This window comes from Pempheris klunzingeri, chromosome 17, assembly GCF_042242105.1.
Source record: "Pempheris klunzingeri isolate RE-2024b chromosome 17, fPemKlu1.hap1, whole genome shotgun sequence".
Lineage (NCBI taxonomy): Eukaryota > Metazoa > Chordata > Actinopteri > Acropomatiformes > Pempheridae > Pempheris > Pempheris klunzingeri.
Genome location: NC_092028.1, coordinates 19993893 through 20137156, shown reverse-complemented (window position 1 = coordinate 20137156; position 143264 = coordinate 19993893). Strand labels below are relative to the sequence as shown.

The 143264-nt window shown below is 43.2% G+C and overlaps 6 protein-coding genes and 1 long non-coding RNA gene across 9 annotated transcripts in view; all 7 read right to left on the bottom strand.

Annotated features, from left to right (window-relative positions):
* pde4a (phosphodiesterase 4A, cAMP-specific) overlaps positions 1–43668 on the bottom strand; it is a 47163-nt gene extending 3495 nt beyond the window's left edge. Inside the window, exons 1-14 of one of the 2 annotated variants that reach the window (XM_070848634.1) lie at positions 43295–43668; positions 13132–13317; positions 12762–12798; positions 12507–12577; positions 11658–11707; positions 10791–10903; positions 5028–5121; positions 4744–4907; positions 4205–4303; positions 3937–4101; positions 3662–3761; positions 2526–2680; positions 2260–2382; positions 1–125 (exon numbers count right to left, since the gene is read on the bottom strand). The exon at positions 1–125 is cut by the window's left edge and continues 58 nt beyond it. In XM_070848634.1, the coding sequence (XP_070704735.1) occupies positions 1–125; positions 2260–2382; positions 2526–2680; positions 3662–3761; positions 3937–4101; positions 4205–4303; positions 4744–4907; positions 5028–5121; positions 10791–10903; positions 11658–11707; positions 12507–12577; positions 12762–12798; positions 13132–13317; positions 43295–43590 (1778 nt within the window). In that variant the 5' untranslated portion in view covers positions 43591–43668. Of the gene's footprint in view, positions 126–2259; positions 2383–2525; positions 2681–3661; positions 3762–3936; positions 4102–4204; positions 4304–4743; positions 4908–5027; positions 5122–10790; positions 10904–11657; positions 11708–12506; positions 12578–12761; positions 12799–13131; positions 13318–15814; positions 16749–43294 lie in introns of those variants that run through there. The other variant, XM_070848635.1, reaches the window with a different exon arrangement.
* LOC139217310 (uncharacterized) lies at positions 18594–22196 on the bottom strand. Its single transcript, XR_011585601.1, has 3 exons — positions 22074–22196; positions 20601–20686; positions 18594–18914 (listed from the first exon to the last, which is right to left on the bottom strand). It is a non-coding gene; the product is annotated as an uncharacterized lncRNA (long non-coding RNA).
* A 15664-nt stretch (positions 43669–59332) lies between the features above and the next one.
* raver1 (ribonucleoprotein, PTB-binding 1) lies at positions 59333–69952 on the bottom strand. The gene is made up of 14 exons (XM_070848310.1): positions 69629–69952; positions 68568–68634; positions 66568–67037; positions 64862–65053; positions 64648–64768; positions 64468–64559; positions 63784–63865; positions 63284–63486; positions 63078–63159; positions 62800–62942; positions 60796–60867; positions 60561–60689; positions 60279–60344; positions 59333–59718 (listed from the first exon to the last, which is right to left on the bottom strand). Exons 1-14 carry the CDS (start codon positions 69950–69952, stop codon positions 59572–59574), a joined length of 2190 nt encoding a protein of 729 aa, XP_070704411.1. The 3' UTR covers positions 59333–59571.
* A 2155-nt stretch (positions 69953–72107) lies between these two features.
* On the bottom strand, positions 72108–82401 carry tyk2 (tyrosine kinase 2). The gene is made up of 24 exons (XM_070848307.1): positions 82274–82401; positions 81555–81757; positions 81324–81447; positions 81112–81241; positions 80837–81000; positions 80175–80553; positions 79904–80089; positions 79434–79591; positions 79232–79349; positions 78936–79119; positions 78344–78462; positions 78069–78236; positions 77269–77356; positions 76987–77114; positions 76495–76630; positions 75510–75661; positions 75277–75421; positions 75099–75190; positions 74832–75021; positions 74374–74492; positions 73373–73545; positions 73166–73283; positions 72935–73045; positions 72108–72854 (listed from the first exon to the last, which is right to left on the bottom strand). The coding sequence occupies exons 2-24, from the start codon at positions 81736–81738 to the stop codon at positions 72711–72713; spliced, it is 3510 nt and encodes a 1169-aa protein (XP_070704408.1). The 5' UTR covers positions 81739–81757; positions 82274–82401; the 3' UTR covers positions 72108–72710.
* Positions 82402–84567: 2166 nt separating this feature from the next.
* Positions 84568–90485, bottom strand: LOC139217038 (hsp90 co-chaperone Cdc37). 2 transcript variants are annotated; one of them, XM_070848309.1, is made up of 9 exons: positions 90429–90485; positions 90120–90242; positions 89531–89812; positions 87929–88034; positions 87711–87826; positions 87400–87522; positions 86536–86718; positions 86371–86442; positions 84568–85724 (listed from the first exon to the last, which is right to left on the bottom strand). In XM_070848309.1, the coding sequence occupies exons 2-9, from the start codon at positions 90225–90227 to the stop codon at positions 85587–85589; spliced, it is 1128 nt and encodes a 375-aa protein (XP_070704410.1). In that variant the 5' UTR covers positions 90228–90242; positions 90429–90485; the 3' UTR covers positions 84568–85586. The 2 variants fall into 2 exon arrangements, with proteins under 2 accessions (XP_070704410.1, XP_070704409.1); XM_070848308.1 differs by lacking the exon at positions 90429–90485 and having other exon boundaries at positions 90120–90421.
* Positions 90486–92157: 1672 nt separating this feature from the next.
* cmc4 (C-x(9)-C motif containing 4 homolog (S. cerevisiae)) lies at positions 92158–93431 on the bottom strand. The gene is made up of 3 exons (XM_070848468.1): positions 93350–93431; positions 93195–93254; positions 92158–92668 (listed from the first exon to the last, which is right to left on the bottom strand). The coding sequence occupies exons 2-3, from the start codon at positions 93250–93252 to the stop codon at positions 92529–92531; spliced, it is 198 nt and encodes a 65-aa protein (XP_070704569.1). The 5' UTR covers positions 93253–93254; positions 93350–93431; the 3' UTR covers positions 92158–92528.
* Positions 93432–94533: 1102 nt separating this feature from the next.
* On the bottom strand, positions 94534–130838 carry LOC139216387 (hemicentin-1). The gene is made up of 21 exons (XM_070847480.1): positions 130522–130838; positions 128476–128633; positions 117848–118078; positions 116580–116906; positions 115325–115546; positions 114740–114967; positions 114387–114650; positions 111128–111385; positions 110871–111032; positions 109575–109793; positions 109005–109247; positions 108212–108416; positions 105268–105287; positions 104063–104338; positions 103645–103971; positions 102845–103108; positions 102449–102588; positions 96993–97227; positions 96576–96908; positions 94913–95170; positions 94534–94831 (listed from the first exon to the last, which is right to left on the bottom strand). The coding sequence occupies exons 1-21, from the start codon at positions 130836–130838 to the stop codon at positions 94824–94826; spliced, it is 4695 nt and encodes a 1564-aa protein (XP_070703581.1). The 3' UTR covers positions 94534–94823.
* Between the last annotated feature and the right edge of the window lie 12426 nt (positions 130839–143264).

The following is a 143264-nucleotide window of genomic DNA, read 5'->3' as shown; positions in this document are numbered from 1 at the left end:
CGCTCTCTCTCCTTGTCGCCCTGCCTGAAGAACTCCTCCATGATTCTCTCCGTCCACTGTCGATACACAGCCAGGGGTTTCGTAGGATTGCTCAGGTCAGCACAGTGCACCATGTTCCTCAACACCTGCGCAGACACACACTCACATGTCACTCACTAATAATAATGCAGAGTTATTAACACTAAGTTCAGATGCACGTGGGAATCATTTGCCTTTAATCTTTCTGTCCCTCTGGTCATCTGACGATTTGTGCTTCAAACAGGAGGTGGTGGAAACCCAGCGTTTTGTTTACCTTTTTCACTTTTACTTAATTCTTCCTTCTTCTCTCTTCCATTATTTGCTAGTACAGCTCCAAGTCTCCAATCTTTTCCCAACACCTGCTCTCGTTTTTCTATCTCACAACCTATTTTGGCAAGAACGTACATCATTCTTAAAGCTCAACAGGCATCTTCTACCACTCATTACTGTTTTGAATCCGGCTTAACTTCTTTCTCTCCTCAGCCTCCGAGGTATCAAGGTCATTTGTTTGTTATTTACCCAAGAGGTCTGCACAACAGCATGGAAGTTGTAGTCTCTGCATGCCACACACACACACAGAACATGTATGCCTGTGCAAGAATAACATAAAATGAAAGGTATAAACCACCCCCACCCCCACTCTGTCTTTTAATGTCAATCACCAGTCCTTTAGTGACATTGTCATACAAGCACTTGTCAGGTCCCAGTCAGTCAGGATTCAAACTGGCATACTGAACCAACACTGCTCTCCTCTCTGTTTCACCTCTGTTTACACAACAATGACGACCACCTCCTCTCTGAGAAAGCTCTTCCATGCTTCTCCTCACTTCTTTCCGTGGTCCCCTTAATGAAAATTCAGATTCTTGCTTTTGTGGGTCACACTTAACTGTACCTCTGATTCAAATCTTTGACACTTGTCAAATACATTTCTGCACACACGGCTGACATCTCCAGTCCATCAAACTCAATTTAGATAAGGCTGAGCCGCTCTTACTTTCTGCAAAATCTTGTCCAACACAAGAGCTCTACTAACACCCACTTCACTTACTTAACCCATCAAATGCCTCAGCATAGTCTTCAATAACCAGATTCTGCAGCACTTTGATGCAGGATTATAAATCAGCCTTCACCTGCGGTGGTGTTTGCTAGATCTGCTAACCTCTGCTTTAACTCTAACCAAAGCGGTGTCGACATCCTGCTTAGCCTTCCTCTTAAAACCGACTCCTGTCTGCTTTTTTAGCACTCTGAATTAATCGAATACGGCACATATGAATGCATCGAACCACAGACAGAGGAAAACAAAACAAAAGAAGGAAACAAACACAATAGACGAACAGAAATATCAGAGTGATGATAAATAGTTATAAAGGTAATAATCATAGCACAGACATATAGTCACACAGAGCCCATAGTGACGCAGGTATGGGACAGTTTAAAGCTGGAGAGTAGAAGTGTGTTTTAATGTGCGTCTTGAAGATGTCAGTGGTCGGTGAGAATCAGATATACACATAACTTGAGGGCAGCGATAGAGAAGACCCTGTCCCTGACTCTCTCCACTTCAGAAGTACAGAGAACTGGTCTGAGTTTAGAGGTGATGAAGCTGCATGAAGCTTAATTTTACTAACCGATTGATTTGTTTATCAGACATAAATGCTGAAAATGACTCCAAGATTCCCTGTGTGTGGATTAATAACAGAGCTAGGCAATGGGCTAGGGTGAGGAGAGAAGATATTAGTCAAATGCTGTGGTCCATATAAAATAACTTCAGTTTTATTGTCATTGAGCAAGAGAAAGTTTGCAGTCATCCACGATTTGATAGTTATTGAGGTCAGTTTGTTCGCTGTAGTTTTTAGGCTCTAGGGAGGAGGTAGATCTACCTGCTACCTGCATAACAGTGAAAAGAGTGGCAGTGTTTTTGAATAATGTGGCCTAGCAAAGGCAAGTAGATGGGGAAGAGGAGTGGACCAAGTATGGACCCTTGGGGGACACCAAAGGACATGGAGGTTGGGGAAGATGATGAGTTGCTATTAAACCCCCCTTTTACACTGCCTTTTCAAGGAAGGAGCCAAAATTTACCCTCTTTGTTGGTTTAAAAGTTACTTTGACAGAATTGGCGTGTATATATGATATTTCATGATCTCTGTGTAAAAAGGGCATGAAACAGACTCAGAGTCAAAACTGCTAAATGGCTAAATAATCAAATGAGGTTAGTTGTAAATAAACTGGAAGGTGACATCTCACCTGTATCCGATCAGTGTAATGGTCAAGCAGCAGTACTCCAGAACTTGTCACTTTCTTAGTTTCCACCATAGTCTTGAGGTCTGCCAGCAAACTCATGTGTTTCGACATATCTGTCGCCAAAACCTGTGAAGAAAATTGGTATAAATGCATTTGTGAAAGAAAAAGAAAGATGGAGAATGGAGAGTTTTTAGGAGATGAGGGAGAGCTAAGGAGCAGATGAGGAGACTTGAAGAAGGTGGATTAGCAAGTGTGTTGGCGAAACTCACCATATCAATAACAAGTTTCCTCAGGCTCTGTCGCTGCCTCTTGCTAAGGTTCTGGAAGATGTCACAGTTGTCCTCGTGAAGCAGCTTGAAGCCCACAGCTAGGTGATGGTTCTCCAACACAGACTCATCATTATACATCAGGGCTAGCTCTGAGTCTGAGGGAAGCACCACGCAACACGTATGAGTCAAAAACACATACAGTAATCACATCAACATGCATGAATCAGACGGTGGTGTGCACTGTTTCAAAATGTACAGCCACTTTAATTTCAAATACACAGATCACTACATATAGCTAATCTCTTAATGTTCTGTGCAGTATTGTCTCCTAAAATGTATTTTCCAGTGCTTTGCAGCATTATAATGAGATATAATATGATTAAGAGGTTGGGAACTGAAACATGTAACTTATTAATATTTATTATCAAGTTGAATATTTTGTTTTTGTTTCAAAACAGCATTAAAGACAAACCTTTACTGGGTAGAGCAAACTGAAATTCCAGGTATTATCAAAATAGCTGACCCAGAAAAGTGGCCCTAATCTATTTCCCACTCAGTGGATCTCAGCTACCTGCATTATGCTCATTCTGCTATCAGAGTTAACAAAAGAAGAGTCCTGTCATTATTACAGCTTTCCTTCCTTCCCTACTTACTAGTCTTCACATACAGCACCTATCAGGTGTGTTAAATCCTGAACCATTTGGCTTTTTTTCTGTATAATTCCTGTGTTTGTGTGTGTCCTAAAGGATAACTCAGGTATTTTTAAAATCTGGGTTTTATTTTTGAATATTTTGGGTTTGAAATTATTGACTGATGCGATTGTTGTTCTAAGTGTCTGACAACATTATGGAAATGATCTCTGCAGAGACAGACCTGTTTAATAAAGAAAAACAGCCGCTGTATCGCACTATTCAAACCTACCAGACTCCATTGACAAAAAAAACCTCCTTTGTTACACAAAAAATGTGTTGCATCAGAACAAACCCTTTAAAACACATTAACACAAACAAAGCTGCCGTTTTTCTAACTACCACTTACTTAGAACCCATAACATGTCAAATAGGGCCCAGGTTTAAAAATATTCTATAATCCAATAAATATCCTTTAAATCATCCTTTAATGTCATTTTGACTTACTGGTGTTTATGAGGAATTGGTTGGACACTCCTGGATGGTCCACATCGTGGATGGCAGCAGCAAATAAAGCCGCTAGTATCTCTAGATCAGTGAACACAGCCTGTCAGACAGAAACGAAAGAGAAAATTGGAAAGAATCAGTTAAACTGCAGTTACAGTTCGACTTTGACCAATTGATTCCTTGTAGAGCAGGTATTGTGTGAAAGTCTGTGCATGGGAAGCGAGATGTGTGTGATGCTCTGTCTCTCTTATTGGCAGACGAGTGGAGGTATTTACATCTAGAGCCGGCGTGGAGAGCAGTACATGAGTAGACTGAGTGACATCTGCAGCGTGGAGGCTGTTGTGGTAGGCCACATTGGCATGGTAGTGGTCCTCCAGGGTCATCACATAGGTGACAAATGTATCCACAGGGATCCGAAAGGTCTTCAGTAGATCTCTCTCCTGCAGCAGAGACAGTCCACATGTGTCACTGTCATGAATCAGTCGTGCTCCATGATACACGACATAATCCACTGCTAGTTAAAGCTCAGTGTCTGTCTCTCACCTGGAAGATGGCAAACATTATGCAGCTGAGGGGTCGGTTATTAGAGAACTCTGCCACGCGAAAGATATTAAGGCCCCACATGTTCAAGTCGTTCAGCTCCTGCAGTCAAAACAGACAAAAGTGAATGATGCTACAGTTGTGTGTTCTTTGGATTAGAGTTAGGTTGGTTGAAATGTTTCACGGCTACAGGACGTTGTGACATATTGTGTTTCTTGCCAATGGAGAAATTGGTTTCTCCTCTATTGCAAAACATGAGATAGAAAAACAGCACTTCTTCTGCCTCTGATGGGCCGATACCAAAAAGCAGGTGGAGTTTTAGGTTGTGGAAAGGTTTTCTGCTTTAATAGTTTGGGGCTATAACTCTATTATATTACCATGGAGAGGCTTTTGGGTTCTTGGTCACCTACTGTTTTGGGTTTACGTGCATGTCTATGTTTCTGGTGGCTTTCCATCCGTGTAGTTTTGATCATTTTGCAGCAAGGCAGCATAAAAACATGAACACAGTAAAAACACAGTGAGGCGGGTGAAGATGTGTTTACCCTGGCTAACGCGTCCTCGTGTTCAGTCTTCACGCCGAAGCGAGGCATGGTGGAGTTGGAAAGGCTGGAACTGTGCGTGAGCTTCTTCACACCGCTGATGTGACACATAGGCTTCTCCCGCTCCCTCAAAGTCGGGGATGGGATCTCCACCTCGTTCTGCTTATCTAGGGGTGGGGAGGCAAGAGTCGGAGGTCAGCCAGCATGAAGACTTATGGGTTGTGGTTGAGTCGGATAAGAGACTTGCTGTGGTGGTTGGTCACAGATATCTGGTGGGATTGCTTTACCTAGAAAGGTAGTGGAGATGTATTCTGACACCTGGTTCCCTGAGCGACTCATCTCTGACAAATGGGACAGCTCCCTGTTCAACATCCTCTTGAACTGAGGGACAGATAGAAAAAAGGAGGTGAGTGATGTGAATAGCAGAAGCATAAAGGGTTCCTGACATATCCCACAATGTAGAGACATGCAGATTAAACCTTCAAATTGACGAACATTATGCTTCTGATTCCATTTGTACTGATACATAACAATAAAACATTCATGTGAGTCAAATATGAGAAAATAAATTATCACCCTCAGTCTGGCTTCATTCACTAAACGGTGAGAAAATCAATTATGAATCATGCCTCCTCTTTTTAGAACATACTGTTCAATACTCCAGTCCCGTGTTTTTCGCCATACATTTCCATGCTGCAGTAATGTGGCATGTTTATACGCATTTCTCTCCATACATCTACAGTGGCAATCATGAACAACTAGTCCGCAGGTCCTTGCAGTACAGGCACAAATGTGATTAAGTGAATGCATTATCCCTGCAGACAGAAAACTGCTCCTAAATGGCCTCTCGGCTTTTATGTAATTCTTCTTTTTTTTTTTTTTACATCTGTAGTTAAAGGTGGTGTTTAGACGCTCGACGGCTCACTGTCGCACGAGTCATGTGAAGGTACAATGCGATTCGGACAAGACCCCTCTGTCTGTGTCCTACTGACTGATCTTTCACACATAACAATCTCCATGGCAACCGGAGCGGTTGCCGTGGCAACTGCCTCCTCACAGTCAGTCCTTCAGCTTGATGTGAGAGCGGTGGCTGCTTGGGCGACAATCTGAGGGAGTAGGCAGGTGTCTCTGACCTTTACCAAGGTCAACCCTCCCCTCCTCTGCCGTCTCCCTCTCTACGTCTCTCTGTTCCTTACATCTGCTCCTCCCTCCCTCTCCAGGTAAACAACACGCGCCGCTACAGCCCTCAAGCCCCAAAATCCTCCTTTGTCACAGGCTCCACTGTGCCTTCCTGCCATTACACACACTTCATGCAACCCCCCCATCCCTCCACCCCCATTTTTCACTCTTTTCCTCTCTTTTCCTCCTCCTGGCGCCCGTCACATGATAGGCCAAGCAAATAGGTACTCTGACAGCAAATCGTGGAAGCAGTCAGGCAGAATCAGTCATCAGGAGCCAGGAAAGCAAGTCAAGCCCAGTGGCACACTTAGGCGGCAGGCTCAGCCCAAACCTCCTCCTCTCTCTCTCTCTCTCTCTCTCTCTCTTTCTCTCTCTCTCTCTCTCTTGCGTTCTCTCGTTCTTTCCTTCCCTAATGCTGTAACGCTGAGTCATAGCTGCCAACCAACACTTCCACGGTGCCAGTCCGAGTGCCAGGACAAACAACACTCTTCCCCTGACACTGACTAATGAAGCAAACATGTGAACGCTGCACAGACATGACCACGAACACACACACACACACACACTTATGCGCCTACCTAGGAGGGCTTGCCTACAATCATGAATAACACACATTAATACTAAATAACACACGTGCTGAATGTGACCCTCCTCTGAACTATAACCTATATGCATTTGATTGAGTCAGACTGTAAACATGCCAACAGAGAAGCAACTCATATAATGCAAATGTGCTCAATGTGATTCAAGGAAACAGTAAAGACAAAAGCCAGAATTAGTTTTGGTAGCAGTGTGTCAGGATACCACATCTAATGCAAACCTGACACCTCAAAGAAAACACACACAACTTCACGCATGTTCATGGACGTGTCATGTTGGCACACCTGAGGACAAAGGGAGAGCACAAAAAGAAGCATCTACTCAGCTGAGACAATAAGCATTGTCCTTCACTGACAATACGCTTGGCTTCCTTGAGTCTGTATTGAGGCCAGCCTCAGGGCAGCAGGAGAGAGAGGCAGAGGGATGTGGGACGCAGGTGTGGAGGATGGAAACGGACATTATGTGACACTGCAACGTACCTGCAGTAAAGACAGCTAGACTACTTATCCCAGAGCTGTGTCTTACATTTTAAGGAGCTTGGTGTATTCTCCAAGGGCAGAAATGTAGACCAAGTATGGGGGGGATGAAGAATGAGAGTGATATTGTCTTTTTGTTTACAGTGCTGCTGCAATGTAGAAACACTGTGCAGAGTTAATAAACTCTGTGCCTTTATCAGTGTTCCCCTTCAGTGGATTCATGTATGAATTATGTACAAGAACACACTCACCAGTACTCTGCTTTAAACTTTCCAACAAAGCCACTGTCAGGCCCACAAAACCTTCCTTCACCACATAAATTCAGTGTATAAAATATAATGAATCCCATGTTGCACCTTCTAGATTATAAACACATGAAATTCACAAACTGCCACCGTTTCTGTTGGGAATGAAAAAGCACTCAATAGGATGGAGTAAGCACATATATGAGTTGTTTTGCATGCACAGATGTGGTAACTGTCCACAGCATCTATCCAAGATGGCCACTGCCGGGCCTCCTTGCCCTCTGTAAGCTCTCCGAGCCCTACCTGGTCCCACCAGCCGATGAGCCAGGGCCTGGAGCAGGTCTCACAGAACAGGTCCACTAAGGGCGTCCTGCGCTCCGCTGCTGTCCCACCCCCCTCCAGAACCCCTCCGGCTGCTGCACCAAGGTCCAGCTCTGCCCCTGCCCTCCCCTGCAGGGGGCTGTAGCTGGAGGAGCGGGGCAGCCTGTAGCCCCCTGGTACAGGCGAGGGGCAGGGGGATGGCGCCGGGTCAATGGCCTCCACTACACCCATGTTGAGGGTCACGGGGGGTTTGGGCCGATGGCACAGGCAGGAAGTGCGGTAGTGGAGTGGCGTGGGGGCACTGCGGGTGCCCCAGTGGCATGAGGGCGTCGTCAGGGTGTGTGAGGAGAGGCCACAGCCAGTCAAGCCGGGACACTCCAGAGTGACGGCTGCCCCAAGAGGGGGCGAAGGAACAGGGGGAAGGGGGTGAGGGTAGGGGCTGCTGGTGCAGACTGTCCTTGCCTACATGCAGCACCCCAAAACAGGCCACCCAGTCAGTCCAGAGTCAGGCTCCAGCCTCAGTGTGGTCCGAAGATGAGGGTCCCCCTGATGGGCAGACCAGGAGCCCCCTGGATCCGGCTGCTGTGGAGACTACATCTCATCCCATTTGCTGAGCAGACTGACCCAAATGTACCGTCACTGCAGGCTAGAGGTGGATGGGAGCCGAAAGAGGGAAGATGGAGGGAAACGGAGAGGGAGAGGGAGCGAGGGACCGTCTGAAGGGCACAGAGAGGAGCCGATGGAGGAGATGAGTGGGAATGTGAGAGAGATGTAAACGAAAAAATGATGTTGAGTGAGCTGAGCTGCTTGACAAACAGTAATAAAAAATTTAGATGATGGAGGCGAGAGGGATGGAGTGATGGTGACGGCAGGACAGAAAGATGACCATTGTATCGAATGATGGAGGTAAAGGGAGCTTGGATGACAGCAGGAACATCGGGGAAGGAAGGAGGGAGAAACAGATGATAACAGCAAGAGAAAAACAAGGATGGAGAGGGTGAGAGAGGGAGAGAGAGAGAGACAGAGAGGGATGCAGGCAGGCCTGTAGCAGACGGTCAGGCTGAAGAATCACACCAGAGATGTGGTCTGGAAAAACAGGCTCCCTCTCCCTGCGTCGACTGCCCCTCCCCCACGGTACGGATCCAGAGGCCCGGCCCAGTCCTACCGGTGCATCAGCCCGCCTGTGCCGTCTGACACCGATCCCAGCGATACACAGCCAGCCCACAGTCAATCAGCCTGCCTCCTGATAGCTCCGTAGCCCAGTCCCCTGCTCCAAGTCAATCCATGCCTCAGCTGGCCGAAATGCCAGAGGTCTAATCCTGCCGCTTTAGGCTGCCGTTCCTCCTCCAATGCTCTGCCTCTTGCGCCATTTCCCTGGATGCTGTAGACAGCTCTCGCAAGCTAATCAGGCAGTGTGGCTGCAGGCGCATGCATGTGTGTGTGTGTGTGTCTGTGCTCGCTTCTGCTCGCAGCCTGAGTGCGCCTGTGCGACAAGACAGCATGTACGTCTGTCGAAAATATGTGTGTGAGCGAGGGTGTGAGTAAGAGTGAGAGACTGAGTGGGAATATTCATGTGTACCTCCATGTTGGCACAGTGCAGAGGATTTCTGTAGCTTAGTTGCGGCTGCTAAAAGGCAGCAACATATTCACAGAGGCTCTGTTTACCCCAGGAGACTTCTCTCCGCACATTGTGTGTGCACACAAATAAATGATGTCCTCTAAGCACCCTCCTCTTATCTCTCCTTCAGGCCTTTCACCACAAGCATGACTGATTGTAACCATGAAGAACCTTGCCATTAATTAATAGTGATGTGCAACATGGGAGGAATTTCTAGAATAAAACAAACAAGGTGCACGATGCTGTCTCTTTAAGACAGAACACTATTAAAGGAGCATCGCCTCTATTTCATTGGTTGCTGCCCAAACCACATGGCTTGTGGTCAGAGTGGCAAGCCAATGACTAAAAAGGAAGGGCAGACCCTGCTGCTGTTCGATAGCAACCAAGGTTACAGCAGAGACATCAGCATCAGGGCCCGTCCCCCCTCCCTCTCATGTCCTCCATACCCACAGACCGTCACCCTCCCTCCCATCTCTGCCTCTCTCTCTCTCTCTCTCCCATCCCTGTGTCCCCACAAATACAAATTCATGCATGCTTAAGAAGCCTGCCCATGTGCACGCATACAGGCATGTAGGTGTCGTACAGCAGAACAAACACCAAAATCAAACACAAGCTGGCTACAAATGCTTCACTGGACATAATCGTGCCAACAAATGCCACAAAATACCCAGAGATTTTCGACCAAATAGTGTCTCAGCCCCTATTAATTATTCATCAATATAATTACTACCTCAGGATTCCAAATACACCCAGAGAACAAGTATTTTCAAGTATTAACAACAGTTTACACAATCTACAGCAGAAAAAGCAGCATGTGGTTATTTCAGCAGCTAATGAGTCATTTTTTTAAACAGTATTATGTGAAACTGTGTGAAGGTTCAGTGTGATTAGGAGGAGGATGAAGATTTTTACAACCCAAATTCGGTGGTTTTACAAGTATTTTCAATAAGTAGGCTTTATATATTCCTCCTGCAGGTGTTTTTTTTTTCAAATTCATTTTCATAATTTATCTTGGTGGAGCTCCGTTGCTTCTATTTATTTGCAGAGAGGAATCTTAACGGTCCCATATTATAAAAAATTCACTTTTTAATGTCTTGTCAACATAAATATGTGTCCCTTGTGCACCAAACTCTGAGTGAAGACCGTCCTGCTCCATCTTTCGGCAAAAGTGTGTGAAAACACACTGTTTAGATTTGGCTCTCCTTATGATGTCATAAGTGGATCTGCTGATCATGTGACCTCGTCCGGCCCTTCAGCAGGCCGACTGTCCCCGCCCACTGAAAACCATTGTTTTTCCTTTCTGCTAACATGCTGAAAACAGCTGCAGCATTCATGAAAATAATGTGTTTTTTGGACATTAAACCGTGTAAACATGTTCTAGATGGACTTCCAAACACAAGCATAGACTTTAAAATGAGCACAATCAGGGACCTTTAAACCTTTTGTACGCTGAGCGTTTCGCCCCAGTGATGATCAGTTCTCATGCAGTGTAACCTTAACTATGATAACGTTCAGGTTCCATGTTGTACATCATGACACTTGGTACCAGACTGGGTTACCGCTGACGTAGAAGCTACAGGTGAAGATGTTCGTGTGTGGGCAGGCGTGCACCTTGTTGGAGGCCATCTCGCTGACGGAGCGGTGGGTCTGAATGGTCTCCAGCTGGTCCAGACACCAGTCCAGTTCCTCCAGAGTCTCCCGCGCCATCTGCTGGTATGTCTCCTCTGGGAAGGACACACACACATAATCATATATGAAATAACACTTAGTGACAACCGAATTAAAGCTTTTTAGTGTTTCCTGAAGCAGTCACGTTGTTTGATAGAAGTAAAGGTGGTGAGATAGGTCGGTATCATCCATCAGTAGATTATGATGTTAAAAACATTCATATTATTTAAATTTAAAAGATTTATTGAAAGGCTTTAAAATACATACTCAAATGGGTTGTTTATGAATTCTGCTACAAAAATGCAAAGCAAATATAAAATAAATGAAATAAATAAAAAAATATGATAAAAACAGAAATATTTTTAACACTTTGGAAAGCTCCCTTTGAATATTTTTACTTTTTTTACATTTGGAAAGCTCCAAGTGAAAGGATTATCAGCAGAGTAACAAAAAATATATACAATAGATGCTCACACATCTATTGATCAAACTTAAGTTAAATTGGTCACAGTTTTGCTTATTATTATTTATTTTCATTGATTAAACTCTCAGCATCAGCTTTGTTATACATGCATTTTTTTGTACGTTTGGTATTCTGCGTTGAGTAATTTAAGATCCATCCAGTCTCATGAAATCTATGCAGTGCAGTTAATTAAAAATCCTCCATAATGGCCACATGATGTTCTGTGCAGTCACTTTCATTACTGATGATGCATTCGGGGAGCGTGGGAGCTTCAGCGTGTCCTTACAGCAGTGTGAGGGGACTGAGGGACTCTTTGCACTAAGAGTTTTAATTAGCTGACAACATACCAGAGAGTGTAGCTTGGGGAACAGTGGGTTGGCTTGTCACTGGTGACCTCCTGTGGACAAACACAGTGTTACATGAGAGCGAGAGGGGCGCACTGCTGCCTCCTGCTGGGGCATCACATGGTGAGGCAACAAAAGACTGGGCTCACAGAGGGGTAACAAGATTTCTATGCATGTTAATCATTTATATATATCCACTAAAAAGAGAAAAAGAGGAGAGCAGACTTATATTAAAATATGTTTGAATTCTGAGCAATGCTGTATTGTGATTTTTTTTTTTTTAAGGTGCTCCAAATTTTCAAGTATCCAAAAATAGTCAGAGACAAAGAATGAGCTCTGCTCTTCTTTCAAGCAGCCTTCATTGCTTCACAATTGTGTAGTGAGGGAGGCATTTTCAGGGCACAACACTGCGTAATTATAGATGCTGATAATTCTGTGGTGCATTGCTTTATATATCATATTGACGTGGAGCTAAAAGCCTGCCAACTCCAGCTCCAGCTTTTGTCTACTGCATTACAAAGGAGAATAATTTTAGTGTTATTGACCGTCTCCATCGTCTGGTTGCAGAGTCGGGGACATACATCTGAGGCACTGTGCACTCAGTCCTCAGCCAGCGAGTTGGGCAGACGCCAAATGATGCAGATCATATTTTCCTTGAGCTTTCCTTTAGTCATATGAGCTCGGCACAATCGCACACTGGTTAATCATGATGGCAGAAGTGTTTCCCAAGGGAGCACGAAGAAGGAGACATTAGCAAACACACACTGCAAACTAAGCAGGCAGTCGTGACGAGTGTAAGTGGGGGGGTGGGTGGGGGAGGGTTGGGGGGGTGTTTGACAGCATGATACTGACTTGTTAGTGGGTGTTGTGACATTGGCGAGGATGGTGAAGTTGCTTCTTACGGTTCGTAGGCTGGCCAACACCTGGGGGATGGATGGACAGTGTGGGAGGGAAAGGAGGGAGGGAGGGAACAGAAGGGGAGGAGAGGAGAGGAGAGGGGAGGAGAGGAGGAAGGGGGGGGACAAGTTCACTGCACTAATTAGCCACATTTTCTAGTCATTTACAGCAATTAAACATGTCAGACAAGATGCTGAAGGAAAGCATTACCTGAGCGAAAGGGGTGACGATCATGTCTTCGGCGTGCCTACAGGACGGCAGGTGATGAAAACAAAAAGCAGAGAGTGGGATGGACGTGAGCAGTCAGTGTTTATATGAGAGGCTGCATCTGTGAGCTGGATGTTTACAGAGACCTATGTGGATCTAAACAGAGAGATGGTCCTGAAATGCAGGAATGGAAGGTTTTGGGTGGCTTAAACTTACTGGAAAACAAGTCAGGGAACAACAGCTAAGAGTTAAGAGGATTCATCAGGGTTTCATTAGCATAATGTATGCATAATTACAATCATAACCACCGCTGTGTTGATTGGGATGATGTGCCGTCACCGTGGTGTATGTACATGTGTGTCTTCATGCTTACCCCTCACTGTTGATGGAGGAGTTACGTGACATGGTTTTGGGGGACGTGTCGTAGTCTGAGTCGGAGCGGTACAGGAAGGACTCCCTGCGCTGGCTCTGGGGGAAAGAAGGGTGGAGCACCAACCCAGGACTCGCCTGCGAATCCATGGGACTGCGGCCTGGCGAGGGACCATTCTCTGAATCGAAGCTGTAGGGTTAGAGAAGACAGGGAGGACAGTGGGTTTACATCATGTAGTTTAGCTTGTTTGTCTCTCTGCTGCTGCAACAAGTAGACACAAGATTAGACTTAAATCTGCTACCACGCCAAAGCAGAAAGCACATTTTCCTGGACGGGTTGCCAGATGTTGGAGACTCCGAAAGCCAAAACCCTGATAGGACCCTGGTCTGCCCTTGCAAAAGTGCTGATTTCCAGGCAACCTGATGCATGTTTGCTTCCTATTTTGACTTCTGCTTGTACAGAAGCACTCAATATACAATACAGGAGTGGATTCATATCGTAAATAGTATTCATGTTTTGGAAAAGATGACTTTTTATCTTCATCTCCAGAAACGTGTTCAGTAAATTTGAATAACCAAGTGGGTCAAATATGTAAAGCCCTTACAGACAGATTTTGTGAAAGTTTCGAATGAATAACCTTGCAATGTTCTTGCAAACCTCATTGATTTTATTGTATTTTCCCCCTTGATATTCTTTTTAATTGCTGCTACCTCTCCCAAAATCTATAAAGTTCTAAAAATCGGTGGACGGCAGGGGAAATAACACTGCTGTTATTCTCAGGTATTGTAATACATGTTGCTCTCCCAAAAGAAAAAAGAAAAAAAAAGAAGAAGAAGATTAAACAGCGATGGAGTCTGTCCTCCTTTAGTGGTTCTGCTTTCTGAAGAAAGAGAGATGTGACAGACGCTGCAGCATGAGCCCATGCAGCTGTGACTCGGTGGGGCCGTTGGATTGGCAGACTGCCACCGGGCCGCCCTGAGAATTACACTCTACTGAGCAAGTCATGTTTAAGTGAGCAAAATGAGCCACATCAGCCGCAGCTCCTCTCTGGGCCGAAGCTGTCTGTCTGAAGCGATGTGAGCTACCCAGAGTTTTTGTTTGGATGCAGATTTTAGCAACAAAGACCACTAACATGCACATATTGACAAAAGCAACAAAAGGAAAAGACAAAGCAGATGGTAGATACATAACATCCAAGCCAAAGATACCGTGGCAATGATTGCTGCTGGCTTTTAAAGTCGTGTAAATCGAAGTCTCTCTTCTGCTTTTTGGGGACGAAACACAGCATCTGTCTGCACAGCATCAGGACAGCACATCTCTGATTAACTGTGAACCCAAGACACAAGGCTGAATCTAATCTGCCACATCCATTGAAAGACGAGCTTAGCCCAAGGGGACACGGCGACGCGCCTCTCAGCTCACACTCATCTGTTTTCCACCAGCACCTGCAGTCCTGAAGCCTTTATTAGCCTTTCTAAGGACATTTAAGACGAGTCGACACTTTGGCTCTCACTTCCCTGGTTATGTTTTATTTTGTAGTCGTCTCATCTGCTCTTGTATCTGTTACTTTACTTCCTTCCTTTGGGTGTATTTTACTTGTCTTCACCTGCCTTCACTTTCCTCATCAGTCGAGTCACTGCTTATACAAACCCAAATGTTCCCAGGCTGTTTCAGCCCTTGTGGTTTGTTCCTGTGTTTTTGTGCCTTTGTCTTAGTTTCTACCTGCACCAGCCTGCCTGCCTGCGTTTGCAAATCAAGTATTTTCATTTTGAAATATCTGAAGATCTCTTTTCTTTGTTTGTGTCCTTTCTCCGGGTTCTTGGCTGCCCGCCGTGACTTTATCCTCCAGCAGCCTTCCACAGAACTCCTCAGACCAACTTTCTGAGATTAAAGATAAAGTCAGTGCTGTAAAGTCAGTAGGGTTTTAGAGTTTGCCATCATATGGCAAGAAAATGAAGCACAATTTTGCACAGTACAGACACCAATGTGGTAATAAGCCACAAGCCAAGATTTCCATAATGTGTAATGATTTGACTCTATAATTATCACTTTCAGGTTTCAGGTCACAGTCAAATGTTGGGATGACAGGGGCAGATAGGTAAGCAGGATGCAGTGTAGCTGCAGCACCTATTTTTTAATGTTGGGTAACTTTAATCTCCTGAACATCTCAAACTTTCGTCGTCAATGCAGTCGTGAGCGGTTTTCAGTTTGACTTGAAGCATGAAGTGCGGTATTTTTGGAATTGACTCCTAAATTGGCCAATTAGCAGCCACTCCTCCCCCCCAGAAGGCTTTGTGAAAATGGCAACAGATCAAATTAACATTAAACAAGTTTCCCCAGTTGTGAAAAACACATCATGAATGTCTGCCAGGGGGGCCCTCTGCAAGCTGCATGCACTAATCCCCGTTTTATTTTTTCTGCAGACTTTGAGAGTAATTATAAGACTTCTGCACTCTGAAATCAGCGCTTCCCACAATCTAATCCATCTGACTAAGGGTATTTGAGTGTGTGCATGGAATAATTTAGCCTGAAATCCTCTTAATATACATTTGCACAAATGTGTATGATGCTCACACCTCACCTGAACTGATGCAGAACAATAAGAGATCATTACAGCTTCTTTTTCTAATAGAGAGGTCAGTGAGGTTTGGGTCAGGCTACAGATGAGTGTTTTGGAGAGCTGTACCTGTAAATGCAGTGAGAAGAGCGTCTGCGCTCCTGAATACTGCGGTTCAGTTTCATTCTCCGAAACAGAGCCGAGCCCACCGGCGACACAGGTGAGGTGAGGTGGGGCGCAGGAGGTGGACCCTCAAGACCCTCCACCAATCTCAGCTGTCGTGTCAGCTTCCTCTGACTCATCGCTGCCAGCTCTGGCCCTGCTGGAGCCGACCAGTTAAAGAAAACTCCCCCAGCCTCCACTTAAACCTGGCTGTCTCACTCTGTTTGGCTGGCTCTCCCTCCCACGCAGTCCCCCTCATCGACTTTTTAGCGCGTCGACTCACGTCTCAGGCAGACAGAACCGCAGCACCTGCCATGCGTGGCAGAAACTGTCCTCAATCCAGAGCCAGATCTAATAACAAGGCCTGATCCCCCTTTTAGACCTGCTCTCCCACGTGTCTCATGCCAGAGGAGTCAAAGTGCATCAACATGTATCTCCTGCGCTGTGATCCTCGGGAGTCTGGATGCTTAAACTCCAGTTCACCCCTTTTCACATCCTCAGTTTGTTCCGTGGATTTGCACAGGCTTCCTTTATCCTCGCCTGTGCGAGGTTTGTCTGTTCTTCAGCGCCAAAGGCCTCCCAGAGTAGATATTCCTCTTCTCTTCTGATATTTCACCTCCTCAGCTCTGTTTGAGCCCCACTGCTGCAGCTGGGACAAACTGGACCCGTGTCCCCATCTGGTCTGCAGGTTGCTGAGGCTGCTGTCTCACATTCACAACCCCTGAGACACCCGAGGCTGCGAAAACAAGTGAGAGACCTGCGATGATCTCTGCTAATTTCCTAATTAGACAGCCTTTTGCTCCTTCACGTTGTATCTGTTACTTTTTCTCTCCTCCCCCCCCCCCCGCCTCCCTAATGCAAGCATGTGCTCTCACTATCCTTATCTCTCTGCACACAGTTCCTCTGCAGCAACAGGAAGGCTGATCAGCAAGAGCAACAGAAGAAGGGCGCTAGAACAGAGCAACACACAGAGGCGGTGTAATAAGGATTTGAAGAGAAGATAGAAAAACAACCCAGGAAGAGGAGGAGAAAAGAGAGAAAAAAAAGTGAGGGGAAAAGGGATTGAGTCAGCCCTGTGTAAATGTTTACATGTTCCACTAAAGAGCGTGCAAGGTTTGCGCCCAAAACATTTTGTATTTTGACATCAACAGCCTTGCTCACCAGCAGCACTTTCCTTGGCCTTTAGATGTGTGCAGACATATTTGATACTTATGTTCTCCACGAGCAACAATTAGACCATGGAATAGCTCTCAAACAAGGTGCATTAGGTCGTCCACAACTAACTATGTTTTTTATTTTCACACTTCCGTGGTTCCTCAAACAGTACACGGCTCTCTTCTCTCTTTTTTTAACACACTGCACCTCAAAACACAGAAATATTTGACTGCAGTGTTGATAAAAACCACGTTGGAGTTATTGCACAGCTGCAGGTATCAGGTTTGCTCACACTTCCTGAGGTGTCATTTATTGCTTTCATAACAGGAGGTATTGATTAACAGCATTGCAGCTCCCTCATTAACCTCCGCATTACCAAAACGGCATTTGGAAACAGCACTGTTCCAAGTGTGGTAATTTCCTTTTGAAGAGAGAACGAAGGAAGTGGTGAGCAACTTAACACAGTATTACACGAGAGGTTCTCGGTGATCATGGCACTGCTTCCTGTAGCACTGTCTAATACTCCAGAATAAGATGAAATTAAACTTACAGATAGTCACTTTCTTATTAGTATATTACTCTCAAACTTAACTTTTGACATAAACAAACCAGTTAAAGGTTCTTAGGTATCTGCTCTCTTCAAACCTGGGCCCTATTTTTATATATTTTGGTCCAGTAGATCGCCTCCACTGGCTGAGAGCGGGCAGTGAAGCAGCTACAAAGTAGGTCCACTAAAAGTGCTCAGAGTGTTATTCTAAGTGTGTGACAGCATTATGGAAAGGATCCCTGCAGAGAGAGACCTGGAAGATCCTTCTGGTTTAACCACAAACAGCTGTTATATTGTTCATTTTAGAGCCACCAGATTCCATTGACAAAAGCAGTAATTTTACACAGTAGTTGCTGGTCTGCCACAAACTAACTGCTTCGATCAGTTACTGTGTTTATGGTGTTGTGTGACTTTGGTGTTTTAAAGTTCGGATGCGAAACAATATTTGTGTAACGTACAATAACACAAAAACTAACCATTTTTTTTATGTGTAACGTTCGCAGGTTGATGCTTCTGAAGTTCATGAGATTAAATCACCATTAAATTTCATCTCTTGCACTGCACTGTAACTTTAAGTCTTGTAATTTTATACCTGTCTTACTCTCTGTTATCTTGTTTTTATTTTCTATTACCTCTTCTATTTCATTATAATTATATCTCCTGTGCTGCAGATATAACTCTGCCTTTCCTCTACAGCAACACATGCTGTCGATTCTTCATTAAATCTAATTCTTAATTTCTGCTTGTCTGAGTGGAAACTCACTCCAGACGCTTTTTGTTGTCGGTAGCAGAGCTAACCTTTTGTCAGTGTTTGGAGTACAGATTGGACATTTTTTAATCTGTGTGTGTGTGTGTGTGTGTGTGTGTGTGAGAGAGAGAGAAAGACTTGTCTGTGTGACAGACTTCATTTCTGTGTTTATTTGCAGCTGACAAAAGATAGTCAAACTTTGTGTCACAATTTGAATACTCCTCACACATGAGAGCACAAATGAGATGACTTGTGAATAGTGTCTGGGTTTTTTTTTTCTTCCTCAGCCTCTTTCTGCAAGAACAGCTAGCAAAAAAAAAAAAAAAAAGGCAAGGAAAACCTGCTGCACGAATTCAGTGTTCCTCCTTTCAGCGAGCAGCTTAAAGCCCGAGCACACAGAAGAACACAGCCGATAAGATGAGTTGTCAGGCTGTTTCCTCCTCTCCTCCTGCCTCTACACGTTCAGTAGTTCACCGTTTTTCCCTCTGAGCCTGTCTGCGCGCTCCCTTCTTCTCCTGGTAGAGGTATCGTCTGTTTAGGATGCACAGGGGGTGGATGGTGGAGCTCGTCTTGGAAAGTCACTCATGAAAAGGCCTCACATGCAGTTTGAACAGCGCCTTTCAAAGGAGGATTTGGGGAAAATGTCAAGAATTGTAACTCACATGACAGTTACTATTGTAATCTCTGGAGAGCTGATGAAGAGACAATTATTCTTTCTCCTGCTAAATACAGAGTCCCAGCTCAATAATAGCTGGTGAAACCTCTCAGAGTGACTCATGCACACACGTGGACACACACACACACACACACATATATGTGGACACACGCTGGCAAAAACACACCCCCATGGTGCACTTAAGCTCACATCAGCATGAGCATTAATGCTAAAGCTCTTTTGTTTTCACTCAAATACTATAAAAAGGCAAAAAGACGCATGAACACACACACGCATGCTGCACGCAGGCTGATTATAAGCCGGGCTGTGGGCAGCTATTTTGCTTTCATTATGTGAAAGCAGAGTCCCTGGAGTGTATCACTGCGGACAATGACAAGATGATCAGAGGTTTCAGGGGGATTGGGATTTGTGCCAACCGGGTGACTCCTTCTTATGGAACATAACCAACCGTCTGTGTCAGAGAGGAGAGGAGCACGTTAAAGCTGCCATCTCTACCTGAGCCGCCTCACAGTGGAGTGGATATGTTAACAACTGTGAGGAAACCAAATGTTTACCGTCCTTTAACGTCCATGCATCACCATAATCTTCTGGTAGCATTCAACCATAACTCCAAGATCTTCTATTATAAACCCAAGATTGATTAATTAAATTTAAATTAAATTTAAACACAGTCAGGAAGTACTAGTACTATCTCTACTAGAGGGCTATAGGTCAGCTTATTTAGCCTAAAAATTTATTCACCATTTTAGCCACAATTAAAGAAAAATGCACAATCACGTATGCATCATTAAAGCATGTGTCACTTTATATACTGCATTTAGTGTCAAATCTACTTTAGTAACACTGCATTGCACTACAAAGTTTAATTTAACCAAAGAATAGATGAGAGCAGCTGCTGTGTCATAATATGACTGGTGGTAAATGTAAGTTTTTTGCCGGTTTAATTGCAAAAAATAAGAATATCATGTTGCTTTTCAGCTATTAGGAGCCCAAATTTCAATGCAAAGAGTTGTTACGACATTATATAGAAAAGAAAATAAAGAAATAGGTGTTGATGAGCGTCCTTTCAGTCTGTCTGTGGACGTACGATCCCACCCTAGGTTAGATTATATTTGTTAGTATGAGGAAGAGCAGTTTTATTATGCTGCATTTCACTGTTTATTATAAAAGACTATATTAGGATAATACAGCAGTTTCTCCTGCTTCATTTCAAACTCAGACAAACTATTAAAAAAACATTTTGGTGTCATTCAGTATTGAAGTCATTATGAAAGACATAAACCAAACAAAAAAATCTGACCTTTTCTTTCTTTTGGGAGACACACTGCTTTCCTTCCAGTGTTACTCCTTCAAAATAAAAGCAACAGCCTTCATAATGTAACTAACAAAACAAACAGTGATACAGAAATGCTGTGCCGGGCCACTCTGACGGTCATTTACGACAATGTGAATCTGGTTCATTTCGCCTGACGACAGATTTGGTCACTGACATGGAAAATGTAAAGCTCATGAGCAGCAGCTATGTAACATGGAGCTGAAATGTCTTTTGGTAGATAAATGCTATACACAGGTATTACTGGCAGTAGCATTAGTCAAGTTATTAAATTAGCACTATGCATCTTCTTACAGAGAGTTCCTTGTGTGCAGAATAAGCCGGGAAAATTGGGCTGTTCTGCAGCAGCGCTTCTTTTTCTTTCTTCTCTGCACACATTTCTGCAACAAAAGAGGGAGCTTGATTTCATGTCATTAGTACGGCAGGCTTCAAAGGGCTTTGGAGCCCCGAGTCAATGCGGCGATTAGTTTAATTAAACCTATAAGTCTATATGAGAGTGTAGAGGAGATTTACATACATCCCCTTCATTGACCCTCTCTCACCATCGATTATTCATTAACAATCATCACGGGGAGGCCCCTGGCCGGGGATAGCTGCTGCCATATCAGCATTTTCCCAACAGTGTGGTCGGTGTCAGCTCTCCTTTCCCTTCATCACACTGTATGCTGCTGTTAATCAGGCCTCTCTGGGGGGATGAGCCAGCCCTCATTCATTTTGAAAGAAGAAAAAAAAAAAGAGAAAATACACTCCCAGCCCAACAGCCTCCTTTTTTCTTCATTCTCCTCAGTTCACTAAGTTAATGATTAACCTGCCTGAGTCCATCACCCTCTCTCTCTCTCTCTCTCTCTCTCTCCACAACACACACACACAGTTCGTACTCCCAGCCTCACTGGAGAATGACAGTTATTTCCTGCCCCCGCTTCCTCTTCTGCCAAGCAAGCACAGATGCTTATTTCCACGTGCAATTTCAACCCCCCCTCCCTCCCTCCCTCCTCACCCACCCATGAGCTGTGCCTCACCCAGGCATTTAGCACCTGGCTGATTGCTACCAGTGTGGGGGCGGCAGTGAGGGGAGTTGAAGGGATGAGAAGTGGGGACTTGCAAATTGGGAAAGGGTGCTACTTTTATAGGCTGACCATATAATCACAGCTGTACTCTGCTGCGGCGATTGAATCATCCGCAGATCTATCGAGCACATTAGGCTCTCAGGCTGGGGCGTGCTTTTAGGACGGCATACCCGTAACTGACACATCTCAAATGACATGTCCAGAACGGGCTTGTCATCTCCGCTTGCCTCAGCTTGCCCTTTGTGCCTCTCAGGCAATCACAAAAGAGAAAGAAAGACAGCGGCACGGCATGCCGACATTTACAGTAGGATGCACAAGAGGCAGAAGCTCTGAAGGGAGAGAGCTGGCGCCACGCCACATGGGTAAAGAGAGAGCATCTGGCCATTGGGGCTTCACAGAGCCGGGATGAGAGTAATGCAATGACATAGACGGAGGAGGAGAAAATACAAGGCACTGGAGCAGAGCGGGGGTAAACATTTGGAGAAACCTGTGACAAGGCTGCCAGTGTGACAGTGGCAGGTTGGTTAGTCTGCAAAATCTGATTGTTGGTGAAATCAGCTCATCTTTTACCACCAACTTAGTGTAATTAGATACAATTTCTAGTTATCACAATCATTCCAGGTCCTGAGGCTGCGTGGCCTCTTGTAAACTAACATCATCGCATTATGTCAGCGAGGAAACATCATCATCTTATACTTACATCCCAGCATTCATATGTTGTAACCCTTCCTTTATCCAGTTTGAATACAGTGGCATGACGGCTTGTTATGAGTCCTTTCATGCATGCATCTCAGATGAGTCACAGATATTTTCTCTGATAAAAATGAAAACAATGCTAACCCTGATGAAAATTCAAATCCACTTCAGCCCGTACCTCCACACTCTCAGTTTATAAATCACCAGAGCTGCAGCAAGATCCATATTCCAGTGCTGACACTGGACTGATGCACAATATGAGAAACGCTGTTCTCATTACTGTGTCTGGAGAGTCCTGATGCAACTGGAAAGCAAATCTGGCTCAAAACTCTTGTGAAGATGACTGAGCAGTCGTTTGCTGCTTCGATATCTTAGGTTCAACAGTGTTACATTAAAACAACTAATGACCAAACAGACAAAACACAGGATGTGCGTGTTTGGTGATTTCTGTTTGAAGAAGACATCTGGTTTTACAGAGCAGTGGCCTTGACCTCCCTCAACCCTGCTCCGTCCGCTGCCCCTCCCTTGTTCACCCCCCCAACTGTCTGCTCCACATGTAGCCTCTCCCACCCGTCCGTCTCTCCACCGCACTGTGGTCAGATCACACAGTCGGGGATTACAGCAGATTATCCTGCGCGCAGGATCACAAACCCGACTCCGGGCGGGCCGAACACGGGGAGCCGGCCTCAGCCTCTGCCAGTTCAGGGCACATGCCTCTCAGAGGAGGATTGGCCGCAATCACACACACACCTGGCAAATGCCACAGGAAAGGGATTTATTTTATGATCAGCCTTTATTTCGCAGAGCAACAGGCCCTCCACAGTGTGAAGGAACAGCCACCACCAGCCCTCTTAATCTATTAATGCACTGTACAAAATAAATTCCACCTGGCTCTTAGCCCAGCGTTTTCCTCCACCTGAGGATGTCGGGCTCTGCTGCTCCCTGGACTGTCTTACGCTATGTATTCTTCGAAACCCACCAGAGGCGCCCGTCACTTTACATCACCGTCAGCACATCTCTGAACTCCCAAACGCTCACAGGAGTCTCTCCTCAGGTGGAGGCCGACTCCGTCTGTCGCCGCTTCGCGGGTTGCTCGACTCTCAACTCTGCTTAGGCGCAGCTTTGTGACAGGGCCCTCTGCACACTGATGTGAGTCACATTTTAAACTGCACCAATGCAGTGGAGTGAGAAGGTATCATAGGTCATTCACACATTTTTGTTGTGATGGTTCTGCACGTTGAATTTGACTTGAAACAGTGACTGTGAGGTTTAAATCACAACTGGAATAACCGGAAGCGACATCAGATGTGCCAGTGCCATTTATACAATAGACACATGGTTGTAAATGATTCAGATGTGGCTGGATTTGACTTTAAGAATAAGTAGCTGCATAGTTTCATTGCAGTGTGCTTCTTTAGGACCAGTGATGACTGCGGTGCATTCAGCCTTGAAAGCCTTGCCACACTTGTCTTTGACCATGTTTGCCGTACTTTGTACTTACAGAGGAAAGAAGAAAGTTTTATTATAATAGGTGTCAGCTACATGTTTGGACTGTGTAGCCGAAGTGCACATTTTCTGGAAATAGACGGAGCCACGCTAACAAGATAAATGTTGCCTGTCTATCAGACATAGGCTCCAAATTCAAGGGGACAGGAAGCAAAACAAGCCAGAATACAGAGTCATCATAATCAACATTTGGATGCAAATCTCTTGCAGCCATCAGAGCGTTTTAATCTGCTCTGCCAGGCCTGCGCTGTGGCCATGTTCACTTCTTGCCTGTTTGCGGCCTCTTTGCCTTCAATCTGGTCTGCAGGAAGTCGAACACATGCTCAGTTGGACTGAGGTCAGATGACTGACCTGCCCAGTCAAAATGATTTCACTGTTTGCACATTAGAATGAATTTGGTGTCCAGGATCATTTTCCTGCTGTAGCTGCAAATCTTTACCCAAAACACCCTCAGATACCCTTTAACCTTCCAGTCATTGACTTGGAGTCAAGCCAAAGGAATTAAAAACCTCTTCTTCTATCTGCACTGTATCTCTGCACACACTTTTCGCTGTTGTCTGCTACACTTTTGCAGCATATATTAGACACGGGGCATCAGGAGCAGCACAGCTTGTATTATTTTCTGTTTCCCTGATGTCAGATTGTCTCACTTTCTCTCCTTTCCAACTCCAGCCACATGCAAAACAATTAAATGCAACTGAGTCTGAGCACACACAGAGCTCCCCACCCTTTTATATGTGCAAAAATTCTCCCTTGTGACCCCAGCGGCTGTTTAGTGTTAAAGGTACGTATTTAAGAATCGTTACTCCCAGCTCTTTTTATAACAAGCATTCCCAAACATCAGGGGGCGAACCAGAGGAACTATTTGTTTAATGAGCGTTGTTCCTCTCAAAAAGCACCTTGTAGGTTTGTTTTACGGGAGCTCCACTGTATTTCTCCTCCCCTCTGCTGTTGTGGAGACTGAGGCTGAAACAGATGGATCAGCTGACACAGAGAAGCGTCCTGAGAGATGACAGATGGAGAGACGTGTTCAACTGGTGCTCTGCTTGGTTTCCTTCCACTTGCATCCAGATAAATTAGGAGTTGAGAGACAAACTCCACAACGCGGGGAGTAACTGTTCTGCAGCAGAGAGAGCAATAAAATAATATTGATTTGAGTTTCTGGGCTGGCAGAGGGGGGTGCGATGGAGAGGGGAAGTGGGGGTCATCAAAATAAAAGCGATAGCCGGCTGAATTCTGCTTAATGAACTAGACTTTAATCACAGTCACCAGCATTCCTAGAAAGTAAAACCGCTCTTACAAAACCCAATTAGTGCACACGGTGGAGCAGAGAAGAAAAAGGATGAGAGCGGCTGGAGATGCGATCGAGCTCGACTGTGTAAAAGTAGTGATAGCACTGGCGCCGCTACTGTACCACCAAATCCATAAACCTCCCTCCCCACGCCGTGGTACCCCCTCCCTCCCCCAAAAAGCCCACACAAGGAGTGGTATTTTTAGCACATCACCCTATCTCTGAGATGGAGCGCGTAACTCCCTCTCTGCAGGCTGGGGCTGCTGGGCCTCTTTTATTTTAATCCAGACTAGAGAGAGAGAGAGAGAGAGAGAGAGAGAGAGAGAGTGAGTCATCCAGAGCTACCTTTGTGTCACTGTGTCTCTGTTCCTCCTCACCATCTCACTATCTTTCCCTCCATCTTTCCCTTTTCACACAGTCTGCCCCTCTTGGCTATCTATCTATCTATCTATCTATCTATCTATCTATCTATCCATCCATCTATCCATCTATCTATCTATGTTTCATGAGCTGAAAATCTCCATATCCTCTTTGTAATTGCAAATTCCATCATCTTTAATCGAGAAGTGAAATGCAGACTAATAAGCAGTCTTGGCATCCAATTCGTCATCCATATTGCCCAGCACAAAGACGGTTGGCTGCATCCTACCCTGGAATGATAGATAATTACTGATATAATGTGGTGCAAAAACAAATGCTGGGCAGGGAGCAGCTGAGGGAGAAAAGCGTACGAGGTTGATTTGAATACAGTGAAATGGTCCATTTAGCTTGGTGCTCTGAATTGTCCTGTAATGCATTCACGGCATGGCTGAACAAAAGTTCAGTTCACCAGTGAATTGGTTCCCTCTTGTGCATCCTGCTGTATTGTGCTTCATGTTTAAACCCATGGGAGTGCTGCACTGTAAGCAGCTGATTTAAAAGGAAAGCTCCGATTGATGAATGTGACCGGGAAGGTGGCGTGAAGCTGTTTTTTAGAGCTGCCTGCTGTGGCTGAAAACAACACTATCAAAGAGAAAAACAGCCGAGTTCCAGACCAGAAACCAAAACTAGGAGCTAGAATGAGCTGTAAAACTTCTCAGGGCTACTTTAAACTGCAGAGTTTGGTAATAATTCTCTGTCAAACAGCTCCTTCTGTCATTTTATCCACTGTTACAGCAACAGTATCAATTATAGCTGCTTTAAATGATAACACGATGCATACCATAATATAATTAATAGCTATACCTATAAGAAGATGAATGATGTTACCGCTTTTGCAAAATTAAAAGATGACTATTTCATATTTAGGAAAAATACGTCCCCGGAGATAAAATTCAGCTTAAATTGAATACCATAAAGGACAATTAGCCAAACTGAACTCCAATTATAGTGCTGTTATAATAGGCGTTAACTAGGAGAATCATGTTAGTGAGAGAACAATAAGAACATCAGTGTGATTATCCTAGATAGCAGTTAGATATCATTAGTGGGGAGAAGGCAGGCTTATCTGCGTGGATTCATTTGTCCTGAAAGAGCCTCGGGGCCGGTGCCTTGCAGCCGGGCAGTGAATGCAGCGTGCTCGTCTGATGAGTCAGTCTGTAATTTTTTATCCTGATGTCATTCAGTGTGTCCCTCATGTTCTCTTCATATTCCTTTAAAGCATATGAAAACAGTCATTTTAGACTCCAAAAATGTTCAAATGCGCTCGTCGTCACTTCAGCAGCCTGAACTTTTCACCATCTGTCCGGCTTTATTCTGTCACACCAGATCTGACCGAAAGTCACGTCCTGCCCAATTACCTAAGCTAAATATAAGCGAAGAAATGAGTCAGCCGAGATCTGGATGTTGTTTTTACTCGTATGCATTACTGTGTCAGCTCTGTTATGGAAGCAGAGAAGCTTTGCTCCTGCTTCTGTAACCACCTATGATTGTGATCTTATCCTCCGAAGATAAACGGTTATGATATTTAGATTTAATTCCATCATTTAGGTCATTGGGATGTAAGAAACAGATCTTTGTCCCTTGTAATGGACATGCATAGAAAAAAAACATTGCAAAGAACTATTTCTATTTTCTAATTCTCTTTTCAAATCTTTCTCATCTGATGAATTTTGGAAACAAATATAAAACAAAATTTAAAACATGCTCTACCACCCGGCTTTCTGTCTGCTCATCTCCCAACAGCCTGATGTCTGACTCTCCTTCTGTACTTTTCAACAAAATATTTCCTGCCTCGCTCAGTTCTCACAGAAGTGAGTCCCACTGTACCCCCCCAAAGGACATGAAATCTTAAAATGTGTATTTTGAAAGGCTTAAAAGTAACATGCACTTCTAAAATCTTGATATAATATAGTTAAGACTCTCAAAACTAGAAAAACAACAGAAACGGTATATTTTTATAACTTTGGGACTCAAATGATGCTTCACTTAGCAGATTCAGGGTATTCTTAGGTTCTTATGATGGGTTTTGAAGGTGTGGATGATGTTGATAATGCTATGTTATCCCTACTAATGGGAACCAGCAGAGAATCGACTGAGCCCAGGGAGCCAAGTGCTCCCTAACTGATGGCAAAATGATGGAGGAAGAAGCTGTGATCGGGTAATGAGGCCTGAGGTAGAGAAGGCAGCCGGAGTCTAGCAGACCGTTGGGAAACGTCACAGTGTGGGAATATGAGCTGTGAGAATCAGCAGTATGTCCAAACAGAATGGATGTCTCCCACTCTGCGTGTCCTCAGACACTTTCCGTCTCACAAAAGCGTTCGCACGAGCACATGCTCAGCCACAGTGGCCGTGCCAGTGCGGCTCTCTGTCTGCCTCGCACTGATCCAACAATAGCGTTGCCCGATCCTCGTGCACTGCGGTTCACTATCACTTTTCCACTGGCAGCAGCCGACAGGCCTCACAGGCAGACTGTGGTAACAGCTGGAAAAGTCAGACAGCAAAGTGAGGAACTAAAGATTTCCTTTTATGTTGGTCTTTTTCTTTTTTACATTATCTTTGTAGTTTTACACAGTCGTCATCAGTTTAATACCTTTTACAGAGTGATCCATCTTTTTTAGCTTTTAACAGTGTGATTGTAGAACACAACAAATAGAGCATTGGGTGTTTAGAAATTTGGGTCATTTCTCCCAAAGTTCCTCAAATTTAATTTACTGTAGCCTCAGGAAGAAGGTGATTCTTTCCATTAAAAAGAATATCACAAATAATGTTATACCAGTCCTCTATAAATGGGGTGTGTAGATGGGTTTCTTTGTAATTGCTTTTCCAGCAGCCACGCTCCATATTCCAAACAAGTATTTTGTTTTTAATATTTGCAGATGTTGAGTGTAGAAGCCCAAACAGGAGTTAGTCCCAATTAAATGTAATATCTGTCATTAATTCTGCGTAAGTCTCACAGCACAAGCGTGACAATACAAAGCTATAGCTACTGGAGCTTCGTGAGGGCACAACACAACGGTGACAAACACTTTACCATCATCATGAACACATCTTTAGGAGATGCTCCATGCCCTGCAGGGTGTAGAATGAGGACATTACACACATACTAACACAAGTCTTTCACATTATGTTCACATAATGTTCCTACACGGGCTCGGTCTAGCACGCAGGAGCAGCTCACTCAATATCTTCCTTATGCATATTGAAATGCAGGATGAAAACTGAAATAAAGCTCAATAAAACACTGGGAGCTGAAGCTGGTTTGGTTTAATCTCATTACACTGAGAGCCCGAGGCTTCTCTCCCCCTATTTATAGCACCCTGAGAGGGAGGAGGGCTGGCCTTCATGCACACAACATCACCGGCTTGTGCAACTGCGGCCACGAGTGGCAAGAGACACGGCCAATCGCAGACAGGTCTTGCATCAAATTTGATGTGACAAAATACACAATTGCCGGTGATGTGTGAAGACAACCGCCCTCATTCTCTATTCTCCAGACACATGCGCGCCTCCTTGTTTGCCACATTTACCTTCTGTTTCTCTCCGCTCCCCTTATCTTCACACGTTCTCCCTGGAGTCGGTTTCCCTCGTCCCACCTGTTTGATGCAAAAGAATGGGCTCTGGGTTCGTCTTCTGTTAAAGCAGCCAGCGTCTGTGTGCAGGGGAGCGCCTGCTTCTCCGTCTCCTTCTTCTGCTGCCATTAAACCGCAACCTTTCGCTGGTATTTTGATGAGGGTGAACATTCTTGGATGGATCCTCTTTCCAGGGAATTCAAGCGTTTGGAGTCGTTGAAAATTCTCCAAACTCTTTAAAAATCATCTGAGTTGCTTAAAACAGCCTCAGTCATAAAGAAGCCTAATGTTGTCACTTTCTGCGCACACACACACAAGCAGTGGTAGAAACTTACTACTACTAGTACTCAAGTGCTGCATCTCATTAGATAAAACATATCATTATTCAGAAATGGCTCCAGCTTCAACAGTAAAATGCTGCTTACACATTAATTGAGCCGTGAAAATAAAACACAGAATGTGTATTTGTACCCAATCTGGTCTGGTGGTTGACTGATTTAATTACAGGACTTCTAACAAGGAGAACGGGGCTCAAATCTCATGTAAGACCAACAGTAAACTACATGGATTTATTTGTAAACTTATATATTTCAGTGTTCTTTTATTATTATCAGTTTTCTGTCACAGCTCGGTTAGGTTTAGGCACCAATACTACTTGGTTATGGGTTGAAGTCCATTGTCCTGGACTGGTCGCTAACCCTCCAGTTAGAGTAGAGTGACCAGTTAACCTAACCTGCATGTCTTTGGACTGTGGTTAGAAAGTCGCAGTACGAACACAAGCACAGGGAGAACATGGAGACTCCTCAAGGAGGATTCAAGCTTCAAACTCCAAACCAGTCGGCTGGCGGATTCCAACCTTTTTGCTGTGACCCCCCCACCGCTGTGCACTGTGCTGAAATAATAAATAAATACAAATATAAAAGCTAAGATATATTAAACACAAAATATCCAGCCAATATGGCGAACAAAACATCTTGACTGCAGGACAATAAAATATTTTTACATTGTGGTTTTGTGACTCTACATAAGTAAAGGGCAGAGGCACCTCTTGTTTTTATCTGACTGCAAATAACAATGCATATTTTCTGATTTCAGCCTCGCTCTCCTTTCTTTGCCTTAAGAGTGTGCTGACGCAACCACGCGTGAAGATTAGGCGTTGCTGTGGGACGCGTTGAAACTTTTGCCGGTCACTGTCAGCACTGTGGATTTCACCCGCAACCTTTCCAGTTCTTCACAAATGCCAACAACAAAGACAAGCTGGGGAGGAAAAGCTAAATGGAGTGAGAGAGGATTCAATTCTGATCTTCTTTAAGGAAACCTCTCACAACAACAATCCCCCCCAGTCCACAGACGTGATCGCTCAATACACCTCTTGAGTGTTAGTAGGAAGGAGAGGGAGAATTTGGACTCACTGGTGTTAATTACTTTGCCTTTCTTGGGGGTAAAACACACCCATCACACAGAAATCCCATCCAGACAGAGTGAATAATGAGGGATGTTACGGAAAACGTCTTCAATCCTCAAAAACATCCACATTTCAAACTGAAAAGTAGAGCATCAAACGAAAATACCACCCCAAACCCTCAGGCTATGCTTTATCTTTCCCCTCTGCCCTCCAACAGCCTGAATGCTGAGTGTTAATGTGTGAACATGAACATGACCTACAAGAAATGGGCTCACTGCTCTGACAAGACAGGTTAAGCTCACACATTGATCTAGCAGAGGTCAGGCTCTTTTCCTAGCGGAGAAAAGGAGAGGTGTGCATCAGCCTGTACACAACACCTTCACTTGGCTATAAATCATATGCTGCTTCATGCATTATGTAAAGTTCTCAAGTGTTCCCACAAACCTTGCTGCAGCTGCACAGATTGCCAGTGTTATTTTTTATCTATATATTCCTCGCACAAACCTATTGCATCTGTTTTATTTCCGGGGGTTTCTGAATCATTCTGTTCCACTGGCAATAAAGAAATGACTTTACTCTGACTTAGACAGGGAGCAACACATCTAATGCATTCCTGAGCACAAGCCCCAGCTGGCATCCACACATCAACAGCATGCAGTAAAAACACACTGCAGTGTGCACACATGTAGCAAACACTGCACCTGCACCCGCTATCTCTACACGTTAATATTAATAAGCACTAAAACCTGAAACTTTAAAGCTCAACTCTGGTCTTTAGAAACTATTTTGGGCTCGAAATGACTAATAGATACAAAAACTTTTGGACTTGGTCCAGTAGATTCCTTCTGCCGGCGGAAATGAACAGGCAGCAAATGTGCTGTAACAGCTGTAATGTAATCCTTCGGGGCCATTGGGCCCGATCAAAATATGGCTCAAAATACAGGCTCAGATTGTTATTTTATTTTAAGTGTCTGTCAACATTACAGAAAGGATCCATACAGAGATGGACCTGGAAGATCGTTATCACACTATTCAAACGCACCAGACTCCATTGACAGAAAACAGTCATTTTACCTCACAGAGCACAGGAGAGATCTACTGCTGCCTCAATCGGTTAGTGCGTTTGTATTATTGTGTGTTGAATGAATAATGTGTTGGATTCACACTAACTGTTAAAAACACCAAAGTCACATATAAACACTAACAAACTAACTGTTAAACACCAAAGTCACATATAAACACTAACAAACTAACTGTTAAACACCAAAGTCACATATAAACACTAACAAACTAACTGTTAAACACCAAAGTCACATATAAACACTAACAAACTGTTAAAAACACCAAAGTCACTTATAAACACTAACAAAATAACTGTTAAACACCAAAGTCACTTATAAACACTAACAAACTAACTGTTAAAAACACCAAAGTCACATATAAACACTAACAAACTAACTGTTAAACACCAAAGTCACATATAAACACTAACAAACTAACTGTTAAACACCAAAGTCACATATAAACACTAACAAACTGTTAAAAACACCAAAGTCACTTATAAACACTAACAAAATAACTGTTAAAAACACCAAAGTCACTTATAAACACTAACAAACTAACTGTTAAAAACACCAAAGTCACATATAAACACTAACAAACTAACTGTTAAAAACACCAAAGTCACTTATAAACACTAACAAACTAACTGTTAAAAACACCAAAGTCACATATAAACACTAACAAACTAACTGTTAAAAACACCAAAGTCACTTATAAACACTAACAAACTAACTGTTAAAAACACCAAAGTCACATATAAACACTAACAAACTAACTGTTAAAAACACCAAAGTCACATATAAACACTAACAAAATAACTGTTAAAAACACCAAAGTCACATATAAACACTAACAAAATAACTGTTAAAAACACCAAAGTCACTTATAAACACTAACAAACTAACTGTTAAAAACACCAAAGTCACTTATAAACACTAACAAACTAACTGTTAAACACACCAAAGTCACATATAAACACTAACAAAATAACTGTTAAAAACACCAAAGTCACTTATAAACACTAACAAACTAACTGTTAAAAACACCAAAGTCACTTATAAACACTAACAAAATAACTGTTAAAAACACCAAAGTCACTTATAAACACTAACAAACTAACTGTTAAAAACACCAAAGTCACTTATAAACACTAACAAACTAACTGTTAAACACACCAAAGTCACATATAAACACTAACAAAATAACTGTTAAAAACACCAAAGTCACTTATAAACACTAACAAACTAACTGTTAAAAACACCAAAGTCACTTATAAACACTAACAAACTATGTTAAAAACACCAAAGTCACTTATAAACACTAACAAAATAACTGTTAAAAACACCAAAGTCACTTATAAACACTAACAAACTAACTGTTAAAAACACCAAAGTCACTTATAAACACTAACAAACTAACTGTTAAAAACACCAAAGTCACATATAAACACTAACAAAATAACTGTTAAACACCAAAGTCACATATAAACACTAACAAACTAACTGTTAAACACCAAAGTCACATATAAACACTAACAAAATAACTGTTAAAAACACCAAAGTCACTTATAAACACTAACAAACTAACTGTTAAAAACACCAAAGTCACATATAAACACTAACAAATTAACTGTTAAAAACACCAAAGTCACTTATAAACACTAACAAACTAACTGTTAAAAACACCAAAGTCACTTATAAACACTAACAAACTAACTGTTAAACACCAAAGTCACTTATAAACACTAACAAACTAACTGTTAAAAACACCAAAGTCACTTATAAACACTAACAAACTAACTGTTAAAAACACCAAAGTCACTTATAAACACTAACAAACTAACTGTTAAACACCAAAGTCACTTATAAACACTAACAAACTAACTGTTAAACACCAAAGTCACATATAAACACTAACAAACTAACTGTTAAAAACACCAAAGTCACATAAAAACACTAACAAACTAACTGTTAAAAACACCAAAGTCACATAAAAACACTAACAAACTAACTGTTAAAAACACCAAAGTCACTTATAAACACTAACAAACTAACTGTTAAAAACACCAAAGTCACATAAACACTAACAAATTAACTGTTAAAAACACCAAAGTCACTTATAAACACTAACAAACTAACTGTTAAAAACACCAAAGTCACTTATAAACACTAATAAACTAACTGTTAAAACACCAAAGTCACTTATAAACACTAACAAACTAACTGCTAAAAACACCAAAGTCACTTATAAACACCAACAAACTAACTGTTAAACACCAAAGTCACATAAAAACACTAACAAACTAACTGTTAAAAACACCAAAGTCACTTATAAACACTAACAAACTAACTGTTAAACACCAAAGTCACTTATAAACACTAATAAACTAACTGTTAAAAACACCAAAGTCACTTATAAACACTAACAAACTAACTGTTAAAAACACCAAAGTCACTTATAAACACTAACAAACTAACTGTTAAAACACCAAAGTCACTTATAAACACTAACAAACTAACTATTAAACACCAAAGTCACTTATAAACACTAAACTAACTGTTAAAAACACCAAAGTCACTTATAAACACTAACAAACTAACTGTTAAACACCAAAGTCACTTATAAACACTAATAAACTAACTGTTAAAAACACCAAAGTCACTTATAAACACTAACAAACTAACTGTTAAAAACACCAAAGTCACATATAAACACTAACAAACTAACTGTTAAAAACACTAAAGTCACTTATAAACACTAATAAACTAACTGTTAAAAACACCAAAGTCACTTATAAACACTAACAAACTAACTATTAAACACCAAAGTCACTTATAAACACTAAACTAACTGTTAAAAACACCAAAGTCACTTATAAACACTAATAAACTAACTGTTAAAAACACCAAAGTCACTTATAAACACTAACAAACTAACTGTTAAACACCAAAGTCACTTATAAACACTAACAAAATAACTGTTAAAAACACCAAAGTCACTTATAAACACTAATAAACTAACTGTTAAAAACACCAAAGTCACTTATAAACACTAACAAACTAACTATTAAACACCAAAGTCACTTATAAACACTAAACTAACTGTTAAAAACACCAAAGTCACTTATAAACACTAACAAACTAACTGTTAAACACCAAAGTCACTTATAAACACTAACAAACTAACTGTTAAAAACACCAAAGTCACTTATAAACACTAACAAACTAACTGTTAAACACCAAAGTCACTTATAAACACTAACAAACTAACTATTAAACACCAAAGTCACATATAAACACTAACAAACTAACTGTTAAAAACACCAAAGTCACTTATAAACACTAACAAACTAACTATTAAACACCAAAGTCACTTATAAACACTAACAAACTAACTGTTAAAAACACCAAAGTCACTTATAAACACTAACAAACTAACTGTTAAACACCAAAGTCACTTATAAACACTAACAAACTAACTGTTAAAAACACCAAAGTCACTTATAAACACTAACAAACTAACTGTTAAAAACACCAAAGTCACTTATAAACACTAACAAACTAACTGTTAAACACCAAAGTCACTTATAAACACTAACAAACTAACTGTTAAAAACACCAAAGTCACTTATAAACACTAACAAACTAACTGTTAAACACCAAAGTCACTTATAAACACTAACAAACTAACTGTTAAAAACACCAAAGTCACTTATAAACACTAACAAACTAACTGTTAAACACCAAAGTCACTTATAAACACTAACAAACTAACTGTTAAACACCAAAGTCACTTATAAACACTAACAAACTAACTGTTAAACACCAAAGTCACTTATAAACACTAACAAAATAACTGTTAAACACCAAAGTCACTTATAAACACTAACAAAATAACTGTTAAAAACACCAAAGTCACTTATAAACACTAACAAACTAACTGTTAAACACCAAAGTCACTTATAAACACTAACAAAATAACTGTTAAACACCAAAGTCACTTATAAACACTAACAAACTAACTGTTAAACACCAAAGTCACTTATAAACACTAACAAACTAACTGTTAAACACCAAAGTCACTTATAAACACTAACAAACTAACTGTTAAACACCAAAGTCACTTATAAACACTAACAAACTAACTGTTAAACACCAAAGTCACATATAAACACTAACAAACTAACTGTTAAACACCAAAGTCACTTATAAACACTAACAAACTAACTGTTAAACACCAAAGTCACTTATAAACACTAACAAACTAACTGTTAAACACCAAAGTCACTTATAAACACTAACAAACTGTTAAAAACACCAAAGTCACTTATAAACACTAACAAACTAACTGTTAAAAACACCAAAGTCACTTATAAACACTAACAAACTAACTGTTAAAAACACCAAAGTCACTTATAAACACTAACAAACTAACTGTTAAACACCAAAGTCACTTATAAACACTAACAAACTAACTGTTAAAAACACCAAAGTCACTTATAAACACTAACAAACTAACTGTTAAACACCAAAGTCACTTATAAACACTAACAAACTAACTGTTAAAAACACCAAAGTCACTTATAAACACTAACAAACTAACTGTTAAACACCAAAGTCACTTATAAACACTAACAAACTGTTAAAAACACTAAAGTCACTTATAAACACTAACAAACTAACTGTTAAACACCAAAGTCACTTATAAACACTAACAAACTAACTGTTAAAAACACCAAAGTCACTTATAAACACTAACAAACTAACTGTTAAACACCAAAGTCACTTATAAACACTAACAAACTGTTAAAAACACCAAAGTCACTTATAAACACTAACAAACTAACTGTTAAACACCAAAGTCACTTATAAACACTAACAAACTGTTAAAAACACTAAAGTCACATACAAACACTAACAAACTAACTTACTGCCGTAGACCTGTGTAAAAATACTGTTTTTGTAAATGGAGTCTGGTGGCTTCATACCAAGCGATGTACCTTCTCTCTCTGGTTGAATAAAAAGGATCATATAGGTGTATCTCTGTCTGAATCCTTTCCATAATGTTTCCACACACTTTAAATACTAATCTGAACCCACCACTGAAACAAGCACTTATAGTGGACCTACTTTGATCGGGCTGAACAAATACATTATGGCCTTTACGTCACGTTCCCTGCCCGTTCTCGGCCTCCCGTGGAGGTGATCTACTGCATCGGTTCCAAAGGTTTTGTATCCTCCGGCCATTTCAAACCCAAAATATGCAAAAACAGGTTTAACAGGTTTGAAAAGTAAATACCAAAGTCATCCTTCAAGTCCCTCAGATATGGGAAAAGCATTTCAACAATATGAAGCAGCTGAAGAATTAAAGACTCCTTGAAATGTTCTGGATCAACTACAGTTTTAAAGTAGTTGTACTTTAGGGTAATATATTACTTTTTACTCCACTATGCTTTATTTCTTAGCTGGAATTACGAGTTACTTATGATCATCTCATAAAATAAAACATTATTATAGATGACACTATCCAACAAACTGTCAGAATTGGCTCCTCCTTGTTCAGCCTCAACAGTAAAACACTGCTTACACGTTAATTAAGCAGTAAAAACAATATAATGAAAAAGTACTTATGATACCACACTTGTTGATAAAGTATTTTACATTGTGGTATTGTTGCTTCTGCTGAGGTTTTTATCCGACAGCAGCTCCAATGAAAATTCATATTTGCTGGCTGACTTGATTTTCTCCTTTTCAAATCGGCACACTATGAAATATTTAGAGGTGCATTTAGCAAGCCCCTTGTGCTGTTATTGTTTTGATAGCAGCTGAATATTATTTGCTTTTGTTTGCAGCATTTTTCCAATCAAGCTTACACAACAACACTGGAGCTGAGTCAGAGCAAGAACGGGCAAAACACAACCCATTATCCACTCTATATCTGTCAGCGCACTCTGTGTCCGCCAGCACCGTCTCGTTGTGAGAGGATATATAGGCAGCATGTGCGAGGATGAGTTCGTGAGCGGAATAAAAAAGCAAGTCTGGGCAAAGCTTTGGTGGGATTTGCTGGGACTGGGCCACAGCGTACAGTAAGGAAGTCTGTGGCATGGTAAGCCACTATTACTGCCATCTGTCCCTCTGCTCTAACCAGCACTCACACTCTTTCATAATCATCCAGCGAAGCTGACATCCTGCCAGGAATTTTGTGCAGGAACGCTGTCCCGGGGCGGGAAGTGATCCCTGAGCTGAGACGCCGGTATCAGCAGGCTGCAGCTTCATCTTCATCTGTGCATGGAAAGCGTGGACTCCTCCTTTACATGCCAGTAACGGATACAGCTCTGGTTTGTTGTGTGGTCTTGACTTGAAATAGGCTCACTCTGCGCTCCCCTGGCGCTCCTCGCATTAGTCTGACACTTGGCTCTGCCTGACAGGTGGACACTATTTGTTCTTTCTACTCCTGTGTGTGTGTGTGTGTGTGTGTGTGTGTGTGTGTGTGTGTGTGTGTGCACGGCTGACAGGCTGTCCGTCAGTCTCAGCCATTCAGACAGATCTGAGCTAAGACAGCAGCCTACAGCACACTTCAACTGGGTCAGTCTGTGCCACAGCACCAGAGACCACCAGCTGTTTCTGAATTATTACCACTGGGATGCAAAATGGACACAATATCCTTCTGTGTGAGGAAGTCTCCCACTGAACGAGCGCCATGTTGGGGTTTCCTTCTCAAGCAGAGCTGTTTGCCGAGAGGCCAAACACCACTTATTTTGATTCTGAACAAGCTGCACTTCTTGGCGTTTTAAATTCTCCCGAGTCTCAGCAACAAGGACCTTTTTCTGGGGCTGAAACAGGTGACTCGATTACACCAAAACAAGGTTTCTCCTTTTGGTTGCTCTTATCGCCTTATGAGCCTCGAGAACAAATTACTCCAACTGCTACTAAAAGGCTTCACTTTTTGTGTCAGAAGAAAGATAAATCCAAGGAAAAGTAAGTTCTGGATTCCCACAGGAGGATTTCTGGTGTGTATTTTCATCTCACGGCATAATTATTTACCATTGTTCCTTCAAATAGGCGGCTCTTTGATGCACAGGTCTGTTTGAACTCCCTCTTTAATGGCAGCTTATTGCCAGCCATATGATGATGGTGTTTGTGTCTGGTCTGCCCTTGAAGTCTGTGATTTTTCCAAGTACCGGCTGGAGAGCATGAAGAATGAAAAATTATATCTGAAATGAAATACCTTTAAGGGGAAGAATACAGGAAGAGATGGAGACGTGCACGCCGTGGTGGTTGGACAGTCCAGTCCACCGCTGGGGACACGAGGGTCTGAGATTCAGATATGGCTTCAAGGGGGAGTAGGGGGGGGAGGACTGAGAGCAGCTGAGAGGCAGAGTGGGATGAAATGACAGATTTGAGATGGAGAAACCTTGCGCCTAATGCCGCTGTAAGCTGGAACAAGGCTATCGGAGAGGATCTCAGAAACTGCAGGGAAACAGCGAGACACAATGGGAGAGACAAAGCGGAGAGCAGAAATAGAGATGGAATCAATACCCCCCCCATTTAGACCGGGGTGAAATGAAGCTCCGGGAGGATAGAGGATCAAAAATAAAGAGAAATGCAAACCAAAGGCTGTAATTTTTATGGATAAAAGAGAGATTTAAAGAATATTATCAGATCAGAAGGGATGGAAACTGGCCAGCATGAGGCTTATAACAGGCAGAGGAGACTGTTGCATAATAATCTGTGGCATGAAGTTCAGCGAAGGTGATTTAATGGACATAAAAGTGATAAGAAAAGGAAACAAGGACGGGGGGCTGTTACAGACAGGCGTTAGGCAGACTAGTCCACCTGTAGCTAACAGGTGGACTTGTTGCGCAACTTGGTTTTTTGATGCTGTGGCTCATTTTGTTTCCTCTCGCTGGGATCCTTGCCCATCCACACACACAAAAAGAAAACAAAAAACAAATGACTAGTGTATCACCACTTAAAGAGGATTCAGTGTGAAATTAATTAAAATGCAGAGATGCCAAGATTTCCAGTGGGTTCACCAAGCAAGCTGACTAAACTGTGCTAAATGTGGTTACCGGCGGCCGAGTATCTGACAAGCCTGTGAGAGCCCACAACGAGGCGGCGTGGAGAGCCACGAGACAAGTGGTGAACAAACACAAAGAGGGGCCTTGGATGAGAGCTGCACACATTCCCCTCGAGCACGCGGCCCGTTTGGTGTCACCGCTAAAAGATCTCGGAGGGTTTTTACCTGAGGTCTCTGGGATGTGCCAGAGCCAGCCCGTACTGAGCGCCGTTCCAGCACATGAAGTGCCTCCAGACACTAATTAGTGCAGAAAGTATTGAGGAAGCACAACGTATTCACAGAAGAGCGCAATCTGTAGCTTTAACAGATGGTTCCACCACACAAACGAGATAAGAGGTCCATTACTTAACGCTATTAAAACACATTTGGTGGGGATAATTCCTGAATACTCTCAGCATGAGACTTTTTGTTTCTAGAGTGCAGAAATGTATGATCAACAACAAAATACAGCTGTTGTGGTAATTAGCTGGAGCTGTACCTCATTATGAACTAAATTATTATGGCAGTCGGCCAGTCAGGCAGGCGAAAGAGCAGCTCTGGCTTACAAATCAGCCGTGGTTCCCAGCTTGAGGAAAAAAAAGGTGTAAAGAATGCATGAAGTGGAAGGTGAGGGAGGGAGGCTTTGGTTTGAAACAGAGGACTGAGCAGGAAAGCGGCTCTGTGCTGTGATTAAACCGTCGTCGGGCTGCAGCTCCTCCACCAGACGTGTATTAATATTCACTTTCTCACCTTATAAACATACGAGTCAGGATGCACATCCAGTGGGATCTGCTGCACGCTGACATATTATACAGTCGAGCCCATCAAGTGCCTGTAGGGCTTCTTCTTTTTTCTTTTTCTTTTTTTTTTTTTTTGGGTAAATGAAATCTATTCTACAAATGCACAAAACAAGTAACCATAGCAACAGAATTGCGGAAAGAGCTGTTAGTCGTTCGGTGTCAGTCATTCATTTTCGTGTTGGAACTTCCCAGAGCGCATTGGGCATGGGACCTGATGACTGATACGCTCATATTAGCATCATCTTACAAAAGGACTGACAAGAGACAACAGGGGGAGGGGGGGAGGAGGCAGACACTCACACTCTTGGGGGGAGGGGGGGGGAGAGAAGGGAGGCTGATTGCCACTAAGACTGCCATTTTGTGGGATACGACTTGGAGACAAAAATAGACGAGTGAAAACAGTCAGAGACAATGATCCTTCAGACAATTATGCAGAACAACACCCAGAATCCCTCTCGAGCGCTCTCCATCCCCAGACTGGTGGCTGATGGGAGCGCTTCATTTTCAGAAGCGAGGGTGTTGGACTACAGCGGCACGGCACAGTCTGCGTCTCTCTGAAACTGTTTCACCAGCAGCTCTCGGGATGATTGATCTCTCGGACCTCCAAGCGAGGTCTTGACCGACCCGACTCGAGACACTGAAGTCACCCGCAGGGTCGATTAATGCCTCACCAATCAAAGGCCAATCACTTCTTGTGATCTCAAAGTCACTGCACGCTCCTCAGAGAATAAATATGATCACGACAGCAAAAACATGTTGGCACTGAGCTAAAAAAGTATCCTGCTTTCGAATCTATACATAAAAACAATCCCAGCGTGAGAGTATTCAGCCTGAAAACTGACTAATTCTTGGTTTCTAGGGGGCAACTCCTACTTCTCGCCTGTCTTTTTTCCATATCTGAGGGTTTAGCGAAATGATATTTCCACACATTGAGTGCATTTAGAGAGCAGTGAGAGCAGATGTGCATGAAGCTGCCTTCCATAGGGCGGACTCTACGCAAGTTAGCCTTGAGCTACAAATCCACATGGATGTTCACAAAGCCCGATGAATCCAGCGCGGAGATGAGGCATCCAGCTCGAAGCATCCGTTATTCGGATGTGAAGTGAAGGAAGCCGAAAATACAATCACACTAATATGTGAAAAGAATGAAAATAATATCAACACGACGGAAATCCCTCTGGCCTCCTACTGATATGAAAACAGATAAGACAAGGCCTATCGCAATCTATATGGGCTGCAGGTCAGACACTAACCTGTGCACAGCCCACACATAAATACCTACACACACACACACACACACACACGCACGCACACACACAGTGCACGCTGCATTTCGCCACTACTCATGACATGCAACATTTATCTACCAGCCTCCATTCCTCCTTCCTAACCAGTGTGTAGTACAAACACCCACAGATTGTACACACCACCTCATGGGTTTGCTAAGGCGCACACACACACACACACACACACACACACACACAGCCAGCTTGGTGTGCTCTCAGAGCTGAGCTTGTCGGAATCAAATTATCTCTCCCTCTCTCTCTCTCTCTGCCCTCTCATGGTTTGCCGCCCACAGAAGGAGAAGGGCAGGCAGAGTCGGTCCCAGTGCTCTAAAGATTGGACTGCCTCAGAGCGTGTCCTGAGGACTAAAATACAAATCAGCCCTTCCTCCAGTCAGCTGGAGTTGGCCCTTCTCCCAGGGGCTTGCCGGGAAGGCCGTCTGTGGCATTAAAAAAAAAGTAAAAACAATAACAAATAATAACAGGAGTAAAAAAAAAAAAAAGAAAAGACAACAGCCCCCTGGAGACCCACCACACACTCAGGGTGTGTTATTAGTCGAATAATCACCCTGTTTAATGTGTTGCCCCAGTGGAAGGAGCACATTTGGGCTTCGTCAGGTTGTCAGAAACAATCCAACATGTAAACTAACTCTTTTTTCCCGCTTGCAGGAACATCTGTGGAGTTCAGGTCACATAAACGACAGAGTATGGAAACCAGCGTTTATAGCCGTGGCCTCCTCTGATACTCTGATAACTTCGAGGAGTGCGGTAAAAACAGCCAACCTAACCCCTCTCCGTGCTGAACAGCCTGTAAATTTGATGATGCCCTTTAAAAAAATGTGTCCTGCTTTAAGGAAAATCAGCTGTTAAACAATGAAAACAAGCAGGTACTGCAATCAGACGGTCTTTGTTGGGGGATAAATGGAGCGATTGTTGTGTGAGGACAAAGTAATCGTATCAAAAACTGCATCGTTCCATGACTCACTTAATGAAATGTCTTTAATCTAATCGGCCTGATTAACATGCATCGTGTAATTTGATTTAAATGCAGGAAGAGTTGTTAGCTGCTGGGGTTTAAGTATCATGTAATTCTGCTGTGTTTGTCTCCAGTGAGAGTCAGTGTCCTCTTCACATTAGTCATATCTGAGCAGCCCAGTGGTGACACCAGGTACATGTCAAGTCCAGATAGCACTTCTTAACTTTGTCACACCTTATTTGCACCAAGTCCTCTCAGCTGGTCCACCACCTTTAGGGCAGGGGTCAGAGGTCAGGATCGTACCCTCTGAGTTAGAGAGTCGCTGTGGGTGCAAAAGGGGGCTGTAACTTTTCTTCTTCCACCCACTGGGGCCCAAACGTCCCCCCTGCCAACACACTGATAAAGGCCTGGATTTGAGTGCGCACGACGACCATATCTCAGCGCTGCACGCTCGGACGCACCCACTAGACCTTTGGTGCCATTAAAGCCACCAGGCCTCGCGTCTCTTATCAGCTGTGGACGCGCTTAAAAATGTTACTGGGTTTTTTTTTGTTTTTTTTATACAGATGCTGCTCCTGCGTTTCGAGTGGGCGGGCTGGTTTGCGCTTCATACCCCTCTCTGACACAGTCTATCCAAAGACGCATAACGCATCAGCACCGAGAACCCACGCGTCCCGCCTCCCGAAAGAAAGCGCTTCATATCGGTTAACCCTTCAGACACACTGCGTTATTACGCACTCATTAAAATGCATCCCCCCCCCCCCCTCCTCCTGCCCTCCCGTTTACGCATATGCCTTGTGGGCTGTCATGGGCTATTATTGGGATGTTTGGGATGCACACTCCTCTCTCTCCTACCGTTTGTTCCCGACACAATTTCCGATGGATGTGTTTGTGGTCCCGTGGAAAGAGGACGGCCAGGACATCCGAGACTTTTTCAGCCCTGGTCGGTCGCTCGTATCCACGGCGTCGGAGCGCTCCATGTGCCGGTGGTGATGCCGGTCGGTGTCGGAGTAGCCCCGGTGTTTGATTTTGATCGGGGTCCGGGGTTGCCTCCAAAGATGCTGCGGAGGTTTCAGAGTCGCCTGTCCTTCCCGGGGAACCGGCAGCGACAGGGACAGGCTCTTCTTCGAGCATGGTGGTGGTTCCATCATAGTGCAAAAAAATTAAAATAAATAAAATTATAAAATAAAGCTCCCCCCTTTTAACTTATTGGCTAAATGATATGGCTGTATTCGTTTATTTCAACACCAAACAAAGCGTGTCATGTCCCCCTCTCTGCCACTTGATCTCTGAGCGGACAAATCAAAGTGACCAAGTCCAGCACAGCCCGGATCTGAATCTTGTCTTCTGAAAAACATCAACAACTGTCACAGTGGTAATCTGACAAGTCATCCAAAAAGCGTTAATCTCATTTTTTTTTTCCCCAGTGGTGATCAGCTTTAATTCAGCCCACAATCTCCGATCTGCCGAGATCCTCACCAGTCCTGGGTTTTGGTGATGAGACACCGGTCCTGCTGCTTCCCCTGAAGTTTGACGCCTCGTCGCCCATGGCACACGACCGGATGACTGTATTTATTCTACAGAATTTATTGCTTTTTATCAGCCACTTATTGCAGAGACACACAGATCGCCGGCGCTGGCTTCTGTCTGTCCTTCTGTCTGTCTGTTTTTGTGTGTGTGTGTGCGCGCTATTATTGCTGCCCGTGTGTCTTTCAGTTGAGCTGAAATTTCCAAGCAATTTCCATAAAAGTACTCAGTCTGTCATGTAGAGCTACGGCATCTCTGTGCGCTCACAAGTCCCCAGTAATTCCTCCATGGAGCTGCTTGATCCAGTGATTTCAGTAGGATGTGAAATGGGACTCAAAAACCATCCCTCCTCAGTAAGTCAGGCTGGTGTGAGGAATGGTTGGACATGTCCAGAAAACACAGGCGATCCTTTGTTCTGTGCCGTCTGACAGTCTCTTCTTCAGGTTTGGTTTTGTCAGAATGCATCATAAAAGGAGACAAACTGATAATTGCGGAGGTTCAGTCATCCTGTTCAGTGCGGGCCATTATCTTCCCATCCTCATATTTGCTGGAGTTCGACGACAAACATTGGCTTCACCACAGCGCGCTCTCCTCCTCCCTCCCTCCCTCCCTCTTTCTCTCTCTCCCTCTCTCTCTCTCTCTCTCTGAAGTCCAGTCTATCTTTATGGTGGTTGGGTGGTTGTTCTCCTCACTGATGATTTGTCAGCACTGGAGGGTTTTGAACCTTTCATGTGCGCATCCATTATGTTTTGCTCCATGCGCGCCTTCACTGCGCATTCCCTTGACAGAAAACAACCACAACAGACATTTCTAAAACGATGCCTGCTGGGAAAGAGGCTTATAAGCCACCTGAGATGCCACTGTTTTCTCTTTTTACCTATTTGTGGCTGTGAATGGTCTCTTTGACTCAGCAGGTCCAGGCTTGAAGAGCTCACTCACACCTGACAGTCCTTCCCTTGGTGCTCCTGCAAGTAAAACCTACCCTTGTTAATTTGGCTGATGGTACTGAGAAACATTTTGGGTGAAAGCTTCACACTGATGACCTCTGGCAGTGATACATTAAAGAAAAAATCAGATTTCATGTACGTGTTTGTTGGGACAGAAAGAACTATGATACTATTATTATTATTATTATAATCTACACTAAGTCACTGGTCGTCTCCTCCATGTTTTATTTGCTGCTATTTGCATTCATTACATTACTGTCTGCCGAGTCAACACCTTCAGCACAGCCACTGTTTTGTGTTTATGTAATATAGTTTTTAAAAAATAATCTTGTGGCGACACAACAATGTGACGCTGACAAAAATAAGGGCAGACAGCTCGGCTACACAAGCCTCAAGATCAAGTTCTTTTCTGCACCATATCGACACGACTGGAAGTTGAAATGTATCAAAGGGACAAGAAACCTGGATCAATACAACATTTTGTTTTGTCTTTCATTTGCACTTTACAAAAAAATCAGTCTACGGTTTCTTTTTCAATCTATTAATTGTTTCTTTTACAAATACAATAATACCACTCAGTACATTAGAACTCCCACAGACCTGCACAGTGTGTAAGAACAACTTAAAATAGCATAAAATCAGTTAAATTAAGAAAAGGAGAAAAAAAATAGTCCATAAAAGATGGAAAAAGAAAGAGGATGATGGACGCCTCACAACTCTCCACCTTAATATATTCCTTTGCTTTGTTTACGTCAGTCTGTGGGCTTTTTTCTCTATTTTTGGATGTTAGTCTGACAGTGTTTGGCCACCGTTTAAGTCAGAGCTGCTTGTGTTTTCCTGTTATGAAATCAAGCTTCATCTAAATCATAGATGTCAAACACCCGAGTCGAACTCTAATCAAGGAGCGGCTCAGTGACGTTAAGGTGCAGCTTTGGTGTTCCTCACTGCTTTAAAAAGGTTCGGAGCCGAAGATGACTAGCTCCTAACGCGCCCGACGATGCCCTCGTCTGAGACTGTGTTTCTTAAATGAATCACTGTCCCATTTTTAGATGGGAAAGTCAGCGCTCCACAGATGGAGGAGTTCAGGTTTCCCCATGCCTTACAATGCCTTATACATGGGTACCTCTATCAGACTGCTGCTGAAGATTGGCCACATTCGTCTGGTTCTCCAACAGGGCGAAGCGCCTGGTTAGAAAGGGAAAACTTGAGTCAAGACGCTGCTGTTGAGCACTGAGAGGAGTTGAGGTTAGTTTAGGTGGTTCAGCCACTAGAAAACAAACCTCCCAGACGTGTCCTGTTAGTGACGGCGCCCACCAGGACGCAGCATGCAGGCTGGAGTCAGGACGGCCTCGGCTGACCTGGAGGCGCCTTCAGACTCCCTGAGAGGAGCTGGAGGACGCTGCAGGGAAGCGGGACATCTGGGCTGCTCTGCTTGTTGCCACCGGTGACCCTGACACAGATAAGGAGGTAGAAAATAGACAAGACGGATGTTTGGATGCACTGTAAACTTTGGAAAGCTGCTGCTGCTTTTCTTCCTCTGCCAGCGCAGTCTGAACGCTCTCAGGAGTGGTGCTCCGAATTCTACCAACGGTGCTGCCGACAGCTGTAAAACAGTGCCAACGTGTGCTCTGATGCTCAGAAACAATTTACATACACAAATGTTTTAAGTGCTGGATTTTCACTAAGGACCATGCATCAAAATAGTTTCATGGCTTTGATATCTGGTGTTTTTCTCCTGCCAGTTCACCCGTCTCCCCATTAGCTCTGTAGTAAATAACCAGACCATTTCCAGCTTTCCAGTGTAACCGATGGTGTCATGGTGGTTCATTGTGTTTTGATGAAGAAACCCAAACCAGAATATCTTTGGAGGCGATCTCTGTTTGTCCTAACAAAACAGAGATTTGTCCTCCTTTCCCACAGAGAACCAAAGCGAAAGGGCAAAAAGGACAGGACACATCATTTATGGGGCCCATGGAAGTAAACACAAGGGTACCAAAACATGTTTTCTCCAGAGGCCGGGTAACATTTTATATCACTCTAACACCATCTTGTTTACTTCCTGCCTGTTAGTTTTCCGATGCTGGTCATGGATGTATAAAGAGAGCTGCACACAGTGTTGGAGGCTCCGTTCATTCCTACGAAAGTTGCTCAGTGGTGCATGAAGTCAAAAAAAGTTTGACCTGTCAGGCTTTAAAGTATCTGGATCTTCTGCACCGTTTTTGCCCGTGGAGCATGTGCACCACCGTCTCAGGTCTGCTGTGCCGCCGCCATAATGAATGTGAATTAAATATTTTTATCATGTGGCTCTTCTACACTTTCCAAATGTTATCTGACCACATGGATCAAACTCTGAAGGTGAAACGAATCATTTCCTGGGGGTTGAGACTCTCAAAAAGAAAAACGTATCCCCTGATTTACAGGCGTCTCTGTCACCGTGTATCTCTATGGAAAAAGTGTTTTTGGGCCCAGTGGCATCACGTGACGGACGCCATTGTTGGAATTTGGCCACTATGTCAAATTGGCTCCCCACCTCTTGTTCTGTGTTTGCCTGCCTGGATTACAGACTCTTTACTTTCACCTGAGACTCCTGAGTCGTGCTCTTGGGCTCCTCGTTTTCTTGAGCCGTGACAAAAGTTTAAAAAGAAAGTGTCAAAGTATGTGAACTGAAAGGCCCTCCAGACTGGGATTAGTCCAATAAGGCCTGACTGAGGCACTGTGGGAAGTCTTGGAGGAGGTCTGCCACTGTCCCGCCCTCCGCAGCTCCAGCCGCAGGCCTCACGCCTCGGGCCAGTTGAGCTCAATAGCCGGAGGCCACAAGGAGCAAATGGCCGCTGTGTCATGCCATGTGTGGCACGCCGTAGCAGTAGAAAAGCTGTTTGGGGGACACAGTGGTGCCACTACGAATTAACTAAAACTCCACAGTTTCCTCTGGGTCTCCTGAAAGTGTTTCCACATTTCTCCCCAGTGGTGGTGCCTCAGCTCTGATCGATAGAAACAGACTGGACGGACGTGATCAGGAAGAAAAGTAGGGCATACTGGAGACTTTCTCTGAACCCCAATGGCTAAAAAAAAAATACACACATTTCTATCTTCTCCCCCCTGAAATGTAAAATTACTTGTGTGTAGCTTCATGTATCTTATGGCTTCATGGAGAAACAAGTGCATCACCACTAGCAGACACTTCTGCTAGTGGTGAGTAATGAGCATCTCAGTGGTCTGGTCTCTATCTTATCTGTAATGCAGGCTTTAGAAATAGACTCTCACTCTGAAGAGTTGTTTTTCTCTCGGCCACAAGCTTTTTCACTCTTCTCTTTTCTGCCTAAAGCAAATTTTAACAAATGTTGCAGGCAGCCTTCGGAGGAAAGCAGCAGCAGCAGCAGCGTTACAGCTGGAGCTGAGCTGCAGGAGCTCTGTGAAGGAGAGTATGGAAGCACTGCAGTCGTTGAGGCACAACAGAAAAGCATTAATCATTTTGTCTGTGTCTTTAAAAGCCGGGGAGGCCTAATTTTAGACATGTTTTCTCAGCTGAATTTAAAAAAAACAAAAAACAATTGAAACTTGCCTCTTTGCTTGTTGCATTTTTAAAAAAGGGTTAAATATTGCAAGCTGGAAATGTCAAGTCGTCGAGGGTGTAGCAGCGACTTTCACCTCATTTATTCTTGGAGTCTTAACGTTGACATGCATGTCTGATGTGCGAATGTCTGAGGAGAAAGTGCAGGTTGAACACAATAGAAAACCTCAGGGACTAGACTTTTTCACTCATAACTGTTAAACTTACAGGCAATCTGCAGCCTATTGAGCCTAAAGATGAAAAGAATATATTTTGACTACTGGCCATGAAACATGTGATCTTCACTGCCAGTATAACTTTGCTGCAGATACTCATGTTGTAGAGTGCTCGTTTCTTTAGCCAAGTGTATATTCAATGCCAGTTTTATACGAGGTCAGATGTTATTCTTTTCTTATTCTATTTCCCTGCTGCAACACACAATAAATCTGCAATTGAATTTCAGCTTTAAATTATTATTTTCTCTCAGGGCAGCCGTACCAAAGTACATTCAGTACTGTCTCCTTGAAAGGAGTTTTTCAGTTGTAGTACGCGGCCTTAGAAAATGATTAGGAAAAAATGAAAAAAGCTCTGTAACTGGATGTAGAAAGAAAGTGGAGAAATATTTTCCTATTAGCTCTAATGAAATTAGATTGTATTAAGAAGCTGTTTTGGGTTCAGAAAAAGTTCAGAAAACCCTCAAAAGCGTCGCTCCAGGCTGTTCATCAGTGGTGCTTCTGTGGGAAACATCTACGTCTTTAAAATGATTTTCATCTGGATCGAGTTGCCCTGTAAGGAATTCCCCTCTGAAGAACAATTTCAGCACAATTAAACCTTTGATTCAGTAGCTTCATCAAAATGCGGATGAGCACACCGAAACTCCAGGAGCTCTGTTCTTAATTCTCACATGCCTTCATTTCATCTTAAAAACCTTGACTAAATTCGAAAGGAAAAAAAAATGCCACACAGCGCTCGATTGGACTCTTATCAAATGCCCAGGCTTACGACCTTCGTCTGCACAAAACCTTGACCAAAAAAAAGGAAATAAAACACTGAGTCCACGGGAATGTGATACAGGTACATGTCTGTGGGATGTAAGCACATTTTTATCTCATCCATGTGTAAGAATTTACATCAGCAACTGTACTAATGTTTGAATATAAAGTGACGTTGAAGGGGGAATGAAATGTTAATGTTCTTTTTCTGTCTGAAGCGCTGTGACAAAGTTTCTCCTCACCACTTGTCCCTGGACATGTTCATGCTACATTCTGTTTTCCCCCCATGTGTGCTTTTCTTTAAATTTGACCAGGCCAGCGTTGCATTGAGGAACATACTATCCCAGGTTTGTTTGTGTTATTAGGTTACAGTTTACATCTGGTGCATGAAGGATTAAAGTCATTTATTAAGTTGGAGGTAAAATGTGGATCAATTGTTTGTTCCTTTGTTTAAACTTACCTTTCTTTGTTTGTCCTGGCTCACCATGCTGGAGTAGATGTTTGAGAGGAGGCCGGCCCAGCACTTCCCCAATTTATGGTGTTGGTGATGTCAGAGTGACATCATTGGGTCAAACCAAGTGGAGGGTTTTTTTTTTCCTTTAGACAAATGTTTCTTTGGTATTAAAACTCATAAATGAAGATTGATTTCACTTGTTTAGCTTGTGGGGAAACGGTTGGAGGTGTCTAGAGGTTTGCAGTGTGTGCTGTGGTTTTATTTGCACATTTGTTTGCATTCGAGGTGCAGACTGGGTCACCATGTTACTGAATGGTAGAGCTGAAGTGAGCCAAGGTGGGAATTGACTGCCCTTTATAAAGAGAAGGTATTTGGATGCCTGGGAGAAAGAGAGATGGAGTGACGGAGACACAGAGATGTGAGGGCTCTGCTGCCACAGTATAATAGTTCTTTTTTTGAGTAACTACAGTTTAGGTTTGAAATTGTTTCTTTGTAAATGATTTTTGTGTTGTGTTGTAATTTAAATTTAACTTCTCGGAGAAGCACTGTGGAATAAAATCACCTCTTTTGCACTCAAGAGTCTGCCAGCCTACCACCTTCCTTGACCTTTTTGGCCGTAATACTCTACAAGCGCTCTTTGACAGCTCAGAAAAGGGACTGTGCTGAGTCATCATGTAATTTTTAAAAAATATTCCCCAAATAAGTAGAGTAATGAAAGGGGGGAGTGGATGACGAAATGACCACAGACCACAGTGTGGACTGGAGTGCTCCTTTGTGGTGTCGTGGGGGGGAGAAAAAATGCTCCTTTTGCTTGAGTCAGCCACATGAGCATCTGATTTATTATGACCAGCCCCGCCAAATGGCTCTCCACGTTATACATTCATATTGTGAGGAATAATTGAAATGCCAAGCAGTCTTACTTGCTCAGTAATGTGTGGATGAGGCAGCGAGCAGACCATGGAAAAGTACTACGTGTAATGCATTCTTGCTCTTTTGATTTTAATGTCGGTGGGTATATGGTTTTTATAATTTATTTCGCTGTTTATTTTTGCACGGACAGTGCACAGTTAAAAGTAACTGGACCAGAGTTAGCAGCTAGCAGCTAATTTACATCTGTTGTCCCTGAGCAGGTCGACGAGAAACAACCACAGAACAGCAAATACAACAAAGGTCCATCAGTGGGGGATAATAAATAGAATGACTAGGATAATTACAATAAATAATAATAAATAAAATCATCAGTGTGACACCTGAGTCTCTGAGTGTGGGAATGAAATTTCACTTTTTTTAAAGGATATTTTTAAACGTGGACCCTATTTTTACATATTTTAGGCTTGAAATGACTGAAACTTTTAGAATTTAGTCCAGTAGATGACAGCAAGTGTAGCGTTGGACTAGAATAGAATAGAATAGAATATGTCCACTAAAAGTGCTTGTTTTTGCCACTGACAGGCTCAGATAGTTATTCAAAGTGTCTGACAACATTATGGTAAGGATCCCTACAGAGACAGACCACTTTTCTTTCATTAGAAACAGCTGTTAGATTGTTCAGTTCAAAGCCGCCAAACTCCCTGGACAAAAACAATAATTTTACATCAGAGTTGCTGGTCTCCCGCTGCCTCAGTCAGTTTCATTGTTTGTATTATTCTGTGACTTTGGTGTTTTAAAGGGTTTGTTTGGACCCAACATGATATTTGTGTAACCTGCAATAATGCAAACAAACTATCCGATCGATGCAGCAGTAGACAAGCAACCCCTTTCATGTGCAAGGTAAAATTACTGATTTTATCATTGGAGTTTGGTGGGTTTGAATAACACGATGCAACATCTGTTTCTGGTTAAATTGAAAGGATCTTGCTGGTCTCTCTGTACAGATCCTTTCCATAATGTTGTCAGACACTTCAAATAACAGTCCATCAATGGCAAAAACAAGCACTTTTAGTGGACACACTTGGCTCTGGGGCAGTTGCTCCGAAGCATTACATTACAGCCATTACAACCCGTTTTTGGCCTGCTGAGACGATCTACTGGACCAATACCAGCTACTTTGAACCAAAACTATGTAGAAATAAGGCCCAGTTTTAAACAATACTAGTTTTATCCGAGGACATCTTTCTGAACTGTGGAACCAAGTTACCCCTCGTAAACACACACAGTATTGTTTCAGGATCTTGCAGTGAAGATGATCCTTTGGCTTTTTATTGACTACTTTTGGGACTTTGTTAAAGGTCCCATATTATGCAAAATACTTTTTAATGTCTTTTCAACATGAATCTGTGTCCCTGGTGTGTCTAGAGACCCTAAAACTCTGAGTGAAGACCGTCCCTGCTCTTTCTCTCCTGCTCCATTTTACAGTAAATGTGTGTGAAAACACTGTTTAGATTTGATGTCATAAGGGCATCTGTGGATCATGTGACCTCCTTCAGCCCTTCAGCAGGCTGTTCAGAGTCCACCACCTCACAGTCCCCCATTGTTTCTTCCTCACTAACACCAGTTCCTGGTTCCATGAAGATGCCAAAAGCGAGAGCAAAGCAGCAGATTGTTTCTGTTCTTCTAAAACAGGCCTTTAGACAGAGACTGAAAAAAGCTGCAGCAGCCATGTCTGCTACGAGCAACATTTTTGAACATTGAACCATATTGAGAGTAGTCACACCTGCCTGTGACCAGGATGTTATGCTGTAGGACAGATGGGGGAAAAATCACAGTGTGTACAAAAATCTTCACAGCCCACAGACACAACCGGAGCATGATGTAGGATGTAGGTAGGCGTGCGTAGAGAGTGCATGCAGCGTAGATTAAACTGAACTTGCAAACAGTTTCTCCATTACGGCCAACAGCCAATCACTGAAGGCCGTGAACTCTGCACGCCCAGCAGAAAGACCATCAGCAGCCCGTCTGGCCTCTGGCCCGCGCTCCGTCTCCACATCGGGCATCAGGGAATGCTGGGAAATGGATCCACTCTCTGCCAGTGGAGAGACATGAAATAGTAATCCACACCTCTTTCCTGACAGTGAGCAATAGTCTGGCAGCTAATGGGCATGTGTGGCTGCATGTGTGCTTCTGCACGCTTGTGGTAACACAAATGTAGGACAATGAACAGTAAATGTGTGTGTGTGTGTGAGAGAGAGAGAGACAGAGGGTGAAATATGAAATACAGGCATGTTCAGATGAGGTTTAGTTGCAGTGATATGTAACCGTGCTGCAGCAGGCTCATCGGGTCACTTATGTGAAGTGTTAAAAGGATTCCTGAAATAACTTCAGATTGTCTTTTTCTTGTTCTGTGGAGGTGCAGCGGCGGGGGCGGACTGTCCTTCTGTCCACGCCGTGTGTGTAAACACTCGCACTGATCCAAAGCTAATGTTGGAGTAGAGCTGCAGAAAATGGTCCAGCACTGAAAAACACAGCGATCATTCAGAGGCGACTCTGCGGGTTGTGCTCACAAGCAGCAGAGCGACTTTTCACTCTTCACTCTTCACTTATTTCTTACCAAAGCACGTTGCTGTTTTTCTCCAAACCAATCAAAAGCATGCTCAGTGGAAGGAGGAGGAGTTAGATGGGAAATGTTGCATCAGGGAGGAGAAGTTTCACTTTAGGGACAAGCTGAGGACCAGTGAGGCCTCAAATGATGTGATAATTAGATTTCAAAGCCTCTAAAAACTTCTGCTAATGACACTGTGGAGCTTTGTGTCAGAATGACCGCACGGTTATTCTTCTGCTCCTTTCATAGTCACTGGTGTGAAATGTATTACAGCTCGGGTAGGCAGCTCTCTGGAAAAGGCGAGCAAATACAAAAAGTGAACAATAGAGCATCTTGACAGTGTTATTAGACTCTACAGCAGCAGTTTAACGACATGTAATGTCCTGTTTTCTTTGTGCCCCTTCAGATGATATACTGTGATTCAAGGCTTTAACGTAGGCCCACGTTAGCTACACAAACATGAACAACACAACTTATGGCTTCCGTTAGCAGGAAGCTAAACTATTAGCAACATTCAGAATAGCCACTCATCGCCTGCTTATGAGAAATTGCTCGTAAACAAGCTAATGAACGACTGCAACACGTTTAAATATCACAGGAAAATGAAGTTAGCAGTTTTATTGTGTTTATTGTCAGAGTCCGTCTGCATGGAATAGAAACTCTTTCTGCAGGACTCTCCTCCATTGAATCAGACTTTCAGCCACATCTGAAGGGACGTTTGTAGAGCAGCCAATAGGAACGCTCGCTCTCTCTGAGGGGGACCCGTGATTGGCTAAAGTCTCCCGTCATGCGTTAGACTCACTGAAGCTGAAATCAGCCCAGAGGAGGAGCAGAAGTCTGGCTTCTGTTGTTGTTGTGGACACCAAATATAAACTGCCTACTCCAGCTTTAATGGGAAAACAACCAACATGGTGAATCCTTGCAGACGACCAGGAACTACGGTGCAAATTAAAGGCTATAAAGGACCAATCAGTCTTTTTAAAGACCACATTAATTATGCATATTAAAATACATAATTAAAGAAGTTGAACTTTAAAGGAAAAGTCTAGTTTTTGTTTTACAACTGGCCACATTAAACCTGAAACAGCATCGGAAAACAACACATTTGGGAGTGATAGCAGGTTTGAGATGTAATTGAAACTGAATCACATTAAAATCTGAGTGTGTTTTTGTTCTTGCATTAGATCTTTTTTTTTTTTTTTGCATTTACAGCATAAGAGCTTCAGGTGAAAAATAGATTTCAGTTCTTATATCAAAAAATAGAGAGAAAAATAGGGGAAGCAGCGATCAGAGGTGAAGTGTTCTGGCTATATCTCATAATTCATTAGTGATCATGAGAGAGACGAGCGGCAGGAAATAAGAGGAACGAGAGCTGCGCCTGTAGAAAAAAACTGCAGGCTATTAATGTTGAGGAGGACGATATGGGACAGGAGATATAATTCAAAGGACGGGAGATACTTCTTGAAGAGATGAGTTTTTTTGGGGGGGCGTGCGGTGGTGGATTACATCTGAGATATTTAATAAACATTCAAGATTGAATCAAAGTATCTGCAGCCAAAAAAAAACCCGTCTGACTGCAGTGAAATACAGAAAAGAAGCATTTTGTATAGGAAATATCTCTTAATTTGGGTAATCAGGTATGTTGTGTCAGCGCCACAGAACAATAACGCTGAAGTGAGGAGCTCTGCTTTTATCTCCCAGATGTGATTATCTTATTTTGTAGTGCTACGCTGATATACAGTTACACAGAGGATTGACTGGAAAAGATGAAAATGAAGAGTGTAACAATACCCAAGCTCTTCTCAGGGGGGATAAGGGTGTGTGTTATGGCTTTGGATTTAAATCCCCACTATAATATAATCTTCTTTGGGTGTATAAGCAGGGGCACCTTTAAACTGAGTGGCTTTAAGGGAAAGGCAGACTAGCAGCTTTCTCCTGGGCCATCGAGATCTTCTACTGTTTTATAGACGGTTTGTCACAGGGGGAGTGGGCTGTTTTCTATGACTAATCCTGCTATAAACAGCTCTGGTGACATACCCTATTTGGATACACTTTGCTGCTCGTATGCTCAAATAAAGCCGTAATAAATCAGAATCAAAATAAATCATTTAATGTGTGTTTTACGTGTAGATTGCAGTGACTCTGTGTATTTAAATACCTCCATTGGCAGTAAAATGAGAGGGAGCAGTTGTGTTTTTAATCATACAGCTCACACACACACACACACACACACATAAAAGGCACAAGAAACACAAGTTTTCCCTTCATTTGTGTGTTTGTAGTTTGTGGTAAATGATGCTGCAGCGATCTGCCGTCAGAGCTCTTCCTCCTTCCTCGCTGTATTTGGGAAAAATCGCAGGTTTCAGCAGCGTTCACCAGCAACTGTGCAGGGCGACTGTGTGGGTGGAAATATGAAAGGCAGAAATCTAAATGTGTCTGACACAGCGTCCACCGAGCCTCGTGGATCCCTCTGAGGATTCTGGGTAGACGTGCTGCAGGTATGAGAACATAATTCAGGGGTGGCTCAAGCATTACAGAGAAATATTACAGAAATAAACCCAGCGGCTGGGAAAAACACATTAATATAACGGCAGCAGGTCTAAAAAACAACCCCATTTCCATTGTCTTTTACAGACTGATGATAAAAAACCCTGAATATTTCTCTCTGTTGGACTTATTCCTGAGTGACGTGTCCTGACAGACCCATAACATAAAGTCAATTTCATTCCGCTCGCTGAGAAACGTCACAAACAATATGAGCATTAAAAAAAAGGGGGGAGTTTTCTGACTTTCTTTCTTCAGTGTGCTGCACTTGTGTTTTCGCCCATCAGGGGAGAAGCTTCACCTGCTCCTCGAGGCTCAGTGGGACCAGGAGAATATAACAGCTAATCAAAACCTTTCATCCTGATGGCTGCTGAGAGGAAGAGGAGCTCTCTTCGCTGCCTCTTGGCCTCCTCCAGCACCTCAGTGTGAAGGGTGAGGAACAGTAATGCAAAGGGCTTAGTGCCGACACAGCCGGTCAATCTGGTGGTTGACCTTCCATTAGCTCCTGGGTCTGCTGAACACACGGCCTGGAAGAGCACAGCTGGCATTTCAAGTCATGATTTAGTTTGTTTTATTAATTCAATCTGAATATCATCAGGATTCAGGACCGGATCAGACTGAGCTGTATTTTCACTCTCTGCTCATTTTAAAGTTCAAACTTGTGCTTGAAGGTCCCACAAGAGCAGGTTTACATAGTTTAATGTTAAAAAAAAACACTTTTTCTCACAGCACGCTGTCTGAACGCTCCGTTTTAGAAGAACAGAAACACTGATGTTACCAGGAGCAGCCGTTAGGGAGGGAAAGACAATGCTAGAAGAGGTCACATGATCCCGCTATGACATCATAAATGGAGCTAAACACATTTAAAAAATGCATTTTGTATAATTTAGTTGTGTTTTAGCAACCAGTTGTCAACCTTTTTAGCTTTACTTGTTGATTTATTATTCATCCAGGGAGCTCAAACCAACGTCTCAGCAACAACCTGCTTCACATTCATACAGGTCACATTCGATCGATAGATCCATGTCTTCTGCCTGATAGCATGAGGTTAGTACACAGGAGCAGTATTTTTATGTTTGGTTACAGATCCAGTAGAGAACATCAGCTGGCTGTGCATGCAATCATGGGGGACGCACAGCACACCCACCAGACTCCATTGACAAAACCATTAATTTTACACAGGACTTGCTGGCCAACTGCTGTCTCTACTAGTTATATTGTTTGTGTTACTGTGTGGCTTTGGGGTTTAAGAGGGTTAGTTTGGATCCAATATAATATTTGTGTAACTCACATTAACACAAATAAACAACCTGATTGATGCGACCACGCCTAAGTTCTGCAAGGTAAAATTAGTGGTTTTGTCAGTGGAGTCTGGTGGGTTTGAATAACACGATATTACACAAAAAGGATTGTATAAATCCATCTCTGCAGGGATCCTTTCCATACTTTGAATATCATTGTGAACCTGTCAGTGGCAAAAACAAGTACTTTTATTGGCCGTCTTTTGATCTGGTGTAATTAGATTACATCTCAACCTGCCACCTGAGGTGATCTACTGGACCAATTCCATTATATTTTGTACTTGAGAAGTCATTTTTAAACCAAAACACTTAAAAATAAGGCCCAGATTTAAAAGCGTTGAACCACGCACTCGTGCACGAGTGTCAGCATAAATGTTTAAGGTAAAATACAGGTAGATTTCCATGTTAACCCCATAAAAACTCACATTTTGATATCAAAGACTATATGTAGTGTTCCTTTAAATGACAAGCTCACAGCAGCATGAGTTTAAATAACATTTACTTGCTCACGTCACACACAAACAGAGACAACCATGGCGGTACAGATGAGAAGATAGCAGTTAGAGTCAAATCGATCAAAATGAGTGATGGTCGTACAGTACAGCTGCATCTCTTGGTCCATACACAACATGAGCAGTCTGCTGTGGCGCCACTCTTGGTCACATCAGCTTTCAAAACATACAGGCAAACGACAAAAACACGAGGAGCAGCAAATTCATTCAAAACACCAGACCAGAGGCAGGTATGATTGAAGAAAAAACAAAAGTTTTGGACTCAGGAAAATTATCAAGCTTAACTATTTACACAGCAAATAACACAGAAATGGTAAATGTAGATGGAAGCCAACACAGGGCAGGATGATACCACAGAAAACACTGTTAAGGCTCAAGTGTAGCTGCATTTCCTAGCAGAAGTCAGAGGTAATGGGTTTTCACAATCAAACTGTCAACCAGATAATTATTAAAAAAATAAAAGGAAAAAAAAGAAAAACAAGGACAGTCACGTCACCGACCAATCACCTGCCACTCGCTTCCATTTGAACCCCCCCAGACAGACTTAATTCCCACCATTACTGGAAAACCTTGAACACAAGCTGTGTCCGTGCGTCCAGCTGCCATCCGCTCGCAAAGACGAGCAAATTGAACCGAGAGTGGCGCCTCCCCCCTCTGGGGAGACAATCGGCCAGCGTGTGCTGGCAGCTGGAGAGACGCCACACAGCGCGTGTCCACCCAACCCCGCTCATCATCCAAAAAAAAAAAAAAAGAGGCGTGGTGGTTGGACTTTAAGACATTCAAAATGGCTGACGGAACTCACACAAACACAGAAAATATTCAACTCATGGACACACGAGTGAGAGGAGACTTGAAAATGGCGTCTTAGAGAGGTGAGAACAGATTAGGGTTGTGACCTGTGCCCTCCAAGTGCATCACTCGACAACCAGTGTGGCGAACAGACTCCGTAAACAAAGCTGGAGGGTGTTGTGTGGATTAAAAAGACAAAAACGGCGTGGAACAGTTAAGGCTTGAGAAAATTACGCCAGGATGGTAAGAAGCTTCACCATCATACGACACAGGCAGGTACACACAGCCGTCATTGGTGGATGGAAAGCTGCGTGTCAACCAATGAGGAGAGGCCTGAATCCAGAAATGTCATACAGCAAAATATACAACCCTGTGGAAGGAAAAAAAAAAAAAAAAAAAAACCACAACACAAAAAACACCATCTCATTAAACAAAACTACCGAACTTTGTACATGGAAGTAGGAAGGCTATTTAAAAAAGTAGAGCCTCTGAAGTAAAGCTTGTTTTTAATACTATGCAAGTCCCTTTGCCTGAAATTGTGGACAGCAACACTTTAGTGAGATGTCAAACATACCACTGAAAACTGGCCAAACTATCTGTAGCTCTGCTGGTACACCACACTCAACACAGGAATAAAAAAAAAAAAATGCTTTAAGGGAAAAGACTTCATCAGCTAATTAACCATTTTTTTCTCACTGTACAAGATTTTCAACAGGAAAATAAGTCAAATTAAAAAAAAAAAAAAAAGGAAAAAGTAAAAACTTAATTTACCAACACACTAAAATCATATATACACACACAAACAGGAAGAAAAAAAAAAAAAAAACAACCACCAAGAATTGCCATGGAGCGACACAACCGTCTATAGAGCAACAGGCTGCACTCCCCAGCGCCCTCCAGGGGTCACTCACAGGAGTACACAGGAGACACATCCAAGGACCACCCGGCCTCACAGCTCACTGGAGGAGACTGCAGGAGACGCCTTTGTGTGCTGGCTGTTGGATGGCTACTCGTACAGCAAGGAGCACGGAGCTGCATTCAGAATATGCGCTTTCGCTTCAGGTAGGAGTCTGCGTAATGGCCGCCGAGGCCCTGGGAGTGCTGCCCCACGTAGCTGCCTTCTGGGCTCGGCTCCGGAGACGGGATCAGCCGGGAGAAGACACGCTTGTGGCTACCAATGGGCGTCTATAATGGGTGAAAAAGAAGTTATATCAAAAAGACTAGCTTGCAGTCTTTGCTTTAAGAGTAAAAAACACAAGAACTTTAATCTAGAAACATTTGGTTTAGGTACCTTTAAGCCTTCATTCTACATCTAGATCGTTACTAGAAATTCAATGTGAAAAATAAAGTTTACAGAGTTCATTTATACCCACAGCAGTCACACAAACAAGTACATGAGCGATGAAACTAGGGCTGCAGCCAGCGATCATCGTCGCTGTCGATTAATCTGACGATTTAATTGATTATTTGTTTGGTCTATAACGTGTGTATCCGTTTCCCAGAGATCACAGCGATGTCTCCAAATGTCTTGATCGACAAACAGAAATTCAATTTACGATATAAAAACGGCGAAAAGCAGCGAACCCTCACATTTAAAGAAGCTGGAACCAGCAATTTTTTATTTTTTCACATTTCTGCTTGAGAAGTGAACGATTATTGGACTTTTGATGGTTGTGTTTGAGACTTGTACGCACCCCGAGTCTGAGACAAGACGCTTAACAAGACAAGAGGGTGTTGTAGGTTACCTTGGCTGCGTTCCCCAGGCCTGGGGGGTAGTTGGCGGTGTGGCTCACAGGAGGCATCCCCACAGCCTGAGGACAAAACCACCATCTCTCAGTGACCCAGACCACTTCTGTGGCTCATGCACTCACAGCACAGCATTAATTATTGAACAAGGGCTTATTCTTGGAACCCAACCCTCCACTTTGCATCTCCTCCAGAGCTGCCTTCATGTTCCCTCACCAACAAGTAAAATCAATGTTTCGTTTAAAAACAGAGTCCGAATCGGCCCCGAGCTTCACGCTTACCCTGTTGAGTTGGGTGGGAGGGAGGCCGCCGGAGGCCTCGGGCCCTGAGCTGAAGTACGAGGAGAGGGGCGGGCTGGGGGGGAAGCTGTAGTGGGAAAACCGCTCGCTGTAGTCAGGGTGGCGAGAGAGCTGCAGAGACACAAACACGTCCGTGTTACTATAAAGACGTCACACATGCGATTTAACAAGATTAAAACTCCTCACAGCGTCTGGAAACAGGTTGACGAAACGCTACCTGCTGACCGAATCCCGCCAAGGCTCCAGTGTCGAGGTTCTCCTGCTGTTCATACAGGTGGGCCAGGGGATCCTGAGGAGAGACACCAGATGGGCTTCAGACCAGATCACATCATACAGCCCGCTGGTCCCCCGACCTCTTCACCCAACGTACCCCCACCGTCCTTTTAGAGGAGCTCAAGTGCCCGTTCAGCAACACCACCTTCTACCATTCGTCCGTCACCGTTAGTTAGGGATGAATTACGAGATGCATCGTTTCTAACTCGTTTATCATAAAATTTGATTTATTATCTCCGCTAGGCGAGAGCCCAGAGACCTGTCCGTCCGTCTGCAGCTTAAAAACTGACATCCATTTAAAAGTTGTCTTTTTCAACAGGATCATCTGCAGACCAATTCCACAAATGCTGACATGATATAAAACCCCATTTTATGACAATCACAGCCACTACCTGCACTTTATCACGACTTTTTAACCACTTGCAATATCCTGTGCAATACACACATATACATTTTATAATTTCACATCCTGTTTCTGGAATACTTTTGCCACTGACGCTTTGTTTCTGCACCTTTTCTGCCTCTGTAACAAGTGAATTTCCCCACTGTGGGATAAATAGTCTTATCTTGTGTTACCTACATAATTTATGTTAAAATATTCTGACCAGCAGCAAACTGAAGGCTTCAGCTTTAAATAAATGTTCAAATGTACACAAATGTTTTCGAAAATGAGGCGATTTGTGATTGAAGCAACGCATTTGTGCCTCATCAGTAAACTGCTGATAACAGTTTTACATTTGAATTTACTCCTTTTCAATTGTTTTTGCACAAAAAGGACTGATGAAAAGACGTCAAAGAGAAAACAGCATAACAGCTGACTGAGCTGCAGTATTGGAGAAACAAACGTGAAGTCAATTAGTCACTTTTTTAGTTCATTTATGATTTTCAGTTGAAATCAGAGAAATAAACTAAACTGAATCATGTCACATCGGCGTGGATGGCATCACGCTGGTAGCAGTAGTAGTCATGTGCATCTTTAATGTATCGAAGCGAGCATCACGTCGGCCTCAGTGACGGAGATTCACGCCTCTGATTTCAACCATTTATCTATCAGTCAGCATCGTGAACTCCTCACATTACAGAGACGGTGCAGATCATCTCGTCTACAGATGCAAACTACAGTCATTACGTACGCTGATGACATGAGTTACTCAACATAAACGCCTTTAATTACAGCGGTCGCCTGCACAGAAGTCAGAGACAGTGACAGTTTGGACTCTTTATATATCAAAAAAAAAAAAAACTATTACAGCACATTAAGCTCTTTTTGTGCTGGTGTCAGTTTGTAGTGATGAGAGCTGCATGTTAAGTGAACTTGGCGTCAGTTTTAAGCAAAATAATTACAGCCATTACTCAAATTAAGGGTCAAGCTTCAAATTCACCAGTATTTGGCTGCCTGGCTGGGTTATATGCTTGTTTGTAGCTAATGTGCTAATGCTAACTGGAGATGATACTCTACAAGCACAGCATGAGAAATGTATTTATTTTAACATCTTACTCCTAGTTAAGACGCTGTAGATACTTAAGGACCGACATTCATGTACCATTTGTGTTTATTTCAAACTACCACCAGTATTTTCTGCTCTCGGCTGCCTGGAATTAAAGAAGTCAGGCTCCACCTGGTGAGGAACTCTGTAGAGGCCAACACATTATCCAGCTATTCATTACAGGCCAAATCCCAACAGTTCGTACTATAGTACTATTTCTACCATGCATCTATTTCTGTTGTTAAGTAGTTTCCACACACGCTCAATCACAACAGACTCCATATGTGGATATACTGAATATTTCATCAACAGATCATGATGTCAGTTTACAGCCTGCTGAACGAGCAGCCAGACGCCAACACTGTAAACTCAACAGTTCACCACGACACCATCCATTAAAGTCAAAAGCATAAACATATGGAGACTTTCCACAGATGAGGCGGTGGAAGCCTGGTGGTTACCTGGTGCAGAGGTGGATATTCTGGGCTGTAAGAGTCCTGGTAGCGGAGATTATAACTGGGCTGTATGCTCTGGTGTGTGTGCTGGTTGGACACGTTACTTAGCGTGGGCCTCTTCCTGTAGGGGTGAGGTCTGCAGCTTCCTCCTGAGGAGATGAGGGAAGACAGGCATTATATGCTGGAGTACGTCTGCTGCATCAACTCAGATATTCAGGTAAACAAGAGCAGACTGTCAAGTAGGAAAATCAGAACCATGCAGTGGGAAAAAAAAAGCTCCTCACCTGAGGGAAAAACATTGTTGACATTGAGAAAGGCACTCTGGGGGAGGTTCACATCTTTGGGAGGGTCTCCCAGTATAGAGACCTAAAAGGAGGGGAAAAGGTGATTCATTTTAGCCATGAGAAAATAAAAACTCTTTACACTTGAGTAGAAAACTGGACAAGAACACAAGAGGCAGAAAGATTATGGAAATTACTTGGGACCTCACCCCTTGTGCTGTGAGGCCATCTGCTCCCATCATGCCACCCATCAGGGGCATGGAGATTCCCTGCAGGGTGGGAGAGGAAGTCTGGGGGAAGGTGCACGCTGCTGTGGGGGACTCCTGCTCCCTTGCCAGGGCTCTGCCAAGTGCCATTGGCTTCAGGGGGTTTAGAGGATCTGTCTGAAGACCAAGCCCCGGGACTACACCGCCTAGGGGAATTTTATAGAGGCATGACTGACGTAATGCTTGATTTTCAATCTGTTTGGCTACAAATAGTTTGTGTTTTTTATGTAAACTCAGCAAGCTAGATTTTCATCAAACCTGCTTTGCTACAAATACCCATAATGTCAGTGTTTTACTGGACTTCTACTTCATAATATCATGACTTTTCTAGCATCACGACCAAAACATGCAAGGAGGGCTACAGATGTTTAGCGTCATAAGATAAGCAAAAGCATGCAGTTTGTGGCTCGAGGAGCTACGGCTGGAGTGTGCGGATGCCAAACCTTGGGGCAGGTCGCCGAGCAGATGGACTCCCTGCTGGACGGGCAGAGCAGCCAGAGGATTCTCCCCAATGAGTCCGGTCTGCTGGCCAAAGAAGAGGGCAGAGTTCAGTGTCACAAGAGGGTCATGTAGCCTGGCTCCAACACCCACAAGCGGTGAGGAAAAAAAAAAAACTACACAACCACACTTTAATCAGCACCGAGGCTTACTCACCACACATTATTTACACTTTTTTTGTGCACAACGGAGTCATATACTTACCACATCACTCAGCACCACTCAAAGTACCCACCACACCGCCACCCCCACTCCACACACAAAAAACAAACCTCACACTTTCTTAGCGGGAGCTTACCTAGCCAGGCATTGTGATTTCTATCAAACACATAAAAACACCAGGATCCATCTAGCTTCACCACCACCACCTCACACACTGATAGCCAAACACACACCATTACCACTCACACAAGGCACTAGAGGGTTTTCTTTATTGTGCAGCACCTGAGCCCACAGAAGATGATTTCCCAGAAAGGCTTGCTAATGGTAAAGAGCAGAGTGGGGAGGGGGTGTGTGAATGGAAGAGGGTGAATCAAAAAAAAAAACAAAAAAAAAAAAAAAAAAACAGGCAAAGCGGCAAGGAGGCACTCATCAAAGAGGAGGCAGAAAGGTAGCAGTACCTGCTGAGCCTTGGCCTGGTTCTGAAGGAGCAGCTGGAGCAGGGCAGCGGAGAGGGCGGGGTTGGCCAGCAGGGGCATCGTAGGGGCTGCCCCGAGGAGGCCTGCGCACAAAGACAACATCAGGATCCACAGCAGCAGAACAAATGATCCAATTAAGCCATTAATTAAGACCTTATGAGAAGTCCTCACCTTGTTTGTGGCCCTGTGAAAGCGGGTTGAGGAGCATCTTGAGTGTTGCAGGGTTGTTGAGGCCTGTAAGTATCTGCATGGCAGTGGGGTCGGGGAGGAGACCTTTACCCCTGTTAACAGCCTTGAAGGGAGGGAGCACAGCACAACAAGAGTCAGTCAGCACAACAGCAAAGCAAAGCCTGATGGGAGCTTTGGACACATTTGACTTAAATACCATGGTTTGGGCAGCAATCAGAGCAGCCAGCATGCTTCTTCCAGGAGGGCCCGGGGCACAGAAGGACACCCTGATGTGTGTCCCGTCGAGCAGCCTGCCGTCAGTGAGTCGCTGTGCCTCCTCAGCCATCTCAGCCGTGGCAAACTCCAACACCGCAAACCGCCGAAAACTCCCATCTTGTCCCTGAGCCAACTGTGGAAAAGAAAAAAGTCAAACAATCATTATCATCTCAGACACCCGCTCAGCCAAAGTCCTGCTGCCAGTAATAATTTGTACATACAGAGGGCTACCTGGTAGGCCTGCGGATTTTCACTTGTCCAGCACAAGATATTTATGCTGGGAACGTTTTGTAAGCTCCTTAAAATATATGTGGAATCACTCAAACTTAAACAAAAGCAATGTTTAAAGTATCCCAGCAGAAACGGTTTGTTTATTGACGATGCAGCGACTCCCAAAAGAGACGGCGGAAATTTTCTAGTACTGTCAGGTTCTCATATCGCAGCGTCTCATTTAGGACTCGGGTGATTTTGACTTTTCCATCAAGTCAAACAATAACAGATTGTCACAGAACAATAAGAAATCTATAATTTTTTCCGCCCGTAATTGTGACTTCACACCGTCTGCATTTTATCTCCAGTCAGAAAAGTTCCAGATCAAATCTGAAAACTTAATGATAAATGGTTTGGTGTTCACAGATAGAAACACACTATTCTGCTGACCATGTAGCTTTTGAATTTCCTTTACTCACCATCAGTGACTAGATGTGGCCTCATGATTTAGTGCCACCAGGTTTGAGTATTTCATAACCGGGCCAGTTGTATCTTGATAAAACCAGTTCAGAGAAACTCAACCGTTTCCCTTCAATCATCACATGATCCTTAATCATCACTGCCTTTGCCACAATCCTAAAAGAAAAAAGCGTGGAACCAGCAGAAAAGTGCCACCATGTGCGTCGTGCTAAAAGGACACCCCTCTCTCTCATTCCAGAAAAGCCTGCTGAATGACACCACCTGGGGGAGTCAGGTGGTCGTCACCATAGAAACCAGCAATGCTCATTGCTATAGAAACTTTGAGTGGCCACGGGAAAACTGGGGTAAAGGTGAAAAGTACCGGGAGATCAAACGTGGAACATCTGAAACCCTTCGGTGTAAATTCTACAACTTTCAGATAAACATGGCGGCATGTCAGCATCAAAGTGCTCTCAGAGGTTTGTGGTTAACGTGGCCTTTCATGGCATAAATCCACAGCAGCTGCACAGAGAAATCAATCTAATCCATCAGATATCTTCTCGTTTAAACGCTTGATCTGTAAAAAACACCCACAAAAAAAAATCAGACATGGCAGTTACCTACAATCCAAAGCACAGACCCAAAGAAATGTCTCTAAAAAAAGAAGAAGAAAAAAAAAAAAAAAAAAAAAAAAAAGAGACCAGCAGTCCAAAAACCAAAAGAGGATCAATTTGTTATAACGTAGAACTCAGGAAAGCAAGAAACTCACATTTGTAAACCCACATTTATCAAATGAGAAAATAGGATTAGAATCAGAACAGTTGCTGATTAATTTCCTGTCAGTCAACAAGTGAATGAATGGACTAATCAGTGCAGCTCTGAGGTGGAATAACACTCATTATTCTCTATATAACGTATCCCTCTGAAATCATTACATTTGACAGGAGCAGCGTGTTTGTTGTGTGTGGTGAATCTGACCTGGCAGAAGGCCGGTGGGTGGGTGTCAGCCAGGGCGTTGCGGAGGTCTTGGGCTGTCAGCAGGCTCGGGGGCATGCGGTCCACGCACAGGCATTTAGAGTGCAGCAGCGGGTACGTGAGGGAGCCCACCTCGGTCCAGTGCACGTACAGCATGCGGGAGCCCAGCTGCTTCCCCAGCAGCTCCGACTTGGCCCTGGCGGCCGAGTCCTTCTTCATGTACTCCACAAAGCCGTAGCCCTTGGAGTGCCCCGTGGAGGCGCTGTACACCAGGAAGCAGCGCTCGAGGTTGCCAAATGGTCGCACCAGCTCCTCAAACTGCTGCTGGGTGAAGGCGCAGGGCAGGTTGGCGATGCACAGCAGAGCGTCTGTTGGCTGCAGCTGCACAGAGATCTCCCGGTCCCGCAGCACATGCTGGTGGAACTCTTTGATGGCACACTGCGCCTGTTCCCCATTGAGCAGCGTGACGAATGCTGAGGGAGATGAGGGGGACAGAGGCGAGGAAGAGAGATGAATAAAACAAGTTGGTGTCAAGTGAGGGAGTCAGTCAGCATTAAGAGAAAGATCTGTTCTCAGGTGGAAAACCCTGGTTGTGACACCGTTTCTCCTTTAGCAGGTCTGATAAAAGGCAACGCCGGTGGCACAATGTCACCACACGCCAGCTTTCATGTCACTGCAACATTTGACTTATTGACACTACAATGGTTGTCACAGTGGCTGCAAGAATCAAAGGCATTTCATCTGACTGAGCATCATGTTGATGGCTAAAAAGTCACATCTAGGCATGCACAAGGTGTAACGTTATTAGCGCCAACTTTGAGGAACGTCTAACAAATGTGACAGACTCTTGTTGCAGACAGACTGACAGACTGGAGCCTGTTTCTGTGCTGCTCCGTGTCAGGCAAACATCCAGTCACCCAGGAGGGCGGCGTGTAGTTAAGTCTTAGAGCCACAAAAAGAAACAAAGGAAAGGAAGAAGAAAATAAAATCTTTTTACAAACCAAGTTGATTTTGCTTGAAGTGTGACTGCCTATCTGCCACAACAGACTGGTAGACAGCAGACATACCCTGAATTTACCATCTGGCTCGTGCCGTTTTCTGGCCCACTATTATCAGACACTTGCTGGTGGGATACTGCCCAGCTAGCGAACGTGTAACAGCATCTTAAATGCTTAGTCTAAAGTGATGTTTCTGTTTTAGTCTTTCCCCACGTCAGTTCTTCCTGGTGAACCTGCTGTGAGGCTTCTGGTGGTGAGCCGATCTTTGTTGGCCGTAAACAGGCAGCTCCCCTGGACTGAGAGGTTTGGAGGCTTTTTTGAACATGTTAGGAATAGTTTCTTCTTCAATTTCCAAATTTTCTAAAAGCCATTTTGCCCAACTTTTGGATGCAGAAAGGGTTTCATTTGAGAGCATATTTCAGGCCATTTTGCAACACTTTTCCTCCTAAAATTCTGACTAGCTGAATAGTTTCCAACATGGCAGCTGCAGAACTCAAACCGGAGAAAAAGGCTCACTGAAAAAAATGCTGTTAGTGAGGAAGATAACCTTTCTTACTGACAAACTTTCACAACAGCTTGCCATCTCTGCTGGTGCTGCCAGGGTTGGCACGCAGAACACACTCACACCTCCACACCACTCAACGACATGGCAGCACAAAACAATCAGGGCATAATTAGTGTAATTAATTTGGTGAAAGACAAATAATCTTATCACCAATAGTTATGAAACGCTGGAGCAGACTGATAATTGAAAAGAGCGTGTTTAGTGAAGGTGCAAACAAGGAGTTTTGAGACAAAAGGTGTCTGCACCAGGAGCTTTTTGCTAAGCGTTCTCCCTGATAGTCAAGGACCATTTGCTTTTTATGACTAAAGCCCATTCAAATTAGTCCTCATCGAGATTTTAGCTAATAGCTAAATGCTCTAAATGCACACAATATGAGCTGCTTGAGACCAAAAACTGACGTATCCTTTATCAGTACATGAGGGACAAGCAGTTAGACCAACCTGTGCCTTTGTATTTGTCAACAAAGCAGTACTTCAAGTCATAGTTGCCCAACAGCTCATGGACCTCCTGTAAATAAGAAAAAGACAGATAATCACATTCAGACGCTCAGATTCATCACATCCCTTTAACCTGAGTATCATACTTTGAATATCTGACTTTCCAGGTTGCACATTTTGGCTTTATACAACTACAGATTGCTTAATTGCAGATTTTGGCAGCTGCATGATTAACTAATTCATGCCCACTGGGGAACGAGCAACAAGTGCACCTGTGAGGGGTGAGAGGTGAAAAACTGACCTCATTGTTCGTCCGGAAAAAATTGTTCTGCGCTGCTTTTTGACCATTCACAAGCGAACGGCGATGCTGTCTAGCATTTTCTGAAACGTTTTGTCCCCACACCTTCCACCTTTTGTTATACTGCAACTCACATCTCGAACTCCCACCTCCCCCCCCAATGGGAACAATGGTACCGCCCGCAGGCCCAGCGCTCCCCACGAGTCAGGCACGTTCCAAAAAATGTGGCATCATGAGCAAATCTGTGCCCGTTTGATGCGACTAGCTTAAACAAAATAAGCCGTTGGCGTACAAAATAAAGTCCCAGCGCACCTGTGACACACATGTACCGAGTATAATCACTTATATTAGGCCTGGGCGCTTGGATAGTTGGTTAAAAGTTTATTAAAGTTAGTATTTTGTCACCTTCGTGGCCGCACTCGCGGGTCAAACAGGCCACAGATGTCCATTATTGACAGCTATCTGACCACCTGGCAAGTCAGCCCAATCCGTGCTAGTTAGCTGACCCAAACTAGTTAAAACCACAAGACTAGTACTGCTCCGTTGCTGCTAATTAAATGTGTTTACTTTTAAATAAACCAGCTGTAGATTAAATGATGCTAAACATCAACAGAAGTTAAAGAGCTAGTTAAATGGCTAGCAGGCTAACATTGGTAGCATGGCAGCATATTGGAGCTAGGCTAACGTTAGCTAAACGAACCGTCAATCAACCAACAATTTAAACCTCCAGTTAACCCGTTTAGTTGGTTTTCTACTCTTAACTCACCTGGTTGCTGACGTCGGAGGGCAGATTTTTTATGATAATCTTTCTCCGGTTGTAAAACTCCCGGCGGGTCCTCTCCAAGCGGCTCTCTATCTCCTCGGGACTCAGGGACGTCAAGTCCTCGTCGACCCTCCGCTGGCACTCTCGATCCGAGGTCGAGTCCTCTTCGCCGGCTTCGGCTTCGTGACCCCGGCGGTCTCCGGGCATCCAGCCCTCGCGGTCCGCGGCGAGGTCGTAGTGTTCGTGAGGCGGACGAGAGGCGAAACTGAGCCCTGTGTCTGTGTTTTCATCTCTGGCAGCTGCGCTAACAGACACGGCGGCCGCCATCACTCAGTTTGGTGGAAGTTTTATCGGTCTGGAAACTCGGTCCGATTTGAGCAGTTTAAACAATACACACATGGCCCCAGCGCCGCTTCTGATTGGACGAGAGGGGGACGCATTCTCCATGACGACGACGTAACGGAGGCGGGGGCGTGGCCACGACTTCTATTTGATCTGCAGTAAACTGGATTTAACTGCTGCAGCTCTCTCAGTGTCAAATGTTCAAAATAAACTTCATCCTAAACTAAGAATGCAGTCCTGCATTTCTAGACTGGATCAGACATAAAGATTTGGACCACACAGACACATTTTAAGGAAGATAATGTAAAACTACAGTATTATAAAGCAATTTTACTAATAAAAAAAACAACTTTTACCCCGTGAGACCTGAGGTTTTGTGTATGTATTTATTTTCTCTTGGCCATTTGGGTTTAGAAGAACCTGATAAGTATGAAAACTAAGCATTACCTGTGAGTAGAGAGTAAAAAATCTTATTATTTTACTGTTTAACACAATAAAGGTGTGTGACAAAGTGTTTATTTCACTACATGAGCATGGCTGTGCAAAAACAACATTGCAAATAATGCAGCAAATCTAAAGGCCTTGTGATATTTCATGTCACACAGCAAACACTGGGTTTTTCTGGGTGACTTTTTCACTTGCATGAACAATAATAAAGTCCCAGTGTCCTCAAATGAGTACTTCCTAATTATCAGTGTCCTGCCTTGTTACTATCAGTAAGAATTTGTCAAATTCAATAGTTACCTACACACACTAAGCACAAGTGAACAAAGTTGAACCATAAAATTCGATGAGGTTTTGTTCTTTGTCTGCTTTTGTGTTGCGGTAGAATGACTTGGCTGAGTCATTCTACCGCAAGTCTATTGTCTTGTACTCTTTGTCTTACTGTTGAGCTGCTGTGACAAGTGAATTTCCCTGATGTGGGATTAATGAAGTTTATCTTATTTTCATGAAAATAATGTAAACCTACAGTATCATACAGCAACTCTAATAATAAAAAAAACACCTTAATAAATCCATCCAGCCATGCGCATGACTTTATTACTCACGTTTATGTAGTTTGTTTAATAATTTTTAGTTTGTGTAATAAAAGATATTGGTTTATTTATCTAAATATGCTTCTTTCATGTTGTTCCTGGATAATCTGTAGCCTTTATTTTGTATAATTTATTTATTCATTCATGTATGTATTTGCTTTTACAAAAGAGATGGAGAAAAGAAATGTGACCAAAAAATACTTTATGTTCTTCATATATATATATATATATATATATATATACCCATGTACAAAGAGACAGACACCAGTACCATTCAAATCCTATCATTTTATAGATACTAATAGGTGTTTTGTTTTATTTTACAGTATAATGGAGCACTGCCTTTCAGACTTGTCTGCTCTGAATAAAATAACAAATCCCTGACTGACTGCTTCATTTCGGTGGTTGAAATTATTACTATAGAAAGCTGTTATTATGTGTTTGTCTCCATACTTATTCTGGTCACAGCCTGTGAGACGCAGCTGTAGAGGAGCAGGTGGACTGTTGCAGTCTACAAGGGGAATTAGATGATGCACGAAAATCCATTATAGCGAATTATGTGATGGGTATTACTGCAAAATGAGGACCTGCGTGCTCTCAACACTGTCCAGACACAATACGGCCACTTTCCTTTGGTGAGACCCTTCCAGAAGGTCTGTTACATTGACTGTGTGCTTGGACACCCCCCGACTAAACAGAGACCATCTGAACCTGTTAATTTCCATCAGACGAGCTGTGCCTGTCCAGCAGCTTTGACCAGCGGAGGAACAAAAAGCTGCAGCTCCTCTGTGGTAGAAGCTGCGTCAGGTGGTGTGTGGGACTTTCTCAAAGAGTATGGAGGACGCCGATTGGCCCGCAAACACCGACTGAACACGAGGGTGTGTCAGATGGTTGTTTTTGTCTGTGGTGCATCAGGGTAGTTTGGCCTGTCTCATAGCCCCATAACTCTGTGACTCATGTGTACATGAATATTAAATTAGTGTCAGAGCAGCAGAGTTCTTGTTGATTGATTTGGTTGATTGACTGGTGTGGTGCCGTGCTGCATGTTTTCATTTTTCCTTTAATACCAAAAGGCCCCTAAATGATGAAGACAACACAGGGTATCAGAAAAAACTCAAGTATATTGATTGCTTTTCCTTATAACCTTGTGCAACCCCAGTGTTTCTCATTTAACAGAGACGTAGCTGTGCTTTGTTGTATTTAGGACACAGATCTGAACGGCAGACTTGGGAAACACCCTTTTCTGTTTCAGTCGCTGATGAAAGATCATGTGAAAAATGGTTTATTAGATTTTAAATTCATTCTTTTGGTTTATACAAAATTAACGCCAAGTTCACATTTTCTTAACTCTCTGTACAAAAAATTAAAAAATAAAAAATAAAATGTAGTAATCTCCAGCCTTGCAGAAATGATTAATACTTACTGTGATATATGCAAACCTATAATGTCTAAAAAGACAAAAACTTGCTAAATGCGTCACCTTTTCTCATGATATCCATCTCATCAGCCAAGAAAAAAAAACAACACACAGATTGAGTTTATCACTGTTAATGTCACATATAAGAGGAATGCAGTTGACTTTTAGCGGAAACAACCCTTAAGTATGAAGACATCTATGTAAATGCGGCCTTTGCACAGCAGGAAACTCATCACTGGCTACCTTGTCATATACGTTTGCTACAGTGGTGAAGCGGAGCGAGTCCCGATCAGCAAATCTGAGCCAAAGAAAAGTTTATATTATACTGCCAGTCATACGTTCGGCGAATGGCCTCAAATTTTTCGATGAGGGATCTGAACGCTGGCCGCTGTGCAGGATCTGTTGCCCAACACTGCTCCATTATCACCTTCACCTGTTGGTTTAAGAAAAAAGTAATTATGAAAATATCAGGAGGCGTATACATACCAGCGTTTACTGGGCATGTGATGTTACCTCGTGTGGGCACTCCTTGGGACACGGCAGTCGCAGCTGTTTATCCAACAGTTTTGTGAGCACCATGAGGGTCATCTGTCCCTGAGCCACCCCCATCATCTCAAAGAACTTCTACAAAAAACACACAAGTACACTGTGCATTTAACACAGGGATTTGAAATCCTCCTGATTGGTCTAACATAAAAATCTATGCAGGTTTGAGCTTGTTATACGAGGCCAGTGATGACGCACCGTTGGAGGGCTCTGGCGATGGTCACAGTGGGTCAGGATCTCGTACAGCGTAACGCCAAAGGACCAAATGTCCGACGAAAAGGAAAATTTATTCTCCTTTAAGCACTCGATGGCATACCTGCACAGTACAAAGAAAACAAACAGTTCAGTGGCCAAAGTCATGGAGGGAAGCACTGAGTAACACTGTTATGTGCTGCAGGAACTCACCAGAACACTGGACTGTCCCCGTCCTCACGGACACGATAGTAGATCTCGCCTTCAGGGATGTATTTCGTCAGGCCAAAGTCTCCAATCTTTACCAAATTGTCATTTTCCACCAAGACATTGCGGGCAGCTAGGTCTCGATGGATGTACCGCTTGAAGTGCAGGTACTCCATACCCTTTAGAGGAAAACAACAGAAATAAAAGATGCATAAAATTATGTTGGTAATCCCGACTTGTCTTCTGGTGCCATCAGCAGGTCATCAGCTTCTGCTATATTTAGTGCGGATGAAAAAAGTGCTGAGTCATTATTTCCTGGTGGCCATTTTCCTGGTTCCTGGTTACAGTGCAGCATAATGCTCCGAGATACAATGGCTGTAATGTCTGACAACATTATGGAAAAGATCCCTACGGCATTTCCTGCTATTCAAATCCACCAGACTCCTTTGAAAAAATAGCAGTTTTATCTCATAGTACACAGGAGTTGCTGGGCTACCACTGCCCTAATGAGTTAGTTTGTTTGTGTTTTTCTGTGTTACACAAATGTTTTGTTGGATCCATAGTAACCCTTTAAACACTTCAGCCACAAAATAACACAAACAAACAAACCAATGAGGGCAGCAGTAGACCAGCACCACCACTCTTGTAAAATTACTGGTTTTGTCAATGAAGTTCGGTGGTTTTCAACCAGTCAATATAACAGCTATTTCTGACTAAACAAAAAGGGTCTTATAAATCTGTCACCGTAGGAATCCTTTCTGTAACGCTGGAAAAAACACTCTGAATAACAATATGAGTCTGTCAGAGGCGCCTGTCCTCAGCTGCCGGCCGGTCTACTGGACCGGTTCCAAGAGTTTTTGTACCCATTGGTTATTTCAAACCCACTATATGTAAAAATAGCACCCAGGTTTACAAATACTGGTGTTATTCTTTAAGCCAATGTAAAATATATGAATGTTTACATATACTAACATTGTAAAATCAAGTGGAGACACGCCTAAACTCACCTGACAGATCTGTTGAGCAAATATAAGGCACTGGGGCACACCCACTTTGCGTTTGGGAAGGTACTCTCGCAGACTCCCCAGAGGAAGGTACTCCATTATTAGCTGCACCTCTTGTCCTCCTGTCAAACACAACAGTGCATTTATTATCCTACTCCCGTTACTTATCAAAGGCAGTAATGACTTGTTGCTTATCCTGGTGCTGAACGGGCTGCGGTGCTCAGCATGCTGCATGTTGAAAGCTCAAAATATTGACATACAACCGGAGAAGTGGTGCACTTGGAATGGATTTTCAGTATTTACAGAGGAACAGCAGGGACCAAAAATCAATTGTCTGAATCATTCACTGAGCTCTGCAAGCTAAAAGGAGATGTTGAGAAAGCACTTGATGCAGACACTGGGTGTTGATGTTTATTTCAATAAATACATTTGAAGCTGGCAGATGAGAGCTGACGACTCACCCAGTTCAGTGCAGCATCCCTTATACTTGACAATGTTGCTGTGAAAAAGGGATTTCAGGATCTCAATCTCCTTCATCCAGCCCTCAGGCACGTGACCGCTCTCCTGTTTCAAAGCCTTCACTGCCACACGCTCTCCTGTGCCGTCGTTGGCCGGGTCGTACAAGTACAGAGTCACCTTTCCAAAGTGCCCCTAGAGACAGAGCAATGAGCAGTGGATTACTATCAAACTTACACAAAGAAGAAGTAAGACGTGACATTAGAACTCACCTCTCCCAAGTCCCGCATCTTTTTCAGGTAGCGTTTATGGAACATGGTCGGGTCTTTGTCAGGGAGAGTCGCACTTGGGGATATATCAAGATCTGTGTGTGGGGAAAAAAAAATATTACTATCAAATGCACTGAGATAGATTGAAAGAAAAACAAAACGTAAGCTGAGCAAGACCCACTTTTGATTTCTGTGAGCTTTCTGAGCACAGTGCGGAACGAAGGCCTCTCCACGGGCTCGTAGGTCAAACACATGCTGATGAAGCTGGCCAGCTCCTGGGAGGACGGTGCAGCTAAACGGCCCTTTTGCTGATAAAAGCGCTCTTTCTGTTCGAGGGCAAAGGTGCCGGTGTTAGAATTAGGAACGATATACATGCTCGTGGCTGCTGGGATATACATAAATAAAGGGCCTTACCTCAGATAATGTGCTGCCACTCATGGGAAGGTCGCCGTTGTTGCAGATTTCGAGCAGTGTGACGCCAAAGCTCCACTGGTCGACAGCATTGCCAATGGGTGCACCGCTGTCAACACACTCAGGGGCAATCCATGGGATGCGCTCGAGACGTTCTGAGGTGCAAAACAGTGATAATCCTTTTGAAGAGGAGCTCAGTATAACAGCAGAATTTAGTTAAATGTGGTTGACCAGAAACAGCCGTTATAGCACCAGACTCCATTGACAAAAGCAATGATTTTACACAGTAGTTGCTGATCCAACACTGTGTTGATCAGTTAGTTTTTTTGTTTCATTGTGTGACTTTGGTGTTTTAAAGGATTAGTTTGGATCCAACACAATATTTGTGTAACACACAATAGCAAAAACGATCTAATAAATCAAGGCAGCAGTAGACCTGCTACTCCCAACGTTCTATGAGGTAAAGTTACTGTTTTTGTCAAAGGAGTCTGGTGGGTTTTAATAGCAAGAGCAAAAGTCTGTCTCTGTAGGGATCCTTTCCATAATTTTGTGAGATACTTTGAATATTGATCTGAGCCTGTCAGTGGCAAAAACTAGCACTTTTAGTGAGCCTAGTTTGATTTGAAAATGGGGCTGGTATTTAAAAATACCAGAGTTATCCTTTAATTTAAAAAAAAAATGTAAAACCTACAAACTGCGATAAAAAGGTACTTAACGATTGTTCCTCTTTTCTTTGAGATCCTTGTTCGTAGACTACAAACAAAACTAAAAAAGATGGATGAAAAAACACCTCTGAGCTGTTTGAATGATAAACTGCTGAGATAAAACTGCACGACAGCAGGAAATATGTCACAGGCAGTGTTCTTGACGCTTCCTGTTCCCTGAATCTGATTAAAATGAGACAGAGCAGTACGCGAAGCTCTGAACACCTGAGGCTGACTTTCTTGTAACGTGAGGTTAAAGAGGACGCTGTGCTGCTAGTGCTAACCTTCCCGTGAGAGGACGCTCAGGGCGATTCCCGGGTCGCTCAGCTTGACGAAGGGACTCGTGTCGTGCTCCAGACCACGCCTCACCACCAGAATGTTCTTGGCACAGACGTTTCCATGAACCAGCCGTTTGGTCTCCTGCAGCGATAAATATGGCACTGGTATCAACTTTACGGGTTGTTAAAATAGATTTTACTTAACTTATTAAAGCTATTAGTCACTGGGTCGGAAAAAAAAAACATCACTTGCAGCACTAATCTTAAAGTTTGGTCTGATAATGAGATTATTTCATTTCCTTCCTGCAGCTCAAACTCAAAACATGGCGTCCAATTGGAAAGCTGCACTGTGTGATTCTGTTACTGACAATATTTTACCCACTGGCCTACAGCAGCTGATTTGAAATTTCAAAGGCTGTCTGGAGACAAATTGTACAACACTTTGAGTTTGAATTGTACTTAATTATAAAAAAAATACATTTAAAAAAAAAAACTCACAAGATAATTGAGGGCACTGGCAAGCTGTTTCACGACAATGAATTTCCACTGAGGAGTCACTGATGCCTTTTCTTTGCGAAGGAAAACATCCAAAGGCCCAAACTCAACAAACTCTTCCACCATGATGTCTGTAAAGGGAGAAACAAGTGAGAGACGTCCAGCATCCTCTTTCAAAAAGAACAGGGCTAAGATTGGACGTGCGATGGGAACAGTGGCAGACACAGAAGTCACACACCGAACAGCAGAAGTGTTTGTGAAGCTGAACAGAGTTATTGCTCTTACTTTCAGATCCCTTGACGGACACACCATGCACAAACACCAGGTGACTGTGGGAGACCTGGCTCATGAGACTTGCAGTTTCAAAAAATGCCTAAGAATGAAAAAGGAAGGAGAAGGATGATACTAGATTAGACATGCTGAAAGATAATTCCACTGTTTTTAAACCTGGGCCATATTTTTATATATTTTGGGTTCAAATTGGGTGGCAGCTTTTGGAATCTGTCCAGTAGATCACCTCCATTGACAGCCGAGAGCAGAAGATGAACGGGCTGTAAGAAAAAGCCTTTGTACTGCACTACTAAATCCCACCAGACTCCATTGACAAAAACTGTAATTTTACCTCACAGACCACGGCAGTGGCTGGTCTGCCACTGCCTCAGTCAGTTAGTTTTTTTTGCGTTATTGTGTGTTACACAAATATTGTGTTAGATCCAAACCAACCATTTAAAACTCCAAAGTCACACAATGACACGAACAAACTAATTGATCAGGACAGCGGTAGACCAGCCACTACCATGTAAAATTACTGCTTTTGTCAATGGAGTCTGGTGGCTTTGAAACATGTGATAGAACAGCTGTTTGTGGTTAAACCAAAAGGATCTTCCAAGTCTATGTCTGTATGAATCCTTTTCCATTTTAGTGTTTCTAATGGACCAATTCCAAAAGTTATTTGTAAAATAGTAAGATCCCAGGCTTAAATATGCCAGACTTATCCTTTAATACCTGTTATGCCTCAGCATACTACCACTGTTATTCTTTTGAGAGTTGGCTGCCATTAATGCAAAGATCTCAAGGCTTCTTACTAGTGCAATATCTTTATGGCTTTGGTCTAGAAGCTTGAGAACCACTTGGATCCCTTTGCGGTCAGCGAAGCTGTTAGACTCGTCATCATCGTCATTTTCTCCTCCACTTCGCACCAGCAGACGTCCTGAGTAGATGTTAGTTCTGGTCCCACGGCCCAGATGCTGTCCCTGCTCATCAACACAAACGCCCACTAGTCAGTTACAGAGCTGAGAACAAAGAGCCTGTCAGGAGGAGCAGATGGTCATACATGGAGAAGGCAAGAGGGTCTCGTCACCTGTATGATCTCTTTGTCTTTGATCTGGTGGAAGCGCAGCTGGGTCAAGTTCAGGGACAAGGAGTCGGTGTGAGCTTGGCTATCGACATCTTGCCTCTTCACCAGAAGGTTGGATAGCTCTACATCACACATACACACACACACACAGACAAACCTCCGTAAAGACCTAAATAACCTAAAAGGAAATGAGGATTTTGGCATAAATCGTTTATTTCCTGTTCTGAAACAAAAGTCTGGGCTTTTTTTAAATTATCAGTGTTTGTAACATCCTAAAAACGAAATGGAGCCATTTTCAGTTTAATTTTGTCCTCAAAATAGAATTTTGTGTTGTTTCTTTATTATGGATTTTCATTCTCTCCCTCAAACATGAAAAATCCAGTTCCCATTGCACAAAATACAAAATTGGGGCGACTTTAAATTATCTTATTGTTTTTTAAAAGGTGAGCTGGTGAATCTGTAAAATTACTTGGAGTAAAGCAGCCGTCCTCCTGATAAAACCAACTTTTAAAAAAGCCCATTTTTCTTTTTCCGATTTTCGTCTCAGAAAAGGAAATTTCAGATTCCAGATTTGAAAAGTCCAATAAACACGAACCCGCTTGTCTCGGCAAACAGCACTTTTTCACAGTGAAGCAGTCCGAGCCGGACTTGAGCACAAAGTTCTTGAGGCTGTCGGTGAGCTCCTTCACACTGGAAAACTCTCTGTCCCAGCCCTCCAGACAGAACATCGAACCCTTGAGCTGAATCCGAAACTGCTTGTGGCTCGGCTTCGATCCATTCTGTGAGCCGTACGTACACATTAGAAACACAGCTGTGCCTGCAGTAGCTGAAATTTGTTCACCACTGCTGCGCTGCGATAATTGCCAAAGAGGAGCGTGGGCGTCGACTTACCTCATTTTTTTTCAGGACGGCGAGGATGATGCGGTGATAGTCGAGACCACTCCAACGTACGAGGAAGGCTCCCTCCTCTGCTGCCTCCTTTTTCAGCTTCTGGAGCACAAAATCGTCACTGGAAACAAACCAGAGTTGTGCTATAACGCGCTGTGTGTCTCCATATGTCTGTATGTGCATGTGTACAAGGGGAAAAACTCACTGCATGGGTCCGTGCAGTCCATTCGCTTCACTCAGCACTACCCTTGGGGGAGCCACTTCATGACAAAGATAGTGGTGGGCGTCCGCAGTCAGCCGGTAGTATCCATCGAGGAGGGAGATGAAGGAACAGGCCTCCTGGCTGGAGTTCATCTGAACCTCCTACATACACATCCAGAAACACCACTAGCTTACAATCAGAGCTCCCACCCACAGACGCACACAAATTCAAAACATAATAAAATGCCTGAAGCGCACAAAAAACCCAAAAGCTCCTACAGTCATAAACATATAGAGGTGGAGAATATATGAGTGTAATGTGCAGAGAATCCAGACAGTTTAAAGACTGAACAATGCGATTAGCAGAATGACTAATATGCAGTATATCAATCAGACTAATGCATCACAACCACATTTCCCTATTAGATTAATGCACTGCAGCTTCTACATAAAAGGGTGAACAAGTCCTCTCACCATGCAGTGATTGTCCTGAGTGCTAATGAACACATTAGCTCCAGCAGTGGCGATGTGAGTTATTTCAGGGAAGTCACAGAAGGAGCTCCACTTATTGGGAGTGTTTGCGTTCGGCTGGCTGGACGGCTGTTTGTTTTTCTTCATGTAGCTCACGCTGTCGTTCCTGAAGTACGTGTTTTCCTGCGCCTAAGCGGAGAGACCGAATGAGCACAACAAAACAGGAGGCAGAGGAATTAGAGCACCAGAGGCTTTAAGCTGCATTTTCACAAACCTTCTGACAGGACACCTTCCTCCACTGAATCCCTTTGGTGCCAGACACCATTATTTCATGTGTGGCCGGAGCGATGAAGTCGTCTTTCGAGTCCCCCTGAGCATGGGTGGTGTTGGAGTAGGAGCTACCTCCATCCCCGTCCTCTCTCAGCTCCAGGTGGGAAACGGCGAAGATCTCTGTGCCAAAACGTGGCGCCAAGTGTTCGAGGGTAGAGATGTACTTATACATAATCTCACGGGCGCCCAGCCGCCCTTTATCCACAGTGTGCTGCTGGAAGGTCTGCACGAACTCTGCAAACACCCGCCGGATCCGGATCTTTGTCAGGAAGTTGTCTCTGGAAATGTGTTTGGCGAACCACCTTGGAATGCAGCGTAAGAAGCTGGAAAAAACCAAGAGGTATTTCAGTGTTACCTGGATGCAGTGATTAAATCAGATTAGAAGAAGCTTTGATGCTCCAGGGGAGAAACTGGATTGTCACGCTAGCAGAAAATAGGATAGAAATAATATTAAACAACCTACTTCTTACAAATCCGTGTCCATCATCCCAACATATTCAAATTAATATAGAGATGCAGATTTATCTGCAATTAGTCATTGTTACTATTTCATTACAGACGATTAAAACAGTGAATGCCAGGACCCGAGCCACACTTAGCACTCACCTGGTTTCTTTGGCAGCGTCTTGTAAGGTGCAGCCTGTCTGCATCGCCTGGTGTGACAGGTGAAGAACCGCCATCCCCAGGCTCTCATTTTTAAAGCGGCTCAGATCCGCCGCCGACTGAAAGTCCTCCATCTGCACCACTTCGTTCACGAATTCATATTTAGCCTTTTAGCGGACGCACAAAAGCAAAGATCTCAGTATTGTGAGCACAACCAAATTAAAGGTGCATTGATTAATTGATCGACACGCAGAAAACGATGAACGCCAAACACAAACCTGGGAGAATAAGTACTCTAGGGAGGCGATTTCAAGCAGATACCTCCCCTGATCCGTCCCAGATCTGAGCACATAACGGGATATGGTTGGCTCGTTCTTGTTTAGTCCGTGCCAGTTCTGAAAGTAAAACCTACAGGAGAAGGACGGCAGACAGCATCATGTGAATCCACTCGCAGGGCTTCCTAATGCTGCGTTATAAAACACAGACTGACCTCATGCAGAAGTGAAGTACGAGGCCGGAGTTGTCATCTGGACGGAAAACGTGGCTTGGGCTGTACCAGCAGCGTGACAGTGGATCATACAGAGCAAACAGCACATGGCACAGAGGAGCTATCCCTGGGGAGGAAACACTGGGGTTAAACACACACACATGAAAAGACACTTTAAGAAGGGCTCTCACTTTGGTCTTCCTGGGTCCAAGTGGTCCAGGCTGACCCTCTTACCTACGGCCTCAGAGGCAGAGATGCACAGCTCCTCAGCAGTGACCTCTCCGCGCCGGAAGGACAAATATCTCTCCCCCTCCTTGGTCCAGAAGAGGTACACATGGACACCTTGACCCTGGGGGGGCTCCACCTGGCCCGCAGAAGCCCCTGGCTTTGAACACTTGGACCACACACTTCTGGACATGGTGGGCACAGCCAAACCTCTGACACACACACACACACACACACACACACACACACACACACACACACACACACACACACACACACACATCAATGTAAACCACACTGTCTGATTGTCCTGCTGCTCATTGGCTGATGTCACGCACGCATTAAAGCCAACGTAAGACACCTTTTCTTGAAAAAAAAAAAAAAAAAACTCGATGAATCTCATGTAACATGATGGTTATAATTCACAAAACTAAATTAAAAGGTAAATAAATAGCAAACACTCGTGAAAATAACTTTCCGAGCAGCATCAGGGTGATTTGTCAGAAGGCCTTCCGGGATAAACACCCTCTCTTCTCTTGTTTACATGATGATTACATACACAGTTCTCTACAGCTCTGACACTCAGGTCTATATATTTATTACCAGTGTCTATAACACGCTGGCTGCGGCCTGATTATAAACCTCCTGTGTTTTACAGTGTATCCGGACACGGAAATAAGGCAACAAATGTTGGAGGCATGTCGGTAAACTACAGTAAATATTCTTACCATCTATCGGCGAGCTGCTGGAGGAGCTGGAATAAAAACAAGTGAAGTACTGCGGAGACACGAGCTCACAGCCGGGGCTCTTTTTTTCCACTGAGCGTGTTTCCCCTTTTTTTTTTTTTTTACCTACGTGCTCTGATTCTCGTGAACTGTGGGCGAACACACACACGAACACACGCACACACACACACACAGGCAGACAGATAGACAGATAGACAGCTGCTTCCCGAAACCAAACGTGGTCACGCCCTCCGGCCGCTGGCCTTTCAAAATAAAACACCAGCAGCGTACAGTCGAGTGTTAAAGCGATTAAAAGTGAAATTATATCAAGATAGCGCTGATATTTTCTGACTTTGTGGGAAGAACAGCGACACAAACATGTTGATCTCGTGATCTTATATTGAGTACAGATGTTCGGTGTTTTGATTACTTGTCTGTTTTGGGGAAAGTGTATTGAAGTGACTTCGCTTATAAATGTTTTTAACTTTGTTTTTTGCTTGCAAAGTTTAGATTCATGAATTTGCGATTTTAAAAGTAATGAGATCAGATTCATGACGTTTAAATTAACTTGTTTTGGGTGGCGGGTTATTAATAAAGGAAACTATATATTTTCATTGTTGAGGGGAAAAAGCTGAAATAACGCATTGGGGAAAAAAACGAACTGGTATCGTTCACCTGAATGTACCGTAATGACACTTAATGCATCATCAGCTACGTGCCACGCTCACTGTCATTACGCAATCTACGTCACCGATTGCGTTTACATTCATGCTAACGTTCCGAATGTGGCAACGTTCCAAATTCGATACGTGTGAACTGAACGTTCCATGTGGACGTTCCAAATTAAACCTTCAGTCTAACTTCTGTTTGTCAAATGTGGTCAGAACAGGTTCATAGTAATATAGAACTATTAGAATTGTTACATTGTTTCAAACTTCCCTCTTAATGACAGAAACAAGCTATTTAAAATCAGCTAGTTGTGTCAGGGTTTAATCAGGCTGACCAACATTTTGGAAAATGGTGTCCGGGGAACTCAAATTGACACTAGGTCACATGACTGCACCTGGATGGTCAGCAGCGTCACTTTGGGACTTGAGTTAAATTCATGGATGAAGCTGTGTAGGGAAATATTGAAAAGGTGTGTGACACCAGAGTCACTGTGGGTTCTCGTGGGTTAAATGATGCTCATTCTGAACATGCCTTTCACTTGTGGGGCTTGAACCTGTTTGCTGTGCTGTTTCTGGTCATGGTGCATGATTCAGGGCTGTGAACTGACCAGCAAGCCAACAGTCTGCAGGACTGAGGTGGAGATGCCTGGCCAACAGGAAAGGACACATTTACTGTTAAAGACTTGGTTATCAGCAGACTTGATAGTGGGATACGCTCCCGTGTTTTATTCTCAGTGGGAGAATGTTACATGTAAGTTTACTGTTTCCATCAGTGCCATCATTATTACTTCTAGTTTATTATAGGGATGAAGGTGCTGTCAGGAGTATTTTGAAAGTATGTGCTTGTATATGTTATTATTCCTTCCTTCCTTCCACATTTTATGATATATAACTCTTTGCACAAAGCCGCAGAACATAACCAAAATAGTGGTGATAAAAAATGTCCATTTCAACAGCGCAGAGAAGACCGAAGCAGGCTGACCAACACCACCATCCAACAATATCACAGCCAGTGATGAATATACAACATTTACAAACAATGAAAGACCACAATAATTCAGGCTCTTATTATGAAGTAATGTATTTTCCTAATATAAGATGATCTCGTCAGTCACTCAGAAGCTGATTCACACATCATGTAATAAAAAGTTAAACCTGAAGAAGCCAAGTTAGAAAAAGGAACCTAAACAAACGAGTGTAGGAAACAGGCCCATCCAGTTTTCATGCTCTGGTGTCCACCCTTGATCCGTATCATTTCATCACTGCTTTCACGAGCTTGTTGTTTTATGTCAACTGAAGTCTGTTATTAAACTGTGCACCTGCCTTCAGTCTGCTTTGCCTTTTGTCGTGACTAAATAGAAGTTCAGTAATTATTCAACTTGTTTGCAGTTCGTGGTAGTATAGTTCTCACAATCAGGTGCTTCATCACATTCAGCGTACAGTTATCTCACACAAAAGCTTGGAGGAAAAACAGGCTAATTTCTTTTGGCTTCTGGCAGTGGGATGTGTGACAGGCACAATAATGCCTGTGTAGAAGCTGCTCTACTTGTTTATTTAGGTGAAGTCAGCTCCAACATCAAGCACATTTCCAAGGAAGCACTTGCACCTTCAAAATAAAAGCACCAAAAGTGAAAGTAAAGAATCAAACCACACCTATCCACTGCACCACATCCTTTAATAAGGCCTGTGTGAGTAGTACTGCTTAGGACCTGCATGGTTTCTTTTATTAACTTAACTGGGATTCAAATTTGGCCATATGGTGGGAATAAGGAACAAGTTCATGTAGGCCATCAATCACCCGGGAGCCTGACAAGGTTAAGTCCATTTGTGAGCACAAGTGGAGCCAGTGTGAGCAGTCATCCTCAGGCCTGAATCGACTTTTTGTTTAATATTGATTGTTTTAATGTCTAATGGAAACTGATGCACTGAAGGCCTCAGCATATCCATTTTATTACCTACTGACGCTCCATTGGAGCAGATGTCATTTGTAAATACCAAAAAACACACAGAACAGACGCATTAGCTTCACGTTAAGGTCTCTGAGAAGGATCATGTTGTTGTGATTCTTTTCTGACTCACACTTTTGACTTTTAACTTTATGATTTGAAGAGCACGCCACCCACACGTTGAGTTTTTAGACATATAACCACGACACCTCTGCCTTGAGTAGTTGGACATAATTCAACCTTTAGTTAAGCAAGTTTGTAGAAAATGTCACTTTGGGGAGCAATAATCATTTGGATACATCATCACTTGAACCCTAAAAGCAAAACAAAACAAACAAAAAACAAAATTGTAAATTTGAAAATGACAAAAAAATGAACTAGATGAAGCAGGCAGGCATGTGTACATATACACTCCCACACAAACTGACAGGTGTGTACAAATAAATGTAGGAATACAGCTTTAGTGATGTCCAAACAGATAAAAGACCTAAGCACAAGCAGCGCGATCTTTTCCAAGCAGGAGTTACTGATGCAACGTAGTTGTGCAGTTAGGAGAACGCTAAACCCTTAAGTCTCAGCTAAATACTTGACAGAATTCATTTCATTGTTCCTTGCTGGGCACACTAGCCATACACATAGTGGAGTTGCAATACAGTGGGTAGGGACATTTGCAGAAACGACAAATCAGAGGATCAATGTTGGTCATTCCTTCTTGGTTTCTTCCTGCTCCTGTTTCACCTCCTCGTAGGTGCCATCTTCTTCTTTTTCATCCCCATCTACCCTGGAGTTGGGGACCCAGAGGCCCGAGTCTATGCACCGCTTCATGTGAGCCTTCGCCTCCTAAGTCACAGAAAACAATCACGTTTATTAACGGATAAAAAAATACACGTATAGATCAGGTAACTCTCCAGCTGCATAACTGAAATATGATTCCCAGCAGACTTTACTGGTCGACACCACTGTGACGTCACCCATTGGTTGGAAGCCTTGAGTATGGCGTTTTGGGCGCCATCTTGGTTGTAGAGCCAGAGGTGATGTTCATTCCGCATAGATCCCCGTCTATGATTGGTTAGGTTTAGGCATGACCAAACTCTGATTGGTTAGTCACTATGTAGTCCCACCCTAAAGCATAACCTCATATGTAATTTGTTTTTCCTCTAAATGGGGCCATAATTTACTAAACAAGACTGTAAACTAACATGAGATCATAAACTCATCAGGAAAATGTTCACTGTGCTAATAAATCAAGTGAGAAGTCAGCTGATTTTCTCATAGACTTCCACCCAATCAGACTTCTGTTTGTCCCTGATGGACATTCGAAGGAATGCAGGTTTAAGGGTTCAGCATCGGCTTCACTATTCAGACCTGGAAGCTACGCCCACTCATATTTATACAGGCTGTGGTCAACGCTGTGACAACACTCTGCTGTTCATTGCAAAAAGTTAAAAGATGAAGTGAAACTGGAGGCTTTAACAAACAAACCTACCGTTGGGTCCAGCTTGCTGATAACGTCTTGTAACATCTGGATGTCCTTCTCATCGAAGCATTTCTGCATCTCCTGCAATCAAGAAACTCCTTGTAAGGCATTTTAAAGTAACGAGAGAAGATAAAAGGAGGGCGCAGAGGCTTACTAAACAACAAAAGAACTTACAGGTGGCAGGGTCTCGTACACTTCAACAGGATCTAGTCCTCCGGGTCCCATGCGCTTTTGTCGCTCCTCTTCCTCAAACTCCCTCATGGCTTTCTCTATGCGGATCTTCGCCCTGCCCCGAACCCGCTCCTTAAACGACTCCAGCTCGTCGTTGAAAGCTTCCTGGTACTGCTGATCTGCCGTCTGTGGTGGGACACGTGTTTGGCATGTTGGTGGCCATACAAATGAGTATTTCAATGAGCCTTTTTCTACGTGATTTATTCCCATGATAAAAAAAAAAAATGGGGCCACTAATATCTACTGTGGTATTGTATATTACAAGCTTACACATGTGTGGAACAGAAATAAAAGAGCACAAGTTTTAGTGGGGAAGTTTTTTTCAGTGCACCAGCTGCTGTGTATCAGCTGATGTGGGAACTCTGTCCTCTCAGCTGAAACCACTCTTATATTTCCCTTTTGATTCTTTGATAAAATTCAAAGGCAACTTTGAAATCCTTATTTCACTCATCTTTCACCGTACAGATTCAACTGTAGAATTTACTAATACCTACTCGATGTATGAGCTAAAAAAATTCCTTCAAAACACCATTCTGAGACCTGCGATCGCTCCCGCTTCATGCAGCACAGACACAATAAAAAGGTCGGATTTAGTGCTTAAAACTATGATAAAAGTTCTTTCTGGAAAAGCCCCATGTTGTTATTTCTTGTATTTTCCATAATTGGACTAACTTGACAATTACACAGTTATTCAGGTCTGAGGAAAACACAAACAGGGATGTTGTTTAGTCCACTTTAGCTGCTCTGTTTAGTTTCTGCAACTTTCTGACCAAGCAGTGCTGCAAGAATCCAAACACCGTCACTCACCTTGATTTTGGCAAAAAATTGACGAAAGCAGCCGCGGGGATCCACCTTGAGGCTTTTTGCCAACTCTAGAATAAATTGCATGACGATGGTCTGATGAGCCACTTGCTCCATCAGCGCGTGTTTCTGCAAAAGACATTTTTAGAATTATGTACTGTAAACACATTTTAAATCACACAGTGGCTGTGTAAGGAAGAGCCACAGCCCATTAAACCAACTTCTCTATATCTCAATCTTAAAATACATTTGATTTGCATAATGTGAGAGCCCTTGGAACAAAATGCTGAAAAACACACTCAGTTTGTAGTGTTTACCTCCTCGACTTCAAGGTCAATGCACATGATGACCAAGTAGTTGGCGGTCTCTTCACAGACTAGATGAGGGTTGTCGGAGAGGTACTTCTGGCTGTCGTCCCAACGTCGCATCATGCCTGCAGCAGAGATGGCGATGAAGGACAACCGCCTCTTTCATAGACCAACACCCTGTGACATGCAGTAAATAACGATGGCGAACAGATGTGAATAATCCTTACCGAAATGTTTGATCTGCTTCTCATACTTCTCCACAAAGGTTTTATGCTTCAGCTCCTTCTGCTCTTCGGTCTCTTCAGAAGTATCAGGGGTGGCGTTGACGACGCTCTATGGAGGGCAGAGAATCATAATCATCGAATCCTTTAGAGAGAACGTTGTGTCAAACATCGCCGGAAATTAAATGGCATTAAATGTACCAGACACACACGCAGAAAAAAATAAATAAATAAAAAAGCTTAGTAGAGGATTATGTAACGTACATTTTTAAATTCACATTTCCAAGTTGTGGTAGTGTGTTGTTTAGCTAGCTGCTTATAGACTGGAGATAAAGACACAGCCTCCATATGATACGGCCGATGCTGTGGTGATGAGTCAGAGTCACGACTCCAGCCCTGATCACTACTGCGCAGCCTCTGGCTCCTAATACGCCCACCAACCCTTTCCCTTTCTCTTTCCCTTTCTGGAATAAGTTCTTTTTAATTCCAGGACTTTCCAAAACTTCCTTGACTCGAGGGCACTCTGTCTTTTGGGAAGTGGCCTGTCTGACTCACCGGATGTAGGCTGAGGATGTCAGCACGATCCTCTGTTGGCATGCTACCGTCCTGGTCACTACACGGAATAACGACAACTTTTGCTGATAAAATAGGAAACGCATAACTTGGTAAAGTTGTTAAACAAATATCACAGAAGCCGGTATGAAGTGGAATCAGTACGTTGGTGATGATGATTAAGTCAGAAAACTCGAGCATGAAAGTCTTGCAAGACGTCTTGGCTTTTCAAAGCGCGTTCACAAGTTAATGTTGTTTGTTCCACTTCACACAAGTGTCTGTGATATCTGTTTAATAACCTTCTGTAAGTGCTACAGACAGCTAATAAAAACTGTCTGTGATGTTAACGAGTCCAGTGAGCTCCTCCAGAGTTTAAGCACAGGAAGGCTTCGCTTTCAGAGCACCGACCATCAAGTTTTTCATCAGTAAAAGTCGACATGCTGTACATCTTTAACTTATGTGGGTATTAAGCCACTTTTATACCAGGTCTCCTCTTCCAGTGTGCAAATGTTCCACCTACACAAATTCCCGTCACTATTTTGCAGTAGGTGAGTCAGTTGAGTCTTAAAGGAAATAAAAACAAACCAGAGGGTTTTCTCTGGAAATGAAGTATGGAGACAAATCTGGCTACGAGACACTAGGGAATGGCCAGTGTTATAATTTAACAATGGGTTTGCCTGTTACTACTGTATTATTATAATCGTCTTAACCACCTTGTCATTTTGTTGAAATGGGCTGCATGGCAAGTCCTGCAGACGATCTACATTTTAAAAAGATCAGATTTCAGTATAAAAACAGCTTTCATATGGATATCTGAAATATGTTTTTAATTGTGTCCAAGTCACTTAGGGGGACATTTTACAATATAAAATTGAACCTGACAGAGCTCTCCAGTGAAATATGTAATGGAGACACTTACTAGTCTAGCAACTTGTTACATAAACACGATGTCTATCTGCAACTCGCCAATAATGGACGATATCTCTGATGTGTACCAATAAGCAAAGCAACATGCTCACACACAGAAAGGCTCGGAGAGGGAATCCTTTTCCTCACCTTGCTGAATCCATCCTTGCTGAGTGTGTCGACGTTCCACGGCATCTTCTTCTCTTCCCGCTGGTGTTCCTCCATCCTCTTCTCCAACTCCCTCTCCTCCTTTCTCAGTCTCTTCTCCTCAGCCTGGGCTTTTCTCAGCTCTGCTGGGCCTTCTTCCGCTGATGAAATGGACAGCTCTTGAACTTTCTTCTGTGCCTCTGCCAGTTTACGTTGGCTTTCACGGAGCACCTTGCCCATGTCTTCACCTTTCTTCTGAAATTCTTCCATTCGCTCCACACGCGCCTGAAGTACAAATATTAAAAGATCAGCGACAAACACAGGCTCAAGGGTTTCATGTCCACCATGTAACTACACTCCCAAACACCCATCTGTCTGTAATACACTGGCACCACAGAGCCATGGTGTCTTTACTTAAGGTGCATCTTCACTCTCTGCCACATGCTCTCTCAGATAAACGTATCATAACCAACTCAAATATAATCATTTTCAAGTTCTAACAGCACCAACGTGAGCAGAGGAAACATTAGCATACCTGCTAACAGTGTAATGTGCACAAAGAGTCAAACATCTTTAAATCGTGCGTCTGTACCTGGTGTCTCCATCTGAAGAGGCTGGGTGTGTCGATGTTTGGGTGGGTGTCATCTTCATCGTCGGACACCTCAATGTGGTCCCACACGCTGTAGTCTATCCTGGACATAATGCCAGCAAGAACCTAACGCAAACAACGTTAGCTAGCTTACAGTATGACTCGGCTAAGTTAGTGGGCTAAACGACGCTAACTTAAACCTGTGATCCAAAAATCATACGGAACAAGAAGGCAGCACTTTTAAGAAGTGTGTATGTGTGTTGAATGCGGCGGCTCGGTGTGTTTAACCCAGATAAACTGAGATGGACCTACCTGCGTTAGCTATCGACAGTCTGCTACAGACTTCTAGAAAGAACTGCTGCCGCTAACTTCCGTTTGACGTAAGGACGTCACTGCGTCACACGGACGTAGGACGCCGGAAGGCGGAAAAGAAGACCTCTTTTTTGTTTTTATTTTATTCTATATTATTTTGTTTTTGTATCAGATTAAAAATATTACAATATGTTGTGCACAAACGTTTGCATCTTTATTGATCATATTAAGAATGATTTTAATTGACTCTAATAAAACTTAGATAAACCAAGACAGCAAGTTCAACTGAGAACTGTAAACTTGTAACACATATTAAAAAATATGTTTAAAAAAAATAGAGAGAATTAATTTTTATGGTATGTTAAAATATATTATTCTCCTTTTTAATATACATTTAAGTATTTTCACTTTCACGTTATCATTTTCTTTGCGTATGTGTGTGTCTTTTCCAAGATCTCGATGATATATATTAATTTGCTTTCCTTCTGAAACAATACAGTATTATAAATAAAGTTCACCATACTCAAAATAGTTTTTCCTTCATCCTGTAGTGTATAGGAAACATTTCCTGTTTTTTTTTATAATCTGTGGTTCACTCTGTAGATAGAGAAGAGGATATAAAGACTGATAAAACCTATTTGTTCATTCTATTTCTATTTAAGTATTTAAGGAATACTTAAATATTTATTTATAGTATCTCAAAAAAAGTACATTCCTCAAGTTCATTTCATTTTATTTTGAAATGTGGATGTTTCTTCAAGGTCAACACATTTACAACAGCAAATAAATCCCTTGTTTAGGCATCAGTCCAGCAATTAGCAGCTTCTTTCTAGACGAATACGTACGCTGACATACAGCAGTCACAGTGCTTATGTGCATTTCTGTAATGACATGTCGACATGTCTGCTGTGAGAAAGACCTTTTTAAGAGGAGACACTAAAGGTGAACCAACAAACATCACCATTAAACATCTCCAGTTCATCACTTTCATTCACATAAGAAGTTTTGTATTACCTGTATATATATTATTATTTCTATATACATATATATATTTTTTATGCTAGGCCTATGTAAATGGGGCATTATCTGATAGAAATATGCAGTAATTTGCATACATGTCCAGGATCTGAACGTTGGACAAAGCCAGTTTCAAAATTCTTGTTTTGTTGACATCAGAGGCAAAAGTTTTCACATGGGAGATTGTGGGTCTTTTTTTAAATAACTCCATAATTTTAGAAAATACTGTCAACAGCTATACAATTTTTAGGAATAAAATATTCTATAAATCAAGCTATGAATGATGTGCAGTACTGTGCAAACATTTAGGCAGGTGTGAAGAAATGTTGTAAAGTAAGAATGCTTTCAAAAATATATATATAAAAAAAAAATCTAAATCAAATCAGTATTTGGTTTGACCACCCTTTGCCTTCAAAACAGCATCAGTTCTTCCAGGTTCACGTGCACACAGTCAGGGATTTTGTAGGATCGCGTGTGTGATTAACCAATTATACCAAAACAAATGCTAATGATCATCAGTGTCATGTAGGTTGAAACACAGTCATTAACTGAAACAGAATGGGTTAAAACTGGGTGAGGAACAGCCAAACTCTGCTACCAAGGTGAGGTTAAATTTTATATTTTTGAAAGCATCTTTACTTTACAGCATTTCTTCACACCTGCCTAAAACTTTTGCACAGCGTTGTATGAACAAACCTTTCTGTAAAAAACCTTCAGGATACAGTGAAGAATGAAACTGAAAAGTTTGATGTATGAAAACGGCCTTTAAATAGATGAATTTAGGAGAAAATCTACAGACACAAACTGACATAAGTGAAGTAAAATAAACACCTGAATGTGTATTTAGGACGTTTTCTTTCAGCTCGTCTGAAAGGAGAAATGTTACGGAAGCAAAATAAGCCCAAATCTTAAGATGTGCACAAATAAACACAAGTTACTGCCTTCAGTCTCGCTGATGTTCTGGAACTCTTACATCACATCTATTATTTGAGAAAAGGCCCAGAATTGTTACATTGTAACAAATAACTCATTCCGACTGACAGAATGTTGCTCTGTCATCGATCAGGACACTGACTCGTGTTTCTACGAGCTGCTTTTGTTCTCTTGCTTTGGTTTGGAGTCCTTGAACCCGGAGCAGCAGACGGAGTCTCCGGCCTGCTTCTCGCAGCACCGCCGCATCTCCCTGATGACGTCCTGGCACATGCTCTCCATGTACCTGTTAGCTGCAGGGAGCAGACGCAGTCGTCATTAACAAGGCAGGCATCATCTTTGTTAAACACAGAAGGAGGAGGTGGAGGAGAAGGTAAGATAAGATATATAACTCAAGTCATTCAGAGCGACTCAAGCCACTCGTCTTTTCCACTTTTTTAAGGAACTGAAAAGAAATGTTTTGAATGTCACAAAGCTTGGAGCAATTTAGAAAAAATCTACAATTATGTGTAAGAAATTTACGTATAATCAAAATATTATTACACTAAAATTCAACCTTTTTGTTTTGCATAAAAACAAACTGAACAAAATTATAGTCAAATACAGGCATTACATTACTTATAAATAACCACTAACACACAGTATTCCCCAAATTCAACCCTTCCCTGAAGATTTCACTGCCTGGTTGATGAACTTCCTCTATTTTAGGTACAAATGAAGTGACAGATATCCAGATCTGACTTTGGGAGTTAACTGAAATGATTGATGCCGGATTTGCTTTAAAAACACACCCAAGTATTCAAAATGAGAGTAATTTACCTTGTAAACACTTCTGAATGGCACATGCTTGCTTTTGACAAGGATCTTTCTGTGGCATACCTGAAAGGGGAAGAAGGTTTTCAAAGGTTTTCCACCCGTAACAAACAAATTCATGTCATGAACTGGGTCAAACAGGACCACAGAGAGACTCCCACCTTAGTTAAACTGGGTCGTCGGTGTTATTGGGGGGTTTTTTGGATGAAAGGTCGTTCACTGAAGTTCGCCGCTCACATCACTTCCTGCTTTGAGGCACTGTTTTGAACACGTGACACGTCGACAGCGAATGAAATCGTCGCCTGAAAAAGACGTAACAGCGACATCTGGTGGTCACATGACGAAGGAGGAGAGTGAATAAATGTTGGTTTAAATTCAAAAGCCCTAATAAGTGACTTCCCGGTGCAACTACAATTCATTTATAATCTAACTTTACAAAACTTTTATGTCACTTAAAAACAAGCTCAGCAGCGTCACACTCCTAAACTGATAAAAGTAAATATTGTAGTAATGAATTGATGCATTAAACCATCAAATAACAAATGTTAATTCAGTTAGTTCATACATTAACTGACAAATTCCTCCCACATAAAAGTTTATTTCAGCATTTGTTCTGCCTCTCTGATAAATAAATAGTGTCATATTTCCACAGGATCAGGTTCTGTTGTGCTTTCAAACTGGGCGTCAGACACAAACATTCACAGGTTGTTGCTTGACTCGTTGGGAGTTGGTCTTAGAGACAGATGATTTCGGGGTTTTTTTCGGTGCATATTTCACTATTGTGCATCACTCCACTTCCTTCAACAAGACAAAAGAAAAAAAAACCCCACTGATGTTCCAGCCCGTAGGATGTAATGTGTCAAAAACCCCACTGAGTCATGCAACAACATGTAAAGGTTTGTAGAACCTGAGCTCACAGGAATATGAAGCTCTTTTATTTATCAGAGGATGTTCTGGATTTTTATAAAAGACGAATCCAGCTAATTTAATCGCATATCAATTAATATATCAAGTAACTGAACTAACATTCCTGAACTGATGATCTCCTGAGTGTGAACTAATCACCGTCACAGTGACTGATTATCTAATGGTGAGCAGCAGGATTAGCATTACTGAATATATCCCATAATCTTATTAGAAATATTAGAAATAAGTGACAAACATCATCTTTAACTTCACCTTTATTCATAAAGATAAGCAAATTAAGAAACAGTTTGTATTTACAGTCACGGCCTGCTGATCTTTAACAGTCAGTATTAAATCTCCAGCATGAATGACATTAATGGTAATGCAGTCATCATCGCTAAGTCAAGAGAAGCTACACATCGGTAATGTTACACGCTAATTTCATTAATATGAAAATGAGCCTAGCAAAAATATAAATTAGATACACGATATGACATAGAACTAAATCCTAAACCATCGATCTACCTCCCGGGACATGCTCGTGTGAAAATACTGACAAATTAAATGACAGAACATTGTACTTTATTAATTACTCATAAATATTTGCTGAGTCGTGAATGCATTGTCATTTTCCGTCTCCGAAGCTGCAACAGTAAAATCCCCTTCGCTCTAAAACTCTCCTTTTACCTCCGACGTGGTCGTCTGATCCCATAATCTGGATCTCGGCTTTCAAACACCTGAGTGAAAGCAGAGGAAGATGCCGATTAGCTCACAGAGACATCACACAGGCGCACGAGCTCCCCGGGGCGCCCCTCTACCTTTGGTCTGGGCCTTGATGATGAACTGCTTGCTCTTCTTCTCCAACGTGTTGGAGGCGGTGCAGGTGTAGGTCCCCGGGAGCAGTGAGGAGGAGGTGAGAACTGCGTCCTCCTCCTCCATCCTCTGCTGGGTGGGGTGGGACGACTGCCAGCTGTACACAGGTGCCGGGTTTCCCGTGGCCGTGCAGTTCAAGGTGGTCTCGGCGCCCGCTATGAGGTCCACAACCTCTGGCTCGGGATTCAGGAGGACTGGGGCGACTGGAGGAGACACCACAGGGATTAAATGTCAGTGGATTACACATATTTATTACACGGCTTTGTTTAATACTTCAGCCTGTTATCTCATGGAGATCTATACCGCGGTCTGGATGAGCACTCGATTCTGATTGGCTGCTGGGTGAGTAACCATAGCAACAGGGACGCCGTCAGAGCCTTTAACACACATCTACTTCCCTAAGATCTTTGAGGTTATTACTTTAACAGGCTAATGCTGAAAAATGAGTCAACATTTCTTTCAGCGTATTCTGAGAAGTTTTCGCTCTCTGCCTCAACGCCGTCCTTTAAATCCTGATAATGGACACCTTGTTGGACGTTATCCCTTTTTAATATCAATATTTTATGTCAAATTAATGATTTCTTCAGTATGAAACTATGTAATAAGCAGGACAATGTCTGTCCTCAGGTAACGGCTTTAATTTAGTCTATTTTTCAGCTACCTGCTAAATACGTGTGGTAGCAGGATGAAACCTGTCAGGAGGTGAGGAGGGGCTGGATGTCCATTAGATGTTTCATTCATAATGAGTTGTTATGAAACTACAGCTTTAATAAAACACAGTAAATTTCCTCATTTTACAACAAATACAAACAAATAATCCAGATTCAAACAGACAAACACACTGAGTACTAAAGAGACGGTGATTCTATTTGGTGTCTCAAGCTTAAGAAACAAATGGTTTTTTTTTAGACCACATTCTTTATTGAAACCTTTACTGATAACTACAGAGACAACCAACCCTGTGCTGAGGTCATTTGGCACAATGTGTGAGAGTCTATTTGATGGTTAATAACTTGCTGCTAAAACAAGTTACAAGAATTAAAGGGAAATGCATTTCAACCCAATTTCTTCAGCTTCCCTCTAATGTAGGAGTGACTGTAGAGTAAGAAGTGGGACAACAAAGCCCGGTCTCCCCTACAACCTCTTCAAACATCAGCCCGTTCAACATAACGCCGATTTTAGCATCTCTATTCTGGTTACCTGTACGTTTTGGAAATTATTTTAAACTGATCATTGACTTACTGACCCCTTACGAGCCTAAATGCAGCCCGGGGCCCTGCGGCAGAGATCTGTTAGTGACTCCTGGGTCATTGCTACGAACCAGAGGAGGCTGAGCCTTTGGCGTCTCAGCTCCACAACTCTAGAAACAACCCGCCGGAGGAGATCAGGCCAACTGGCTCTGTTTGTCCTTTCAAATCTCTTTTAAAAACACACTTTTGCAAAAGTGTTTTCTCTTGGATCGGTTCTCCTCTGTCATCTAACACCTCCTCTTCTTCTACTGTGTTTCAGTAACTCACACCTCCCTTGTCATCTTTTCTACTTGTATCAATTATCTAGCTGGTTATTTGCAGACAGAGTTGTTTTCTAGGTCTTTGCTTCATGACTCACAGTACACGGAGGCATTGAGAGGCTCCGAGGTCACAGCAGGAGGTGGTTGCGGCCCCTCTGGTCCGAGCTCCAGCTCTGCCACGCACCTGTACTGCACTCCGTTCTCGGCTCTGGTCGGTGTGATCAAGAGGATAGAGGACACTTGGACGGGCGAGGAGGACGTGAGGTCAGAGAAGGAGTGGTTGTAGACCTCCGTGGGCCCTTTGTACCACCTCAGGGTGAGGTACTGAACAGGAGCGATGTTCTGAACCTCGCAGAGCAGCTGGTACTCCTTCCCCTCCACCATGGGGCCGGTGTGGTTCACCTGCCTGATGGAGACGCTGTCCGGGGTCTCTGCATGAAAAACACACAGTCAGTCAAGCAGGTTTTCTCCATTTTCTGCTCCGGCACTGTGCTCCAAAGCAGGGGCCGACTCACTGTAGAGGACCAGGTTGAGTTTCTCCTCACACTGCCTGGGAGCAGTGAAGAACACCCCGTAGCAGATGGGCTCCTCTATCCAGTCGATCAGGCTGTCCACCTTCCACTGGACGGACAGGTCCTGCTGAGTGTGAGCGGCGCTGATGGCCGACTCCCACCCCAGCACTCGCACCGGGCGGGCGGCCTCGCAGCTCACAGACACCGGCTCCCCAAAGCCCACCACCACCCTGGAGGGCTTGAGGATTAGGGAGCAACCTTCACCTGACACTGAGACATACAGCTTCATCATCATCATCATCATCATCATCATCACCATCACCATCATAGACAGTGGCTTCACCACCACCTTCTGTCCACTGGCTGCATTGTTTAATCCTCACTTATGGGAATTATGTAACCCTGTTATAACACACACAAGCAATGCATGAGGAACAGCCCTGTATTTCTAAAACACACCTGAGTATAATATTAGATTTACAGCTGTCTGGTTTATTTCTATGCTAATAACATAACATGTCCTTTCTTGGTCCACTTTATTCATGCTGAACTGCAGCTGAACTGGTGGCTCGTCATCATTTTATTTGCGGGTTTCTTTCAGTATCCACTTTAACACAAACAGGCTAATTTACTGAAAAAGCACCCATAATTTAGCAGATTTAGCAGAATGGTCTACTTCATCGGGGACTGTGTTTTTAAAGCAGAGCTTTACCCTCAGCCCGCTCATAAAGTCACCGACTGGAGGTCACTCATCCTTCGTTTTCGTCGCCCCACACCGCTGTTTGCACATCTACAACCCACCGAGTGAGAAATAAAAGCCGTCTTACCAGAATAAAACATGCACAGCGTCACAATCCATCTGAGAAAGACGTTTCCCATGTTACTTTCTGCACCGAGCCGTCGATTCGGGGCCGACAGAGAGAAAACTCCAACTTGGACAAACTTGGCAACTCTGCAGGGAACTATGTTGGAACAAAAGGGCCCCCTTCATCCCAGCTGACTTTGGGGGGTGGGGGGTAAAAGGGAAAGAGGGAAATTTAACAGGTGGCAGGCCTGAAAAACACAGCCCAGGCCTGTGGACTGCATTGATCTTACCAGCACTTTACAAGGCTCCTGCTGCTTTTAAGGGCTAAAAAAAAAAAAAAAAAAAAATCAAGAAAAATCATTTTCAAGGAAACAAAACCAGAGAATTTCCGGACTCCTGAAGCCTTCATCACAACATCTAGACTGGAACTACTACTGCAAACAATACAGAGTTCAGTGCAGTCAGTGGATTAGATTAATTTCCCATCTGTTTGCCGTAACGTTGACTGGACATCTTGACGAGGATTATTTCATGCTTCAGGGGGTTAAACATGAGCGATCGCTTTCCAAAACTTTCCAAGACTTTGTGTGAGCCCTGGTTTTAACAGGCCTGCAGACAGCACAGCAATAACAGAAGACTTAACGGTGATACAGCAGCTCTACAGCAAGGAAAACAATACTGTGCTTAAGATTAATACAAAAAATCAACTTTATTTCAGTTGAAGCAGAGCACAATGTGAGCACGACACCAATGACATCTCCACTACATTTACAATTGAGCTCAGGCCACACAACACCAGCCTCTCTTCTCTGAACTTGCAGAATGACCTTTGACCCGTGTGAATCTCCTCCAGCACAGACGTGCACTTGATCCAGGCTTTATTATTTATGATACCCAGGCAGAGGATTTGATGTTCCTACATTCCAGCTCTAGGTGTGGCCGAGTTGTGCTTTCAAACCCAACGACCGCTCGTCTCGTCAAAAAGCCTGTTTTCGGTTCAGCTCATCGCGCTCGTCTCCTGTTGCCTCTGAGCTCCAGGCTTTGTGAGATCCCAGCAGGCAGCGGTGTTGGTGTTGTGCACCATTTGTGGCTTGTTAGACTCACACTGTGACCAGAATGCAACACAGCGTATCCGCTCTGACCGCAACCGGAGTGCAAGTGCACACGTAATCAGATGCTTTTTGGTGTATTTATGGAGGGAGAGCACAGCTGGGAATCTCAGTGTTACAGATCACACCACACGCTCCTTCTTCTAGTCCCTCACAGCAATATGTTAAGCTCGTCTATGATCAAACTTTTTTTTTTAAAACTCCATGACAAATTGAGCAATATCCAGTCTGCCAGGTTGTTATAGCAACACAGTCAGAGCATACACAAACAGAGCTCTCTGGCAAAACCTTTAGAGGGAATGACAGGGGCTGAACATAAAGAACATGGTTTCAGATAGAATAGGTTTATATTGGCAACCGTGGGCAGGATAACAAACGCTCTCCTTTACATTCACTTTGTTTGGCACTAATTAGTATGGCAGTCTCAGCCCTGTATAATGTAAGCCAGACTGAATGAGAGAGAGAGAGAGAGAGAGAGAGATGAGGGGGGGGTTGACAAAAGGTGGCAGTGAAACATAGTAATGAAAGACACTGGTTTGACTTTGCCTCAATCAGTATTCTGCCTCAGGGTGTCACTGACAGAGAAGTTGGCTTAATTCAGCAACTTATGCTCATTCAGCTGCCAGTTCAGTGGGTACACCTAAACTAGTCTAACCGTCTAACGCAGCAGCCCGGCAATAAATCCTACTTTTCTGAAGGCAATAATGATTGGACTGTGTGGTCATTTTGGAGGATGTGGTTTGTATAATAAAGAGGTTTTTCCCATTTCTGTTACCCTCACTGGGCAGAGTGGACTTTAACCTGGACTTAAAAGCTTTCATGGAGGTAGGATTTATTGTGGGGCTGTTCTGACTGGATTAATTTTAGCTAGGTGTGCCTAATAAACAGACAGCCGAGTGTGTGTGCATAAGCTGCTCGTGTAAACACAGCATTAACATTTTAGAGGATAAATCTGGAAGGATAAGTCTTAAAGGATCAATCTTAGACCTGGGCCCTATTTTATACATATTTTGGGCTCTAAAGGGCTGATAGGTACAAAACGTTTTGGAATCGGTCCAGTAGATCACCTCAGCTGGCAGCTGGGATCAAGCTACAATGGCAGTAATGCAATCCAACAGCAACAGCACTAAATCTGATCACATCCAGTAAAAGTGCTTGTTTTTGCCACAAATTCTTATTCAAAATGTCCGACAACGTTAATGAAAGGATCCTTACAGTGACAGACAGAGTGTGACAGTGCAAGATCCTTTTTGTTTAACCAGAAACAGCCGTGCTACTAAAACCCACCAGGCTCCATGGACAAAAACAGCAATTTTACTTTGCGTCTTTACTTTAGATGCAATTGATTACATTGGATTACAATGGATTATATTGCAGCCATTACAGCCCCCCCCCAAAAAAGTTTTTATATCTTGAACCCAATTATTCGAGTTACCGTTGAAGATATGTTCCCTTTAACATTTTGTCTCTCATTCTAAGTTTCCCTTTTACAATTCAAATCAAGGAACATCTCAGGCAGTTTCTTTTACTGGTACATCATATAAACTGTGTCTAACACAAGATGTAGTGGCTCTCATTCAGGTCATTTTAATAAAGCAATTATTGATTGATCATATGAAATTGCAGGCACATCACAGAAATGGCACGGTTTGTCTTTTCAGTGCAAAAATAATTCAACATTCCCGGGCTGTACCAGAACATACATATGTACATTTTTAAAAAAATCATCTAGTAAAATTATTTCACAGAACATGAAGTGGGCATAATTCATGCATACACTAAAAATGAATAATAATAAAAAAGAGAAGCTCACCATCAACCAATCGTTGTGCCCCATTGCAGTGCTCAGAATACCCTCAAGTAACGACTGTGGTTGTGTTGTTGTGGGCAGAAAGTATGTGGTAAGAAAATATACCTGAATTCATCAAGAGGAGCAACTTGGGGGGAGAAGAACTCTACGACGAGCCCACTGTCCAGACCTCTTATGGTCCAATACTGCTCTGCTTTGGTCTCCACCATCCATCATATCGTCTCTACCGACTCCATGTTTAAATTTCATCACCATCTTTGGTGTTGGAGAGGCGGGCAGTGGGTTTATCCGAGAACTTCCTGCTGCTGGTGGATACATGGTTGATGAGAGCTGAATCATACAGTAAATGCGCAGTGCAGGCTGTAAAACACCAAAACCATGAGCTAAAAGAAGCTAGAAGGTTTAGTAGAGCTGGGGGGTTGGGTGTTAAACAGTAATTTGATTCAGTGTGTTTACATGCACCTACGTTTGTGGGTTACAATCACAGCCATTCACATGTGGGCAGGACAGAGGATTCACACAGAGAGGTAACCACACGTACCGATGTACATTCAAAATAACTCCATCCAAAGACAGACTAAAACTGAAAATAATAATGAAGCATGAATGAAAATAATGAAGCAGTCTCCAGTGGTCTTAAAGGATAACTTTTCAAACCTGGGCCCCATCTTGACATATTTTGAGTTTTAAATGACGGGTAGGTACAAAGACTTTTGGGAGCGGAGAACCGGAGCTACAGCGGCTGTAATGTGCTCCTTCGGGAAATTACGCCAGTTCAAAGTAAGTGCTTGTTTTTGCCACTGAAGCACTCAGATTGTTATTTGATGTGTCTGACAACATTAGTGAAAGGATCCCTACAGAGAAAGATTAAAACCACCCCCAGCCGTTGTACTGCTCAGTTCAAAACCACCAAAATCCATTGACAAAAACTGTAATTTCCCAGTGGAATTGCTGGTCTACTTCTGTCTCTATCAGTTAGTTAGTTCGTGTTATTGTGTGACTTTGGTGTTTTAAGTGGTTACGTTGGATCAAACACAATATTTGTGCAACACCGTGTAACTAACCGATTTAGGCAACAGAAGACCAGCAACTCCTGTGTTCTGTGGGGTAAAAGTAGCTGTTTTTGTCAAAGGAGTCTGGTGGCTTCAGATAGCGCGATACAACGGCTGTTTCTGGTTAAATAAAAAGGATCTTACAGGTCCATCTCTGCAGGGATCCTTTCCATGAAGTTGTCAAGCAATCTGAGCTTGTCGGTGGTAAAAACAAGCATTTTTAGTGGACATACTTGCACCTGGCACAATTCCCCCAACGAATTACATTGCAGCCATTACGATCTACTCGACTAATTTTAAAAATCTTTTGTACCCACCAGTGATTTCGAACCCAAAATATGTAAAAAAAAAAAAAAAAAAAAATAGGGTGCAGGTTTAAAAATACCAAACTTATCCTTTTAGTCTAGCACACCATTTTTGAAAGATTCAAACATATTTCTCGAGTGCACGTGAATGTACTGTTTGTTGATACGACATATTGATTAGTAGAGCTTTAAAGACAACAGCTGAGATAATGCATTCTTGAAGCTTCAGTAGCCATGCATGAACGCCAAGTCCAGCAACTGAGCATGCAGAGCAGAGCAGAGCAGACCATGCCCCTGCGCCTTTAAGAGACGTAACACTTTAACATTCCCTTTTTAAAGCCATGCAAATTTGAATTAAAATAAAAAGAGTCAGGCTCATACAGGCTGTCCTCTGAGATAGCTGCCTTTGCAGAAAGGAAATGTGCCTTCAGGAGTCATAAAATATAAACCGCCAATGAGCATCAGGACTCCCAGGGACCCAAGTACTCCAACCAAGGCTGCAACGGTTGTATGGTTCCCTGTGGGAGACGGGATTTTATGTTACATTTCTCACTTCGGACCCTCTGGTCTTGCAACAGAGGAGTTTCTCTGTTTGTGAAAAACCACACATCCCACAATAAAGATTACAACAAAAAACACAGCCATTAAAATCCCAGCAGTGGTCCCAGGGTGACTACCTGATGAAAAACAATAGCATGAGGCAATTAAAGAATAATCAACACTGCAAGAAACAACTAACTGAGAAACATGATGACTTTGGTAAGGATATCTTACTTGTAGCTTCGATGACAGTGAAATATTTGATCCTGGTGCCCTGATTGTTGGACGCCGTGCAGTTATAGGTCCCCGGGAGCTGGATGGACGGCGTGAAAATGGGTTGATTCTTCATTTGATTCCCTTTCGTCCCCTGGATGGCATGTGGTGAATGCCAGCTGTATACAGGCATTGGGTTTCCGGCAGCAGTGCAATTTAGCGTGATTTCACCATGAGCTGGAAGTTCAAGCGTCTCGTGTTCAGGGTTGGCAAAGGCTGGTGGGTCTGAGAGTACGAAATTAAAATACAGGAAACAGAAAGGGGAATAAAAACACAATCAGAGAAAAACACCCAATGTTATCATGCAAATCCAACAAATGTGGTAACAAATTAAAAGATAACTGGTCTTAATTTTACATATTTTGCTTTCTGGTGGGCAGAAACACTTGACAAAACCCAAGTATGGGCAGTGAACGAGCTACGATGGCTGTAATGTAATCCTTTGGGGCAATTTGTCAATCAAAATTAAAGTCCGTCCACTAAAAGTGCTTGTCTGAAAGGCTCAGATTATTATTCTAAGTGTGTGACAACATAACAATAAGGATCCAAACAGAGATGGACCTGAAAGATTCTTTTTCTTTGACCAGAAACAGGCATTATCGCTCAGTTCACAGCCACCAGACTCTATTGACGAAGACAGTAACTTTGCAGTTGGTTTACCATCCGTTCACAGCTAGCGGAGGCGATCTACTGGACCAGTCACTCCAAAATCAAAATATGTAACAACAGGGTTATCCGTCAAGACAGCATTACAGACTTACAGAGTACGATCAGTTCTTGTGACTTTGAGAGGTTCGAAGGAAGATTTGGCACTTCTGGCTCAAAGTTCAGCTTTGCCTCACACCAGATCTGACTTCCATTATCATCTCTATGGGCGGTCCAATCAAAGATGGATGATTTATTCACAGGAAGTAAAGTGGTTTCATCAAATGTGTCCGAGTGAAATATCTCATTTCCTTTGTGCCAGTACACAGAGAGGTTTCTTACTGGTGCAACATCAACAATGTCACACTGCATGCGATACTTCTGGCCCTCTACCAAGGGCCCCATTTGGCTTGGCGGAGACAAAGACACACTGTCCGGCGTTTCTGTACAAAAAAGTGACAAAATGTTTAAGACCAACAATGACAAGTCCAAGAGGCCTGCTTGAAACTTCAGATAAAGCCGGGGACTACTTACTGTAAACTGTGACTGTTAGCTGCTGGGTACACTGTTCACCACTGGGGAGATTAATGAAGCACTGTGGATCTATGGACCAGTCTTTCACAGACTCCACTACCAAGGGAAGAGAAGAGACCTCTTCCTGAAGCCCCGTGCCTCCGTACTGAGACTCCCAGCCGATTCCCTCGATCTTGTCCACTGACGAGCTGCAGCTGGCCGAGAAGGGGTCTCCGAATCTCACCACGACTTGAGGAGGGCTCATCTGAATGGTACAGGAGGAACTCACAGGCGTCCCTACAGGGGCACACAGAGTATTACAGCCTGAAGTGAACGCAGACCTGCAAAACTGAACTGACTGTGCAGCTGCACTGTAGCTTTGTTTTTCAATGTCTGGCTTCTGAGCCAGCAAAGACACTTTAGTTTGGTTACTCTCACAGACAAAATAATCTAAAACAAACCTTGAGAAAAATGTAAATGCATGTTTTAACCACAGGGTACCAATTGTATAAATTAAGTTACAATTTTCTACTTAATATATTTGAATATTCAGCTCACTTTCCTTACATTTCATACAAAAAAAAAAACAGGTAAAACAATAATTATATGATAAAATAATGTTAAAATTTAATCTTAATTAATGTATATAATGTTAAATGTATATAGCAATGTTTTAGATTTAATATATTTTCATGTTACATGTGATTCTTAATGTTAACATGTAAAAAAAAAAAATAGATATTAGACCTAAATCTAAATGTTAAATAAAAATATTTACATTTAAACATTTTGATTTAACATTGATAACATTTCATATAGAATTCTTCACAATATGTGAAAAAATAAAGAAAAGTAAATCAAAAACATTAAATCTAAATTGGATTAAAATGTTAATGTCTTACTATAATTGACATTTAGATTCAGATTTAATATTTATTTTTCACATATCAACATAAAACATGCCTTTACATTCATTTCTGTCCTAAAAATGAGGAAAATGAGCCAATTTTTTTTTTTTTAAGTCTGAAAGTATTTACTTCAGTTCATCTTGTGTGCTGCTGCCCACTTGTCCAGGGTATAACTCACTAAAGTTTACATGAGTTAAAGGTATTTGATGATTTAAAAGAAAACAGAGCAGAGTTATCAAACAATGGGCGTAGCTCGGCGCTGTGACAATCACACAAACTCTACTAGTAAATAAAACAAAACATGGCGGACAGAGTTACCTGTGTACGCGATTAACCCGCTGATTATAAGGAGCCACATGTTGATTCCGTCAGTGTGCGACACTTTAACTCAGTGAAGATGGTCCGGATGACAAACGTATCCCCAAAATCCGTGCCCCAGGAAATCTCTCTGTCCTTTCTTGCTTTTGCTTTTCCTTTTCCTTTTCCTTTTCCTTTCACCTGGTGACTCAGGAGCTCTTAAAGACACAGCTACCTCCCACGGGGCGTTAGCGGCCTGCCCGTAAACTGCTGCTGCCCAGCCTGCGCGTCGCCCTGGTCGCATGTAAACAGTATCACATTACGGGAGCACATTTGAGGAGAGACCGGGCGGGGCCGGGATCCAGCCTGGGCTTGTTTAAAGGAATAGTCTGACATTTTGGGAAACGCTCGTTTGCTTTCCCGGTTGTTTTAAAGCAGCCGGGTAGCTTAGCTCAAAGTTAGCATAAACACTAGAGAAGTAGTGAGCAGTTGCCAGGCAACCAGCGGACATTCCCGGAAGTTAAATCTTCAATGGCTCTCCCAAACTGACAAACTATTATTTTATGGTTTTCACTGTTTAACAAATACACTCATGTTAAACTTCATCAAACCAGTAGGCCTACTCGAAGTGGGACGGAGCGGACTAAGCGGAGTTATTGCTAACTTGGTCCAGGACTTGGCACGTTTCAAATTTCAGTGTATATTTTTAACTTCTGTGAGGCACTTTGTTCCGTGAACAACGAAGTACTAAATAAACCTTACTTACTTACATCTTACAGGGAATGCTTATTTGCTTTCTTGCTAAAAAAAGATTGATGCGATCATGCTTGTTTTAAAGCAGCCGGCTAGCTTAGCTCATAGTTAGCATCAAGACTAGAGAAGTAGTGAGCATTTGCCAGGCAACCAGCGGAGTTAGTTAAAGTTAAACCTTCAACTTAATTATTATTTGGATGTTTTCACAGTCTAACAAACGCACTGATGTTACAACCAGAAGACAATATGTTAAACATACTGTGTTCATATTGTTGACTTGGTCCAGTATTTTTCTATTTTTTTTTTTTTTTTTTTTACTTCCGGACTAGAGAAGTAGTGAGCAGTTGCCAGGCAACCAGCGGAGTTAGTTAAAGTTAAACCTTCAACTTAATTATTATTTGGATGTTTTCACAGTCTAACAAACACACTGATGTTACAACCAGAAGACAATATGTTAAACATACTGTGTTCATATTGTTGACTTGGTCCAGTATTTTTCTCTTTTTTTTTACTTCCGGACTAGATAAGTAGTAACAGTTGCCAGGCAACCAGTGGAGACTCCCGGAAGTACACTGAAAAACTTTACTGCTCAACAAGTACACTCATGTTACAATCACAAGATGAAGCATATTACACATATTGTATTCATTAAACAATGGCTCAAGGTGGACCAGAGAGATCCGGAAGGGCGTTACTGTTATTTTGGTCCAGGACTGTCATGCTTCAGTAATGTTTCAGACCAATAGCTACAGACAACATGTTTAATTTCACCGATTGGTGGAACAAGTTGGCAACTTGTCTGTGATTATATAATGTCCGACTGGACCGTCCGCATGCTGTTAACTCTCACCACTTCTATCAAAATGCAAGAACATGGCTGCTTTTCATCTTGTGTGGAACCCAAACCCAAAGTTTTAAGGATTTCCAGTGACTCCCCTCTGAAAGATAAACTATCTGCCTGATAGTAGGGGGCAGAGGTCTTTCCCCTGCTTTGTCCACCTTCACATGAAAGGAGTGCAGAACAGTAACTATTCAGATATTAGATCAGAAGATGCTTTGTTATTTCCTCACACCAAAACAGACAGAGGTCAGCTTGTGATAAAAAGCTAAGCAAAGCATTACTATTGTCTGAAAACACAATAAAATGAGTCTCATGTTTCTAATCGTACCTTTATGTGCAGCACTTATAATCATGCAGGTTTCAAAAACAAAGCAAAGTCTGTTTGAAAAGCCAAATTTTTAATAATAAAATACAGTTTTACACCAAATATTTACAGCTGTATTCACAAATGTGTTACAATGACTTCAACTCCACTAACGATTCCAATCATATAACTCTTACACACTTTTCTGCAGTCCGCTGTCGATACAAAATGCTCCATCTTTAATCTCTCTCATAAATAAATATATACGTTTTTTTGCATTTACATAAAATATTATCCTGAATATACAGTTCAGTATACAGTTGGGCTGTAATGCCTGCAGTCATTCATACAAAAGCATACGTTTGTGGAACAAGACAATCTGTCCCATAACACCAGAGCCTGGCACAGTGCAACACAACAGAGGACCAGGCGCAGAGAAGGCTACAAGCTCAGAGAGAAGTGCAGAGTGGCTTACAAAGGGTGATGAAAGGACAATGGGCCTTAATGGGAAGTATACACAAACAGTAGCGTCCACAAACTGACCACAGCTGGTCTCCTTTTTCACAGACAAACACTGAACAGCCACGTTAGTGTGACTGTTTCAGGGTGACCACTTCCTAAACGCCTGCTAAAATCATATTCAGTCTGAAAAATAATTACGCACACAGATCTGATCTTTGAGCGATTATTAAGGCGACATTAATTTAAAAAAAATAATAAATCAAGCAGTGAAAACAAGGTCGACAACAAAAAAACATTCATAATTATATCAAATTGTCTTTGTGCTTTTGGAAAAATATCAAAACAGTTTCCTCTTCTTCTTCTTTTTGTCCAGTGAAAACAGGTAAAATCCAGTAGTAAATATAAAATTCTACATCTCAAGCCAAGGCTGCTCATTTTTATAATTAGATTATTCCACGATGGGTAAAAATACTATTATGTGAGGGGGAAACAGACGACAGAGTGTGTGCAGTTTGGAGGAATGACGAGTTCAGGCTCTAAACTCTGTGCTTCCTGCTGGCGGATGAGAGATGTGGCTCATTCAAAGTGGTCAACACATGCGCTGCTAAGACAGTTTGGTCATCGGAAACTGCAGATCCCAGCCGTTGTGGGCCACGTTGCTGCTGTGGGTGTTGTTGAGTTTGGCGTTTTTAAGACTGTAGCGACGCATCTTGGTGTTCTTGTAGTAGATGGAGTAGATGAAGAGGAAGACGATGGAGATGGCGACGACTGTGACGGCCACAAATCCAGCGATGAGGGGAAGGTAGTCCTCTGTGATGGAAGCAAACAGGAGCGTGTTAATGTTGAAGAAATTCAAAATAAACTGCTACACAGGCTCATAAATGTTCACTACATCTACGTACGACCTACGCTCAGACTGGACGATAGACAAACTGTATTTGTGTAATTATTGTGAGATCACCTGGCAACAGAAAAAGAAGCTTAACATCTCCAACAAAATTCACCCAAACCTCCAAACATTTCCACCGGAGTTGCTTGTTTGTTGTTTCCGTCTTTGTATGCAAACAGCGCTGTGACATTCAGCTCAGAGGAATCACACGGCGCCATTTTAAAATAACTTATAGACAGAATCCTCCTTTAATCTGTGCCACTATTGATCCGTTCACATTTCTCTATTTACTAATTACACACTAGTGCAACTTCTAAAAATTTGAATGCATTTGGTCTGAAACAAAGTAAAATAAGAAGTAAAGTGAAGTAAAATAAGGTTTTGAGCAACAAAACCCATTAAAATTCCTGTATAGTTTGTATATAAGGTAGAAGAGTTGAGTATATATTCACTGGCTCACAGAGATCTGGTTTCACTCTGTACACATTCAGAAAAAAGAGTGTTGTTACCTTTTAAAATCACTACGACCCCATGGGTGATGGAATCGACCTCGTTGGTGGCGCTGCAGTTGTAGAGGCCTGCCTCGGACACGATGAGCGTGTCCCCGGACCTGTGGGGCACTTTGTCTGAGGTGAAGAGCCACTGGATCTTTGGAGGTGGGTGACCGTCGGCTTCACACACGAGCTGCTCGGGATAACCTCGGAACACTGGGATCGTCTTCGGGAGCTTCGTGGTATTAATTGTGGGCTTATCTGTTGAGAAACAACCACAAATAGAGCATGAAAAATAAATAGAAGTCTGGCCTGTTGTTATGCTTATGGAGCTGATTTCTGTAGCGTGTACACACCACACACTGCTCATAGGCCTTCTAGTGAGGCGTTCGCTCTGTGTCATCAATAGAAATACCAATATCAATAAATTATTAATTATTTCCACCAGACATTATGACCACAGAGATGTAACTATGTCGGACCTCAACAGATTTTAATCCCCAGATAACAGAAACTCTGACCATCGCTCCGTCTGCCTGTGTTGTCTTAATCGTGACTACTGAGCAGCAAATATCAACGTGATCTCACAGTAGACGGTGATGTTGAGAGGACTCGACATCATGTTCGGAGGAGGTTGTGGCCCCTCAGGTCCGAGGTCCAACTGGGCCTCACACCTGAACTCCGCTCCGCTGTGCTTCCTGTTCAGAGTGACGTTGATGGTGGACGACACGTTCAGCGGGGACCGGATCCCAAAGAGGCCACAGTCTGTGTCGCTCTCAGGCAGGCAGCCAGCCACACGCAGTGAGCCTGAAGGACAAGTGAACATTTTTGGAGAAAATACAAAGTAAGAGAATCGCTGAAGATGAATTCATACTTTCTAATGTTTTTGCAGTGGAGATTCAGTGCTGAAGATGATGGCAGTGACGCACGACTACTTCACTCTCTGCATAAGCTGACGGCTTGATTTGACATTTACACAAAGCTGCAGAAGCTGCTGCTTTTGTGCAACTCTCAGACAGACTGACCTTGTGTGCTTCAAAAATCAAAAACCAAAAAGTGATTCGCTGGTTTCTTTAAAGGAGCCAAAAACTGATGGAAATACGAGATAAACTGATGCAAAATCAGGGTTGTTTGTTTTTTTCCATGTTATAATGTAATGGTGTCAGGATTATAGTGACCATCACAGTTATCAGAGTCATTGTGGGGCATGTTGTTAAAATGTGTTGAAGTACTGATATACACATTGAAATCTCCAAGTTTTATACTGAAAACCACAAATAAAAGTAGCTGCACTTTATATGTGCATTCATGTTAAAATAATAAAATCTCCAGCAGCTCTCTGAGGTCCTCTGATCAGCATCTGCTGGCTGTTGCTTAACACTAAAGGAGACCGTTGTGTCTCCTGAGCTTTGGAAGTCTCTTCCTTTGGATTTAAGAACCGTGGACACTGCGGACACTTTTAAAAAGTCAGACGTTGCCTCTTAGAAGGCTGAAAATCTCCGGAGCACTGTCCCTGCCTCCCACCGCGTTTTCATTGATGCAAAACAAACCCACGCTGCACGCTGCGCCTGCATCTGAGAGCCTGTTGCTATTGTTGGTTGATGCTGGACAGTATTTACCGTGAGGTTTTCAACTGTGAATGAGCACGCTTGGTGGTGATGGTGGTGGTTTATTGTGAAACCTGCTAACCGTTTCATCCCTCACAGTACACATTACTACATTTCTACAAACCATGCTGCTGGTCTAATGAGGAAATATCTGACTAATAAAGCAAAAGAAGCATCGCAATCACTAATGAACATTAAGCAGCTTGACTAGCACAGGTGGATTTCCACAGGTGGCCTCACAGACAATGTAGAGCTTGTCTAAAGAAATATTCCCCACCTTTGGCGAGCGGTTCGATGGTTTCATTCCCGCGGTACCACTGCACAGTGAGGTTTTGAGCAGGAGCGACGTTGGTAATGTCGCACTGCAGCTGAAACTCTCTGTCCTCCACCACTGAGCTCAAGTTCTCCACAGGACGGATGGAGACGCTGTCTGGTGTTTCTGAGGAGAAGTAAAAAACAAAAAAAAAAAGAATCAGGATAGCTCCAAAATTTGAGAAACACTTAAAGAGTGCAAAAGAAGTTAGCGATACATACTGTAGAGAATGAAGTTTAAATGTTTCTGGCATGTTCCTATTCCCCTGAATGTCGCAGTACAAACAGGCCTTGAGTCCCAGTCTTTATGGGTGTCAACAAGCCAAACTGTGTTGTTTGCCATGCCACCCTGCCAGGAGATTTCTTCAACATTTCTGTCGTCGGTGGACATCGGCGTGCATGTTGCAGTCGGGGCACTGTCTTGGTATTGTACCACCATCCTGTCCAGGGTTATTCTGACGGGGCATTCTGGCTCGGCACCTGAGGAACGCAGAGTAGAGGGGTGAGACATGTTATTGCAGTCCAGGTCTACACACATCCATTATCTTAACACAACATTTCCACATCCAGCACTGCAGCGAAACACTGTTGAACAGCCGCAGGTCTGCAGAACAAAAGCTGCGTCTCAGGAGGCTGCAGGAAAAGGCTCAGGAAGGATATACCCCACCCTCAGGAAAGTCTGCACTTGCTGCCCAACATTCCTCATGCTGGAATTAACTGATATCCATATCTGAGTTAAATGCGCCACATTCTGCCCAGCCCATTTCTCTGTATTATAACACCAAGTTTACCTTAAAAAGTGTTTGTTGGAAAACTCTAATATCTACAGGACGTGTGAGGAGGCCTGAAACACTGACTACAAAAGATTAGAAGAGAAAACAAGACAGCTCACATTGCTTAGTAATAATTAATCAGACACACCTTTCACCCCAAAAAGTTATGCTACTGATTTTACACAAGTCTTCACACACTCCTCATTCAAATCAAGTGTAACACAACATATGCATAAGTGTCCTCTGAGGCTTTAAACAGCGCTGTGTTGCTTTAAGTTAGCGCCTCATCTCTCAGCAGGCTACATAAATAGACCAAACACATCCAAACACATTTTTGTTCCTTATACGTCTAATAGCCAAACTCAAAGGGGCCAGAAAAGAGGACATAAAACAGACTCCAGAGCGGCTCAACTTACTCGGTCCTGTCCCGTTAGAAAGCGACAGCAGCTCTAAAGTCAGCAGGACTGAGAGCAGGCGGAGACAGTTGAAATCATCCATTTGGAATAAAGTGTTTGAGGTTATTTTTCCAGCTGCTGTTGAGTCTGTGCTGTTCCTCCGCTGCAGCGGCGACTTGTTGACTTTCTGAGGGGGAAGCTAAGCTAAGCTATGGCTACTGCACGGGTCCCAGCTCTACATCACCGGGGAGGAAACTGGGAAACTGCCCTCCCCCTCCAACACTGGGCACACACACACACACGCGCGCGCACACACACACACTCTATAAATGTGAACGACTGCTTTTGCAAGTTGGGCAGAAGTCGCACTTTGAGCCAGAGCTCTGACGTCTTCATTGTAGCGTTACGTTAAATAAAAGTGTGACGTTGTTCGAACGCTGGGTGGAATGGAACGTTGCACTGAGGACTTCTTTTACTGGCCCGACCACAGAACGGTCATGACGTCACAACACCGGCGTTATAATGTTTCGCTCGGCAACATAGAACGAATACGTCATAAAAAAATAGCCTCTCTCATCGCCACGCCCCTTTTAGGGAGAAACTCCTACATACATGGCAACAGTGTCCACACTTAAACAAGCCGATTTAAATCAATTAACGTTTTGTCAAAGAGATGCTTTGGAGTTGTTTGCACCTCGATTTAATCCCATATTGATGTTTTCTCTATTTGTTCTCCTGCCACGTCCTGCTAAAGATTTTTATAGAAGGGTTTTATGGCTCCAAGCTACATGCTAATGCTATATACTCGTGTGTTAGCTGCTCATCTGCTAGTGTGTGAAATTAGTCATCTGCGTTTTTTGACCCTGTGTTAGCTTAGCTTATTCAAGGGTCGCAAAGCCAAACCAATTCCACTTTCAAGAATGTATTATTGAAGCTGTAGACTAATGGTAGCAGCACAGATGCTTTCAGCCATAGCACACGCAGGGCAGGATAGTGGCAGAGAGCGCGTGAGCGCACATCCTCTTTGCAAAATCCAGCTAGCTAATTGCATAATTACACTGTTATAGAATAGCTTGTAATTGAACCCGTCTTCTTTATAGGCTACTAACAATGAACCAGTTGGAGGTCAGGCTAAGCTAACTTAATTTATAAGCTATAACGTAATGCTAGCTAGGCCAGTTGTCAGAGCACTGTGCCATTGCTAGCTAGCGAACGTTTAGTAGAGCAGGACTGAAAAGTAACATATAGCTCTGGTAAGTTACCCACCAATGAGTGGGTTACTGATGGACCTTAATACAAAAGCCTGATGCTGGAGAATGAAGAAACGTGAATCAAAGTGGATCCCAAGTGGATCTTGCTCTTTCTCGGTCAGGTGGAGTAGAAGTTTATTTGCCTGACATGGTGTCTTCAAGTCATTTATAAAGTAGTTTAATTTCTGTAGTTTTCTTTTGCCGTTGTTTGGCGTTGTACCGTTATTTTACATTAAAGTCTGCAAGTGTCGTTTGTTTTCCCCCAGAAAGCTGAAGTTCCTGGCTGTGCTGAAGTGATCTAAGGACATAAGAAGTGGACAAAGTCACCATGATGTCACCCACTGGTTTGTGGTTTGCCTTTTTGAGGCCTTGAGTTTGGTTCAAGTGCACCAGTGCATCAAAACCAATTTTACACAGTGGCCAAACCATGTAATTACAACAATGGTGTTTGTCACATGACACCAGTGGGCCCAAAAAGACTTTTTTCCATAGACTCACATTGTGAAAGAGAGATTTAGAAATCAATGGATACATTTTTTTGAGTCACACCCCCACAAAATGACTTGTTTCACGATCAGAATTTGACCCTAACCCTAACCCTACAATGAGGACTTTGTGTTCTTTTGTGCCAATCCATCTGGCAGATGTGGAGATATTTAACAGAATAAGTGACTTCCTGTGCGATAGGTAAATTCAGGGGATCACCGAAGCCAATAGGATTCATCACCTGGGAGCATCTGTACAAAGTTCAATTACAATTCAAAATGCTGTTGAGATATTTCAGTCTTGACTAAAGTGGTTGACCAACCAACCAACAGCTTGCCATTGTCATCCATATAACCATGCTGCTAAAAACACTGATATTAACAGATTCAACAGCATACACTTAATCATGAAAGTAATGTAATCAGAATTTAGGAATAAGATTAAGAAAAACATTTTAAAATGTACGGATACTATCATATTGCAACACAGCACTGACGTAATGATGTAATGTGAGGGCTGACAATTATTGAGAAGCTCTTTAAACATTAACGTGGTAGATGAATTACATTGACCCTACCTTTTACTGTGACTTTGACTGTTTTAGAGACATTTCCTCTGTCGTTCGAGGCGTGACAAGTGTAGGAGCCAGTGTTGTAGGCAGTAGCATTGTGGATGACCAGACGGGATATTCCATCTTCCTTTTCCTCCATCACATTGGCAGCCCAGTAATAATCCCAGAAATATTTTGGTCGTGGGTTGCCAGTGGAGGAGCACTTCAGCCACACAGTAGAACCAACATCGACTTCAGAGTCTTCCAGCTCAACTATCGGTGACGGCGGGTCTAGAGACACCAGTTTAAACAATAAGTCAGAGGGAAAGAATCACTCATTGCTAAAAGTGGCTGTTTAAGATTTCATCATAATAACTTACATATGACATTAATCTCCATTGTGACGTTGACACTTGACAGATCGTTTGAAGCTGTGATCAAGTACTGCCCTGCATCGCTTCTCGTTAGATTCCCTGGGAATTCCACCTCCTCGCCATCTTTGTACAAGGTCGTCTCAGGTTGAGGAAAGCCCTCAACAAAGCAGGTGAAGTTTAGAGGAGTGTACTCCAGTGCAGTGTAGTTGCTTGGACACTTCAAGATTGGACCATCTGGAAGCAAAAAAACACAAAAATACTTTGGACTTTAGACTTACAGTGGAATAACTAAACCAGTGTTTCCCAAACTGGAGCCAGTTCACTATAGGTCTTATCTATAAATTAGCGATTTGTGCATGATATAATTCATTGACCAATTTGTCTGCCATTTCCACATCATCTTATATTATCTTGAAAAAGTAAAGCAGACATTTCAAAGATCTATACATTTATTTACATATATAGGCCTATGTTTGATAAATCACAACTTTGTTTTGTGCACGTGTTATTGAAAATATAAACACATGTTAAATACTTCATATGAGACAAAGTCAGTGCATTCTGGGATGTGAACAGTACAGCGACACTCACACAATACAAACACCTGGACAGAGTTTCGGACGAAGGAAGAGCCCTCGGCTTCAATGGTGTACAGCCCTGCCTTCTCCCTGCTCAGAGGGATGCTGGGGTCTATGGGGCGTCCGTCTTTCAGCCATTTCACAAAGGGGGTGGGATTTCCTGTCACAGGACAGTACTCCTCCAAAGTTGTCCCCTCCAGTACTTCAATATTTGAGCATTGTACATCTGGTCCATCTAAACAGAAGCCAGCACAGCAATCACTTACATTATTTTACCTGAAGTTAACAGATGAAAAGCAGCTAAGACACAAATGACGTACAACAGCTGGCAGAGGTATTGGTGTTTTCCCATCGCAGACATGTGTGGTCTTGTTAGGCTGAGATCATTTACAGCTACACCACCTGAAAAACTACAATAGTATAGTGACAATTAGGGCTGCAACTATTTTGTTCCCATTAAAGATTGTTTTCATTGTCAAATAACTGATTAAATCATTTGGTATATTTTTCAACAAAAAACTGTGAAAGCGATAACGCAAATCCTCTCTTTTAATTTAGAGACTGACAATATCAAATGTTTGGTATATCTTCTTGTCCAGTGATTTACATGATTAAAGGCAGGGTATGTAACTTATTTTAGAAGCATTTTTTTATAATATCTGTTAAAAACGACCCAACAGCAACAAGTAATCAAAAGACTTTGAAAAGAAAGAGCCAAGCTGCATGTCTACCTGTCTACTGACTTACCTGCACAGTCTGCCCGTAAACTCACTGCACATTACCAGAGTCTTCCTCAGACTCACTGCTAAAGCTAGCGAGCTAATCACATAAGAGACAGATATAAGGAAGAGAAATGTAGCCAAAATCTGAGCTGCAGCTCAGCGACAGACCCGCTGAGCTGAAGAACAACAGAGGGTCGCGCTCTCAAATGTATGTACAATGACCGGCTGTCGTTTAGTGAGCAGCAGCTCTGAGCTTAAGGTAACGTTAAGTGGCATTAAACAGATTTATCTGACCTGAGACTGACTGTCAAACAACAAACAAGAGACCTGACTGTGATGGACTTGTCCTCCAGCATTAATGTGTTTAAAATCCTTTTTTCAACATACACTTAGGTGTTTATTGACTATGGCTATTTAAACTTAGGTGCAAGTAGAATCTGCCAAAATGAAAACAGAAATCTGAACGAAAAATTACATTTGACCACTTTGAATAAATAAATGCCATTAAGGACATTTCAAAAAGGTGAGTACACACGATATACTTACAGTTAACTGTAATGTTGAACTCTTCTGAGGATACATTAAGTTGTGGCCCTTCTGTCCTCAGGTCCAAATGAGCCTCGCATCTGAACGTGGCTCCGTTGTCTCGTCTGGTCGGCGTAAAGCTGAAGACAGATGACTGATTGACCGGTTCCTTAATGGGATTGTCGAAAGTGTCTGTACTGATGATTGTGTCTCCTCTGTACCACCTTATAGTGAGATTTTGAACAGGTGCTACGTTGTGGATGTCACATATGAAGTTATATTCCCCCATTTCTGTCATCACACTGTGTGGGTCACTGCTGGTGCTCATGCTGATGGTCTCTGGGAATGCTGGAGGAAAAAGTAGAGATTATCAGACGCAGTAAAACTTAAAATAAGCAGTGATGGACAAAGTACAAAAGTCCATTACTTGAATCAAAGTAGTGGAGTACTTGCTTTTAAGAATACTTGAAGTACAACTCCGGTATTTTTAAACCTCTGCCATATTTTTAAATGTTTTGGGTGTTAAATGATTGGTCGGTCCAGTAGATCGCCTCTGCCTGATAAACGATACAATACAATGGCTGTCATGTAGTAATTTAGGGCAACTGCATGAGATCTTAAGACGTCCACTGAAAGTGTTTGTTTCCAAAGACTGTGGCTCAGACTGTTATTCAAAGTGTGTGACAACATTACAGAAAAGATCCAGACCTGTAGGATCATTCTTGTTTGCCACCAGACTCCATTGACAAAACCAGTAATTTTACATGGGAGTTGCTGGTCTACCTCTATCTTAATCAGTTAGTTTGTTTGTGTTATTGTGTGACCTTCATGCTTTAAAGGGTTAGTTTGGAGCCAACACAATATTTGTGTAATACACAATAACACAAACAAACTAATAAATCAAGGCAGTGATAGATCAGCCACTTCTGCGTTGTGTGCGGTAAAATGACAGTTTCCGTCAATGGAGTCTGGTGGGTTTGAATCGAGTGATAAAACAGCTATTTCTGGCCAAACCAAAAGGATCCTCCAGGTCTCTCTCTGTAGGGATCCTTTCCATAATGTTGTCAGACACTTAGAATGACAATCTGAGCCTGTCAGTGAAAAAACAAGAACTTTTATTGGACGTACTTTGTTTGCAAAGAGCAATGTGCAAGGATTACATTACACAGGCCTAAAAATGGGGCTGAGGTTTAAATACATCGGATGACAGAACTCCACAGAACCTGAAAATAATCAAGACTTACTATAAAGTACAACTTCTGGGTGCATGAAGCACTGTTTGAACGGACCGTCCTCTGATGGGTTGAAGAAGCACAAGGGAGAGGCGGCCCACTCTGTCAGGCTCTCCACAGTCCAGGTCAAATGGCTGACCTTCTCTACACCTGTGCCCCCGTGTGTAGCCTCCCAGCCGATTCCTTCGAACACGCTCTCCGTCGTGGTGCAGTTGATCGAGACCGGGTCTCCATATCTCACCACAACACTGGGGGGGCTCAGCTCGAGGGGACAGGAGGCATGTGCAGCTGCAGCATGGAGACACAGCGACATGTGTCAGAGAGAAACGTTTCTCTGCAATGTGGAAGCTGCAGTTGTGTAAGCCTGCGTTAAATATCTGCCTGCACGAACACTGCACCCATCTGCTGCTGCTTTATTGGAGCTTCACAGCAACAGCTAAAAGAAAATCAGCCTTTGTCTGCACGCCCCCAAACTGTGCAGCTCACTGCCTACAGATATCAGGGGAGCCAGCTCGCTGAATATTTTCAGAAGATTAAAAACTTATCTAAATGTTAGATTTTACTCTGTGGATTCTATTTTTAACTTGTGTTTATTTTTATTCTATGAGTATTTTCATTTTCAATGCATTTTATCATGCATTTTTGTGTGCATGCATTTCTATGTATGTTTTTAATATGTTTGTATGTTCTGTATTTCTGTTTCATGTTAAGCACTTGCTGCACATCATTTCCTTTGTGTGAAGCACTTTGTGTGTGAAAATCACATGATTTGATGTATAAAAACAAAGATTACTACAAAACAACAGTTAACTCCAACTAAGCAACAGCTTATAAAACTTCTTAGATCTTTCCTATAATACTGTTTTTTTCTCACGGTCTTACAGTATTACGTCTATAACCACATGCTGTTAAATAGAGGAAATACACAGAGGTCAAAGACTAAAAAAAGAAAAAAACACTTCCACTTTGTTATTTTTGGCAGCATGTGTGCACAGAAAGCTGAAGTGAGTCAGCAAAACTGTGGACGAGAGAGAATATTACTTTTATCAATGAAAAAGTTTAATAAGTTAAATGACATGGAGGCCTTAAAGCTGTTAGGAGGAGGAAGTCAAAGGTCCCCAAACTAACCACAGATGACATCCAAACAAAAACACTTCAACTAAAGCAGTGAGTCAAAGTGAATATCTTTGCCTGTAAGGTCTAATATGTTTCAGTAACTGCGTTTTAATCAGTTCGCTGCTTTCAAAGGATCTCTAGGAATCATATCAAAAATCCAGATAAGACATAGATGTGATCAGATCAACAGGAAGAAATCTGTTCAATAGCCCACAAGAGAACACCCAGTGTTATAAAATAAACATTCAGCCATATAATAGCAGTAAGTAAAGCAACAGTGCTACAGAAAGGGGCTAAACTAGGTCTGATTTTATAATTTCAGTACAGAAACTTTTATTTTCAGATTCTTACTGGAGTCAAAGAGTTCATGAGAATTCAGAGATTTAAATAAAATAAATGAATAAATAAAATAACATGTGAAACGTCTTTGTTCCTTGTTTGTGATGAGCTGACTGCTTCTTTCTTTCTCTTATGACACTGCTCCCCTCTGGTTAAAACCAAGCTCTGCACCCACGGCGAGTCACAGTCTTACCTGCTGCTGTGTTTCTCCTAATGCTGCCTGTGCCCTTCAATGAACTAGCCAATCGATCAGGAACTTTATTTGTCCCCATTTGGGGGCATTAAGCTCAAATAAAACACCTACCTGCAGCACTGGGAAGCAACAGAAACGCATAAATCCAAAGTTAGAAACCCAATAAGTTCAGACTTAATGTAGATTTGCTGCTGGGGTTCAGGAGGACGTCTGAAGGAGAGTTTGAATCTGTTGGTTTTGGAGCCAGAAGGCACAAACTGAACCTGATCTGAACTAATCTGTGCTTTTTTTTTTATATTTCTTGGCATTATTTGTGTTTCACAGAGAGACCAAATCATGACATGATGCTTTAGAGCCAGCAGAGAAAGAGGAGACGGCCTACCTGCCGCACTGAGGAGGAAGCCCACGAGGAGCCGCACCGGTGATGTCCTCTCTCTCATTTGGTGTGAACAGAGTCCGTCTGTCTGTGTCGGTGCCTGCAGCTCCGCTCAGCGTCTCCTCCTCTGCTGTGGTCACCCACAGAGATAAAGTCAGAGGGAGACTCTGCCTACACAGTGGACCACATGCTCTCTCTACCACACACTCTCTCTCTCTCTCTTTCTCTTTCTCCCTCCCTCCTCCTCTCTCTCTTTCTCCCTCCCTCCTCTTCTCTCCCCCCCTCTCTGTCCTCTCTCTCTCTTTCTCCCTCCTCCTCTCTCGCTCCCTCTCTCTCTCTCTCTCTGTCCTCTCTCTCTCTCTTTCTCCCTCCTCCTCTCTCGCTCCCTCTCTCTCTCTCTCTCTCTGTCCTCTCTCTCTCTCTCTGTCCTCTCTCTCTCTCTCTCTGTCCCCTCTCCCCCTCCTCCTCTCTCTCTTTCTCCCTCCCCCTCTTCTCCCCCCCTCTCTGTAATCTCTCTCTCTCTCTCCCCCCTCTCTGTCCTCTCTCTCTCCCTCCTCCTCTCTCTCTCCCTCTCTCTGTCGTCTTTCTCTGTCTCTCTCCCCCCCTCTCTCCCTCTCTTTCTCACCCTACGTGTGTGTGTGTGTGTGTGTGTGTGATAGTTTTATTCATGAGTCAGCTGCTGTTCCTCGTCCTGCTCGTCATGACTCATCACGTTCTGTGTTTTCATGGATCCATGTTTGTATTTAATTACATGATGTTTTGATTCGTGTGGATCTGAAATCTGAAAATACGACGGATTAAAAACAGATCGAGTGGTTCAGGATTTAGACGTGAAGAAGAATATTACCAGGCAGGTTTATTGACAACAATAAAAAGGCAATTTAATATTGAACCACTTCATACTCAGTCTCAACTACAGCTCACTTTAAAATAGCTTTAAAACTGGAACCCTTTTCAGTTTTTATTTTAAAAATTTGCATATTTAAGTATTTTTTATGCATCATATATAAAGAAAATAAGAAAAAGAAAAGGTAGCTGTGCTTCACTGAGGATTTGTAATATCTGAGTACATCTTACTGCACATACAGGACCTGTTTACTGTACGTTAAACTGTATATGTAGACATCTTTACTCCACCGTTTGATATCTGAAGCAGATTATTACACAAAACTCTGCTTGAGCGCCGTTTTGCATAAAAGAAAAATGTTGATGGCCGTGATGATTTAGACTTTTTATTTTAATTTGGGCTAAAAAAAACAGTTTTGTACGCTCGCTGGGAGGCTTCATCATGCCCTCGCTTCTAAAGGTCGCCAGCACACAGATTCACACCCACCACCATCGAGTGTGGACGTGTTTTAGACACAATGTTTATAACCATTTCTGGATACTTTTTGAATTGCCTGGAAATAAGATATGGCTCGTTTGTTCTAAAACAGGCCTTTGTGATAAATAAATGTCGGGTTATTTCCCAACATGGCGCCTTTCACTTTCAGAAAGAAGCAGATCCGATGTGTGGACTTTCCAAACTATATGCAGTCACATCCTGTTCTTAGTTGTTTCGGATTCCAGGACATGCAGGACACGAATTCCCTGAATTTCCCTCATGCGCAGACAGAGAGGACGAAGGAATGCTAGTGATGAATCACTGCGGCGGAGTGATGGAGCCTGAGACACAGATTTGAGGGGGGCACAGAGCATGCCATGTAATCACATCCTCCCTGAGCTGTAGTGACCCACAGAAATGATGAATAATAAGCAGGATATTGTGTTTGTAGTTGAAACATGGAAAGTGAGAAATCTGAGAATAAACAGCTGCACCCAGCAAGACGTCTTCAAGCCAGTTAGGGTCAGAGGTTACTCCAAGAGGTCCATCAGATGGGAGCAGGGGGGAGATAATGGAGGAAGATATGCAACAAGGGAGGCCCTGGAAGACAAACAGGGGGCTTTGTTTAAGAAAACAAGCATTGAGATTCCAGTCATGTAGCAGAAACACTCCCTATTCAGAAAAAGACTCCCTAAGACAGAAAAAGAGTTTATGCTCTCAGTCACATCAGACTCAAAGGAGTTGATGTTCAAAGTGTTATTGATCATATGGCAATAGTTTTAAAGGTCCCATATTATGCAACATGCACTTTTTAATGTCTTTTTAACATAAATGTGAGTCTAGAGACCCTCAGACGCTGAGAAAAGAGCGTCCTCTCTCTGTTTCTCCTGCTCTGTCTTTCGGTAAACATGTGTGGAAAAACGCTGGTTAGATTCAGCTCCCTTTATGATGTCATACGGGGATCTGTTGATCATGTGACCTCCTCCAGCCCCTCAGCAGGCCGTCTGTTTCCGCCACTTATTTACTTTTACTTTTTTTTTAAATCTCTATTTAGTCGGACTGTCTCGTTGTGATGAAGATCTGTTTCACAAGAGAGAACAAGCAACATTCACAAAAACACACAGAACAAGAAATGTACACAGTAACAAGAGTTAAAGAGGCAAAGACTTCAGCTAATACGTTTTAAAATCTCCAAGTGTAATGAGTGATTTAAAAGCTGCATGACGCCTGAAAGCAGTCCTGCCAACGTTAGAGCAGACGTGAGGGATCTCTAAAGTTACGCATGTGTATAGAGACGTATAAACAGACCTGGAAACAGTGTTGGAGGCTCCGTTCACTCCGATTAGTCCTCTGCTAGTTTTGATGTGGATAAAATTCTTTAATATTTCAGCTCTTCTGCACTTTCCGAACGTTATCGGACACAATCGATTAAATTTTGCTGGTGAAACGAATCATTTCACAGGTTGTGACTCTCAAAAAAAAAATGCATCCGCTAATTTGCAGACGTCTCTTTCACAATACAAGTCTACGGAAAAAAGGATTTTTGGGCCCAACGGCATCACGCGGCGGGCGCCATTGTTGTAATTACAGTTTGTCCATGATGTAAAATTGCCTTTAAAGCCTGGTGCACTTCCTTGGCTTGGTCTCCACTCACTGAAAATCCACCTAACTGTCCGCCATTGGTTTTCCTCTCTGGTAACATGAGGATGTTGAAGGCGAAAGCAAAGTAGGCAAACTGATCTGAACATTAAACCACGTAACCCTGTTCTACTAGGACCTCCAAGTATTGACCTGGAAATGAACCGAATGAGACCTTTAATCTCTCAATAACCTCAGAGGAGCTGAAAACTAAACAAAGAACCAAACCGAGCTGAAAGGTTTGATGCTCCTGAATGTTATCCAGGCTGCAGCGTGATCAGTATCAGATGCATTTTCCTGTTGGGAACGAGCTCAGAGAGCCTCGTCAGCCGCCTTTAGAGCTCCTCCAGCTCATGTGGATTAACTGTGCTCAGATGTTTGCACAAGTGAGTCACACAAACTAATTAATGGTGTGAAAAATGGCAGCTCCAGTGCAGGATTTGGTTCCACACGTTAAAGGGGTTTATGTAATGTGGTGATCACACAACAACGTTGATCCATTTCCTGCAGCATGTGGGTCATTTTAGGTTAGAGTTGTTTATGCAGGGGAGACACCAACGTAGAGATAAAAGGCGTTTAACGTTGTTGTGCTTGTGTAGCGTCTCAAGCCCGCCCTCCTGCTGAAAGAACAAACAGACAGGTTTCCCATGGAAACCCCCGTCAAATACAATTCAAACGAAAACTGGAAGTGATGAACTAAAAGCTCAGCAACAAAGAGGAAATTAGCTACGTGGTTCTCATCAACATTTACTCCAACATTCCTGGGAAACGGTGCAGGTTACTGATCTACTTTCTCTCTTCATACCAGAGCGGCAGAACAGTGAGTGGGGGGGTGAATGAGAGGAATGAGCCATCTGGAGCTAAGAGTAAACTCAGTAAAGGGTCCAAGGGAGTCCAGGAGAAAACATTAACGCTTTAAACCTTTTCCTGTCACAAAGAGGAAATGGCTGTGAAAATACGCTGATGAACAGGACACAGAAAAACACTAAGACTAATGACTTGTTGGGACACTGATAGTGTGACCTTGTGCTGTTGGAGCAAAGCTTTGGTGACCACATGTTTGTTTCTCACCTTCTGTATCTCTAAAACGAAGTGATTTTATTTAATATTCAGCGGGTACATTCGTGAAAACAGAGAATAACACAAGAGACATTCACAATGCAACAATGTGAGTCTTGTCCATTTAGTCACTGAAGCAAATCCTACTGTAATGTGATCATGGAAAATCAAACAGAGGTCCCTCTGTGTCTGCAGATTCCTGGTGTCTCTGCTGGCATTTTGAAGACATTTTCTGTATCTTGTGGAAGAGAGTGTCAGAGTGGAGTCAGAGTGGATTAACAGGATCATAAACAGGATTTCCTAAAATGTCTGTTAAATCATAGATTTTGCTCAGTCAGTAAACTCAGCACAACCTTATCTTACCTGCTGGGGAAGCTTACACATCTCTTTTCCAAAGAGGATCTCGTAGTCATGTGTTCAACAAACCCGACATAATTTGAGAGCAAAACCTTTTGACTGTAACGTAGCAGAAGTCATTTATCTTCTTATCAAATGTAGCTTGACTTTGTTTGAAAACACTGTCCTTGATTGCTGTTCGGACCTCACGCTGCACAGCCTCCCCACGGAGAGCTGAGACTCTACATACCACACCACTGAGTAAGATGAATTTCCCTGCCGAAGATTTTGTTCTTCCCTTGATCGTTAAACCGAGCACAGGTCGTTTCTGGAATCCATCTGTGCGTTTCAGGACGGAGGGGGGGGGGTGACTGTAAATGTGTACAGCATATCTGATTCCATGTAAACTCTCTCGGAAAGACTCACAGGAGCTTCAGTACTCCACCGTACCATCTCATATCTGCATCCAAAACCTTTAGCTTAGCGTGCCTCCTGATACTTCCTAATCATCACTAACATAAAGTACAGCTGCAGCTAATGAGACTGTTGTTTATTCTGCAGATATTTGGCCAGAAACCAAAGTACTGGACACGTTAAACTTTGACTTGATGACGTAAAAAGTGAGCAAAGTGATGACAACCACTCCCCAGAGTGTCTGAGCCAAACTGGATGGCTGTATCCATCCAGTTTAGTGAATTAGCCTAATGTGGGACATTTCAGACTTGACTGGAATATATGGTGATATGAAGCCAATACATCACATCCGCAACCAGGATGTGGATAATTCCCAGGATGTGTCCTATTCAAAACAAAAGCGATAATGCAGATACCATACCCGTAAAAGAAATGGTGGACAATCTGTGTGAGAGGAGCACTTGAGCTGTTCCGGTGACACTTTAGGTTGGTTTTTCCTACATGTATACCAAACTCAATTAAAAGATGTCAGTGACGGCATCTCCAAGGATCCTCAATGTAGGATTTATCCTCTGGGCTTCATAAAAGACAAGACAATGAAAGTTTAGCAGCTTTGCAGGGCTCTGATTATCTACAAGTACTATTATTTACTGACCTTCTCTTGTAAATATTCAGGCATCTCTGTGCCAAAACAAACGTGGTGAGTCACCTTGAAAACATCATTGAATAGTGACAGATATGGAAAGGGAAAGTTTGTTGTATGCAGGAACCAGATAACAACCAGGAAATATTCAATTTACTGCGGACAATTCTTAGGAGTCTGTAAAAGACAGGAAGAGTGTTTAAAATGAGAGTGAGAGCTGCAGCCACACCTGAGCCTCAGACTGGACGTCTCTTTTCCTGATCTCATTTCTTATCTGGTGACCTTCTGTTCAGCTTACTGGACACCGTGTGCACGCGACTCCTTTTTCTCTTTTAAATTCCTGCCCCCCTCTGCGGTATCACTTCCTGATTGCATTGTATCAGCGTACTTTTGATAATCTCACAGTGGACCTGTTCCACTACTTCACCCTCACCTTCACATTTGCTCATTAACAAAGACAATACATCCTATTTTGAGCCTGCGTTGAGTAGACCTGGATCTGGATGTGAGGTTAGCATACAGTTAGTGGCCTAAATCCTTCTCTTGTCTTACGTTTCCCCCCGCCTCTTCCTTTCCACTGTAATACTTTAAGTCTGCTCCTTTCTCCTGTCTCCTTTTGAATGCAACAGCTCCCTTCACTTGGAAATTAAGGAGTGTTGAGAGCCGGAGCTTAAAGCCTCCTTTCACTGTAATTGCATTGTTTTGTTATGTTGTTTTGTGAGGGGAGGCTCAGTCCTGTCCAGCTGAGTCATAAGAGAAGCCCTCTCTAAAAGCAATCTGCCCCTTCCAGACCTCTCTCTTTAACTTTGTACCCACAACAATCAGATTTGCCCAGAGACTCCCAGTTCGGCGGGGGAGGATGAGTCAGAGGATCTGCCACACAGCTCCCTGATTACAGCGAAACAAGTTTGGAGAAGATAAAACATGACACATTTTAGATTTACATAACCTTGCACTGCTTCCACAGAAAGCTATGAGTTATTTTGAAGGGGAATCAGTATTTTTTTTCTCCTCTCTGGCTGCTTTACAGCGATTTCAGGGTAAAAGCATCCTGAAACTGGTGCCTCTCTGGCTGGCTGACGGTGGGTTTCAGGTCCTCTGGTTGAGGGAGGGTCTAACTACCCCATCTGAGGCCGATGGTCCCGAGAGAGGATCATTGCTCTGCAACATAAAGCTTGACATCATAGCCATATGGGAGTGTTTAGGGGGTTCGTGATGGGGAGCAGATGCAGAGCACAGACAAAAACTCCCTCAGTTTCCTCCTTGTTGTTTCTTTTTATTTGCAAAGACACAAACAGAAGAAAATATAATCAATAAGTGGCCGTTTGTATTTGCGATAGCATCAATTTGATTAGTTTGATCGGTAGGAAACTGGGTTTATGAGGAGGGCCATGTGCTGTGTGAGGAGATGGTGAACAATGATGTCATGCATTTTGGGAGTAATAAACTGTAAATATGTTTCCAGTTGAACGGCAAAGACCCTCCTTCATCATCTGGGCGCGATTGCTGCAGAGATCCTCCAGAGCCACCAATGACATCTGTTGGTGAGGTTAAATGCCTCCGCAGGGAGAGAGATGAACGTATGTGAATGTTTTATCTGCTGGCTCTTTGTTCTGTTCTGAGCTTCCTTTAACACTGCAGGAGTCACTGATCTCTGGCTCCCCCACGTGTCGAACACAACGAAGTGATCCTACAGTAACAAAGGGCACGAGCCAGTAAATGTCTTCACCTCCAAACAAAGATTATCTGATCTGTTTGGTTGTTGCAGACAGAGCAAAATAAAGTTTAAAACTGGTAATACTTTACCTTTAATGAACAGTGAGTCTAGCCGAGACCAAAGCTGCACCTGATTCTTGTGCGTCGTCGCCACTAGATAGCAGCATAGTGTCAAATCAGACATCAAAGCTCCAACACACTCTCTTTAACCTTCATCCAAATATGATCTCCCCTCCCTGTGCAGAGGTTTGTTAGCCAGACACGGCTTTTGGAGAAGGTGGAGGAGGGAGCTGCTGCAAACAGTCGGCTGTCATGTGGATTTGGGAAACCTCAGCGGTGGCAACCACAGCGACCACATACACTCACTGTGAGGCCGTAACAAAGCTTCTGGGAAAACCTCATTAGCATCGTCAAAGCTGACTACACTGAACTGTGGGATTTCTGTCAGTCAGATTTAATTATAATTAATCAGGAGAGTGTACACGAGCTCAGAGGCCTCCATGTTTGATTTATCTTAACTACCAGGAGACGGTGCATTTTTATCTGTTTTGTCATCATAAACCTCTGAAATATTAAGCGCTAATGTTGCAAGTAGACTTCTGAACACGTGTGTGGCAGGAAATGTGATTCAAAGGCTGATTTCAAGTCTTTCTGTGAAGACACGTTACAGTAAGAGTGCAGATTATGCAGCCGTAACAGTGTCGAGCAAGCATATTAACACACTAGATAATAATGTGGACTTCATGTTTTGCAACACAGTTTGTCAAAAGCGGTTTTAAAATGTCATTAAGTGTTTCATCTGCTGCTGCGTTTACTCGGATTGGAGTCAGATTAAAACAAATTATATTGCACAGTAAAACCTACTTGGAAAACTGGAAAAAAGAAACTAGATCAGAACGTTATTGGGGCAGAATAGGAGAATATCTCTGCACCGTCAGGGACCGAAAGCAGAGACAGAACCATGACCAAGTTTGGGCTCAGTGACCAAAAACCAAAAATCATGGCAGCCAAGAAGAGACGGAACATGTGACCACAGGTGAGGCTGAGACAGAGACGCACTTCCTCCAAAAATGTAAAACATTCAACGAAACAAAGCAGCATTTATCTTGATAAATGAATAAGCTCTGTTGTTAAAACCTTCATGCCAATAAAGCCAGTTGAAGTGAAAACAGAACGATGTTGGTGCTTTAAGGAAGATGAATGTGAAAGTTAAAAGTTCTTTCACATCCTACACACGACAACAGCAACCTTCTCTACAGCACCTGTGTGATTTTCAGCTCATTTTCTTTGAAACTTTCAGGCTACCAGCTGCTCCTCAGCCAGCGGTGTAGCTGTTCCAGACATTATTGGTTGTATTGTGGTCGGATAAACCACAAAACGGACAATTTCTCGGTCCTTTGAAATGGTAGCACGGTAATCCTCTGTTTGTTAGAACTTTAAACACGGAGATTGGCTGTCTTTCTGTGGTTTAATTTTAACTTGTTTGTTTTGGGTCGTCTCCAGCGTGTGCTGCAGATGGACACTTTCTCACAGAGCTCCTCGGCCTGGAGCTTTTTCCTCCTCTCTCTCCGGCTCGCTCTCTCCTCTTTGGGTTTGAGTCCAGACAAAATGTTGTTGTTGTGTCGTCGTGCTTCATGTCCCTTTACCCCAGCAATGCCGCTACACGTCAAACAGTCCGTCCGTGCTGTCCTGGGAATTGCAGAAGAAACAGCAACACACCCAAACCTTTAAAGAGAGAAGAACGCCGTCACTGATGGTTTCATTTCACAACCCAGCACATAATGAGCTCCAGTGCTGGCTTTAAAGAGGAGATAAGCATTTTTAAAAACATGGACTGAGGAGCTGAGGCTGTCTGCCATGTCCCAGGGCGTTTTAGTGCTAACTGAGGAACAGATAAAGCCCTAATAATTGGCCTTTATAGACTACTAGGGCACAGCTTGGGATATTGTAGGGTACATAAATCTAAAGCTGTGTCATAAGATCATTTGGTGAGGGTCACGGAGAGGGGACGGAGGGAAGATGGTAACACAAGCTAGCTCTTGAGAGTAGCCATTGATTTTTTTTATGCTAGACTGAGGGAAGGAAAGAGGAGAAAGACTGAGGGGAAGACTGTAAGACTGTAAGAAGTTGATGAGCAGCAGCTGACACAAGATACCCTAATGAAACCAAATAGTGTTTATCACCACCACCCATCTGAACAGCTGCAGAGGACATTGTCATCCTGTCTGTGAGCACACCTTCTTTTCTCAAACCGTCCTTTTCAGACCCTGCTGATCAGCGCTCAGCGAAGACAGATCAGCGATTACCCTGTGAAAGGGAAAGGATGCCGAGGCCTTTCTGGAGGCTCAGCAGGAGCTTGAAAGGTCTCGTGAATCCCCCCTTCCCCCCTCAGAGGCCTCCTGGGCACCATTAACACCATGAGAGAGGGGCACTGGCTTCCAAGGTTTGGTGAGGCTGGAGAGTACAGCATCTCAGCATCTGGAAGGCATTATGCTGCTGCCGCCAGAGGGTGAAACACAGTTAGACGATGACGGGGGAGTGACTGCGTGTGTTTTGACCGAGCTGTGTGTGTTTTACAGAGAATTACTTAATTGCATTGTTTTGTGAGAGCTAGGATATGAAACCGTGACCTCCTGAGAAATGCTCGCCGTTGAATGAAGGCGGCATCTGGAAGTAAGAAGAGCGACGAAGCAGGACAGTGAAATACAGTGTGCTCTCTCTGTGTGTGTTGCAGGGGTGGTGTATGGGCGCTCACGCTCGGAGGCTCTATGGCTCTTTGTTCATACGTCTTGTTTGAAGACTGAGTCTTTCACTGGGCGGCAGGATGTAGCGCTCTGGACCCTTGGCAGTAGAGCAGCTCCATCTGAGCCCGGCCTAAAACAAGATGGCTTTGTATGTGCGACCACCATCCTGCCCCTCCCTTCCTTCCTCTAACCCCTACCTATCGGGCCGCAGCCTCAGGCAGCACGCACCAGGTGCTCTCCCTCGTTGGCCTCGCCGCGGCTCAGGTCCTGCTGCTTTCAGGGAGCAGAAGTGACCTCAGAGCAACCCGACCTTCACTGGGACCAAACACAGCCCACTCTTTAATCAAGAGGACTCTGACATCAGCCGCGGGCCAGCTGACAGGCAGCAAGCACATGATACCACAAGTCAGACGCTCCCTGAACCATACACAGTGTGAGACTCTTCGCTTCAGTGCAAGAGTACTTTATTGTGACAGCGTGACAATCATCTGGCTTGTTGAAGGCTTCATTCTGTAGGTCATAAACGAGGGCCTCGGGGCAAAGGTTCTGGCATATGGAGTCCTGATCCCTATCTGAACCCACTGATTAACACATACAGTTAGATTTTAGGTCCAAACTATGCCTCGGACAGCAATAACTAACCTCCGCGCATGTGATTAATGAATAACAGAGAGTTTTGTCAGACGGGAACATTCTCAGCCATTTTGTGAGATTTTCCTGGCTGTATAGCTTTCACACCCCCACCCCCTTTGACTAATTTTTTTTTAAGAGAGAGCCGAGTCCTCTGCATTACATGAACACATGCTGTGCTCCGCCAAGTGCCTCAGGCTCACCAGAGACAGGCACTGGATGGTCCCCCCTCCCTCCCCTTCCACCCCCACATCAACCTGTCATCTACCCCTCGCTGCATGTCCCACTCCACCTTTTTTTCGTCCCTCCTCCCTCTCCCGCCGAGCTTCGCCGTCAGGCGGCTGTTATTGAGCAGGCATTTCACAGACACTCCCACCGAGACCAGTGACCTCATCAGCAGGCAGGAAGTCAGAGGGTTCAAGTTCCTCCTGTGAGAGCGATCCCACACATCTCTGCGCATTTGATTCAGGAGAAGAGAGGGGGAGAGCGTCGAGGGGCCACGGGGGTGTGGAGTCCCCATGCTTTCTAGTTTCTCACTATCAGACCATGCCACATCATCACTGTCATCACATGACCATACAGGCTTTGGCTTAAGCTACTGTGGAAGGAGAACAATCTCTGTGGAAAAGCAGCTAGGTCCAGGTGTCTCCACTTCCCCGACTCCAAACGGCTGCAACGTGGCAGTGGAACAATGTGGAGGAAGAGATGAGATTAGAAAAGAAAGGAGCAAAGAGGAAGGACAAAAGACGGTTGTGTATTTAACCATTAATGGACAAAGATGTGGTGCGTATTTGACCATTAATAGACAAAGCCTGCTCTGTCCGCCCTCCTCACACCAGGGAATAATCATTAATTTGAAACATCAGGGACACACAGACTGATTGGTGGCTTTTTTTCCCTGAAGTGGGTCAACGACCTTGACTGTTTGTCAGTCTCTTCCTGCCAAAGTTCTGTTGCCTCAACAAATGACATCAGTGGGAATATAAACCAGCACTGATTCAACCACTGGCTGGACACACCCACCTGGTCTTATCACAGCCAGCTTACCGCATGTTATTTCTTCTGTGGTTGTGTTGCAAGATTTAAGTGTGCCTAATTACAATAAGCAAAGCATCAGAACATTATTCTAATTATACGCTTAAGACACTTAAAAAAAAGAGTTCTTCATCTGTCTGGCAAACTGCTCCAAGTCACAAGACCCCCACCAACACGGCTCCACATTTATTCATCCAGGGAGATCTCCAGTCTGTGTCCTTGACCAAGGAAACATGGCGGCTGGGAGGCTCTGACTCATTCTGCACATTATCCTTTCAATACTAGTACTTTTCTCTCCGTCGCTATATTTTATATTCTACATTTATGTTTCTTTATTACGCACCAGTAAACCAAGGTGAATGTCCTCGCCTTGGCAGTAAACCTGGTTCAGACTCTGTTTGTGGCTTTGCTCAGAGAGTTTTTGTGCTCCAGTATTGATCCATTTCCATTTCATCCATCAAAACCGTGGCATGTGAGTATATGTTTACAGTGGATCAATGCAGAACCAATTAAATATATCCTGGAGCTATATCATGCAAACACGCAGGCACGCAGAGATGGATGCTCCCAAAAGCACCAGCAGATTATATGTACATTAGTCCCTCACAACCGAGCACTCAAAGTTAGAAACACACTTTCAGGCTAATTTCTTTCACAGCCCGTACACACCTCCCACTCATAACCTCTTCCAGAGAGAAAGTGAGTGAGTTGCAACACGTTTGTTACTGGCAGGTCCCGCTTTGTGCTGACTCTGCTGAAAACCACTTCAGCTCCACAGGGTTGTGTCTGGGCTTGGCCACTCCTGGCACGCACCACACAAAGAGGTGAGCACTGCCAGAAAGCCCATAGCACCTCCACGGGGAAAGAGAAATACAGGGAACACCAGGATCATACAAGACCAGACAGAAGTCGAATGAGTGTGAATGTTTTTGTGTGTGCGTGTGTGTGTGTGTAGGTAGTGGTGGTGGGGGGGGGTAATGTGAAATGACTGCAAGTTGGGCAGCAACTCAACTCAGCTCATCACAGATCTTTGCCGAAGGGAACATTGACGGGTTTGTGCCCAGATGTGTGGGAGGGAGACAGAGCTGAACAGTCATATCCAGTGTTTGTGAATTTGTTCCAACTCTTCAGACACGGTCCATTCTCCTCAATAAGTCTGCCGTACTTCCAGGCACTTGGCGTCAGTGACTCGATCCCTGATTCTAGCACGCACAAATAATTGGCTTTTATTTTGGTATTCATTTGCCTTCCTTGCACACAAGCAACAAAGAAGAGTAACAGAAGGAAGCGTTAACATGTATTTTTGTCTCCAAATCTATTTTATCTCGTTCAGGAACTATGCAGCGATAAAGTGATGCAATCTAAACAACACCACATGTGTGCGAGGCCCTCTGTCACCAGGCCATATCACAATCAGCCCTCTCTGCAGCAGCCGTGCAGTCAATGTGGAGGCCCCGAGAGCCTTTTCTCCCCTCCGCCCGACTCTGTGCCAACATTCATACTTTGGTGAAACAGAACATTCAGATAGAGACAGCAGCGAGACTGGGAGGACATTCACTGATAAACCCTGAACCCGCACAATGAGAACATTCAGACTTTGTAGGCAGGGATGAGCTGCTCTTACTCAGCACACAGCAGGTCAACATGGTGCCTGCGATCCTGAACCACAGCTTAGGGATGCTCTCGTCATTCTGCAGAGATCTAATTATGCTGCTGCTTGTGCGGAACATGCACCTTATTGTCATGTGAAACTGGGTTAAAAATACCGTTAACCAGAGCTTGTCAAAGAGGTCGGGTTGGACTGGAAAAGGTCATCGGTATCGACATGAGTCAATGGAGAGCTTTGTGTGCGCAGACGGAGGGAAAGAGAGTGGGAAGAGAAAGCATGTGAAAGTGAGAGAAAGTGTGAGCGTGGAGATAAGGGCGGGTCACGGGAGTCTCGCTGCTCAAGGGTCGAAAAGGTCAGCGCCGATGTAGAAACGTCATGAAGCGTCGCTGTGTGGGAAAACTCGGGAAGGGGACGGGGAATATTTTCAGGTCTGTTTGGGATAATTGAAGTGCGTCCTTCAGCTGGAGCGTGTGTCGGCGGAGGGTTTGGTCGTACAGTGGAGGAGAAGGGAAGGGAGAAGAGGAGGGACGGAGAAAAAAGGGGATTTGGTCCTCGAGCAGGTCTGGTTCCCATTAGACCAGAGGCCCGGGGTCGGTTTGTTTGTACAGGCAGAGCGTCCCAAAGGAGAGCAGAGGCAGCCTGATGTTGCTCCTCCCAACCAGGCCGCCATAGAGGGAGTATCAGCTGCACTGCTTCACTCTCTCTCGCCCCTCCTGTCCTCGTCCCCGTTCCGCGACCCTCCTTCCCACCCACCCTTATGGAACAAAGTCCAAACGGGTCTTCTAAACTGTTTACGGATGTTCTCTGTTTATGTGCTATTCATGAGAGCTGCGCTGAGAGTTCCTGTCAGAGCCCTTGACCCCGCTGTCCTACAAACCGAGCCGTGTGATGGATCTGTCATTCATATGTGAGCCTAACCCTGTGTGTTAATCAGCTCTCCTGCGTCTTATGGGCATGCAGAGACAGGCCCTTTGCTCACACGGGTTGGGCTACAGTCACACGCGATTTTCGGCATAAACACGGACCAATCGATGAAAAAACCTTGTCCACTAGTGCTGCAACACAATGCTTGTGTAACACATTCTTTTTCATTACAGAGCGTCGTGGAATATTTATTCTTGCATAAATGCTTTGCAGCTCTGCAACATGAGCTCCTGAATAACCCCCCTGCAGGAGTCTTTGGTCATGTTTTTTTTTGTTGTTGTTGTTGTTGTTTGCTGCTGTGCTCACAATAAAAACACACTTAGGAGATAGAAGTCAGTCAGACTCGAGTGCCGCCATTGTTGTGGATTGCGGGCAATAAAGGCCTGACGACAGCCCGACCACACTAACAGGTAAATAAAGCCAGGAGACAGCATGAGCTTGACGCCACTGTGGCGTGACAGACAGGGCCGTAAAGATCTGAGCGCACAGCAAGTGGCTCAGAGTGAGACCTACGCTGAGGTTGTGGTAAAAGGGTGAGGAAGCTGTCGTTTGGTGCTCTGAGCTGCATTAAACAGTCAGAGCACCGGGGTGGAGCTGGGGGGGGTCGGGGAAAAGGGAAGGGGATGATGTTTCTCCCTCGGTGCTCTGCAGGGAGCGGCTGGGGAGTGGAGATGTGATTTATGGAAGCAAGAGCTTCGCTGCAACTTTTCCTGGAATTCGGGGCTGTTCTGAGGGGGCGGGGGGGGGGCGGCCGAGGAAGGGGTTAGGGGGCAAGAGTGGTCCGAGGCCAGGATGAGAGCAATATTTCACAGAGGCCGTTAAATCAATTCACCTCCAGAAGGAGCCGAGCCTGAGAGCTAATAAACAATCTGTCTTTGCCTTTTGCGAGTTGCTTTGACTTAAAGCCTCGCAAGGTCCCTAGAGGTTAAAGGGCTGTTCCACCAAGTTCTCCTACAATTTGCTGTGTTATTGGAACTGCTTGAGGTCAAATCATTACGTGACCAAGAAGAAAGCTGCAGCTGAAGGAGTTCAGTACAGTACAGCGCTGACAGTCACTCAAATAGGAGGCTGTATGGTTGTTTGGTCCTGTGCAACAAGAAAAGATCTAAAAAAAAACAAACTGCAGCTACGATTTGCTTTAAGTTGCTCTTTTCAAACTGATCTCACAAGAAAGTTCTGCAGTCTGTCATGGCTGACCATCGAAGATAAATACCTTCCTTCTTGCCCAAAGTATAATTATAGGTGAAAACCCAAACTTCTTTTACAGAACAGCTTGTCCAGACAGTTTTAACGCACAGTCCTCAAACTGGACAAGTCAGCAGGCATCATTGTGAAAAAAGTCAAGAGCAAATCAACGAAAACAACAAACTCAGTAATTTATAGAGCCTGCAGCTAATGGAACTCATTACCTTCACACATTAAGCAGATCAGATTCCCATCAGAAAAACCACTTAAACAGAAACTGCTGAGAGCACACAGCAGGAATGATGCTGCAGTCCATTTAGGATCTGAATTAATTAGTTGATTTGATAACCTCGTGTGTGCATTGTCTAAGTTATCTGACATCTTGATTAATTTGACTTTGAACTATGCCATTTTTGATTAGACTGACGGGTGTCGGTCAGTGTTGGTGTGTCTGAAAGTTGGTTCAAACGACCGTCCTGATCTTCTCCACTGGGAGCTGTGTGAATTTATTTGAGCAGAGTAAATAGAGGAAATAGATTTGTCTTTTTTTAGGGATTATAATTAACTGAAAGTCACAATCACGGACTGAATTCTTATTCTAAAAATGTGACTGATTGTGTGTGTGTTTGCAGGCACAAGATCAGAGAACAATCTTTGGTCTGGATTAGTAACAACATTCAAATTTAGTAAAAACTGTGGTTGTGTTGTAGCTTCACCATGAAGAAGAACGTCTAATTCAGTCTGTTTTAGTTTAGTGAGATTTCTGCTCGTCACAGAAGAATTCGTGTGAGCTGTTAATTAAAGCCACATTCCTTTTTGATATTCAGTCAGTTTTATGGAGCCATTCTCTGAGGCAGCTGCAACGTTGCCAAATTCTGCATTTTAGGGCCGAACACTTGAACACAGGCACCCACACAATTACATTTCCCATCATCCACCCTGACCTGCCTGGAGGGACGATTCTTCATGTCAAACCTGCAGCGTGATTAGCTAATGATGCTGCACCACCGTCGACTTCAAGCCCCGGTGGTGTGACTCACAAATCGCCAAGCTGAACCAGCCGAGCTCGCAGGCAGCAGCATGATCTAAGAGTCATCATCTTGTGAAAACCTCCCTCCCAGATGTTTGCGTCCAGGGCTGACAGACTCACTGACGTCCTAATGGAGTCCTTAGTCATCATGGCTCATCGTGGACTTCAGCAGGGAAAAAGTGACGACTGGGCACAGTGATTATTTAGGGATGCGATACTATATGTGTGACGGGTTGCCAACTCTTGAGCAAGTCTGTGGAATCTGGAGCTGCAGTTAATTAACTTTTTAAGTGTTGTTTGTATTGAGCTTCTACAGCGGAGCTTTTAATGTGTGTGCAAGCATTAACTTGCAATTCGACCCCTTCTTTATGGCATTTGGTAACTTTCCTTTAATGGCCGAGGTTATTGCAGATTCTGCTGAGGGTGATAAGTCATTTTGAACTTGATTGGATGTGGCTGGTGAGGTCATCATGCCATTCGGGATTCAAGATGTTTATTATCAGTCTGGTATTCGCAGCACACTCATGTGAAATTGTTTGGCTGAGAGCTCCATTACAGAAAGATGTATTTCAAGAAAAAGATACATATACAAATATATAAAGATCTACATGTAGATCTTTGTACAGTCAGTGTTCAGTGTTAATTAGAGCACAGCTGTATCAGCATTTATGTTATTTTCCTTTGCCACCTTCTTCCCTGATCCCCCCTCATAGGAAGCTTTTGGAAAGTTACACTTTTGAAGCCAACTACCTCAGATTTTCCTCGTTACTCGCCCTAAAAAGTCCACTAATCCAGAGCAAACAACTGTCATCCAGACGCAGTGCAACATGTCCACTCATAGAAAGAAGGAAGTAATGTTTAAAAATGAAACACAGACCTGAAGCTTTGTTCAGGCTTTTAATGGGACAGCACAGTTTTGTAACACAAGATAAGCAGGAGCTAAAAACAGCTCCAGGGTTACAACATAGAAGAGATGAGATGACTCAGTTGAAGCCACAGAGAAACTTCCCTGTCAACTATCACATGCGCTAGATGAGCTGTTGTTCTGTAAAGCGATCGAAGTGGCTGGTGGACTCTTTGTGTGCTGCTGTTTGGAACCTTTAATACTGCAATAAGTAACTGCAAAGAGAGGAACGTCTTTCTAGTTAAACATTCAACCATTTGACGCATGAATAACAATAACACAGCACGTCTGTGAGCTAAATGAATGGAACAGGTGTATCTATTGCAACAGCCATGCAATGCTTCCACGGGGGTCAGAGGTCATGTTATCCAACAAAACGTTATTATACAGAGAAGAAGGGGTTAAAGAAATCACCTCCAATGACCAGCGGTGAACAAACCCTGAGTTAAAGTGCTTTTAAAAACACTTTTGTATTCAAAAGTACATTTATTTTTTAATGTCAGTGGATTGTTAGATTGTTGCCACAATGCAGAATGACTCAGGAACAACCTGCTGAACCTGTAGAGCGACAAAGACTGAAGAAGCTGCAACAAAGTCTGTAGAAATGATTGAAGAAACACTGTTATAATGTCAGAACGACAGCCAGTGTCTGTTTTATGTCTTTCATTCTATTTAAATCATCATCATTTAAATGATGATTTGCATTGTTTACCTGAATGTTTGTACAAAAGTCTGTTGAATGAGGTTTTGTGTATAATGTGTGATTTCAGACGCAGAGACTGTTTCTTCCAGAGCTGATGATGGAGGTAGTGAACTAAAGAGCCATCTCGCCTCATTCTCGTCTCTGCAGGGCCGACGGCGTAGGAGGAGTTTGCAGCGACTGGCTTTTCTCATGTGACAAACACAGTTTGTTGCAGTTCTTCCCATTAAAGGGGAGTTTCTCCTGCCACTGTTGCCTGATATAAAACCTGATGCTCGCTCACGTGGGGATTCTTGAATCCTTAATGTTGAATTCCTGAATTCCTCTCCTAATTAAAGAGTTTGGTCTAGACCTGCTCGTAATGGAAAGCATCTTGAGATAACACTGTTATGAATTGGTGCTGTATGAATAAAGATTGATTGATTGAGAAAAGAAAAGAAGATCAAATTCAAAGCTGAAAAGTAGCAGAGTAACTGAAACCTTCAGAGAAATGTTTGTCTTTCAAATGTAGTGGAGTAAAAGTCATCTAGTTTAAAGAATAGAAAGTAAAGTACTCTAAAAATGCATTAAAGTACAGTAATCAAGTAAATGTACTGTGTTACTGCGCAGCACATGCGACGTACTGACAGTGATGATTCAGCAGAGACAAACAAAAGCCGGCTGGACCCACACAGAGACGTTTCTCAGCTGAGTTCATCTCAAACAGAGGTGGGCCGTTTGGGATTTTGTCAGCGTGGCCTTGGTGGAGTGAGGTCTGAGCGAGTGGAGGTGCTCCAGCTGCAGCCAGTAATAAACACCGGGGAGGGAAGTGAGACGATGATGGGAAGAATGTGAGCAGTGCGCTGATCAAAGCAACACTTCCCGGGTGGCGTGTGGAGCTTGACCGCAGGGGAGGCCTCAGCGTGTGGCCAATAAACCTGGGAGGGTTCCTCTCTGGCTCAAAGGTGACCCAATAACACAATAAAACACACCATCAAAATATTATTGCACTCTTGCAATGACTTGATGATCAAGCTTAATCTGCTGGGGCATTGCTGCAATAAAAAGTGGGGAAAGGTAAGTAGTTGCAAAATGAAACTAAATTATATTCTGCTTCTTTTTTTTAAAGGGATAGTTCTGCCAGTTTTTAACCTGATTTGTATGACTACAATGCTGTTAGTGTATCCAAGTGATCTTAACTTTCCTCCATGTTGCCTACAGCAACGTTCACCAGCTCTAAGACAAAATAACGGTCATAATCGAGCAGGGAGCTCTTGGTGCAAACAGCACGGAGGAAAGGGACATAATGTTTATTTGCATATACAAGCCACACCGATTATATAAAGTTGGTTGGAAATATACAGAGTTTCCCTTTAAATGCTTCTGCTTCGTTCTGGCAACAATAAAAAGGAGAATTGGAGAAACTGTCTTGTTGTTGTTTCTGCTACAAAACTTTTGTCTCCCGTTGCATGTTCGTGTTACTGTGTGTGTGTGTGTGTGTGTGAGTTCACCTTTAAACACAGAAGTGCTTCAGGCTCTATCAGGAGAGTGTGAGATTTAGACCCCTGCTGCCCTCCTGCCGTCTCTTTGTCTTTTTTTTTTTTTTTTTTTGAATAAAGTTTACCACTTTGACGACCTGCCGACATTTGGCTGAGTGCACGCAGAGGAGCGCGGGTCATGGGAGACGCTGGTACGAACAGCTGGATTAAACTATTGGCCCGACCCTGATCCTTCTTATCTGATGACCCCCAACATTGACCCCGGCAGTCAAGTGCCAGTTTCCCTCCAGGAAGCAGAAGATAAGTTCTGCTCGGGGGAGAGAAATGTGCACCTTTCTGACGCTTGTGTTAGCGCAAACACTCTTTTGTAAACACACTTTTACAAACAAATACTGAGCGCTCTGCCTCGAGCAAAAGCACACAGAGATCGGCTGAGTCCGGGCCCCCTCGTCTCAGCCGCACATACAAGCTTCTCCAGGCAAGATTCCAATAGGTGCACGCTTGACCTGGTTCCTGAACGCTTATTTTACCCTCTATTGACCAACTTCACTTCACTTCCTTCCCTCCTCTGCTTACACACATCCATCCTTTTTCTATTTCCCTTTTCAGCTCCTAAACACCACATCGCTCCACTGCCTCCTTCTTCGCTTGTAAAATCTTCAGAAAAGTTCTGCGTGAGCGCACAAAGAAGGACAGGTCTGTTTTTTTTTTCCTGTTGTGCCGAGCGACATGTGCAACATCTGCGCGCTAATTCTCTCTCTTACCTCAGCGAGCACGTAGCACTCCCTGAAACTTAACAGCACCGAGGTCAAAGAGTGGCAGCAGATGTTATATAGCTTTACAGATGTGACAGAGCCGCAAAACACTTCTCACGGCCGGCTCTGTGTCAGCGTGATGCCTCTGAGCACACAGCAACACAAACCGAGAAACACAACTGATTCTTGTCAGTGACATAGATTTTGGATCCCGGTTGCACACACACACACACACACACACACACACACACACGCGTGCTCATGCAAACGCTCTGCTAACCTTTTCAACTTCGATTCTGGTCAATGAATTAGTAAGAAATGTCAGGGTTGGGTTTCTTTGCCAGTGGAAGAGGAGCCGCTGATTGCTGCCATATGGTTCCAGGTCAAAACAACAGATTTTTAACTGTGCCCCGTGTGATGCCTCTGAGGATTAAATGACAGAGGTCCTCGCTGTGGTTCTGCTAAACACCAAACTGAGGCCTTTATACTGTTTCTGTACCCCCGAAAAGACACTTCTGCAACCGCCAAACGAGCAGACAGGAGTTGCATCACTTCTCTCATGACTGCTCCTGCTAAACACACACTCACACACATTCAGTTATAATGTTAATGGCAAAGACCCTAATAATAGATGTGTGGATTTGAATGTGTTTTGCTAAGGGTACTTCAGCAAGGCTCTATAAACACGGCCCTAATCTGCAGGAAGCCACAAAAGTCACGACTCCCCCATCGCTCCCCTCCCCCCTCGGCCGCGTGGGCCCCCTCACTTTACCATCCACTAACACTCATCTCCTCAGTGGACCAGAGGACAGCAAACACAACAGACACCCAATACCAACACCCGAGCATGGCAGGCCGGTGCAGAAGTGGACCATGGGAACAGCCCTTTCAGGCCTGACTGTAAAAATACGGTAACTCTATACCCCTGTGAGAGACGCCTCTGTGGAGGGGTGGAGCGACGAGAAACTGTAAAGAAAAAAACATTCAAGAAAATTCTGTGAGGAAAAATATTATGTTGTGGACATCCAGCATAAAATCCAGCACAGAGAAGACACACAATAAAGCACAAATCACAGTGTTTCAGTGTTTTTTCAATGATTAGAGGTATGTTGGCCTGTATTTCCTTTGTTTGCCAGCAGATAAAGGATTCCTGCGTGATTCAGACTTCATCCCTGCACAGCGAACAGATCAAATGTAAAAAGAATTTCAGCTCTTTTGTGCAAGAAAAAAAAAAAAGCTCCCAGATGCCGTGGAGATAAGCGGTAAGATAACACTGCAGGTCTCAGGGGAGTGAGTGCAGGGTGGACGGATTTCTTCTAAACCTGCGAACGGCAGAGACATGTGCAGCCAGCACTTTAAGCCTCCTGTTTGGAGTGCAGGCAGAGATAAGCCGCCCTGACTCCAGGCACCACTTGTGCTGTTCGGCGTCGAGAGAGGAAACCAAACCTCCACTGCCACAAGCACTGTCTGTGTCAATTAAGTGCACGCACACTGCCCCAGATTACACACAGCTTAATGATTTTAACAAAGCAGTGGGGCTTTTGTTTTGTCAGCAATTTTCATAGCATCATGCATTCATGTCGTCCTGCTAATGTGCACATAAAATGACAATTTGCGTGAAAGTAAAGGTCACTGAAGTCATAGTTTGGTGTGAATTAGTTTGACTTAAGTGTGCAGGAGGTTGTATGTTCACCAGATCGGTGGTGACAGCAGCTTTGCAGATGCAAACTGTGCACGTCCGTTTCTCCTCTGACGTGACCTTCAGTCCTCGTCAGTGCCGAGTGGCTCGAACATTCACCGTATCTGTGCGGAGAAGAGGAACGTTTCCACAGAGATGATTTTATATCTGAGAGGCTTTGGATGAGAAAGCGATGCGAGAGCTCTCCCGTACGACACGCTTTCTGTGTGTTTCGTCTGTCTGAAAATCGAAACAGTTTGTGACCTTCGTGTGTTTTGTCTGAACAGATTGGTGTAACTAAAAAAACTCAGTGACGTGTTGGGGCCCAGAGAAGTTGTCCTTATTTCATATGTTACCGACAGCTGAATCTGTGGTTCAACTTTGTGTAGAAACGTGGATAAACAAGGGATGGAAAGTCCCTGTCTCACACACAACACAGAGCCTGAGAACAGTTTACTGTTAATGACATCCCCAGTGTAATCCTGTGTCTAAAAGTAGGGACGTAGAATATTTAGCCGCTCGTCTCGGGCCGCTTTGCCCTTTTTTGGGTCTTGAGTTCTTTGAAAAAAAGATGTAGGCTACAGAGATGAGTAATGCAAACATATCACTGTGTCTTTGCTTTGACGAGCTACCTGCTTTCTCATCTCAGTCTCTGAGTTCAAACCCGGGCCAGGTGACCACAGCCTGTCTGGTGAGCGAGGCAGCGACGTGACAAATGAACGAGACGTGTTCTTTGTGTGCGACACATCGCTCATCAGTTTACATTCTGCATTTCCCTGAATGTCTTCAAAGGAGAACTTTGACATTCTGGAGAATTTGTTTCCTCGTCTGTCTGCCAAGAGTTAGATGAGAACATTGGTGCTGTTGTTTTGTTTGTATAAGTGTGAAGCTACACATGTGTACGTTGGGTTAGCTTAGTTTAGCTTAGCACAAAGAACGGAAACGAGGTGCAACCAAAACAATGTCGCCTACTAGAACCTCTGAAGCTATTTAATGAACATTTGTATCTTTATATTATATATTTAACCCTTTGAGGGTCTTCAGCACTTTCTAGTGTGTTATGATTTTTATTTTTTATCATATTTTATCAGTTTTTCATGCATATTGCTTATAATTTTGCAAGATGGTGAATTTTTCAGAGTTCTCAATTTTTTTCATGTATTTTTTGTGTATTTTAGACCATAAAATGATGCGCATCATGACAAAAACATGGCAATTTAAGGGTTAATTTTTTAAAAAACTAATTAAAATTTGATATGTATGATTAGGGCTGATGCTGGTCTAAAAAACTATTTAAAAAAAATTTAAAAAAAAGAAAGATTTTTAACATTTTTATGGCTTGTTTTTATGCATACACATTTATGTGTGTAAGGATCTTTAACGTGATTATTTCTGAGGACCTTCAAGGGGTTAAAGCTGTTTCTTAAATCCGTCTGAAAACCCAACAGTAAAAACAATAATTCAGTATCTTCCATACATGGGGACTATTTCTCAGGTAACCAGCATAACTGTAAAACAGGGGATTGTTTCCACTAGTTGAATTAACTAAGTACTGTTGCCCAGATGCTGTACTTAACATTTATTCAACACTTATGGTGACGTTCTACATTGAAGAGCATGTGGTGTGGTGTGATTCAGAACTATAACA

Bases quoted from the DNA above. Each gene is read 5' to 3' on its own strand.
- tyk2 (XM_070848307.1), bottom strand. From the start codon at position 81,738: ATGTCCAGAAGTGTGTGGTCCAAGTGTTCAAAGCCAGGGGCTTCTGCG. The intron at 81,448-81,554 runs GTAAGAGGGTCA...TTTCCTCCCCAG, and splicing joins CTCTGCCTCTGAGGCCGTAG to GGATAGCTCCTCTGTGCCAT. The intron at 75,191-75,276 runs GTGGGTCTTGCT...CCCCACACACAG, and splicing joins AAAGCTCACAGAAATCAAAA to ATCTTGATATATCCCCAAGT.
- cmc4 (XM_070848468.1), bottom strand. From the start codon at position 93,252: ATGCCACAGAAAGATCCTTGTCAAAAGCAAGCATGTGCCATTCAGAAG. The intron at 92,669-93,194 runs GTAAATTACTCT...TGCTCCCTGCAG, and splicing joins CATTCAGAAGTGTTTACAAG to CTAACAGGTACATGGAGAGC.
- LOC139216387 (XM_070847480.1), bottom strand. From the start codon at position 130,838: ATGGGGACTCCACACCCCCGTGGCCCCTCGACGCTCTCCCCCTCTCTT. The intron at 109,248-109,574 runs GTGAGATCACGT...GTTTCTCAACAG, and splicing joins TCTCAACATCACCGTCTACT to ATAAGCCCACAATTAATACC. The intron at 95,171-96,575 runs GTGAGTCATGAA...TGTCTCCTCCAG, and splicing joins TCTCAATGCCTCCGTGTACT to TCGCCCCAGTCCTCCTGAAT.
- LOC139217038 (XM_070848309.1), bottom strand. From the start codon at position 90,227: ATGTCCAGGATAGACTACAGCGTGTGGGACCACATTGAGGTGTCCGAC. The intron at 87,523-87,710 runs GTAAACACTACA...TGTCTTTTGCAG, and splicing joins TTGACCTTGAAGTCGAGGAG to AAACACGCGCTGATGGAGCA. The intron at 86,719-87,399 runs GTGAGTGACGGT...GTCCCACCACAG, and splicing joins AATTTTTTGCCAAAATCAAG to ACGGCAGATCAGCAGTACCA.
- raver1 (XM_070848310.1), bottom strand. From the start codon at position 69,952: ATGGCGGCCGCCGTGTCTGTTAGCGCAGCTGCCAGAGATGAAAACACA. The intron at 68,635-69,628 runs GTGAGTTAAGAG...TCTTATTTACAG, and splicing joins CCTCCGACGTCAGCAACCAG to GAGGTCCATGAGCTGTTGGG. The intron at 64,769-64,861 runs GTATTTAAGTCA...CCTCCCTTCAAG, and splicing joins TGATTGCTGCCCAAACCATG to GCTGTTAACAGGGGTAAAGG.